The 144179-nt window shown below is 39.5% G+C and overlaps 2 protein-coding genes across 12 annotated transcripts in view; one reads left to right on the forward strand and one right to left on the reverse strand.

Annotated features, from left to right (window-relative positions):
* The first annotated feature begins 39478 nt into the window (after nt 1-39478).
* On the forward strand, nt 39479-104430 carry PRKCD (protein kinase C delta). 5 transcript variants are annotated; one of them, XM_054838871.1, is made up of 18 exons: nt 39666-39788; nt 75641-75775; nt 79400-79599; nt 81597-81657; nt 90401-90557; nt 91188-91219; nt 91891-91976; nt 92334-92463; nt 93079-93179; nt 94359-94452; nt 95899-96029; nt 96718-96891; nt 97409-97500; nt 98928-98990; nt 101141-101279; nt 102070-102258; nt 102489-102617; nt 103898-104430. In XM_054838871.1, the coding sequence occupies exons 2-18, from the start codon at nt 75661-75663 to the stop codon at nt 104054-104056; spliced, it is 2052 nt and encodes a 683-aa protein (XP_054694846.1). In that variant the 5' UTR covers nt 39666-39788; nt 75641-75660; the 3' UTR covers nt 104057-104430. The 5 variants fall into 5 exon arrangements, with proteins under 5 accessions (XP_054694844.1, XP_054694846.1, XP_054694842.1 ...); XM_054838869.1 differs by lacking the exon at nt 39666-39788 and adding an exon at nt 39479-39603 and having other exon boundaries at nt 102489-104430; XM_054838867.1 differs by having other exon boundaries at nt 102489-104430.
* A 2355-nt stretch (nt 104431-106785) lies between these two features.
* Nucleotides 106786-144179, reverse strand: part of LOC129211582 (6-phosphofructo-2-kinase/fructose-2,6-bisphosphatase 4) — a 52750-nt gene continuing 15356 nt past the window's right edge. The window contains exons 1-16 of one of the 7 annotated variants that reach the window (XM_054838874.1): nt 143334-143442; nt 136495-136528; nt 135535-135651; nt 131771-131867; nt 129466-129532; nt 128184-128258; nt 127238-127294; nt 126127-126248; nt 124298-124505; nt 123584-123730; nt 122945-123049; nt 121140-121269; nt 120696-120758; nt 117453-117517; nt 114169-114260; nt 109588-109727 (exon numbers count right to left, since the gene is read on the reverse strand). In XM_054838874.1, the coding sequence (XP_054694849.1) occupies nt 114201-114260; nt 117453-117517; nt 120696-120758; nt 121140-121269; nt 122945-123049; nt 123584-123730; nt 124298-124505; nt 126127-126248; nt 127238-127294; nt 128184-128258; nt 129466-129532; nt 131771-131867; nt 135535-135651; nt 136495-136501 (1320 nt within the window). In that variant the 5' untranslated portion in view covers nt 136502-136528; nt 143334-143442 and the 3' untranslated portion in view covers nt 109588-109727; nt 114169-114200. Of the gene's footprint in view, nt 109728-114168; nt 114261-117452; nt 117518-120695; nt 120759-121139; nt 121270-122944; nt 123050-123583; nt 123731-124297; nt 124506-126126; nt 126249-127237; nt 127295-128183; nt 128259-129465; nt 129533-131770; nt 131868-135534; nt 135652-135789; nt 136468-136494; nt 140490-143333; nt 143498-144179 lie in introns of those variants that run through there. The other 6 variants (XM_054838876.1, XM_054838873.1, XM_054838877.1 and 3 more) reach the window with 6 other exon arrangements.

The following is a 144179-nucleotide window of genomic DNA, read 5'->3' on the forward strand; positions in this document are numbered from 1 at the left end:
AGTCTCTGAGCTTAACATTAATCTTGCTTAGGAACAAACACCTACCATATATTTTCAGTCTTGACTGGCAGGCTATACACAGGCCACTGAACTAAAAGGCATAAGACTGCATCTGATCCACATGGATCTAAATGCTCAGCACAGGTGATTACATTACACTGTTCTAGAGTTACTCATCCTACCCAATAAAGCTTCTGCTTCCAGCTAAAAGCACATCTGTTATTAATTTTTCCAAGACAGCTCCTGGGACAAAACCACCCTTTCTTTCTGTTTAGATTTTTAAATAAAAACAACCAAGCAACAAAACCAAGACAGGAGATACACATTTGACCCTATTTAGATATAAATGAAATTTATGCTTTCTAATTCAGGGCAGGATATAAAAATCTCTTAAGTGCTATGAAACAGCTTGCCTGAGCACTCTGTATTTTTAAATGTCATTTTGACATCCCTTATTTGATGGCATCTCATCAAAAACAATGGTGCATTAAATTAGCATTTCAGAAACGAAAAGATGGTAAGAACTGTGGATTAGAATCTATTCTCAACAAAATTATCACAGTTTAGATATTCTGTGTCACTAGGATTAAAAACCATTTTATATATCCATAAACTATCATTAGTTTTGAAGGTAAGGAAAGAGTACACAGAACTACATCTCTGCTTGCCTGGCCCCAAGGATGCTGCTAGCATCTGGGTTTGACATGAGGTTTGACAACGAGAAATCCCTTCAGAATCTCATCAGTTTTCTCTTCAGCTCCTTTTGGAGTTGTTTTGGTATCCATGAAAATGTATTAAAATCTTACATTTACTGTTTAAACAAGTTCTTGAAGACCCTGAAAACAGCCTTCCCTTTCTCTCCCTCTTTACTGTTTGATAATTTGTACTGATATAGCCACACTGTAGATCTGGCAAAAAGTACTCTTTGAGGCTTAGCAGGCCTCACACCTGCATCACTACTTTGAGAAGCTGCTTAGAGTTCCACCTTGGCCTCACAGAAAATATTCCTTCCCCCCCTCCCTGTGTTATGGGGAGAATGTCAAAGGGTTTTGTGATAAATAACAAGTGTGGGTGGGAGCCTGGGGCTCTCCTCTTTGCTCCCAAGACACAGTCCAAGTATGTAGCCAGCTCCCATGCAAAATTAAAAACATATTATTAAAATATTTTGCAGGCTGCATCTGTTCTCAACACCCACAACCTTGCTCCTGCCTTGATACTACTGCCTACTGATGTGTTTCAGCTTTAGATAGAAATCATGTTAGGGAGGAGGGCCAGTAAGGTTAATGACAGCTAGCTTTTATTATTTTATTATTATTATTGAATATGGCCAAAGTTAAGGACCTCTCTCTGCATAATGGCAAGATCTCTTTGCACGTACACTCACATCCAGTTTTAATAACCAAACACGTGCAGCCTGTGGTAGTAGACAAGCTCATTACTCCAGAAGAGAACTGTCACGTGAGTTTTAGTGACTCCTCAAAGACCATGAAGCACCTTCAGCAAAAATTATTGGGTTTGCTGTTTCTTACTGATGCTGTTTGATTGAGCATGTCTTTGGGAGGGTTGGCCAGTTTATGTGCTAGGATAACTCTGACATTAAGCAGGTCTGAACTTTTAAATCTGTCTGTGATCCAACTTAAATTTTGAAATGACAAGTTTGTTTCTGTAGCTCTGCTTCTTAGACATATTCCACTGTTATTCTAAACATACCAAATTTTCCAGTTGCCCAAGCAGTTGTACAATTATTAGAAAGTTAATTCCAGAACCACTGTACTGAAATTATTTTTAAGAGCTATTAACCTATGTAACTGTACATTGTCAGCTTGAACTCCTAATGGTTGTTGATATGTAGTATGTATTTTCTAAACCACCTTTATTGAGTTGTTAAATGGAAAAATGCCAAGGGGTGTTGTTGAAGTGTACAGGACATCACAGTGTCATTTTTAAAGTTTTCTACAACTTCTGCTATTTATATAATTAAATTTGAACTTTCATTCTGGTACTTTTATTATTTACATAATTAAAATTGATGCTTTCTCAAACAAGTGTGCTGGTTTGAGGACATGGGAAACAAAATGTAAAAGTCTTCAGTCCAATAGTCCCTCTCTAACAGTTTCTGAAACTGCTGAAATGAAAAAGTTACAGCAATTTGGACAGTTGTAATTAAACATCATCTTTGATGTTCTTTGTCAGGAAAAGTAAGAGAGTTTGAATGTGAGATGAAATGCTACAGAGGGAAAACAGGGTAAAAGCTGATGTCATTGTTCTAAACAAAACATCCAAGTATATGTATGCTTTTCTCCCCCACAACTCAGGAATGGAAAAAGCAATGGATTTTTCCCCTGCATCCTAGATACTTGAGGTTGGACTTGACCTCTCTACCAACCTAATTATTTTGATTCTAATCCCCTTAGCAATGCACTTCAAAATGGCTCAAAACTGAGGAATAAGAAGGTATTCATATGACTAAAGTACCTTTCCTACAGTGAGAAGTTTATTTGCTTCACGACTCTACAATTTAATTCCATTTATTCACACTCAGATTCTGCTGTGGATAGAAGGGGGTGACAGCAGAAGCTACACTTATGCATTGTGGCATAGCAACTACAGTGGGCGGTCAACTGGGACCCTGCTTCAAGGGGTTGTTATAAAATTGGGAACATTAGCCTACAAACCAGTTACAAGCTGGAAGTACTTGCACCATGAGACAAACCACTGTTTAAAATCCTAGACAAAGCACCAGAATGAAGATACACTTGCTGAGCCTCCTCTGTTCAGGATCATGCTGTCAAAGAAAATGAATGCCAGAAAACAGTAAGCAAGTGCTTGTCAAAGATTAAGTGGATTTATCCATTTTGTTCATTAAGGACATTTTCCCACAATGTAGAAGAATCTTAGCCATGCCAGCTCCCTTTTCTAGAGTGTTTCCTTAAACTCTGAGGCGTTGGTATTCACAAGGAATACCAACACAAATTCAGAAGGCCAATTATAGTTAAAGATAGAGAAAAACCAGCAGGTAAGAGCAGTTTCACTGCTGCCTAGCTTAACAAAAGTCACCTGACAAATACATTTCTTATTTTTGTCCTCCTTGCAGCAAGATAAGAAAGAGTTCAGTTTATTCTATTACTCTGGATTTGCACAAGGGTAACTAACTCCACTAACATCAGTTGAGTTATTCTGGCATGAACCCAGTATAAACAAAAGCAAAATTTAGTCTCTTGTTTGTTCTTTATAAGGCTCCTGACCCTTAAAGCATCAGACTGTTTGGAAACAATCCCATAGCCTTCAAGTTAGGAAGGCAAAAAATCTGACTTACATAAAAAAATACAAGTATGCCAAGACTTAAAAAGATGCAGAAAACGTTTGCTTTAAAAGAAAGTTTATAAGGCCTAGCAAGAAAGCCCTCTTGGTGGGTGTATTCTACTACTCAATCTACTGCTTCCCTCCATTACTTTTGGGCAAACTGCCTTTTTTTTTTTTTTTTTTTTCTTAAATGGAAACCACAGTTCTTGCCTATTTCATGGAAGGATTAAGAGTTGTGATAGCTGTTATAAAGGGTTGAATTTTATGATAGATAAGAAAACATTTCTTTCTGAGGTTTCTTAAAGCATGGCTGTTACGAGAATAGCAATAAAAAGTCATCCTGTGTGTCATGGCAAGCTCAGCACAGGATACATTACATATTTTGCAGTCTAAAAGTAGCACAAAGCTTGTTAGCTTCAAAGTAAGGGCTCAGAGAGAGGGACAAGTGGAACTCCTTTTGTAAAGGTTTCCCCCATGCTGCCAATCGTTGCCTAAAATTCCTTTTCCAGCTTTATCTCTTGAACAGATGATGGATGGAGTATAAACGATCCACAATGCCTTCCTGTTTCTCTCCAGGGATTGAGCTGATTGACAAAGTTTGAATTTGCATTTACAGTCATATTCCTTCTGTGGGGCTTGAGAGCATCAGTCATGAAATGTAATATCATATTTTTTTCTTCTCTTTTCTTCTTTTCCCCCCAAAGGAAATGGGGCTAATTTGGTAACTATCATGGTTCTGATTGCAATCACTCATCTAACTGCTTATTTGAGACTATTTAGTCATTTGGACCTGAACTTCCCAAGTCTGACAACATACAGAAACTGTCTCTGGAATACAGACATCTTCTGAGATATGGATCCCCTGCCTTGCTGTCCCTGCTACAACAATGACCTCAACTAAAAGAACACTACCAGTTTCCTTCATCTTCTCAGCTGTTTTGTGCACTTCTTTGTAGAGATACATCTTATGGATATTTTGGCTAAAAAATATTTCCTACAGAAACAGTAGAAACCTACTATTAGCAAAATCTAGTCTTTACAAAAGAAAGAAAAACATGATCTTTCATAAAAGTATAGGAAATATTTAGATCAAGAAAAACAGCACACTTTAACATCCCAAAGACACTGGAGAAAACACAGTCTTCTAATTTCATTTAACTCACCACCAGAAAGTTCTCCCCTTCGAACAGATATTGACAAAGCATCCTGGCTATCTGCTACTCCACATTTCAGAGATAGGCAGAATAGTTCTGGTACAGCAGATGCTAGTTTCCACATACCCTGCAACATTTGATAATGTACCAACTTCAGGAATCAAACAGCATCAATAAACTTTTCCGCATACTGTGACAGGGATTTATCTCTCTTTGTAAACATAAAGGTAACAAGTCCTGAAAGAGCAGTAAACACCAATGCTACAATTAGTCTCTAGTAAATCAGGTTCTTGTTTTACCAAAGGGTTCTGAGCTACCAATTGAAAATACTGTCAAGCAAATGGCTTTAAGAGTGGCTCATTTACACTATTAAATTTCACTGTCTAAAAGTCTCCAGCGCTGTGTGACACACAATTGCTCTGCATTATGCATGGCAGCTACATTGGTTACCGGAACAAGGCTGTGGGAGACACTGAATGAGCTATTGTGCGCTGATAGTTCTGAGTATGTACTAAAACAGAATCCAGCAGAATCATGAAGTGCTGTGCTAATAGAGCTAGTCAAGAACTTGAACTGCAGAAAGAAACAGAGCAGTTGTTAAACGTTGCTCTGCAACTATGCAGTCATTTTAGTGATAATGACTTTTGTCGCCTGCTATAATTTAATCAGAAAATGCAAATGAAGTTAGAAGATAATGGTCCATATTAATAGCTCTTCAAGGTGTCTTGATTTAAACACTTGTCATTTTTTGAGAAGTTCATCAGCACTGCTAATGACTGTAGTTATTAGGACCTTCTTAGTTTTTCAGTCAGAAAGCAGTATCTTCTAATAGTCACTCACAAAAAGCTCACACAGTTGCTTGATAAGGACTGCAGCATTCTTCCCTTATCACATATCATCAATACTATTCAAGCCTCTGAGGCTATTGATACAGCAAGCTGCTATATATTAGCAATTTAACTTATGATGATAAATTGAAGGTAATGAAACCAATAAGTCATTGTGTTTCTTCCTTTACAGTTATTTATATGAAATACACGTAGACTCTTACAACAGTAAGCTATACACAAACATGTTTTTTTATTATTAAAATTAGGAATATTTTTTGAGAGAAAAGTCTTAATTAGCTTTGTTACATTTTTCTTTTCAAAATCTCAGCATATCACAAGAGAACCTCCTTCACATAGGCAAAATTAGAAGCAAACAGGTGAAACAACTGATATAAGATCATAACTGTATCAGAAGAGGAGCAGATACTTCACAAGATCAGCTGTTTCCCTCAGATTTTCACCTCTACATGATGCGGTTAAGGTCAGAGTGGACCACTTACAGTTCTGAAAAGTCGTAAAAGTGCTATTATGAAGGCACAGGCGGCCAACAGAAACACAACTAGGTATTAAAATCCTGCAATAGCTGTAAACATCCAAAGAACTTGGACAGAAGTGACCAAGCACAGGACACACCTCACCCAGATCAGCTTGGGCCAGCTCAACTCTCACACAGCAGCCAAATAGCTGATTTTAAGGAAAGATGTGCATATGCTCCTAAAAAAGCTAGTCTTGCCACAAATCTTCAGTTCTGAAAGAATAGAGAAGTTACTTAGAGTTTGAACTAGCATTTGTAGAGCCCCACAAAGATTTCTACAAAAACCAGTATCTGAGAATAGTTACAAGACTTAAAACCTGTGTTTTAAAGACAGATGATTGTTCTCAGAAATAACTCAGCTAAGAGCTAAATTAGACCATTTCCCATGGTAGTGATTGGTGAAATCCTGCTAAAGTGTTCTGCCCTTAGTCCACAACCAGAATGGACTAAGAGAACCGCAGACAATATACGCATTTATTTTACAGAGAAAATAGGGACTGAAAGGTCTAAGAGATAATGATGCTACAGTTAAGGCAATACATCTGATATTTTTAAAGACCATGCAGCCTCACATAATTTTGTTCTAGTAAGGCTATAAATCACTGCATCTCTCAACTTTCTCTCTCCGTGGCTACATTTCTGTAGGGAATTTTTGCTCCCTATCCCCCCAAATCAAACAAATGAAACATTTATTGTTGACTCATCAGAACTATAAATTAGTATCTTTGTGTAATTTCAAGAAACTGGAACACTCCCCAAGTATCACAGCAGAAACCATCTCAGAATTAGGTGCAACTGAAACCAAGTTGGAAGTTCAAAGTAGAACGCTGATCCACTGACAAGTTTGGAGAAACTGATGCTGGGTCCTTACAAAAAGGATAAATAAAATGAAGTTTTTAAACAAGTTGATACAAAAGCTTGAAAGAACAGCATAGAGCACATGAAAATTAAGTGTGCTTCTAAGCAACACCAACAACTTTCTCCACACATGCACACACCCCGCCAGAAGCTGTACATAAACAAAAGACAACATAAGCTTCAGGAAAGCTTCTGATCTAGATGATTATTGTATGCACAGCTTTAAAAGTTAATACGTCTATTTTTATACCTTTGAGATGACAACAGATGGAAGATTTAAACATTTTTGCAAAATGCTAGCAGTAAATGGCTTTCTTTTTCTCAATTTATAGCAAGAATGTTTAATTTAATGCTTAATTTAATGTTTAAATTATCTATCGTTTTTTCTCCCTCTCCAGTTCTTAGAGATTTTGAATATAGGATTGAGTTAGTAGCTTCTAACTGCAACTTCCAGTTAATGCCAATCCCTTTCTACCTTGTATGGATAATGTTTCATGCCTTGATACTTTACAGAATAAGAGCTGTGCTTTCAAACTTCCAACGCTTCAGTTTACATGAGTAATGGGGAAAATGCCATTGTTCTGTGTGTTCAAGTCCATTACAGTACAGAAGATCCGAATATGCAACTGAAAAGATAATGTACATCTCTAACACACAGCTAAATGAAACCAGAAGTAACCCCACACTCAATGCCCACTCCAAAACACAGCTATTTGCCTGTTCTTGAAATCAAAGTTTTATTCACAAACAGGAAGAGAGAATTTTTTTCTCCATAGAACTTAAACTCATGTAAGAAAGTTTTAATGCTTTAAACCTTTGTGCTGTATTATTTCTAAAAATAAACAGCACATATTGTAACAGCTTGCAGTCAGGAGATGGAACTCACCAGGAGATTCAAAGCCAAGTCATTTGAAATGCTTCTGGTTTGTTCCAAACCAACACTTTTTCTTCTCAAGTGACTGTTTGGGGTTGTGATGCTTCAGACTTCAAAATGAGCATCATCCTTGCCAGTGTCACAACACAGCATCTTTGAGTTGAACCATTCCACCATTCACAGGGGGATCGAACTGGTGCTAGTTATTCTATCTGACCTTCATGCACAAGCTTCTGATTTTCCCAAGGGCTTGAAGAAAAATCAGGCCTTCTGTTTTTACCTTGGGGCACAGAAAAGAACAGCTTCTCATTCCAACTAACCTTAGGGCAAGAGAGTGAAATTTGATTGTCCTATACAACATATGCTGTTAATAATTATATAGAGATGTGCAATCATTATTACACCAAATATCAGAAGACAATGACTACTAATACCATCTGAGAAAGCAGTTTCCTTGAAGATTGGTACTGGAGTCAGACTTTTTTTAACCTCCTACTCTTATCAAGCAAACATCACCACCTACATGAACTTTCACCCATGGATCTGCGATCCTCTCCTTCCCACCTCTGTAATAACTACTCAAAAACCTCAACATAAGTGCTACTACTGCATCTGCACTGGATCAGAAAGCAGAGACAAAGCTTTGTTGGCATTTTCTGGGAATGGATGATTTTTCTGAATAAATTTCACTTCCATTAATTACCTTCTGCTTCCCCATACTCATCTGCAGTTCAAATTGGAGAAGCAACTTTCTACTGTCTTAGAACTGCTGTACACCAATGCAATACCAACAGTTTATTCTCAGGTAGCTTATTTCACTGGTAACTTCAATAATACCTACTAAATGCACCTTACACCTACACAAAACCTCTTTGACACTTCAACATACCCTTTATAGAATCATAGAATTGGTTGGTTTTGGTTGGAAAAGACCTTTAGACCTTTAAGATCGTCAAGTCCCACCGTTAACCTAGCACTGCCAAGTCCACCGCTAAACCATGTCCCTAAGCACCATATCTACACGTGTTTTAAATACCTCCAGGGACGGTGACTCAACCACTTCCCTGGGCAGCCTGTTCCAGTGCTTGACAACCCATTCAGTGAAGAAAGTTTTCCTAATATCCAATCTAAACCTCCCCTGGCACAACTTGAGGCCATTTCCTCTTGTCCTAATGCCTTTTGTGAAGCAACTAGCAGAGTAAGGCTGACAAACAAGCACTTGCATTGAGACACCAGCAGACTGAGTTAGTCTGTAATTTGTATTCTTGCACTGTTACTCCAGGATGATTGCATAGCTATTTGCAATGCCATAAAAAGGTACAAGAGACCAAGCCCTGCCCTTCTTGGTCAGTCATGACCCTGTAATTTGTGGTAGAAACAATTCTAGTATAGTAGGAGGGGTGTGATGGCATCATGCTTAGGTGTTTCGTGTGTGCCAATAAAATGGAGCAAATGAAAACGTTAACCTACAGTGGGAATGAGAAGGATTGCTGGCAGAGCTCAGCTCCGGCAAATCTTCCAGCTCATTAATCACGTGCTCTCGATTCTGCAGTAAAGACATGTTTTCACCCCAGTTATCCTGCATTTAAATATGGCCTTGTCCATGTCCTGCTATGTAACACAGTACCTGGGACTATTCAATATGACAGAGGCTTAACTACTTTAAGGGAAGTGTAGTTCTGAGACATTTTATTCTGCAAAACCATTAGCACGATTGCTAGAAATACTTAGAGAGCTAAAAGCTAAATACAAAGACTTTTCTTAAAGAACAGGTTTCATAACTAATTCAAGATGCTTTTTAAAGTAATAGAAATAAGTAATGAAGTAAATAAGACAAGTGATGAAGCAATAGAAATAAGTAATGAAGAGCAATTTAAATGTACCTAGGGACAATTCCTGTTTCAAATAAATTAATGACCTTCCAATCATACATTCTTTTATTCATCCATAATTATAACTTTACATTTTCTTCTTTCTTTGCTATCATATTTCTTCAAACTTTGGAAAATCAGTTGAAGAAGTTGGCAGCTAAAAGTAAGTATAGATTGCATAAGAGATCCATACCAAGCCATCAAATATATAGGACAAATAAAGGTAAGTTAATGCAGTTAATCCAAAGCTAAAATCTGTCCAGAATGCTTCCATTTTTAATATTGTTCATCTTTCTCTATTGTGTGACTGCCCTAAACAAATAAAAATAGCATAGACAGGTGCATGACTCTACAAGGAAAATATAATAATGCTCACAAAATACATGGCTATCTTAATTGAGGAAATTAATCAGGCAGAAAGGCAATTTATGAAGGAAGTTAAAAGGTATAAAAAAGTCCGCTAGAACAAGTAGTTTGTAGAAGAAAGTTTCATAAATTTATTGATGTGTGTTTACAGAGATCATTAGACTTCAGTCAGAAAATTAAGTTACAAGTTTTGTCCCAGCTATCACTCTTATTAAAAAAACCCTAATACATGACCAAAAGCGTTCAAATCTGATGATAGTTAGCTTAGAGTATTTAGTTTCTAATAAAATCAGAGTCTCAGATCTGCTTCCTATCATAATAATCAAGATTACTGAACTACAAGACAGTCTTCCATCTAAAACATCTAAAAAAATTGTGATACATTAATGGTTTAGCAGTAATACCTTTTTTCTCCTCTAAGCATTTAATCAAAGCCTTGCAACAAGCACTCCTCAAGTATTGCCAAGAATCTTTTGTGACAATTATCATCATCTCTCAAAGGAAACTTCTTTTTTTAAGAAACAAATTAAGTATGAGTAGTAGAATTGTCAGCATTAACACAGGGCAGACTCCAGAAAACAGAACTGGATTTTCCATTCCCCTAACCTTCATGGAAAATGGCTGATAGTCTCACAGAGTCATAAGCCCAGGAATTTTTGCTACATTATTTCTTGTTATCATAATTAAGTATATAAAGCCTCTTAAGGAAACCCCCCCCACACACACACAGACAATTTCTTGTGGAAGTATGAGGATGTCAGTACCATAAAGTACATGCAAGCAATTTCTTTCAGGGCAGGGAGGGAAAGAGAGTGAATAAGAATGGTAAAGGTTATTCCAGGGAAAACGTAAACATACCATAAAATGAAGGACAGGTAATTCTGGTCAATCTAGCAGGGACCAGTGATCTTTTAAAAGGTTAGACTACAGTTTTTAAAGTACCAGTATCAATTTGCATATGTTTATGGCCTAAACCAGATGCTAAACACTACTAAAGTGGAAATCTAAGACAATACCCTAACAGTGTCTGATAACATTCTAAATTATTGAGAACAGTTCTTCTGCTAGGCAGATGTTCAGCCGTACTTGAAGTTTACTTATTTCTTCTTTTAAAAAAAAAAAAAAACCCAACAAAAACACAACAACAACAAACCCCAACACCTCCCCCCTAAACCCTCACTTTGAACACACCACTCACAATGTTCTCTCTTTGCTTCCTAACAAAGTAAACTTTGTTTCCCCAGGCAGTTGATCTATCAGGCTTTGTAGTTCTTAATTGCATTTTAAACAGATAGACACTCTGTGATGCACTCTGCGTGGTGAAACAGAATACACATCGTGAAATGTTCTCACTATATATAAAGAAATGCTGTGCTAATGTAACCCACTGATTAGTACCTCCGCAAACAGCAAGAAGCTGTTCTCTAATGCCAGGGAAAAGACAGGAAGGGAAGAACTACATGACTGTACAACAGAGAACAAGTAGAAAGCCATTAAGCCTCTTCGTAGTGCTCCTGAAATAGAAAACTCACTCGAAAAGAAGAGATGCCATGGCGTTTGGATACTCTGAAAACAAAAGCTATTTTGCTTGTGCACCTAGGGCTATTTTGTATTCTTACCTCCCTATCTTCTACTCAAGGAAGACTGCCTACACAAATGCTGAGATAACAACAATAGGATCATAGTGGAGATAAGAGCATTCATCATCCACGCTCAACAGGAAACCAAAGTATAATATCAAGCAGAAACTGCAGCCCAAGTTCTGCACTCAGTGTGTCTGGCTGAATGCTGCAACAGCTTCAGTCCATGCACTCCTAATTGGAAGAGTAAAACTTAAACCACATTTTCAAATTAGAGCTTCTCCTGCTAATACGACTCATGTTTTATGGATCTGCACTCTGTCAGGCCAGCAGGGAGAGATTACCTGGGAAGCACAGCAAGTAGAAAATATCTATGTATGAAAAACATCAGGGTGAAATAAATGGTAGCATACAAAATTTGAGTTAATCTGAAATCCCAGAACAACTTCCTTTCCTATAGGAGGATCTTAGCAGGATTAGTCTGTAGAGAATGAAGATTTAAGCCTTTGTTAGCATTTCCAAGGTGGCCTTCTAGGGGGTGCTTCAGAACAAGGGTTAATCTGGCCTCTGTCAATTTGCTCTCACTCTGCTATGATAAAACACCTTGCTATCCCCAACAGGAACTGTCCCTCCCTGATAATGTAACACAGCTGCAACTTATCGAATGATACAAGAAATGGAATTATATTCTCTACATACAGTTGAGCTCTTCCCAAAAGTCATTCTGATGGGTGACTTAATTCCCTTAAGTGTTTACCCAACATTTAAGGAGCAACAATTTGAAAACCAACAAAACCACCAAACACTCAAAGACTACTGTTTGGCATGAGCACACCTTGTACACTAATGTGTCATTTTAGCTAATACGTTGACCTCACTTATCATTGCAATATGATAAATGTTCATATATACGAATGTTTTCTGTAATGTCAGATTCCCAATAATCGGTTCTACTTCCTTCTTTATACCTTATCTAAGGTATCGCAAGTTTTCCTTCTAGCATGTTTTAATCTGTATTATTCTGACAGACACAATATCCCTCTTCAAACAGTAGAGCTCAAAGCTCTGCTTTCTAAATACAGAAAGGACTCTTCAAATTCAGCCCAGTACAGTAGGATGCTGTGATAGACACAATTACCATGATTTCCAGATGTTTTCCAGCAGCTCTGGAGATAGTTTTCCAGTGATTGAATGAAGACACAGTGAGAATCATCTGTGAAAAATGGAAACTGAAACAATACCATGGACCTCGGTAAAGGCCTCACACAGTTTCATGACACATTAGCAGCGAAGTCAGTTTAAGCAGCTGTTGTGCTGATGTGTGGCGATGGACAGAACTTATCACTTGTACCAGAACAACTATTCACAGAGCTGTGCTGTAATGGGGATCAGCGCAAGGATCAGAGTTTTAAAAAACCCCAAGAAACCACAAAGAAAACCACACACACACACACTTTACACACATACTTTTTGTGGTGGTTTCAACAGTCAGGTATAGAGCAACACTACACAAATAATCCCTGCAACACATGTGAACAGTCACTGAACCGAGGTGAGAATAACAGGTAACTGTTAGGGCAGGTCTGCCAGCCAAATCAGTAGCTCATGAAATTACCCATCTTAGGAAAAGTTGATATTATTATACCAAAGGCATAAACTAGCTAATATTACTGCCCTAAGTGATGGGTATTAAAAGCTGTCTCACTCTACAGATCCTCCACTGTAACAGGGAGCATAAGTCATTTATTTTAGTTCATAGAAAAGACGCTGGGAACTGGAATGGATTCTGGAGGTATGAGTCCTAGATCACACAAAAGAGAAAGTTTCCAACAGGCAGTTAAAAACTCTTTCCAACTGAGATCTTCCGATCTTAGCTGCACATGGTTTGCAATACTAAGTGGTGGAAGGGAGTAAAGAGCACAGGCACAGCACACATAGTACCTCATTTTATAACAAACCTGGTGATCTTTGCTGCATGAGTCCACAGCCTCACCTGATCAGAAACAGCTAAACCTGCTAGATCACGTTTGCTTTTGTGAAAGACAATATTCTCAGCAGAGAATGGGATAAAAACCACCAGCTTATCCCCACGTTCTGACTAGACCTCTGAAAATGACAGGCTCCATCTTACTCACTTACAAACCAGTCCCAGTGACTTCAGTTATTATGGAAAGTTACCAACACTCCAATCATTTCTTAATTCCTAGCTTTAAAATACCCCAAACTAACTATTTCAATAATTGTGTGGTCTGAGGGGCAAAAGGCATAATGCTTCCTTTTTATTTTGCTTTTACCTCTGTTGCTCCAGCTAATAATGTTGTTGAACGTGGTTAGTGACACTGGCACTTTACCTCAGAAAACTACAATTTAAAAATGTGCTTGTGTTTTTCATTTTCCCCCCTCATCTAGGAATGGATTCTGTGGAGAATAGAACTAAAAACTGCTTTTGTTTTGTTACTCAAAGGTTTAGGGCCAAAGTGACAAAAAGGAGAGCTTACAGCACTCAAGTAAAGTTATTCCTTTCTCTGAAAGTTTGGGTTTGGTCCTGTCCCCTCCTTGCCTCTTGAGGTAGCACTAATTTCTATCCCTTTTTTACTGTACATACCTGCTATAGTTCATATAGTTCATTTTGCTATCAAAATATGAACAGAGCAAGACTGAAAGTAGCTACATTATCACAAAAGGTATCACTACAAAAGGTATCACTACAAAGAGATACAAGGAAGAGAAGAGGGCACCATGAACCTTAAAGTTAATGATAGCACAGAAATAACTCTTGGAATCCTGAAGCCCAGGCCTTCAGCAGAGATGACAGGGAAAGTCTTTCTTTCACATATTAAGAATAAGAGTTTCAAATGTTTTGTTTCAGCTACTGCAGAACATGAGAAAGGGTGGGAGCCAGAAAGAAAAGTTCTCCCACCCAGACTTAAGCTGTCAGAATGGAAATGAAGAAAAGAAATCAAAGAAAAAATCTGTGATAACATAGTATGACTCACAAGCTTTAACAAACTGCCTTCAGAAATACTGTTGGGTAGGGTAAAGGCTCCCCGACTTTCTCTTTTCCATTTACGCATCCCAAGATTTGCTGCAAAAGGAAGCACCAATATTTTCCTCCAAATCTTTAGGGAGAAACAGCTTCATGTTTTTGCAGCTGCACTTGCCAGAACACTGTTCCCACCAGTCCCTTGGCTCTTTTCTCAAATGTCCCATAGTTCAGATTCCTTTAAGGATAACTGTCAAATCCTCATATCAGTCCCCAGAACACAGAGACATAACCCTTGTCTTAAAAGACTTCAAACGATTCTCCCATCTTGCAGTTAGTATAGTTCCTGCTATACAACACTGCCAAAAAGAACCTGACGCAGCGTAGTGACCAAGTCAAAAATATGAACTTTTTTCTGTTTCTTTTTCTATTTCAGAATCCAGAGGCTGTCAAAGGTATACACAATCTGTTCAAAGCAGCAGATAGGTACACATGCCTTGAATTTAGAAGTTGCTCACATAGACCAATGTTGGGGGCTTTTAGGAATTCCTTCACAAAGTTGAGAGCATCAGAGCAAGGCTTAACGCCTACAAAGAGAACATTTTCCTTTGTTCTCCTTGGCGACATTAAGCATGTTTAGCCTGTCAGAGCTCACAGAACAGCCTTGCAGTATTCACCTCATAATAAGATCATACCTCATTAAAGACAGCAGTCAGATAAAACAGCCCTGTAGGCCAGTTATCTCAACCTTGCCTTTTGCTTGACTCTGCCCGCAGAAGCAGTCAATCTAGTAAAACGTTAAGAATATGAATACAGATGGGCTAAATTTAAGGGGCAGGGAGGAAGTTAGGACTATTACAAGATGACAGTAAGAGACATGTCTACTTCAATGTTTTTCCCTTGTAGCTACTCCAACTGAATTTAAAAAAAAATTAAAGTATCATGAAAAAAATATGCACAAATACCTATGGAGTGCTACCCCTGCACATCAAGTTAACTAGGTTTACTCTGATCTATAATGCTTGCCTAACACCTTTACATCTGCAGGGACACTGCAACATCTAAAAAAAAGACTTGTTTACTGCACTGACCTACACTCTACAAGCTTGTAAAGAGTAATCTGTATTTTGCAGCAATTAAGACCATACACAATATACAGTGCAAAGAACAGTAATATTCTTCATTGCAGGTCTGTTCTGTTTGAAATAAAAGATGGTTGGAAGCACTCTGCCTCCAAATTGTGCTGAAGTCCTTTTGAAACTCTCTCTGCCTAACATTTGCCTTAGAAGTAACAATTTAAAAATCAAAATAGCCTTGTTTGCCTCTGCAGCATTGAACTGCACATAAATGTAGTTCAGTAGCATAGCGCACGTGACGTGTTGGCAACCTCAAAACAGGTGTCAGACAGGAATACCTCTCTTACTGGCAGAGAACTTCTCTCTCACTCTAAGATCCATTTCACAGGTACTGCAACCAAAATAGTGTGCTCTGTATTTATAGCCCCACAAAGCACTCCAAAAGGTTTAGTCATCAGTGTGTGACGATGGACACACCCCTCCATCAAGGGCTAAAAATAGGAGATTGTTAAGGACTCCTGAACCAGACTTGGTGAGTGATGTAGTACTACTCACCATCAGCAGAGACTTTTTATTAGTCCAAGGTTTCCCTGCGGTTATTTACCCAGTGATATCCGAGTCCTCCTTAACTACTTGCCTTGAGCATAGCTAATGATTACATGATTAATCTGTATAACCCTTGACTCTAAACAACTCTTGCCAACAAGAGTTGACAAAGGCAGTTGACAAAACTGCTTTCCTAGCCCCTCCAACACACAAGTCACACAAAACAAATAGTTAAAAGGCAGTATAAAGGTCATTTGAGCCCTTTGTATCAATGAATTCTAAGTATACATATTCAACCAGCCAGAACAGCGGAAAAAGTCTTTGCCTTCTTCAAAAAAAGTGAAATTTGATTCTTGCTCCAAATAAAGGGCAGCAAGTTACACACCTGGTAAAATGTTCCAAAATTAAACTTCAAATGGTAATGAATCCTGAGTTTTACATGGAATCATTTACCAAACCAGGTTTTAGCAGAATCAAAAGTGCTTAAAAAAAATAATCAAATCACCACAAATCAAAAAGCTTACCTGGTGAAACCTCTCAACCCTTGTTTTTAAGCTTTTTCATAAAACTCATGTGGAATTTCTCATCTTGTTGACAACACAGACTGCATTAATCTGGGCTTTCCACTGTTCTTTGAAAGGGTACACCAAGATGAGATTTCCAATAAATCACAGCTGGTGCATTTGCAAGTGAACAGCCAAAACACACATGAAGAGAATGATTCCATTTAATCCCCTGCATAATACCTATTTCCTTCTTTGTTAGTGGAAAACACAGAACAGAGATCTCAGCTTTTGTAAAAATTTATGCACCATGCCTAAAACTCCTGATGGTATCGGAAGTTCCACTGCTTAGCTGCAATTAACCGATTTCAACTGCCCAAAATCATCTTGAGAATAAGAGCTCTGCATCCTGTTATGATTGCCTATCCATCTTCTGTTTATGTGCTGATGGGTAAAGAGCATTCAAGAGCAGCATGGGGAGAAGCAAGAAAGAGAAACCCTAAACAAACTACAAAAAAGAAAACACAGAATCATCACCTATTTCCCTGGAATATTCACATTTTTCTTTTGCTTGTCATGCTCTAGAAAAATATGAAAGTAGAACTAAAGAAAGAAGCATGTAATTTGCAGCAGTAGCATTAGAGAAAAATTACTTATTTCCAAGCATCTCTATTTACCAAACCACTATTTCCACACAGTGGTATTGTAGAACAGTTTTAAACCAGGACAATGGAATGAAAAAGTAGATAATAAAAAGTAGATAATAAACTAAAGATTATCCCAAAGCATCTCAATTATTTTCCTAGGCACTGCTTTGTGTAAAGATTGTCTTTGCAGCAATCCCCAAGATAAAGAGGTCTGTGTTTAACTTCTGTTGTACAAGAAGAAAGTAGGATAGGGTGATAGAACACTAGAAAGGTAGATATTTAGTATCCTAAATAAATTTTCTGACAAGTCACCTCAAATGGAAAGAGAAACAAAATAAGAATATAAATGGGCAAAAACTCTTCCATTTTGGGGATTAGCTCTGATTTTATTTCTTAATGGTCAAATTGCTTAACTCTACTAATTTGTATTTTTACTGCTGACAGATGAAGTTGACATCACTTAAAAGGAAGGCTTGAGAATCCACTTTCAGGCACTTATTTTCATAAATGATCTAGCTGGAAGGTGGTTGCACCCTATTTGCAACTGTGCACAAAGGTCTAGACAATATCGATTTAATTTTGAATACTTTTCTAGCATACATGTCCCTAAATGCATTTTATAAAAAGTTATTTCATTTTTTAACCACGTCTTTCTGCTACTGCATTTTGATCTACACATTTGAATTTTAGATGCTGTCTGATAAAAAAAATAATTTTTATTCAGCAATGAACTCTCTCAGAAAGGTTTTCTGGACATTGCTCTGCTCCAAACAGTGTCAAAAGGGCACAGACTTAAAGAATCTTTTCCCACAAGGTGTGTCCCTTCCCGGGCTGTCATCTAACAGACACATGAGAAACACCCACAGACCACAGAAGAGAATAGCTTAAGGGACAAAGGTGACAGCTGTACAAACATATTTTCAATGCCAGGTTTATCCAGGACAGTGAAATGCTGGATTCTTAACCTTCTGAAGCCATTTATATATAAAGTCTCCTGCTCTGTTTCCAAGAAAAAAATCAAAGGCAGAGAGCTCCAACATCTCACTTCACAGAAAAGCCAAACGTCTTGTAAAATAACCAAGTCAGATTTTGCCTGTGGCAAATTCTACAAAACCTCTTGACACTGCTGAAAAGGCTGGTTTTGTTTTGTTTGCTGTGTTTCTACCTCTTGGCTCTTGCTTGCGAATACTTGGGCAGATCTCAGTTTTAGCATTCAAATTACAAAGTATCCATGGCGAGTTTGACACTGCTCCAGGACAGCAATGTCATGCAGGCTTCCCTGCGCTGCAGAATGGCACAGCCACCAGAATCTGCCAGGACACAGACGATGACTTCTCGCCAACAGTGATTCAGAGTAGAAAGAAAAGCGGAAAGATGTAACCTAGATGGGTGAAGCTTTGTCTCTGGTGAACAAGGGAAAATAAACTAACTCATTAAATAAATCAAACTAGATGGAATTAATTTAATGCAGAAATAGGGACTCCCTTTGGTGCCTGCCTCATCAATAATAAATAAATAGCTGATGAGTTAGAATCAAGTAAGGCCAAAAAGACCCTGACTTGCTTGGGTATTTATCAGTGATGTGTGTTAACATTTGGCCTACATCAAGCTTAATTTGGAAACCAATTGTTTAAAGGGATCTGCAAGTAATAAAAGATTTTTCAGCCATGTGAATACAAACCAACCTTGTCCTTCTTTATTTACCTTAAAGACCTTCAGATTGTCCATGAACTAGACTACAGAAATCAACAGAACTGGAGCAAAAAATTCTGATGCCTTCCACTAAAACAAGTCCAGGACAATTCATGAGTATGCAGTCAGCTTTACAAACTGAGGTTGATGGAAATGACAAGAACATACAGCACAGGAGTGTGACTTTATGGTTCTACTCCAGGCTTTTCCTGACATTTCCGTGCAATTTATTTCACATAAGACTGTAAGAAAACCAAGTAGATTTGAAGAGAAAATAAGGTACACGGCAGAGCTGGTCAGGAATTCCTTGATGAAATAGTAAGACTTCTACCTGATGCAGAAAAAACCTCTTCTGTCTGGATGACAGCACTGGTGGCACTTTGCTGGCCACTAGAGAGAGTCACTGCAGCACACCTTGAGGTGTCAACACCAGCTTCAATCTGCCAGCAGCAGTGACAGAAAAAGACACATTTTATTGTGTGGTGAAAGGGAAGAAGCACAGGCATAAAGGAGAAGTCTCACAGAGACCCAAGAAGTTTGGATCATAATGACATAGGGGCTCTAGCAACTTTTTTCAAGTCCAAAGACATGCCCTCAATCTCCATGGCTGGATCATTCTAGACAAAGCAAGCAGCTGAGCAGGCAGCAGGAAGAGAAATGCTGCAGGTATAAAACTGCTTTCAGGTGCAGCAGCAACTGCTGCCCAGACAGTGTGAGCACTAGCTTACACATTTTGTTCCTCAACCCAGATAAGGTCTCTGAATATTCCTCATTTAAGTACGTGCTCTGTTTAATTTAGAGTAACTGTTCCTCAGATGAGAGGAAGCTTTAGGACTTGCAAGGCTTAACATTTGGGATATCATCTGCATTTCTCAGCTGAGGGCATAAACAAAACATAAATACCAACTTACCTAATATTAACAGGTATTTTCCTGTAATTGTCGCATTGCTTGTGTTGTGCCTGAGTCACAGTATGGAAATCCCTTACCAGAAGAATCAGTCCGTTCACAGGAGTATCCACATGACATCAGGAACATTAAAAAAAAAAAAAGAAAACCAAGATTACACCTGAGTCAGCATGATCAACCAGACTGAATCACTGTCAGACAAACACGGAAGTTAGAAAACTCTGTATGACAGGTATTTTGATCAGGAACTTCCTCCTCCATGTAACTTGAGATATTTTAAATCAATTTTTGCTGCAGAAGTTTATTAAAGAAACACTGATGGAAAATTAAATATTCTTCAAAGTTAGGTATTATATTAATAGTAGTGTCAATGTCCTCTAAATCCAGTCTCTTGACTGGGGACATACATAGTGAGAGAAACTCTTTCATACTTGTTTATTTGATACATAACAATGCATTTATGAACACACATGGCTAGGACAGTTTGCCCAGTATGCATACATTATTTGCTTGTTCAGATTAAGCACTCTCAAGCTTTTGCAAAGCGAGAAAAACTTTCTTTCCTTGTAATGAAAAAACTTAAATGCAGGTAACATAAATTTAACTGCTCAAGGTATATTGACTTGCACCTTAAAAGGTGTCCAATGCATATGGAGCAAGATGTTGGTGCCTATTTCACCACTGGCGTGGAGGACAGCACGTGGCCTATTTAGCAGACAAAATTGCACAAGTACTGAACTGGAGACAGAATGATCCACCCTGTTGAAACCACAAGAAAGGAAAATCAGGATAGTAACACTGCAGTTAGCTGTGATATACTTTGGCCATATAACTCACATTACAGTTTATACTATTCTTTACTATGAAAGCATCAGAGGATTCTAATCCTAATTGACATAATTATGGCTGAATTTATCAGTCTTTGCTTTAGATGATCCTTACACTTATCCTTTACAGGTTAGACCAGCTAAAGCACATGCTAAACTCAGGGATTTTCTTCACTCTTTAGCTCAGCAGGTCATCTGCTTGGCTCAGCACTTGACTCCCCTATATCCATTGTGGTTTTTAAAGGAAGTTACTCTGCATCACCGAAATCAAAGGATGGAACTGTCACCAACAGCACTGCAACTCCCCTGGTGCCTTCAGCTCCTTGAATCTGCAGCTTGGTCTCTGGTAACCCACTGCACAGCATGGTACTGGGCTCTAGTTCTACACATAAGAAAACCTCCATTTAGTCATGACATTTTGCCACTAGGTTTTAATGGCAATAGTTAAAAGTAATTTTCAATGCTACTGAGTTAGTTTCATTAAAATTAAGTGTTTTTAATCAAATACATTAATCCCTTTTGAAAAAGTGCATCCATGCACAGGAACAGAAGACCATACAAAGCTTTCATGGCAATTTGGACAGACAGGATAAAGAACATATAGTCATTAATTTTAATCTGATTGAAGCTCATAAAGCTCTCCTTACCAAACCTAAACATTCAAGGGAAAGAATAACCAATTTCCCTACTGACTTCTGCTTCAGTAGGATATAGAAACCAGATGAAAACATTGTTGTCTATACTCACTGGCCTAATCAAACATTTCTGGCAGAATCTGTAGCAAATAAAGGACTACAAAAAAATATTTTAGTATTATTTGAAAAGTATATGAGCAAGAAGAAATGAGATTTTTAGTGACTTGCTCTAGATATTTGTGTAACATTAGATAAATTTTGTCTAGGCAATACTTACGAGAAAGAAAGCTTTTGTTATTCCAAACCTTCATCCTTTCAATGAAAGTATGAAAAATAAATATCATTCACATTCAATTTATTCTTGAAGAATCCTAGAGCTGACACTTTCAGCACTAAGGAGCCTATAGTAAGAAAATGGACAGATCACAGGTAACATAAACAAAAAAGGCAGTGCCTAGTTCCTTTTAAAAGCCTTTGCATGTAAAAGACCCAACAGTCTGTGTCAGTAGTGTCCAGGCCTGTGATGTTACTGCAAGATATTCTGGGGTTTATAATTTTTTCCCCTGAAAGAAACTACTTCTTTGCCTGGAGGAAAACATTTCCAATCTCCAGCCAGCAAAATCCATTAAAGAAGGGCCATAAAGACAGTCTCAGTTTGTTCTAGCTTCAGCTGGATTTTCTCTGCCCTAGTATGTAGATTTATCCCAAATCTCTCCCTACACCCATATCAAGATTTTGATATCAACTTTACTCCTCTCACTTGCCTCCCTCACCCACTATGATCACTCACCTGTTCCCTTACCAAAGGCCTTCCTTCCCTTTTTATTTATGTGAGCCTCTCCTAAATTAATTTACATCTCAAATTGAAGAGGCAACATTCTACTCTTTCCTCCTCCCTTTACAGCTGTCATGTCTTTTCAAATAATGAATTTTCTGAATTTGCAGAGGGTGGGGTGTAAAGGACTCCTTCAGGCACAACTACAGCGAACAACATGAAAAACTGAAGATTTTTCCTACTGAAAACTGAGGTGTCAAATTTAAATGATCACATGAGAATGTCAGTTGGCATTGAAAAGACATTTCTAGCTACTACAGCTGCAAGACAAAAGCATAAAACTGACCTAAACACACTCCAAAGGTTCAGAAAATAAAGAAATCCCTGCTTTTCCTATTTTTTAGATTTTCTTTTTAGTCTTGGTTTCTAATAATTTGAACAGTGAAATTATTAGCTGTGTCGTTGTGCCTGTTTCAAGCTAAAATTTCATAGTCATTTGGCAATAACTGTGATAGCAAATACCATAAGGAAGAATCATGTAATAAAAATGTGTTCGTCCACACATCCGTAAAGACTCACCAGGTTTGCATGTGACATCATGTAGCAACCTGATTTTTTTTCCTTTGCTGTTTCAAAGTTATTTCTTCTGCTTATAGTAAAGCACAAATAGAAACTAAAAGGGTCCACATGAGTGGTTAGGAAACCCAGTGTACTTTGCAAAAAACATAATAGGATTAGGAAAACAGTAGCATTTCTTGTTAAATAGTCACCTTGCTCCCTATTTATGAGCTTTAGGGTTTAGTGAACTACTCAGGAAAGCGTCTTATGGAACAGGAGCTGATCACAAGTGGAAGGTGTGGAACACAAGGACACGTAAAACATGCCCTAACCACAAGGAGGACCAATGAACTCCTTTCATCTCTTCTGTGCACTATTGAAAGAAAAGAGTAATGTTTAACCTATTATTGTGGGCTCACTAAAGGAAAATATTTCATCCAATTCTCCAAAACCTTATTCAACAACTAAGAAAAAAACCAGACAGAATCACAGAAAGCTTGGAAAGAACAGAGGACAAGGAAAGGAAGCACAATAATATGGATGCAAAAGAATTTTCACAATTTAAATGAGATTCAACCTCCTGATTCATCAAGATATCATAAGAACAACTTATCTCAAGATGTCTAATTACTTTGATGTCCCTTAAATGGGACATAAATACAATTCCTTCTGTTACGTTGCTGCCGTCAAAGACAAACTTTATTTTTTTTCCCCTGCAGCTACATTTGCAACAAATATATAAGAAAGCTTTACCTTCAGGGAAAATAACAGAATTGTAAGCCTAAGTCATTCTGAGACGAAGATAAGCAGCTTCTGCTTCATGATAGAAATCATTCTGATTTTGCAATTGATGATTTGTAAAGAGTTACAAGCTAAGTGATGAAACCTGACACCCTGAACAACCAGATATTGACAGACAAAAGCTTCAACAGCTATGGAAGTGCACTCCGCACTGTATTTCCATTTGACTTCAAACTTCCTTGTGGATAAAAGTACTAAATGCATTTTAATATGTGCCTGAGCACCATTGTCTTAGATAATTTTCTACAGAGCGCCTCATTTTAGATGTTTCATTTATAATGCAAATAAACAAGAAGAAAAGGTCACTAGCACATGACCTTTTGTCTAAAGATGTTGTTTGCCTTCACCAAGAACTGCATTCCTTCATATCCCCTGGGGACTACATACATGAATGATTTTGCATCTGATGTTCCTTACCTGTCCTTCACATATGTCTGAGCTAACAAATCACCATAGCTTAGTAAGTTACTCTAGATTTCAACACTTTGAAATGAAGTTTTCAGCAGAACTGGACATTGATACAGTTCACTGTTCTCCATTCTAATTGCTCTTTATCATGGTTTTCCTCAGCGAAGAATGTTTTTGTTCCTCACTGAGGAACAGCAACCCCAAAAGGTAAGCCTGATCACATACTTTAAGGGTTTCACTTGAGTGGTCCATAACGTTGTCCAAAACTGGACTTAGATACTGACATAACAGTAAGATCCCTTCCCTAAAGGTGTGCTTTTCAGACCCGGATTCAAAGCCTTCCTGGAAACCCTGGTATTTCAGGACCATACTTAACACTAGCTGAATTTCACCACAACTTGTTTTGGGACAGTAAGTGGTCCTGAACAGAGTTTGAAATTACCAAGGTTATAACTGACAGATCATATGCTAGTAATAAGCAGAAGAAAAAGCCACAAGAAAGTGCAGAGATCTGAGCACCCGCTTCATTCTTGCACTCTATACAACACTTAACAGATTTCACTAGTAAAACCAAATTATAATCCTTGTAGCTAGATATATATGATCCTTTTAATGAAAATTTAATTGCAAAATGTCAAATTACTTTATGCTATATATGCAAAGATCCTCCATCTGTAGTAAGCTATTCTGAAATGCAAGTTTATCAGCAACTAGACATACCGTGTTCAGAAGCACACGCTCTATGGATGAACACATCAGAACAGCAGCAGCTCAAAACTTAAGCAATTTCAGCCATTGCAGACCCAGGCATGGTTTCTTTATCTTTGCAGTTCATTCTACTTACCCTGCAGCTGAACTTACTCTATTAACATATAACAGTAAGGAAAATTTCCTCTAGAGACAGCAATGCACTTAAACCAATAGGTAACTGGTATTACTACTGGTATTATTTTCATCTTACAGAGAAAGCAAGCGATCACGTAACAGCTCTCCTGGTCTCCAGATACCTTATCCCCTAAAACACACTCCTTTTTATTGGGCTCGCAGAAGACAATTTCTCCCAAATCAGGCACAATATTGGTGCAACCAGCATTTCCTCATCTGCAGTGTTAAAACATGAATCAGAACCTCAAAGAACAGCATACTGCTTCTCTTAAATATGTTCTGACATACCAAGAATTTGTACAAAACAAGGTAGAAACATGATATGAAGACATAAGAAACCAGCACAAAAACACCAGTTAAACTGCTACTTTGGTCAAGTTAATTACCAGAGTCTTAATAATCCTAACAAAGTCAGTCTTTTCAACTTTTCTAGCCCTTCAAGCCAGAATGGTTAAAAACACACAAATCTAGATCTATTGGTCTTCGACTCAGGAGAAAATAGTCTGTTAAATAATCTGTTAAAAATATTCTTTATATGGAGGTTTGGAGCTTGATGTGGGTATATTAGTCGGCCACAACCAGTCTCAGGGGAAAACAGTACAAGATGTTCCTCTCAACGGTGTAGCTGTGCCATTAGTCTTACACTGACGTTACACTCTCCTATCAACTCTACAATCCCACCCCCCATTATATGTACGTACACTAATATACGCTTAGATAAAAACACCCACCACCTCCACCAAACTGAACCACTTATTCATTACTGTGGTAATAGCTTATTTTGCTGGAGAGTTAAGAAAAGATGAACCCAACCTTTTCAATCTATTCCACGTGACAACTAAGAAACTTCTTTCCACCAGTTTATGCTGGAAATATGGCAAGTTACCTACTACACCGCTACACATTAATCAGTATTGTAAAGCAAAACAAAGCAGTGCTCAATTCAGAACTGCACTGAACCTCAGGTAGGTATCTTATGTGCTTCTCTGTGCACATTCAAATGCACCTGGAAATAAGACAAATTTTCAATTGAAATCGTCGTAGTAAGATTGGGATGCCTCTGTGCTGTGGTATAAGAAGTTCTTAAAAATAACAATTTGAAGCCTCTCTATGAAGATTTATCAGTCTACATGAGGTTCTTTTCACAATAATACTATATTACACATGTCAATACAAATCTAATTAGCTGTATTAACATCTACATCACGTATTTCAGTATCGCTGATTTATCAAGCTTCTCAGAAAAATGTACCTGCTACTGAAATTTGAGCCAAGACTTGTAGCCCATGCAATATTCCCAGGATCTGAACAAACAGCTTTGTACTCACGTCAAAACAAGAAAAGCAAAATGATCTGAAATAAATTGTGCTGTGATTGACACAGAGTCAAGATGTAAAATTATAATTGCATGCTGTCAAGTGAAAAAAGTTTTAGCCAAGAGTTTCTTTAGGGGTTTTTGTTGTGGAGTTTTTTGTTTGTTTTTATGCTTTTATGTTCCTGCAATATCTTCAATAAAGTATTTTTGTAACTTTCTTTTAATGAAGCTGTAAAGAAGAAAGCAGAGTACATTTCCTGGCAACAAATCACCACCTGGCAGGACTCTCTTTACTGAGGTTTGTTTTTTTTTTTTTTTTTCAATTGCTGTAACTAAACGCACATGATTTATTTTGCCAAAACCTGAATGTTACCAGTATTAAAAAGGGGATTAAATTAAAATTATATTTTTTCCTAATGCTCAAAGAACTGTCCCTCAATCTGCAGAGACAGTTAATAGCCAAGACAGCAATCAGATTGTCCTGAATAGGACAACATTCCAGTCGATCTTCTCATAATCATTAGTAGTTCACTTTTTTCAAGAAAAAGAAATCAGAGTCAGATTTTACTAAAAATGCATTTCTGGGGCAGTTTTATGAACTCCCTTAGGAGTCCTTAAGCAAGTCTTGCATATAGACAAAATAAAGATTTGTCAAAAGAATTTAAGCTGTGAAAAAAGTTCTCTCTTTATCCACTAATTTAAACAATTTGCATTTTTTTAATATATAATGAAGTGAATTAGGTCATCCTGGCAGATACTTTTCCTTTCAATGTTGTTATTGCTCAGCATAACAAAACAAACAGAATCCTTCTTCTATGCCACTTTATGTTATTGCAGATAACGCATTACTACCTCTGTAAAAAGAAATCCTTTGTATATATTTCAGAAAGATGAATTTCAGAGCACATCAACTTATTTCTACTGACAAACTATGTGCTGAAATACTAAGCTTATTGCTAAGAACTTAGCAAATTAACAAATTGTGTCATGCTGACCAGAAAAATGCTATCATCTAAAACTATTTCACATAGATGTAATATCCGGAAGAGATAAGTAGCAAGTCCCTCAAAACCAACAGACATTATTGCTTTAGAAATTTGCGATCACATTTTACATGTTTTTTTCACTATGTAGTTTGCATCAGGTAAACACAGGTAAAAAGCGTACCAAATATTCTCTACAGTATGCACACTGAATACTGTACTAAAATTCCAGTAATAATAGGAAGGTTGTTCAAAGTGGCCCAAACCAACCATTACTCTCTCTCCTTGCCCTTCTCACATCCCAATCACTCGGAACATTTCCACAATTTCTGCCTATCCATAATTTTAAAATAGGGGGGAAAAAGAAAGTAATTTTGCAAATATCAAACATCATCACAGTTATCAGGTACAATAAATGTGACTTCATCTCAAGAAGGGTATGTAGCACTTCCTGTTATGTGCAGACCTCATGCTTTAATTTAAAATACACAGGCTTGGTATTCCGGACAAATAAAAAGATTTAAATGAACAGCTATTAAACAAGAGGTGAACCACAGAAGTTCAACATATATAGACCACAAAGTAACCAGAACTACCAAGAGCTAGTTACAGGCACTGGCTTAGTCATATACTTAGTCCCACGTTTTACAATAACCTGCCAATTTTTTTTTGTCTTGGCATTTGCTGCATACTGTTAATCTTTTGAATTACTATACATTCAAGTAGGTGGAATACATAATTGCAGGGGAATTCCATTGTAACTTATCATAAATGAATCTTACCACCTACTATACCATGAAGTTCCTGTTGCGCCTACAGATTAGTTCAAGTATTTAATTAATTTCTTACTAAAGTATTTGAACTCTGAAATTGTACATTTTCTAAAACTTGATAAGCACCTACAAGGAATTCACTTCAGAAGAATCAGTCATTCTTGCATTTTTAGTTCGTGATGACTGTACTCATGTGCTTCTATTTTTATTAAGATATTTCGTAAGTTACTAATTATTTGTATACCTTCCCTGATTAAATAAAGGATTAAGAATTAAAAATCACAACTTTATGAAAAATACTATAATTTAAGCATCTCAGTATTAAAACATTTGAAGAACAACTTGCATAAACAATATATTTACATTCCAATAACATGCCCCAGAGCACACACAATTTCTTCTCTGAGTATCTTGACATTTTATCTTCAGTTTTGGTATGGAGGCAAAAAAAGACGACCAGTGACAATTTGCATTTATTGAATAAAAATAAATTCACCCAGACCCTGCTAGAGAGCACTCAGGATGGATTCCTTCAACTAGTCCAAAACAACCCTCCTGTTTTGGCACAAGCACAGATCTTTACTAACTGTGGTTTACAGATTAACACAGCAATGAAGCCAATGTAAGATATTCTCACCAGATTTCATTCCTCCTGAAAGGTATCAGGTTAAGATTAAAGTAATACAATCTACAGAGGAGCCACACAAGCTCCCTGCCGCACCATTCTGGCAATATTCATCAGCTCTAGAGGCACTATGCCTAGCAGTAATTCAAGAGTTAAATATTTTGACTCTGACAGGAACATCTGTTTAAGCCTCTGCAAATTTCTGTCTTGCGACCATTTGTCCACCAGAAGCCGGACTAAAGCTAAAGAGATATTGTATATTAAGAAATACCTGTAAAAGAAGGAGCAAAGAGGAACAGAGTAAAAGGAAAAGACAAGGAAGAAAGGGTAGAGGAACACAGAAGCATACAAACAATACCAGTATGAGGAATATCCATCAGAAGGATATTCCCAAGAGGACAAAACCAGCAGGGAAAATCTCAGAGAAGAAAACAAGGTAAAGAATAGATGGATCCAAGCTGAAACATTTGGACACATGTGCAAACAAAGCTAGTTGAAAGCACACAGCTAAGTCTGGGAGCAGACCTCAGTGCTTGAGTCTACGTTAGATTATTATTGCCTGGAAACAAACCAGGTTTGAGTTCAGATTAGGATGACACTAAAGCTTTCTGCTATGTTATTATACTTCCATAATTCACTGCAATATCACGAGCCTATAAAACAAGTCCTCAGTTTCAAGAGGTGAATTCTTGGTACACCCGACAGATGAACTGGGATTCAATGAATGACATCTTTTCAATATGAGATACAAGGTGGCTGTGACCATCTTCAGGATTAGTATTTTTAAATTCAAGACTTAAATGTTTCTGAATGGAAACAGCACTCTGAAATCCTTTCTTCCTCCTACCCCCACATATCTGGAGTCAGAACTCAATTTATGAGAAAAGCAAGCTGGATCCTGAAAATATTTACTATTTAGAATAAGTTTGGTATTTACAGCTGAATCAATGAAATGCAGCAGTCAGCCCTCTGATCAGCTTGAAGATCCACAGTAGGGACACACAAATGCATTTAACTTCAAAGAAGCAATTGCAGTGTATGTGACTACGTGCATGGCTCTACTTCAGCAGACACTTACAGACATCATACTTAAAATTCACGTTTATTTGCACATGCCCAAAAAGACCTGAATCAAATGCAATTTAACCACTTGAACTCCACGTAGGATTGAAAGCTAATTCCATAAATTCAAAGGTTAGGCTCTTTGATACATGCTAGAATCACAACAGCTCCAGCAGACAAAAGGGAGAAATTTTGCTGCCTTCCTTCTATTGCGTTTTCCACTTACCCTACATCTCTCTCAAGCACAGAAACCCTTCATTGACCCTGTGTTATTCAATAAAGAGGCAGAAAATTGACCAGGTTTGTTTCAGGTTTTGGGTTTGGTTTTTTTTGCTGGGACAGTTTGCTGACATTTTAATGAGTTAAATCAAAACATGGAGTATTCCAGCAAGCATCAAAGCTGGCACAAGGTACTTAGAACAAGTAAGCAGGAAGACAGGAACAAGAAGATGAGGGATGATATGACTCCTCATTTCAGCAGCAGTGAGCTGTTAAGTCTGTTCACCCTGTGTTAAAAACTACAGAAAGCGGGCAGACATTTAGCAGGTTTGGGGTTTTTTTAACTTCACAGGAGCATCCAACCAGTTAAGTCACACTCAAGATACTTAAGTACCTACAACAGAAACCAGCACCTACACAAGAATCACCTCACCTTCACCTTTGTAAGTTCTGTGTACGAAGTACGTGTGTACACAGAAATAGGTCTGCTCAGACCTCCTGCCTATTCTCCAATAGGTTGAATGAAACTGATTTTACACATATTTGTTATCAAACAATTCAAGTCAATACTGTACTTCGAGAAAGTAGTAGAGATTTCTTTTTTCAGGGGAGACTTAAGGAGGCGTTCTGACCATTTGCTTTAAGCAACATACTCTCCTTCTAGTTAATGCAAAGAAACAGGGTCCTCCACAGGGCAACTCAGAACAGAAATCTGGGTCAGGTGCTCTCAATTGCTGGTAGAGGAACCTCACTTTCTGAAGAGGCCTAAGAAAGAACTATTTAAAAAAAAAAAAAAAAGAACTTGAAATTGAATATATCCCTACAACTTACTTTCCAACATGAAAGTCTAAGAATTCAGTCATTCCTATCCATTCCCAAAATGAAAAAATAGAATACTACGTATAATTATCTAAAAACACCACAAATCATTTTAATGATTTTTTTTTTCAGAACTCCTAGGGAATTCCAGTGCTGCTATCATCATAATTCCTCAGGGTGCTTAAAAATACATTAACAACTTTGTATTTCTTACAAGCATAAATGCAGTGCAGTCTAGGAATGCTATTATACCTCTAGTATAAAGCAATCACCTTTTAGCGGTGCACTTGCATGCTTTAAGTCTCACAAACAGATGAAGTTTTTTTAGTCATCATAAAACCATTCAAAAAGACAAGCATTTCTCTCCTGCTCTTCTAAAAAACAAAAACAAAGTCTATAATCTAGAACTAAAAAATGCAAGATAAATTTACATCACAAAAGAACACATTAAAAATATGTGCATGTTTGCCCTCCTACTTCCTAGATAACAGAAGAAATGAAACGTCATAAAGAGAATATAGATTTTATCCAGAAGAATTCAACTGTTACAGTTTAAAAAAAAAAAAATAATAAATTTCCTTTTCTTTCTGTTTACATTGAGTCTGTATTTTTCTTTTCTCAGGAAAAAGGCAAATGAAACAGTTATGAGGGCAGGTCAAGTTCAGGGAAGTACTCCTGAATGTCACATTTACCCAATTATCCTCAGAGGGCCAACTGAAATGGGAACCTCACCACAGCTACCTACAAGCAACTTTTTAGAACTTTTGCTTCTAGTCCTACTATAAACAAGCTATAACCTGGTGAGTGAACAAGACAAGTTTTTAAATAATTCTACTTTATAATCAACTTTAAAAAACCAAAATAAACTACACAATAAAATTATAGATTGACTATCCAATATCTGTATGTTTAAGAAGTGTGATCCCACAAAATCCAAAAAGGAAATCACTAAATTACATTATCTCTTTGAAATTCAGTGGGACTTTTTTCCCAGATATATATAGACTAAAACAGTATATCTTGATTTTCATCTGCACTTCCCTAAAGGACAGCTGTAAATACATGGATTTGACTCAGGCACACCACTAAATCTGTTCTTTTGCACAAATAGTGACACTTATTGCTTCTTCTGCAGAGTGCATTTATCTACATTTAAAAAAAGAATATAAATCCTTCAGTCAACCTGAATTCACCCTACTGCTTTAAAATATCCACCACTGAGAAGGAAGATATAAAATCATTAACAGAGAATAAACAATGGTTCTGAAATCCTTAAATTGCTCTAGAGTTGTTCTGAACCTATACTTTTTCCTAAAAGTGTGAGCAGGAAGAAAACATATTTAACTAAACCAGGAATGACTTCCTCTCTTCTACTCTGGGCCCACCTGAAAATGGAAAGTTTGGATAAATAAGGGAACTATCACCTCTCCTCTCACCTTTCTCCTCCAAATGATTTTATATCACTGGCATGCTCTGTAGAACCAGCTAATAAAAGCTTCCCTACCACTCTAAATCTGCATGTAGAATATATCCTATCCTACAGCCAAAAGTAAAGAAATGTTAAAAAAAAATTGCCTCCAAACACACTCTTGAAACTTTTGCAGAGTAAAAATAGTTGGAAATATGGGAAACCTATCCCTCTAAAAGTTCTGTTCTTGTCTTCAGTCAAATCAAAACCATTGGAGGAGTATGACCAATAAAGAAAAATAGCACCTATTTGTCCTTAGCAATAAAGTTTACTGTATTGACAGCGGGAGAAGGTGGCTAGTTAATATTTGAACATCTGAATCGTTCTTCCATTTACCTTTCTGTTATGAAAAAAACACAGGCACCTTTTTAATCATGAGAATGACACGTAGTGAATCATATTTAATATCAGACCAGAAAAAAAAGCATCTGTGGTGGTCTAAGACACCAAGCCTACTAAAATATCCTACATATTCAGGTGTGTGTGTAGATCATCCAGGCATGAATGATCATATATATTCGGGTATGCTGTAGAACATAAAATATATAAATAATAAAATATGTAATTATGCATAAAATAATTAGTTTACAAAAACAAAAGGGATCACAAACCTGTGAACGGGCTTAAATTACATACACTTAAAAATGTTTCCAAGTGGCATTACCTTCAAACACATACAGGGGCAGATCAACACTAACCAGAAATATGGGTGTGACCCCATAAACACTTTCTAAGTGTGGAAGAGCAAGGCCACACATTAGAATTCAGCAGACACAAGACAACATACTTGCATCAAAAAGCAGCAACTCCACAGCTTCTTTCAAATACAAGAATTGTAATGCCCCTCAAATTAATTTTTTTTTTTTTTTTTACAAGAAACATAACAGACTGCTGAGTTACACCAACGCCCAAGCTGCAGAGAGGTCAGATACGCAGCAGAATTTATTCAGGAAATATGTCTGCAATACTGGCTCTATTGCCTCTAACAACATGATCTATCTTCAGACACATTTGCTGCAGATGAGCTTTTCCTCTTCAATTCTGCTGCTAGCAGCCTCAATTTATTTTTATACAGTTAAGTCCTCAGGGAAAGAATCAATTTTTAGCCTATTACTAAAAACTAGAGTAAATATTCTCGGTGTCATTATTTTACCAGATTTTAAACAGCAACATCAAATCCTGCCACCAATAGCAGTAAACAAGCACTAGTACTAGGAGTTTGGTTCACTCATTATTTGGCAAGCTCAATGCAGAACTATTATTTCCACCAAACACTATCTCTCTAACCACCATGCAATGTGGGGAAGAGAGATGTGTTGACATCTCTCTCTGAAGTTGGGTGACTCAACATCTATGCCATGAACGCAGACATGAACCACACGGAGAATTTGGTGCAGTTAAAACTGTGACAGACCTAGGGCAAGTGACTTTAATCTTCCACCCTCCTCCTATGCAAACACACATAATCTATAGTTTCATTATTGATGTTTGTTTTCATTTTAAAGGTTTACTAGGGTTTATTTTGCATACTATCTTGTTTCACCGATACTACGCTTGGTCTTTGATAGCAGCATTTGCTGTACCAATAAAAATAAATCCTACTAAATGACTATCATAATACAATAACGTTCTAAATAGTATATGCCTGACTACAGGCAAATAGATCAAGGTGGACAGCCTGGAAGACATGAAAACAACATTATTAATCATAACTTTAACAAGGAAAAATACCCAAACCTACAGCCCAAGTAAAGAATTAATGTTTGAGAATTAAATGTTAGTTGGTAGCACTACCTGCCAAAAGTAAGCTGTTCATTTGCAGTGGTCAAACTATACTTTAAAATTACACAACTGACCAATGAAAGTAGGATTCAGGTAGTCCCATATCCTCACACCAAGTCACAATAGGACATATTTTTCTTTCTGCAAACAAAGCCTTGTTCCAGTCATGACACAGGACTGATCCATGTTATTGTTTGCACAGTCTGATAGTATAGCTAAAGCATTTTAAGTAGACAAAAAACCCCACATGCTAACGCCATTGTGGTTTGCATTTTTGGATAAGCACTTACACTGATAAAAATAAAAAACTTTAGTTAGTAACTTCTGACCATCTGACAGTAATCTGAAAAATAACACTAGCCCTTTGTCCCAGGGATGGGGTGGTCCAGGTACTACAGCTCTCATCACTGTGCCTTGCATGCCCTGCTCATTCACTGAAGAGAGAGCAGGCCAGAGCAGACCTTCCCCTCCCTGCTGCCCACTGCCAAGAGCGGGGGAGGTGGGGGTAGAGCAGGACAGGAGCAGAGAGCAGCCACACTCACATACACAGTTCCCCTAACAGCCATCCCTTGCTGCCATTGTGAGTGACAGACGAGCAGCCTGACCAGCAGGCCTTAACCTTCTGTTCTAATCCTTGAAGATTCACAATGAACACAGCACAACTGTAACCCCTGGAAATATCCATAAATGACAGAGGTTTTGTTTTGATTTTAACCCTATGTGCATTATCCTAATGTCTTACCATTTCATCAGATAATACCATTTGACAGAATGTCCTCAACATTGGTGCTCCCGATACCTGACACCCTTGAAACATCACCTTTAAAGAAAAAGCCATATTCAGCAGATTTATGTGCATCAGGTGATTGCATGGTAGTTGCTGAGACTCTTCATTCCTCTCAGGTGAGCAGCAACAGCATAAGGTACCACCAGCTGAAGTCACTAGGCCTAAATTCATTGACTTGAAGGTCTCCAGCTTATTCTTGTTGATTGATGAGACAGCTTCAGCTGCGAATCAAAAGGAATTTGGGAAAACAACCTAACCATTACTCCCCCTTGCCTAAGCCAGTGCACAGAAGTGAACTGTCTCTCTAGTCCCTCTGTTCTGTACACAAACAGGATCTTAATCTCCTGAAGCTTACATGAACACCAAAAAAATCAAATGGAATAGTTTCAAGAGAGCTTAAAAAACAAACCAAGAAATTTTTAAAAAAATGATGCTTCTGTTCTTTCACAGCACAATTCTTTCTTCAATAGTCACAGAAATGTAAAACTAACCATGAATAGGACTGTGGCAAGTGAGAAAATTGCATCAGTCCACACTTCCTTATTCTACCGTCATATTAACTTAGCAAAGCTATAAGGGGAAGTAGAACACTTAAATTGCTCAAAATCAGCATTGGCAGCTGGCATATAACTCATGTAAGGGTGTGTGTGTGCAGTAAATACCATCAAGTATTTTTTTTACTGAAAAACATAGATTAAGTCTACTACTACAGTCTCAAATGTTCAAAATGTGGGAATCAATCTCCTACCCTCAACAAAAAAAGGCAGCAGAGGAGTATTTGTAAGACCTTGACAGATTTTGGGGTGCCTTTTATATGTAGCCCAGAATTTCAATCTTTTAGGAACTCCTAGATGACATTTGCAAATAATCTATACAAACACATAAAACAGATTTTATTTAAGAGGCAAAAGTGTCCAAGATTTTAATGTAATTAATTTCTCAAGGGAGTAGAGCTTTAAAAACATCAGACATCACAAGAATTGGCAATGGTCTAGGCAGGAGTCTCAGCAAAATTGTCAGGAAACTATTTTCTTGCCTGGTTTACAAGTGAATCATATATAAACGTTCCTTCAAATGAGTAAAACTGCAGCGTGGTTGGGACATAAGACATTTCTCAGTTTTAATCTCAAATTCTTAAGACTCACATCTGATAATAAATGCACTCTGCAATAAGTTGCATATACAAATATGTAGAAATTCACATGCTTGCATCTGAATTCAGAATCTTCCCCAGAACTGTTGACTAACTTATACATCTCATCCTTCAGGAAAAACAAAAGAAATCCATCTTTTTTTTTAAACTCTACTAAGCACAGAAAATTATGCAACTGCAAGTTCTAAAAAATACATTTAAATAGAGAGATGATAGCTCCTCCTAGATGTCTAACCACAGTGTCTCACCTGCTGATAAGTCTTCCTGACCCAATTACAGCTCTACACAGGCACAGCAGCTTGCTCACATGCAACATGCACGGAAGGAAACCCTTAAAAAGCATGAAAGATCGACTCAGCTGCAAGTCACAATAAATGGCATGCTGACTAATACAAAGAAGAAACCCTTCCTTAGTTAATAGAAAAACTGCCAAGATAAGCAGTAGAAATCAATTTATATTATCATCAAAAGAATCTCTAAAGTTGCAAGACCTCAGGAAAGGAAGGGTAATTTCTATTTCACTTGGACTTCAGTCCAAGTATATGGCAGCCAGACATTCATATGACCAACTTTGGTATCTATGTCATTGCTAATCCATAAAGAGCTCATGTCCTTCATGAAAAAGATTTGAAAAACTGGAGGAAAAGCGTTATAGAGAACACAAGACATTGACCTCAACCTTAAGAACATAATGTTCAAAACACTTCAAAAAGTAAATCTACACAGTAAACCCATGTAGAAGGTAATGGGTGGAAACTCCCATCACCACCAGACTCTTCACACCCCCACTACTATCAGAAAAGAGGAAATGAGAGCAGGCATTTGGTGGTTAGGCTTGGGAAAGAGAGACCAATGAAGTCCTGTTACAAAGCAGGGCTGTGAAAAAGAACTTGGTAATAACTGCCATGATTGTTTTCTGTTCTGAAATGACAGTTCTGCATAAGTAATCATCTTTGCACAAATCAAGTATCTGCCATCAGAATTAAAATCAGGTTTGTTTGCTCAAGGCAACAGGTACTGTAGATACTGTGGTTCAGGTCACAAAATGTGATTACACACTTTTGCAAAATTGTTTTGTACCAGTCTAGCTCTGAAATCTTCAGGAAACAAATTCTTAACTTCCATTACAAATTTTTCACTTATATTTGCTGCAGAAAGTTCTCTCTTTCTTTTTTTTTAAATATATGCATGTGAAAGGGCTCGGAGTCACATCACCCCTTACTGTCATCTTGTCGTATGGCAAAAATTAAGTGGCCCCAGGCAAAGCAGGTTTTCTGGATGGGGAAAATTCAAAAGAAAAATCCAGCTGCAGGAGGTCCTGGTAGTTTATCTCCTCCCAAAAGTTTTCCTGTACCAAAGCAGTGCCTTACCATGGGTTTGGGAGGCATTGGGCTGTCTATCCAACTACCCAAGAGATGAAATATAACAAGAAAACAGTCTCAAGTTGGTTTAAAACAAAATATCTAAAGGCACTTTTCAGAAGAATGGACCACAGACAGTAATGTCCACATCCCTGTGCCCCTGTCCCTCTCCACATCCCTGGTTTTGTGATTGACCTGTTATTTTCCAGCAGTTACCCTGCAATCTCAATGAAATCCAGCCTGCCTTACCATTTATCTAGAAGCTGACACAGAGCACTGCTAAAGGCTGTTCATCAAGAACCGACTGTCATCCTCTTCTCAACTCCACTGCCTGTAAATGTGTTAGTAAAGCCTTCTGAGCTGCATTAGAATCTATTCTGATGAAAGACAATCTCCAACTGTAAGAGCATTACCATGCATTTTGCACTGCTGAGTTTTAAAAGCAAAATTACAGAAAATAATCAGTCAGCAAGAAAGTCTCAGTACCAGGAAACACCTCAAATTTCTAAAGCCACGTTTCTGTATTAGTTGAGAAGATCCTCCATTTTATTTCCGGTGGATCAAATTTTTACATTTTTACTCAGTCCTCAGGTTCAACTTGAGCCCATTGACTGACTGAACAAAGACACAAGCAGCAAATCTCTTTAGGTCTTGCAAAATTTTCACAACCCAAACGAGAAAAGAATATTTCTTTCAGAAAGACTTGGTCTAAAGTGATGCTCTAAATAATTGAAATGCAACAGTAGTTAACAAATGGCTTGCTGCAACATTATATGGTAAGTTGAAAAACCAAAATGGACTGTCTCTGACCACTTACACTCCATTAAATACCCAAAGAACATGAAATTAAATGAAATGCATTTTAAAGCACTTTGTTTTGCCAAACTTCACTGAAAGTATCAAAATCAGGAAAACTGCTTGGCCACAGCTAGCTTCTGCTTTTCCCCCTCATTCAAACTAGTTTTAGTTTTGCTTTTATAACACAACAGTCACAAATTGCTCATGCATATAAAGTTCCTCAGATTACAGCATAATAGCAATCTACATAATTTTAAATGAGGGCCCTCATGTGATTTACAGTTAATCAGATGATATTCTGTCCCAAAGCAGGAAAATATTGTTCGTATGGTCCAATTAAAAAAAAACCCCACACTTAAACATGCACAAGAACATGTATCTGTACAAAATGCTACATAGTTTAATTTGCAGCAGAAGTAAAAAAGAAATTACCCAAGACAACTCTGCTCCATTGCCTTCACCCAAACTGTGATTACCATTCTATCCACTAGAGCTCTCAGCTGATGGTCATTTTGTTTTAAAATAAGTCACTTCAAATTAAACTCTCCCTACATAACTAAACTATTGACAAGGCTGATTTATAAACACATTATAGCCTTTCAGATTTGATGTCAGAACAACTGAGGAACTTCCTCGTTACCTCATGAATATCAAGTGAAATGCTCTGGAAAGATGCTGGACACCAAACAGATGGAATTTGGCTTTTTAGAGATGACTCTGCAGCCATTTAACAGCTGGGTCACAGGCCCCAGCAATGCTCTGACACCCTCAGCTGCACACTGTGGCCTGGCACCTGCCTGGAGAAACACCCGCAGTTACCACAGTGTCACAGAGGCACGAAAACACACTGCGAGTTTCAGCACTGTTTTCAGCTAGGGCAGAATGAGATCATTTAAGATGAAAACATGACAGTAATTACACCTGACCTGCATGAGTTAAAAAAATATGACAAAGGTCTGCCTTGGAGTCCTACAGTAGGAGTACAGTGGTGTTTTCTCTGGTTCTTACACTTCACACATTCCTGTGCTGCAACCCATCCCTAAAACATCTCATTTTAACACTGACAATTGCAGCACCAAAGGTGTCAAGAAAAACCAAGCCTCATTGCTCCAAGCAGAATACAAACTCGGGGAAAGCCCTGACCCGGACCCTGAATGCCCTATAGATGCGTCTAGCTTCAGGCACATCGGCAGAGGCCACCTCTGCGGTAAAGTCGCTGAGGTGACAGCAGTGCTCACAAAGCTACAGCCCACCCAGCTTTAGCCCCGTCACTAAAACAACATTCACGGCTTTTAAGCCACCAAAGAACATTTTAAACAAAGGCCTAGAAGAGACAGCGCGGCACAGAGGTGAGGAAACCCAAGTGCTGCTCCCCGCCAGGCAGAGGAACACTCTGAGCGCTCACCAGCTGAGCTCCAGCTCCTCAAACCCAGATGCTCTTCGGTCTCAGCGACCACTGGACCAAAAAAAAAACCCCAACCAAAAAAACCCCCAAACCCTAAAAAATAATTTCCTCATCTGAAACGCGGCCCAGCGCCCGCAGGACCAACACTGCCCCGGCCACAGCCTTCCCACCTCGGCGCTGGCGCCCGGCCACCCCAGGGCTCCCGAGGCTGCCGCGGAGGCGAAGGCTGAGGCGTTTCCACACGCAGCAGCCGCTGACGGGAGAGGGGGGCGAAGAGAAGGGGGGGGAAGGGGAAAGGGAAGGGGCCGCGCCGGGGAGCTGCGGGACAGGGCGCCGCAACCACCACCTCTCCTCAAGGCGAGCGGGGCGGCGCTGCCAACCTCCCTCAGCACCTCCGGGGCGAGGCCCGCGCAGGGGCAGCTGCAGCGGAGGCTGCAGGTGAGCGCGCGGCCCGCAGCTGCACCCTGTGGGCGGAGCGTGGGGCGGGGAGTGCCGGGCTGGGCTGGGCTGGGCCGGGCCGTGGCGGGGTCCCACTCGCTCTCTCAGTCACTCGCTCGCTCTCTCTTGGGACGGCGACCGAAACTCGGCAGCGGCCGTGGCTCCCGAGGGTTCCCTGGAAGTGGGTGAGTGCCGGTACCTGCCCCCGGCGCGGGGGCTCCCTCCGCCCGGCAGTTCCTGCCCCGCCTGGCGTGGGGTGAATGAGGAAGCGACACGGGCTCCGGCTCCCTCTGGCTCGGCCGGCTTCCGTGGGGCTCCCGACGGGGAGAGGGGCGCTCGGCTTCGGCCGCCGCCGGGCTCAGCCCGCTGCTCCGGCGTGTGTCCCGGCGGGTCGGGCGTGAGGGGCGGGCGAGCCGGGCAGCGCCTCTCGGCGGGGCTGCGGGGCGAGAGTCGGCGGGGCTGCCTCCGGCACCGGCTGCTGCGGGGCTTCCTCCTCAGGCGCGCCTCCATGTTGGGCTCCGCGCCCCGGGGCGAGGGGCTGCGGCGGGAGCCCCGGGGGCCGGCTGAGCCCTGGGGCCGGCCCCGCCGCGGACTTTCTCCACAGAAGCCTCCCCGTCGCCGAGCTCGGTGATGCTCGGGATGGGGCCGGCCCGTTCGGTCCGCGGGGAAGCGCGACCTTGAGTGGGGAAAGTCTGTCAGCCTCTGGCCGGAGGGACGGGCAGCGTTGGCGGGAGGGAGAGGTTTGTGCCCCGTGTGAGGAGGAACGGGATCCCTCCGGTCCTTGACAGAAACATGGAGTTTCCTCATAGCAGAAATGCCAAGTTTGATAATACCAACTTTTTTTTTTCCCCACCCGGCCGCATTGATACTCTTTCTCTTTCCCGTATGACAGCGAGTTTGAAGCAGATAAAATGCATGGTCTTTTAAATGGTCAGGTTTCCAGCTGAATGGCGACAGACAATGAGAAATGAAGGAGCAGGAATGCCTGTTGCTTTTGTGTACATGCCAGGCGTGCATCTCTTGAAAAACAATTTTCAGTTCATCACTAGAGAATTCCCTGTTTGCATTAGGGTATGAAATATTAAAATAATTGAATTATGGCATTCCGTGGTTACATCTGACATCTGTTTACTTGTGGGCTCTGACTATTGCACCACTTCACTTCTAGACTATTCAAGTAGCGCGGAGCAGAGCGTTAATCTGGATCTAGGAGCTCTTGCAGGACATTTATGTGCAAGGATGATATTGCTGTGCATCCCGTCTCTTGACAGTTGGATGATTCCAAGGACAGAACTGAATCTGCAGAGAAGATAGGCGTGGGATAATCGGTTCTCATGCTAGATTTCTTTCTAGTTTTAGATACTCGTTTAAAGCCCAAACTACAACATTTAACTTCTCTACAAATAGTCTCTGTCAAAATCCGGGATGCACTTGTGTGTTTAGTTTCTTTTAAACCTTATTTGGGCCTTGGCCTCTTACAGTCATTAGTCCATTAACAATCTAATAAGCCAGCAAATAACTTCTTCAGCTTTCCATCTATCAAATAATGCCATGCAGCATTGTACTGCTCAAATAGACAGCTATAAACAAATATAAGCAATATAGTGTTCTGAACAAGAGACTATGAAGTGCTTCTTAAGTGGTTAAGCAATAATTCATAAACATCTTTTTAAAAAAAGCATCTATGCAGCATTTCATGTTTATTTTAGTTTTTGAAAATGGCTGTATTAAAAATTAGATATTTGTCTTTGGACTGATAGATTTAGGTCGCCCCAAGATACTACTATGGGAACTTGCAAATACTGAGGAAAAAGCAAACCTCAGGCTGCAAAACAGATTTGAGTGGGTTTTGGTTTTATTTTTTGGTTTTCTTTTTTCAAAACTTCTCTCCCTCACCTTGAGTTTCACAATAAAATGCAGGTCTGTCCTTTAGTTAAAGAAATTATTAAATGCTGGCATTTCCAATTTCCTTGATCCACATAGTTTTATTCGAAGTTATCTCTTTGTAAAATTGAATATAGCAAACTTCTAAGTACGATTATCGGAATAAAGTACATAACTTTTGAAGGTTTGACAGTTTAAAAATTGAAACACATAACAAGGTATTTCACTAGGCATTATTTTATGTATGTAACGCTAAACATAAAAAATAGAGGTAGCATGAAAGAATTAAGAGTTAGCAATACTTTGAAATTTTCATCCTACATCTCATAATTCAGATTTAGATATGAAGGAATTGCTGCCACTCAGTGGCTGATACCAAAGTATAGGTAACTATGCTCTGTTACGCAGCCATGATGTATGTGTGGTTAATGAGTATGTAAGGTAATTTGTTTGGTGAATGTGTGTGAGATCATTGATCAGGAAGATACTCATATTGTTCTGACCAGAGAAGAGCTCATTCTCAAACTTTTTTCCATTTTGTATTTCATTAATTATAACCCATCCTTTCATTAGGTGTAATTATACTGTAGGGTCATAATTTTCCTATTGAATGGAATAGTGAAGTAGTGTTATATAATAAATTTGGCTTTCTGACTGCACAGCATAGTTGAAAAGGTACTCTGTAAAGAAGGAATTATTTTTAAACTAGAAACTATTTCTAAACTAGAGAACTCCTGAAATATTCTTCTAACAGGTACTTCTGTTAAAGAGAAATCTTTAGAAGAATCTTTCAAAGAAAACTCGGCTATTTGATGCTATATAGATCAAGGAAATAACAATAAAGCCTGGAAAGAGGACATCTTTTATTAAAATAAGTGATTTCCTGGGAAAAGCATAGAAGCGTTCAGGCCTCTGAGTCTATTTTGATGTGGTCTAAAAGCCACAGTCATTACAATTAAAGTTCATGTCAAATTGAGTACTTCAGGGCCTAATAGTTTAAATTAGCCATCCATCCTTGTTTCCGTTTGAAGGACTTTGCTGTCACCCTGCCTCTGTGCAGAGGAGCAAATCCTCTGCCCTGTGGATGTGTTGCCCATCTGTAGCTGGAGCTCAGCTCTGGCTGCTGCTCCCAAAAAGAGGAGCCCCTTCACTACCTCTTGCTCTGCAGCTGCGCTGCAGCTGGGACTGTAGCGTGTGTGGATGTATCAAAGTTCACTTCAGTCAAAGTAATTACAGTGAAGCTGCAGTGGCACAAGCTCCAGTGTGGACTGTACGGTGTAAATACTTTACAGGTGTTGGCCAGCACTGAGGTGTGTGCCTGCATTGGGTTCATTGACACAGGTATTTAGGTTCTCTAAGCTAACTCAGGTGTGTCTCTTCATGCTGCGGTCCAAATGTGTTATGTGCCTGTAGTCCACCATCCCTTTCATTACATTTATGAAGTATATACTTAACCTACTGTAAAAATAATGGGGGAGGGGGGGGAAGGATTGGGCTAGGGATTGAAATGTTTCTTGCAGATGAGTCAGAGCTGAATGTGAAAGATGACAAGGAGGGATTTACCAGTGGAGTCTGGGGGCTGGCTGACTTAATTAGGAACCGAAATCCTGTTAATCATCCACTGCTGAGAAAGGTAATGTGATTTATATTTCTTTTACTCTAGAATTATCCTTGCATGAAATGCAGCTTCTCCATCCTGGTTTTCAGGTTCTGTCCAAAAGTCGCCTAAAAACCACCAAAACAGTTTGCGTTCTAGTAGGATTTTTAACTGTTTTCCTTGCTCTGTGACAAAACTTGTCATCTTTGTCTGAATCTTCCTTTACCTGCATAATCTGAGTGTAGAATTTGGTTCTGTAGAGCTCTATGTGGAGCCAAAGGACAATGAGCAGGAATAGGGAAAGGGGGAAAATTACCTGTCTCCAGAGCTATTTGGGTAGGATATTAAAAGTAATCTACATCTGCTTGACTGTGCTTTGCAAAGATGCAATTAACAGAGATGAGCCTGGGAGAGCTCTTTACAGCCTTGGTAAAATAATACTGAACTGGCTTGTGTTATGTTCTCATTTAAAAGGCAGTTATTTCTACCTGTAAGATTTTTTTCTTAAAGAGGCTACCCTGTTAGCTTTTTATGACATTTGAGTATTTTTGCAAAGGTCTGCTCTGTAGGAAGTGGCGTGCTGCCTCTAGCTTTATAGGGCCACCTAGATTATACATACTGCCTTTATGACTGTAAACTGCACCAGTGTGCTGCTCCTGTTACCAGAGACACCAGAAAAGGTAGAGAAAGAGATCTGGCACAGGAGTACCAGGAACATCACTAATCTGTCCTTGGCAGGAGTGGTGTGAGATTTATTTCTGGGCTGACCTAGACCAGACTCTGTTACTAGAAGTAACACTGATACAGAGAACGGAAATCTGATGTGTATATCTGTGTGTTTCAGATTATTTTTTTTTTAATGAAAATTTATGCAAGTGGAACATTGTGTCTACCTTTCAGTGACAGAAAGGTGCCCTGACATCCATGAAGTAAGCTGTGTCTTGAACCTATTAAATTAGCTGTTGCTGTTTTCTGATTGACAATAGATTTGACAGTTTCTGACTAAAATGTGGAAGTGATGTGGTACAGATGTATATCAATAGCTGCAGATCAAAGAGGGAGGCCATAAAATCAATTCTTTAAAAATATTTCTCAGGCTAAGAAAGTTCATAAAACTGCAGAATACTTTTTATGGTATCCTCTTACTGAAATTTATGTGTTTCCTAATAATTTATTTGCCATTGAGTACAATGCTCTATCTGGAAGTTTATTTAAGGATACTTAAGTATAGTTGGTACTGATATGATAATAATCATGATTCATGAAGTCTTGGAGTGAACATCTCAGATAGCTTCATGAAACTGATGCACACTAAGCTTTTAAACCTTGTATGATACTTGCTTGACAGCTAAGGGAGGAGGGTATGTACTTGCCATCTCCTCCCATTTGATCAGCCAACCATCAAATTTATCAAAAAAATAAAAAGCAGCACCTCTCTGTATGCCCCGTAACAGGAGTATTTGGAATTCCAAGGTCCTACCTGCTTTTGAGAACAAAACACATCTGCAACATATATTTATATCCTGCTATTCCCAATACTTTTCCTTAGAACTGTGAGCAAACTGTGGTCTTGTTTGGTTGAAGTGTAACCAAAGGGTTTCACTTTTTACCCATCCGTAGTGAAAGTGGAGTTGGGATAGCTCCTAGGAGACTGGTTAATAGGTCAAGGTATCATTGCGCTAGGCATTGTACGTGTCTGTAGCAAAGAGACCCTACTAAAACAAGCTTAGTAAGGGTGCCCCTCTTTTCTGAGGAGGTGCATGTGGGCTGAAGTCCTTTCTACCTCACTGGGCTCAGAGGAGTTGTCTGAATTAGCATCCTGTTTCTCGTCTCCTGGATGGCTGAAAGCCTCTAAAATGGGATGTATGTCTGTGCATAAGTGGTTTTGATTTGCATTATGTTTAGTCTTTTGCAGTTTCATAAATTATTTAAGTATGTATAGACTTAGTTTAATCCTGGCTACCTGCTATAAATACAGCGTATCTTGAAACATATGCAGTAAATCATGAGTCCCAGCTTTGTTCGCCATCCCATGAAGTCATTCATGCTACTGATTTGGAGCTGAAAGCCTAGACCTGTGTTGGTTTAGCCTAGTTGTTTGTTGTGGGACAAATTTGTGATGATGAGATGACAAAGAGAGAAAACTGCATGGTTTTTTAGCACTCAAGTGTCAAGTTACTTTTTGAGTGTTCAAATTTTTTTCTTCCCCATCAATGCCTATTTATTAGCAATCTCATAAAATCCTTGTTTATATATTTGATTCTTTATCATATTCTCTTGTTTCTTGAGTTTAAGCTTTGCCATGGTTTTTCTGCCTAAGGAACTCATGAAATCTGAGTGTTTAGTCAGTACTACTTTGTTCCTCATCATACCAATGATACCTAATTTACTTAAGTGCATCAAATCTATCAGTAGTCAATATGACAAACAGTAAAAGGGAACATGGATTTTTGGTAGCAATACCAGATTTGTCTTTCTGATAGTAAAACTTTTTTTTTTAAACTTATACCCTTTTTTTTTTTTTAGATGAACATGTAGATAGACACTTGAAAAGATGATCAAAAATGTCTAGCAGCCAAACTCAAGGTTAAGCTTGGCTTCTGTAGTCTGCCTTTTTCTGGGAAATTCCCCAGTGAGTACAAAGGCAGTGTAGCTAAGCTATTGCTAACACATTGTTCGATGGCTGAACTATGCTTTTCTAGGAGGAGAATGTATTTGATTCTTGTTTGAACAAAAGAGAAATCTCGTATTTCTTAAAAGAAACAGTCCCTCCTTTTTGAAAAGCCCTCTGCATGAGAATTTGGTAGGAAGATACAGTCCAGCCAGTAGCAAGTAGGGCCCATTATATGCTCTTAACTTGTATTTTCAAGGAAAATTAAGATGAATAGACATAGTGCAATAACTTTGAAAGACTGTCTTGTTTGAAATATGACACTGACTGCCTGTACATTTTATCTCAAGATTTTTATGATAAATTTTGTAGTGCCTCCAGGTGACTGCATTTTGCTGGCATGACTATGTAACCAAAATGAGTATTTTGTACCTTACTGATTTTGTTAGTGCCTGTTGAACTGGACAAAATACTTCACTTGCTAAAGAATACAATCGTGTGTCAGAATATTTTACTGGAAAACTCTTGTGAAAGTAAGATTTATTCTTGCTTATTTTAAAAAATGTATTTAATGTATATTCCTGTAAGAGAGAGCACAGATGGCTGACTTACATCAAGTAGGTGCTGCCAGAATCTTTCATTTTGATAACGAACTCTGTTCCTTTTATAGATTAAATAAAAAACTGGATCTGAAACCCTCAGTCATACAAGTATCTCTGCATGTGAAGGAGTAGATTTGATTATAGATGCTTTCAGTATTGATAGATCTCTGCTTCTGGGTTTTTTAAAGAAACTTATTTTTTTTAGTAGCCTGGTTCTTGCACTCACTGAGCGATGATGATTACATTTCTTCACGTCCAGTGTGCTGGTCTGTTAATGCTGCATTTGTGCTGAGCTGTGAATTGCTCAACAAGAGTTTAGCTGCTTCCTTATGTGTTTGTTGGCCAATGACCATGGCCTTCACTGAACTCAAATATTCTTACTAATGACTTGGGGATGCCGATTACCAAATATCCAGAGCAGATTTGTCTGTCAGGGAATCATGTGAGCTCTCTCATATTACATTTGCTTGTGTTCTTCGATAACTGACAGGAGCTGACATGATTTCTGTTTGACAAGTTCATCTAAGAAGCAGCATCCCAGGGGCAAGAGTTTATTAATATGGACCTAAACTCTTCCAGGTAACTTAAGAGCTAAAATGCATCCAGTTTTGCTTTGACCTGAATGCAGTGAGACATTGCACTTGAACATGTCTTCTCCTGTTGTCTCAGGTAAAAAGGAGACTCCAGCATCCCCAGTTACCTAGTTCCTTCAAACCTAGCGCAAGGGTTAGAGAAGGAGTGGTAAAACCAGGGGTCAGTAGACAGCACTTGTGTCCTGCCTAGAAAAAATCCTGTCGGGGAACTAGAGAGCAGGAAGATACAGCTCGAAGCAGTATTACAACTTTGGCAGGTATCTTGGCCCTGACTCTGCCCTGTGAAAGAAGCATCTCTTATTGTGCAAGTCCAGTGAAGTTGTTCTACTGTGGGACTGACGTGGTTTAGCCCCAGCCGGCAGCTGAGCACCACGCAGCCGCTCGCTCACCCCTCCCACGGCGGGACTGGGAGGAGAACGGAAAAACAAAGGCAAAGCCTCGTCTGTTGGGGTAAGGACAGTTTACTGTGATGGCAAGGGAGAGGGAAACAATCTACAACAGTACTGATAACAGATATTCACAATGGCTGATAACAGAAAGCAATTTACTGATCCCATGACAGCCTGTCCAGGAGCCACGCTGAACCCACCCCTGCCCGACTAGCCCCCTTTTATGGTGAGCATGATATGCAGTAGCCCCCTGGCCAGTCTGGCTCACCTGTCGTGGCTCCTTGTGAAAATTAACTCTATCCTAGCCAGAACCAGGACAGGGATTCCTCACCTTCACAACAGCAGAAGAGAAATTTCATGAGGGGATATTGCCAGATGTTTTTTCCTGGTAGATTTTTTTTCTACAGGCCTTTTTGAAGAAACGTGATTTGGACCAAAAGATTTATAGGGCTGTCTGTTAATCCCCAGCTTATTGTATTAGGCTTGTATTAGGTTCTTAGGCTTTTTTTTTCCTTTCCTCCAGTTTCCTTAGACCCTTACAGCGAGAGAATCTGCAATCAATTTATACCTCTCCGCTCATCCACAATTGCTGAGTAGCTATTCTGTTGGCAAAACTTGCTTCATCGCATATACACTTGAGAATATCTTTAATATGGAAGGTTCTCTGGAATCTAATTCACCCCATTTATTTGGTCTCATTTTTATAGAGGTTGGGGTTTTTTTCTCCAGGAAGTGAGGGCATGTCTGTATCATTCAGGTTTGCTTGCCCAAAGGTCTCAGCTGTGATTGCTGACTTCCCTGGCTGAGCCATCACAACCTCAGTGCAGGTTCACCAGAACTGTTAAGTCTCCAAGACAGTCTGTTCCAGTTAAGGGTGAGTTTTGTTTCATTTGTGCAACAGGCTGTTGTACTGCTGTCATTGCATCCAACATGCATGCTTTTGCATGCAAATACCTCGTATTGCTATCCTAGGTAAGCACTTTTGGTGTAAGTATATGTCTATTTTACCTAAAGTTCGAAAAAGTTTCATCTGAAGTGGATGATAATGCTCTGTTGCAGCCTATACTGTTTTTTCAACAAGGCTTTCCACGTTGCTCTATTACTTAAATTACTGGATCTGCACCACAGGCACCCGTGTGTCCATTGAAGGGAATACGGGGGTTGCCAATGAGGGATAGCTGGAATGCCAAAGCTGCAATTTAGGCACGGAAGTTGATGGATTACTATTGTAAGACGAGCAAGTGGGAGAGGGAGCAGCAATATGAGTATAGAGATAGACCTGGAGTGCAGCAGGAGCAGCACGGCACAGAGCAATAACTGTCAGGCTGTGCAATGCTGCTCATCCTTGTGCCACGTTTGTCAGAGGGGTGCTGCCAGCCCTGTTACTCTCACTTCATCCCCACAAACTCCAGCTCCTCTCCAAAACTTTTGCAATGCAATCCAAATGCCCACTGGCCAGGGCTGGGCCAGGGAAAGGAAGTGGAGCTCTGGTTTGTTGCTGAATTCTGTTTTCTGTTTCAATTTAATTTGCAAGCTTGCTTATTTCTAGCACTGCCACTAAGATTTTCAAGGCCATCCCAGAGTTTTAATATAATCTGTACTAGTATCTGTCAGATTGGTTTTCTGACCTATTTAGGGTATTGCAATTTGGAATTAATGTTGCTTTCCTTTTCCAGTGGGTGGCAGTTGAAGCAAAGATAAATGTTTACTTGCTTGGAAGTTTATATAGATATGTATTTAAGGAATGGGAAGAGAAGCCACAATAGGCCAGATCTTTATTGTCTCTCCTTACGTTGAGCTCTGTTCTTTTTTTATTGCGTCTCCTAGCTGGAAGAAAGGGCAAATCAAAGGACCTCTTGTGACCAAAAATCCGCTTATAGTTTCAATCTCCTCTACTTTTTGTGTGTTGTTCTGTTGCTTGTTTCCTTATTCTCTTACCAGTTAATAATGGTGAGCCCAATCTTTCCGTCACTAGAGCTTTGCATTGTGTAAGCCTAATTTCAAAACTCTGAAGCAGGGAGCTGCTAATTTATAGCAATGTGTTCAGCTTCAGATCTGTATTTTGATTTTCAATGTACCATGTAGGAGTATTCCTTTCTCCTTTTGAAAAGCAAATCTAGACAAGAAGTTTTCAATACTGATTCTTAGAAATTTAATATATATTATAACCCTAACATTATTTCCTTGAAGGGCCAAATTTTGACTGAAAAGTACTTTCATGCACATTTCTTGTGTGGAGTTAGTGTATGTCTTATTCACAGCTGAGTTTCAAGTATATATTATTAAAATATCATACTGGATTCCAATTACTGCTTGCCTAAAGTACACATTAGTGCATTTAGTGAATATATAAGTAAAAAATAAGTGAAGTATATATTTATGAGAATACAAATATATTTTTAATGTATAAATTACTGCATTTCTAAATGTAGTACAGATCAGGTTAAATCTATTTTTTAAAATTGTAAGAAGTATGTATATCAGTGCTGAAACCAGAAATTGAGTTGAGAATTGTTCTTGCATCATGGAGTGCAATTCGACGTACTTTAAGAAGAACTAAATTTCACTTTTTTTTCGCCCCTTTCTTTCCAAGCTGTTAAAACAATGATAGGGCTTTTCCAGCCCTTTCCAGTGCTTTACATTGTGGGTAAATACTTAATGCTGCATAAAAAGCTGAAGTCTTTTATTTTAATGATTTTTTCTTTTTCTAGGGATGAACTAGCAGTTCATCTTCTATAATATGTGATTATAGCTAACTCACCAATTAATCCCCATCTTCTCTCTGAAGAAGATGAGGTCTTAGGTATTTAATGTAGCTAGGGCAAAATATATTTTGTTAAATTGGATAACATTATTATAAATGTATTTCAGCAGCTTTGCTGTGTCCAAATTGAGTCAGCTTATCATAGCTAAGCCTTGTCTAAGCATATGTGGCGTTCCACTTTAAATCTGTTCTTATGTTGATGCAGTTAAATACAAAAGCTTATTCAAACGCAGTCATTCTGAACACTTATAAACTGGTTTGCCACTTGGTGTGGATACCGGTTCTGCTGCTGCTGTTAGAGCAAAGTTCAACTTGGTTGATAGATGAAACTTGTAAAATGATTTAGGACTCTAAATGGAAAAAAATCCAGGAAGAAACCTTTCTACCCCTTCCAGCCACATGAAATAGATGATGAGAAATTAATGACCAGAGCAGCAAGGAGATGAGCTTGGTCTGGTTGATAACAAAACCGATTTTACTTATCAGCAGTATTCTTTGGCTGTAATGACCAAAAATGGAAATCTTTTTTTAAGCTAAAATACTATGAAAGCAATGACATAGCACATAATCAGTTTTGTTGGAGACACAGTCAAACAGAAAATGACTTTTTTCTTTTTCCTTTTTGTTATAAGACTTTATAATAACATCTGTGATGACTGTAATGCTGTAATGTAAGTCAGTCAGTAGAAAAAAAAAATTTAATTTCAGTTCCTTTAATTTAATTGTCAGTTTAATTTAATTGTCAATTACTGGATTGTCATTTGCTGGAAAAATTGCTGTACACCTCTATAGATGGTGAGGAAAAGGCTCTGAGTTCTTTTAAAACATTTTGATACACACACAAGTAGTGATGGTATGCTTGAATTCTTGATTTTTTTTACTTTCTTGAAGACTTCATCCCATTGGCAAACAAATCTTATTGTGGGGGCTATGGAAAGATTTTTGCATTATTTCTAGTCTAGAGAAAAAAGTTATGGTTTTGGTCTTTTTTTTTTTTCTTTTCTTCCCCCACCCCCATAAATCTGGTTTTCTTACTACATCTACTTCATGCTGCTTTCCAGTGAGTAACCTGATCCTAATACTAAAAAAATTTTTGAGTGAGTCTCAACGGAGGGATGTTTTCTTTGTTTGCTTTAAACAAGCCATGAGAGTTCTACAGCTCTGTTTTGAATTAACAGCTCTCCAAGCCAGGCTGTACGCTTAACGCTTCTCAGGCACTGTGGCGAGGCACTAGTATGAGCATTCAAATACTTCAAAGGAAAGACAGCTATATCTAGAGGTTTTATCTTCTTAAAATGACAAAAAAAGATACCAGACTCATGTAATTGAAAACATTTGCTGTGGGCAAGGTGTCCCAGGCAGACCAAAATGGAGGAATATATTCTTGTTCTGCTGCACTTAGTTTTGCTTTAGTTACTAAGAGCACCCTGCTGCATAGTAAGTACGAGTTAAAGACAACTTAAAAATATGCCTGTTTGTGTCTTTGTGCTTTTGGTATTATTTTTGTGGTCCTTTAGCTCTTATTTGGAGTTCCAGTTGCAGTAAGTAAATGAAGAAGAGAGGACTTACGGTCTTCTGCTCAGGGTCTTACTTTCGAAAGTACGCTTAATACCCCTACTGAATTGCTTAACCATTAAATCTCACAAAGTAATTTATTAGGAAATTTGCAAAGCTTTGTAGTACATCAGTTTCTATACTTTGTAAGTCTTTTAAAGCCTGTGTATAAATACCATAGCATAGCTCTGTCTACCATCTGTGCTCAATGCATGAAGCAATGGAGTGAAGTGAGGGGGGAATGATTGGAGCTGGATGTGGGACTCTGAAGAGATATGACAGCAAGAGCACTTTTATACTAGATAGCAGAATTGATCTGCTTCTGCTTGTCCCCTAATGCATTGTGTAGTTTGCGTAAATTGCTTGCTTGTTGCTTGCCCAGAACAACATGGGTAATGCATCATGTTTTCTTCAGTTGTTTGCTTGTTTTTCCTATTGCAATTGTGGGTGCCTGGTTGGGGGACTCCCTGTAGGCTGTCATCTTACGTGCTTTGCTGCCATCCCCATCTCGTGCAGTGCAAATGCTGAGCCTTCTGGCAGGGTTACTTCCCTTAGATCTCATCCATCATTGTAAGGCCGACCACGCTGAGATCAGCTGTGTGTGCTGCAAAGCAACACTCGCTTCTAGCTTTGCACAGCCTGAGCCCTTCTTTGTCAGAAACTGGAGAAATTTCCATGTAATTGACAGTGTACAATATTGCATCAAGGCTGGAACAAAGGTGAGGTAAATGTTTCTGCCAACATCTTGGGGAAAAGCAAATAGTTGTGAGACTTTATGAGTTTTCTTATGCATTCTTTGGGACTTTATGATGTATTATAAAGTTTCTGAGAGATTTTTTTTTTCCCTTGGAAGTTGGATCTTACACGATTTTCACATCTCTTGTGCCCCTGCAGGTATGTTAATAAGATGGGGAGAAAATGAGTGAAGTAACCGAGAGAGGGTTTTGTGATCTTGGAAAAGAAGCTGGAAAAGCTTTTTTAGGTCATTTCATCTTTTCACAGACTCTAGTTAAACTCTTGCTCAGTATTGTTTGAAGCTGTGTTCTGATACTGACGGCTTCTCTCTGGAAGCAATTGCAGAAGACCAGAATAGCAACATCTTATCATCCTCATATTTACCTGAGATTATGGTTGACTGAGACTGCAAATCTTCACACTCAACTAAACAGCATTTCTCTTTTTGAATGTTCTGAATGCTTGCTCTGATAAACTGCAAGAAAGGCATCTTCTGGTTATCAGTGAGCAGAACCATTTCCCGTTGAAGATGGAACATATTAACAGGGAAGGTGGAAACTATAGGGAATCCCCGGATTGTGTTTGGTGCAGCTGCAAGTTGGAGTCACAAGTTGTAAATCAAAGATGGGAGATGTAAGCCTGTCCTCTCAGCCTCTGAGTCTTTATATGCAATGCAATGATTTCAGTTGATGCAGCATTTTTTCTTAGACTTTTCTCAATATTCCCATGCTATATAGAACTAGCACTCTTGTAATTTGTGTTCATCTTGAGTTGGGTAGCTGGAGGTGGAGGAGGTTGGCTGAAGAACCTTTGTACTATGTGTCCATTAGTTGCATCTCTCTACAAACTCAAACGGTACAATTGCTTTTTGTCTTTGCAAATGTATAGGACCATATGACATCACATGCATATGACATTCATAAATAACCTGTGGTGAAAATGTTCTTCCAGCTGAATGATAGTAACAGCTACAAGTAAGTAATAATGTCCCTAGCAAGCAACATATTAAAAGGGAGTCGGCTGGTTGCTTCTGTTCCTTTAATGTGGATCCTGGAATCCAGAGGCTGGTTGACTCTGACTATGCGCTTGATACACGTATTTCTAAGCTGGTTCCCACATCATTTTTGTGTTGTAGATGTCCAAGTTGTGCATTGGCCTTTTGGAGCACAGTGCTAGTGCTCTGGGCATGCTCTGAGTTTTCAGGTGCTGCTAAATACTAAAAAAAACCAAAAAAATAAAAATGTAAGCTTTAACTTTGAAACAGTTTTTAAAGCTGTTTGGTTGTGTGTTCCAACTGTGCAAATCAAAACACTGCATTCTTTATAGGTCAGTAGAAAGGGCTGAACCGGTAGCAGTGATGTGACCGGCATGTTACTTAAGGGATCTCGCAGCAGCATAAAGGGGTTTGCAGCTGCACCGATGAGAGATGTTGAGGGGCCCGAGAGGGGATCGCAAATGAACTTTATCCTGTGAGCTACATCCAGTGCTGACAGTGCTAGAAGTAACCCAGCAGGGAAAGCAAAATGCTGTTTTACTTCATTGCACAACCAAGAGCCAGAAACCTCTGCCCTTCACTCTGCCCAGAGCCTTTTCCTATTTCAAAGGCAACAAGGTTTATCAGTTGCTGTTAGACTTTGGTTTGCCTATACATACTCAAATACTGTCCAGCCCATCATATCAGGAAGGAATGAGATAGTGACTTGCATTACTTGGGCTCACCAGACTTTGAACGATATTTGAGTACAAACAGATTGAAAGCATTTAATCCATTTTTTTCTGTTGCTGTAGATGCGCTCACAAAGATCTCAATATAGTCATAGTTTAGCTGGCATAGTAGCACCATCATTGACATAGAAATAAGTAAACTCTCACATTAATACTTCATTCTGCAAGCTTATGTTTCAAGAATGAATTTTCCCTTACTTTAGCCAGGCAGCCTATTTGATTTAAATGTTATTGACGGCAATATTTTTTCCTTCTTCTACAATTGTTTTAACCAGTACCATTGCACCTGTTAAGGGATGTGTGTCCCTGCCCTCTTCCTTCACCTCCACTCCCCCCCCCGCCCCGAAATAAAAGCCTTTGTTGTTAAAGTCTGAAAATAGCAAAACAAAATTTTGATATTGCTTTAAGCAAGATAAATTAATTTGACACTTCAGATTCTGTACTTTAAAGCACATTTTCACATGACATTATTAAGAGAGCATATTTCACAGAATTGTTTTAAACTCATCTTTTACTTTTATACTATGTATTCCTATGCTCCACTTCCTTATCCTATGCCTTTTATTTCTGTGCTTTGCTGAAAAGCCAACTGCAGTTTGATACTTCTGTCTTTAAAAGACTTTTTTTTTTACAAAGAAGGTCTGCGGTGAAACCTTTTAAATCACAAAACTCTGAAAAGCTTTGTTTTTCTGTTGTCTAGCTCACTTTCTTCCTTGACCTTTGGTTTCTGTGATACATAGGATATATCAGTAGCAAACAGTCAAAAACTGATATTAAGAAACTTCACTGGTTTACTTTGATTCTCTCTCTTATTTTATTCCTTCCAGAGACTGATGGCAATTTGCTTGTGCTCCTAGGAAACTTAACATTTCCACAGGGTCCAGTGTTAAAACAAATAACCAATTCCAACGGTAATACTAGCAGGAAGCAGTATACTGCAACTTAATGAATTTCTGAGTCATCTTTCCTTAATTTGTTACATGGAAGCTGCTGGTTTTACAGGTGTCCCAATTTTGGAGAAAAATTGACGGTCTCTGATAATGTGTACAACTTTAGTATCTAGTTTAGAAATGAATGGTAAACCTCCAGAGGAAAAAATGTGATGTGGTAAAATGCATTTTGTCCAAAATTAAGTCTCTCAGCCATCCTAAAAGAATGGGAGTGTTTGGGTTTTTTCCCACTTTTTTTTCCTTCTGAACAAAATCCATTGTGCTGTTGTCAAGTCCTCTGCAGTTTGCAATCAGATGTTTCCAGGATCTGTCACAATAATTAGTTTGCTTGTCTGAGTCTCTTCAAAGGAGCAACTTAAAAGATTTTTCTTTTAATTGCTGAAGTTTTGCATTAACCTTCCCAATGGATGTTTGTTCATTAGCTAGCAATATAAGAGGTAGCAGACATTCGGAAGTTGCTTATAGCTAAAGGTTTTTCCCTTTCAAAATGCTTTGTAAAGTCAACGGAGCTCTGGGTACTCAGTGTAAAATTCAGAGCGACTGTACTGTGATCAAACAGTTCTGTAAGTGTGTACAGTTCTTTGAGTCTGTCACAGTTTACTCTTATTTAGTGAAATACTTTAAAAGAAGTGACATGACATTAGTGTCAATTGTAAAGGTATACAAATAAAGTCATGTATTCCCATAAAACCCCACCTTTGGAAACGCATTAGGGTATAGAAGTTTTGGTTCTTTCACAGTAGCTATTTTGTCCTCCTTAGTTAGATTTTTCCCATGTTTGAAAGGGTCTTTGTTACACTCTTTGGCTCTTCTTGCCATTGATATACAGGGCTGATGCTTTCCTGTTTAGGGAAAAATTGGCTAGACTCACTGTGCTTTTTCTAATAAAGCTCACAGAGCAGAATGTCGTCTTGGAAAATGTAGCAGCTTGAGTTTTATTCAGCTGGTATATTTTGGACCTTTACCATGTTCTCATTTATCTCTCACTCACAGAAACCACTCTAAAATGGCAACCATTTAATCTTTTTTAGATTATAAAGCCTTTGTTATGGCTCCGGAGCTTGATGGCTGAAACTTTACTATATACTTTGATCTACATTTTTTTGTGTTTTGTTTTAGTTTTTTTTTCCCCAGTGCCTGTGGAAACATACAAAGCCCTGATTATTCTCAGGGGCTGATATAACTTTTTATGGAATCAAATTGAAAAAGGTCTCTGTTAGATTAGTGCAAGCATACACATGCTTTACTTCATTTTGCAGTTGTATTTATTGCAAAATCCTAACTCTTCTCTACGAAGGTACAGCTTTAATAATTTTGCTTTCTGTCTCTGAGCGGGCCCTTTTTCTGTGAACAAGGAAAAGATTCCTGGTGGTGCTTGTATGAAATAGAAGGGTTCCTCTCATCTGCCTTCCAACTTGTTTTCTGTCATTCACATTCTAGGTATTGTCCAAGTTCAGGATATTTAAGCGCAATAAAGTTATAGGAGTTGGAAGAAGCTTGCGCCTCCTTGTCAAGAGCTACATGTACTATTTCAAATAATTGTTCTTGACTTCAGTGTGAGCGTTCGAGAGAATGGGGATCATGCAGTTCAGTTTGATTGATGCTCAATTTACAGTGTGGAAAGCTTGTCTCCTGCGGCTCTGCCCAGTTTATCTGGAAAAGCAGGAAAGGTTTTCAAGCTACAAGGCTGATTTGGATGGATTCTTCTCAATTTTGCTCAGTTGTCGGCTGTTATTTCCTGGCAGGTGCAAGTGCTGTGTCTGCTCCCTGAAGAACTCAGTCGCTGTGACTTAGATTTGCCACAGCCTTGGTCTTAAAAGTTGTAGGCTATCTAAAAGAAAACTCATATATCTGGGAAGATACTACCAAAGAAAAATCAGAAAGAGGTAAACAGTCAGTCTGCAAAATATTTCTTTTGTTCTTTATTATTTGAGTTAAACAGAGTTAATAGAGTTTACCTCAATAGAGTTAAATTTTTGTGGGTAGGCTGTACTAGAAACAGGTAGGAAATTTAGATTGTTGCACTGGGCTTCCTGAGAAAGACAAACCTGGTGAGTTGTTGGGTTAGCACATTACTCATCTATACCTTGTGTATTCAAGGAAAAATCCCAGATACTCTTCTGATGATGTGACTGTTTCTGTATTGCCTAAGCGTAGTTAGATGTGGACCATATCCAAGAGTTTTTGAAGACAGAATAAAATCGTAGCCAACTATGAAAGACAGGTATGACAGGTGAGTACTCTTGGCAGACAATTCAATTTATTATGCAGCTATTTGAAGCGGCAAGCTTCCAGCTTTCCACTTATAAAGGAAGATAATTGCCTAACAAGGTCACTGGGAACAAGGAATACAGGGGGATAGAAATTATGTCCTTCTCTGTTCTTTAGTAGAACAGGTCTTTTTATTTCACGGACATGCTGGAAAGACCCACTGGGCCAAAACCACGCCAGTTCCAGACACTATGTATATCATGTCTCCTACTGCTTGCTGGAAAAATGAGTTTAGGAAATGTTAAAAATGCCCAAATGAAGATAAATATGCAAACTACAACTGGGCCAGTCTGTAGTTGTGGTAGCTTCCTTAAATGTATGAAGGCTGGAGGAAGGTGGGGGTTTTTTGTTGTTCTTTAGTCCTGTGGGAATTATATCTTATTTTTGATTTTCAGTTTGCTTAAACTGCTCTGAAGATAATGTCAGTAATTTTCTTGTCCTTTGTGTTGTGTTTGTGATTAGAGTAACTCAAGCTTTTTCAGAGAGTCCACAGTGTCATTGAGAGATGGGATTATCCTCGTATTAAAGGAGGGAGATTGTTACAGGAAAAGCAGAAGATTCTCAGCTATTTAAGACGCTAATCTCATATTTTGTTTTTTAACTACATACACCTATGTCTCCAGAGTACATTCCAAGTGATTTCTAGCCATGTCCTAATAAAGAGGTGAAATACTTTGTATGAAACTTTGAGAACTCCTCTGTCCCTTTGAGGCAGAAAACCTGCCAGGTCTGTGGAACTTCAATGTGGCAATTAAAATTAGACATAGTTGTAAGTAACTGAAAACACATCTACTAATCAGAGATATTAAGCAACTTCAATGGAGTTTGCTAGCAGTCATGCCTGTAATGCATGTCAGAGGCTATTACTGCTATTTTGAATGAATCATTTGGGTAACAGAGGTCATAACTTAATTTGTAATTGTATACGTAAGTACACAGAACACAGGAGCTACCTATTAACTACTTCTGCATTATAATATCTTTTCACTGTCTCATCATTCAAAAATGTATTTTCAAAGGAAGAGGAGCAATCGAAAGAAGTATGTGCTTATATAGGTTCTTGATCTTTTTGATGCCACACGGAAATATTTATATGGTATTCAAATAACGCATGTGGAATAAACACACAAGTGTCAGTCAGCTTCCAGAAAAGTTGCTCAGTGTTTTCTCAAAAGGCACCATCCTTCAGCTTCTCGGCAAAAAAGGACCTACTGCTTGGAAATGAGCCAATTATCCATCTAATGAAATTCCATAGCTCAAATAATGATCAGCACCCAGTAGAAGATTAAAAAAATATTTTAAATATCTGGTTTGCCACTTTTAATTTTTTGTTTCTTCTGAAACAAAAAGCCTCTGGCTGCCCTCACAAAAAGATGAAGGGGGGGGGGAAATGAAAAGAATAAGAAAAGAAAAAAAAGGCCTTGACTAATGGCCTTTCTCTCCCTTCTGTTGCTCCCCGCCCCCCCCCCCCCCGCTAGATACAGTTGTCATGCAGTTCTCTAAACTGTCTTACCACTTTTGGCTTTCGAACATGTTTGAGTCATATGTTACATATCTACATCTCTCCTCTTTGCTCTGTGGGTTGGCTGTTACTAACTTCTCTCTGTCTACTGCATGGTCCAGAACATTTATTTCACCTACTGGATACCAATGAGGAAACAATCTCGAGTTCTTAAGGAGCTCTGGTTACCTCTGCTGGGTGATCTTAAGTTATATTTTGCATTGTATATACTGTTGGCCCTCAGTGTAATGTTTGAGCATCTCTTTCCTGTTACGTACTTAAACATTATTTATGGAGTGTTTGTAAACTTACAGGCAGAATGTCTGGGAATGTTTGGTGCGTTCCCATAGAGCTGAACTGTATTTTGACAGCTGGTTAGTGCCACAAAGCCTCCAGTGGCTACTGCTCTCTAGCTACGATTCCTCCACCAGTTAAATGACTTGTGATAGTTGTTCTGCAGACATGGCTGTGATTGACAATCTGGATTGTCAAATTGTGACTTTTGTTTGTGAGATTGGTTCAGCCCAGGTAATTTTGCTTTCATCTCTAAATACGATCCATAAATTCAGCTCTTTGTTCCAAGTTGAGCTGAGCGTTGCTGTTAACAAATTCTATTTTTAATATTACACTTTGTTGCCAGTTTTCATGATTAAAGCACTTTGGCAAGTATATAGATCTTGTTTTATTTGAGCAAACTAAGGAACAAAGACGTTAAAGGGTTTCTCAAGGTCAAACTCAAAGGAAAACAGTACAGTTCAACTTAGGACCTTATCTACGTTTATGGACACTAACCCCCCTCCCTGTAGTAGCAGAAGTCACTGATTGCTGCTATGTAATCTAATCTCTCCTTGTTCTTGTTTATTTTCGGATGTGAAAATGAGGTTTCAGTCGTCGTTTGTAGTGAGTCCAACGAATGTTGAAACTTGAAAGAATGCTACTCTTATTTGTTTCCTATTTGAGAGATGCCTGCTGAAACTAAGGTGAGCTAGGCATTTGTACCAGGACGAAAAAAGGAGGACCTTAGCTGTAGTGATCCTCAAAGTAAAGGATTTGGATGAAGTGTTGTGAAACTTCTATCAAAATAATTCCTCTCTTGTGTGTAAGGAAATGGATAAAAGGAAGAGCGTATTTTAAGCTGAGTCTTGCCATTTGTCTGTTCTGAATTACGACTGTCTTCGTAATCTTTCTAGCCAGGTAGTTGAGTAGTTAACATAAGAAACTCTTGCTAAAATGTAGTTTGCTAATGCTGGTTAATACACTAGGAAGGGAGTATCAGAAAATAAATTTAATCTTGAAGGTTCTCTTTTTCTACTTCCCTGGGTATTTCCATCCTCTGTCATTCCTTGTATTTAGCTGGTTTTACTTAGCATTATTTATTGTGAAGATACTGGTAGGGGAAGCTTGGGGTTTTGCAAGGTAGTAGTTTTGTAGGATAAATAGGTTCTACTTAACATTGTGCAAGATATAAACTGAGAACTTGTCAATTAAGGTGCTATCAATATCTACATCAAGCCTGGCCGATAGTCTTTGCATCCAAAACTAACATGCAGTTACGTTCATCTGCCCTTCAGCTCTTCAACAGATTGTTCTTTTGGTTGGTCCAAACATCCAGCCACCCACCAAGACCATGTCCAGTTCCTTACCATTGCTCTAGGCTTCAGAGGACATTGTTCACGATCTTAGGAGACATTTGGAGCCGCAGTAGTTCCCAACAACATTATCACAAAGTGCTTTTCATGGATGTGCATTTAAAATCTGTGAAATAAATTGAAATGGACCTAGTATGTGCATTTGGTATGACACCATAGTAAAAATAATGTTACAGTAATTTGTGCTATATTTTGCTTACTGCTATAGTGTTCTAAATAATCCTTACAGTATGGGACATACTGAGCTCTAAATAGCTCTTGACTTGGTATGAAGATTTTTTTACTTTTGCCATAATCATAAAATTACTTTTGTTTTTCAGGCCATTTGGAATGAACTTGTTGCAGGGCCCTTGAATAGCTTTTGGAAAAAAAAAAAGTCTATTATTCTTGTTTATAATTTTATAAATTACTGTCTCAAAGGTGAGTAGACAGTCTACAAACTCTTGAGATGCCCTTTGGAAATTGTTTGCTGATTTTGTTTCAGAGCTGAAAAAGGGCTTTGAAAGAGGACTTTGGAACTTTTAATAAGTATATGTAATGGCAGATTACCTGTCCCTGCAATTCTGAGCTATATACTTACTCAGCACTCTTGGTCCTTGGTTTATGAGTAAGCAAGGAAGTTGGGAGTTTCCACAAGAGTGACTCATATCAAGGAGGAATCTTAATACTCTTCTCCCCGTCTGACCATGGGAGCAAATTAATTAACCTGCGTGTGTAATGCATCTTCCCAAAATTACAGAAAGACTATTGATTCCACTTCCTGTAGGAGACAGGATGAAAAATTCTGAATATAAGTTCAGTAGCGCATTGCCTCAAAAGCGGGTAGAATTGCTGTTAGGAACCTGTAACTGGCCATCCTGACACCTTGCTTAGAGTATAATATTGACTCTTCCTGTTTGTTTTTGAAAGAAATAGCAAAATTCTGACTTTTAAGACTTTAGAGTATAATCCTTAGATACGATGACATCTTGCTACTACTAGACGAGCCTTTCTCTATCCATTTGGTCAGCTTCCTTTTCTAGTAGTTAGACGGTGAATGGTGAGCAGGAATGGAGATCAGAAGTAAATGGATCACAAGCCTAAACCTTGTTCTTTTGACTCTCTCATGCCAAGATTGTAAATGTAATACTGTGTTCCACTGAGCTCTGAGTCTGCACAAGTATCTGGAATAACCATTTCTTTGTGCAGCTGTCGTAATTTCACTAGATGATGCTAGAAGAATTTTAACTGTATCTTTTAAACTTGCTACTGCAAATTGCTTAGAGAAGCCCACCATTTTCTCTTTGGAGAGCAGAAATTAATGTTTCCATTGTATAGCATACTGAAAGTTTATTTTGAATTAAGCAAGAGCCAAAAAATATTTACTGACAAGAAAAAACAAACTGAACAGTGTTTTCTCTTCTGTAGGCAGAGTTTATTGTACTTGCTTGTCCTAAATTTCAACATGGTGTTGGAAGTTATAAACAGTGTCTGTGGAAACAACTCTACCCCAGTACCAGTTGAGGCTCCTAAACTGCTTTTGTATCCTGCAACAGTACAGATTAATGCTTAAAATGCTTCTACGTTCATTTTTTGTTCAAAGACTCAAAGTAAAACTCTAGAACTGCTCAGATTTACTTTCAAACTGGGTGAAGAATCTATTTCTTGGGCAGAACCTACACTACGCATCGTTGCTCTGTAACAGTACTAAATACTTGGGGTATTTGTTACTTGTAGTATCTGTCTCTTTCAGAGGTAACAGCCTTGGGGAATTTTAACAAAGTCTGGAATAACTGGGGATTTAAACTCTTGTAACTCCTAAGAATATGATTAGCACTGTTGGTGTTTGTTTTTTTTAAATTAACTATTTTCCATTTCTCTTAATTTGCTTACGCTAGTTGACTGTCTTGTATCTGTCTTCTGTTGTAAATGAATGCTATTGCTAGAAAAAATGTGTTAAGATTATTTGCAATGATAGGAAAGAATCTATAGTCACCATTTTTTCCTGTTTCTTCCTTGAGAAGCGCTTGTTTTATTTTCTAACTATCTTTTTGTCCTATAAAGAATGGTAGGGCAGATGCAGGCTTTGTTGTTCTAGAGGTTTCTGCATAGTTTTTGTGGATGATGTCTGAAGGGTTTATTCTCCATTTTCCTTTTTTCACTGTTCCTCTGGAAAAGGGAATGAAACAGCTTGACTGGTCTGTATCATTTGCTTGAGATGTATAAATTGTTATTACGTGTAATTTTTTCATACATGACTATAATCCATAATCCAAAGAAAATAAGGGAAATATTTCTGTAAAACCACTGAGCAAATACTGCATGATATACAGTATTTCCATCAGTAATACTGGAAACATTTTTCTCAGTTTCACTTATACAAGTAGACATGAACGTTTGATTTTGCCTTTTGTCCAGGGAGCTGTTATCCATATTTGTATATGTTTGGCAGTCAGGATTATATCAAATTTTTGATGTAGTCGATATATGTTTAATATCATGATTGCTTTATGCTAATATATTTATAATAACTTTTAAACTGGAAAAAGCCCTAGACCTTCAGTGGAACAAAATGTTAGTGTGGGGAGATAATTATGAAAATGATTTTTCTTTCTCAGGATATCTGGTCTTTATGCGTATGATATACATTTGCATATCTTACCAATAACCAGTATTTCTCAGTACACATCTTAGATGAGCAGAGGGCACTGACAATCATGTGAGGTTCTTTTCTCCCTTCACATTTCCTCAGATGAATTTTAAGTGATGTTTTTTATAATTCTGACACTTTCTGTCAGAAATAGGTTTCATAGCTTTATTCTTAGAGATGGATTTAGTTTTAGAACAGTTAAGAAAACCCTAATGCTGTAATTGGAAAACCATATCTTGGACAAGGAGATACATTACAGGAGCATAAAAATTATATTTACAAAACTACTTTTTATTTAAAGCTTTTCACATTACAAGCAAATACTTTTTTCAATATAGCTGTGTTTCAGGTCTGAGTAAATTTATTTTTTTTAATAGTTGTCTGTTAAAGGCTGGAAATGTAGCTGTCTGCAGCTTATTTCCCACAGAGCTGAAATCCATTGGGCCCAAGTTGATTTAACTTTTGTTTGCTCAGTACAAGGGACTCTCAAATTATCTGTGATGGGGACTAACTTTTTGTAAGAAGTGGGTTACGGGCATCTACTTACCTCTTTTTAGTTGTATGAATTGCCTCTCAGTCCTGGTCACATAACATGTCTGTGGGTTCGGCAGTAATTGCTAACACGGAAAAAGCAGTATTAGGTCAGGATTTATGTACTTAAAGTGCTGTAGTGGAAGCAAATATCCAGACCTGTGGGGAAAAGCCAGCATCCTGTGGCCTGCGGAGTCCTGAGTGCTGTAAACCCTAAGGCAGAAAGGAGTCTTTTGGACTAACTTGTGCTGGGGATGTGGCTTGTTGTAAATAACAGGAGAGCTGCTTGCCAGCACCCACTGCTTGCTCATTTGATATGTGAGACACAGGATATGGCCACTGCTGCATGGAAGTGAAAGCTATTTCAGATATACCAAATGCTAGGGTAATTAAGTAAGCTGTGATTAAGCAAGCTGCATAATAAACAGTATGAAAGAGCTGCTTGGCATTCAAGGAGGGAAAGAATCGAGGCAGTGTGGACAGCTAATGCACAGAGGAAAGATTTGGAGGCAGGACTGGGCAGACCATTAAGGCTAGATCTACTCAAACAAATTACACTATGAGGAAAGAGAATTTCCCACTCGGCTGCCTGGGGACATGCAGTCTTTCCATGCTGATAGTTAAGAAAGGGATCTTCTCTAATTGCAAGTTGGAATATTTGCATTTGGAACTACTAGGAGCATTTTGGTTCCTGTGTGCTTCACTCCATTACTGTCTGTTACCTGCCTGTCCCTTTTTAAAAGTACGGTTGCCCTGTGAAGATTGGGAAGAGCATTGTACACACTGTGTATGCTATTGCCTTAGGAGCATTGTGGTTTATAGCTGTTTGGTTTTCCTCATGCGTTCTTCCATGCCAGGAGCAGCCATACACCATCCTTTTTAACTTAATGATCTAACAGAAATGACATGTCCTAATGGCATGCTTCCCAACCATGACATGGTACAGGAGGTACTATTTAGTGATAGCAGTTTCAGATTTTTCTGTCAAAAGATTGCTATAAAAATTATCATAAAGAAGCACTTTTATGGTAACAGAACATGTACAGCAAAAAGTCAGAAATAATTGGAAGGTGCAGGGAAAGTAACCAAGACTTTAACTCATTTATCCATTTAGTGATGGAGGAAATGATAGGCCATAATGAGCCAGGAAAGCTTGTCTTAGGAAAATCATTCAATACTCTGTTGCTTCCGTGAGCTAACTGGGACATGAGAGCACAACTGTAATGAAAAAGTTTGTGTTCAGTTATTTTCTGGGGTAATCTATGGGTACCCTTGCAAGTCATAGAATCAGTCACGTATGTCTCTTCTTCCTGAAGGTATTTTTTTAGACAAGTAATGAAGTTTGTGTATTCTTTATCATTATGTTCATTAGTGCAATGACCCAATAAAGTAACAAAACAGATGCTGACTTGCAGTGTTGTTAACTGAAGTTCTTGGGTATATGTTTTATATTTCTCTCTGTGTCTAGTATTTTGCATATGCAAACCAAACGTCTCATTTTTAAATGACTCCCCATTTCTTAGTAGGATGAGCACTGGAGCGGAAGCTGGAAAAAGCCATGACAGAAAATACACATCTAATAATTTGATCTGCACTCATCCTTCAGAAATTTGGGTCTTTCAAGTAGTAGGAATAGCATTTCTGGAAGGTGGCCAGAGGGTGTTCCTGACAATGCCCAGTCCACAGGACTTCTTACTCTCTCAAAACTCAAAATAGTTGAGCATGTCCTGCCATGGTTATCTCTACAAACAAGATTCTGGCTCATCTAAAGCTCCAGGGATTTTTGTTTAGCTTTTTCTTTCTTGTTTACTGTGTTGTGTCCCAGACATGTCAATGCTTAAAGGTTGGTTGTTTTTTTTTCCCCCCAATAAGGGTACTACAATGATATGGTTTTATTCATTTAGTGGAAAATCACTTAATATGACTACTAGCAGACACACATCGTAGTGTTTAGATAAAGACAACATCCATGTCATTACAGAGTGTGGAGTTTATATGTTTAAACCACAAAATTCAGGAAAAGGTAAAAAAATAAAGGTTTATGATTAACTTAGCTGGAGGATTAAAGAGGAAGGAATTGAAAATGGTATTAAATAGCACATCTCACCCTAATTTTACATTACAACTTGTACTGTAAACTCTGTGCTACCTTTAAATAACCCAAATCTCTCTTAAGATCCCTTTATGGTTTAATTCAACGCGTTGCTAGTGAGCTGTGTGTGTTTCTTCTGTATTTTTGGGAATGCCAGGTCTACTGTAGAGCTTTAAATGTTCATTTCCTCTAGAAAGTGATTCAGAGGGGAGGGGACGGTTAAAAATCACTTGTGGTTCCTTTTTCTTATCTGTTTTTGGAAATTTAAGCCTGAACTTTGAAATTACATCAGAAAGAAATGCTTTTAATTAAAAATAAATTTTGGTTACATTTGCTTCTAATTTCTCCTTTTTGATCCCTGTGGCCATTCATTATTTAGCATCATCCTGTACCTCCCTCAGCATCACTCGATTGTGCTTATTTCATCTCTTCGTTGCAAAAGTGAGAGGCTCTTTCACAGGTAGCAATGCATGTATCCACGTATGGCTTCACTGTTTATTTTCAGTTATTAAACCATAGAAAAAAGTCTTGATTGAGTTGACTTTTTTTGGTTATTTATATTTCTTTTGTGGTTTTTTGCCTTCACATTCTAGGTAATTAAAAAACAAAAACAAAACACACAGGATAAAAGGATGATTCCTACCTACAGACCCTGAGCAGCCTTTATGTACCAGGAAATAGGGAGGAGGAGGAGCATTGTGCTCAGCAAGGCAGATTTGGCCCATCTGGCTGTCTAATGTCTGACTGAAGTAACTATATGTTTGTGACCCTTGGTGAAAGAATGGCTTCTCAAAAAACCGAAACAAAACAACCCCAGTAATGCCAGATGCAATCAGGAGGGAGGACTGGATCTATTCCTACAACTCAGTACATGGTTAATGAGCAAAATTTTGGTTCACAAATTTTGTCCCCTCTTTCTTTAAAAGCCTTGATCAAAATCATGCATCCATGAATTGAATTGTATTTCCTCTAACGAGGATAACTGAGCAGCAGATTTCCAGCACGTATGAATGATGATACAGTTCTCTCGGCTAATGAATATTCTAGCTTTCCAGATACTTGGAGGATTAGGTCATAGTGCTGGTGGTAGTATAAATTCCTGGCTTGGTGGCTTGCTCTCTGTGAGAGGCTCTTAGACTGCATAATCTGATCATGTTTTCAGAAGTGCAAAGTAAAGTTGTTCTCTAATTGGAATGCTTTAGAAGGCATTTTTTGTATTTCTGTTGAATGCCCAGTTTATTTCCAATTTTTGCTTCTTCATTGTTCATATAGAGACATTAACCCATTACATTTGAAATAAGACAAATTTCCAATTTTTTTTTAAACTGTAATTGACTTACTGTCTTTACAGTACTTGGCTGTTTCAGTGTTGAGGGGAAAGAGCTTTTCCTCTTCAGTGGAAAGTAAAAAACCAAAACAACCCACAAACAAACCAAAACCAAAAAACTTCCAGTGTTTTGGAGATAAAGGCAATTTATAATGGGTTGTAAAAGTTTAGCTGAAGTGTTGTCATGTTGGGTGGTTTGTTTTTTTTTTGTTTGAAAATATGTTTTTTAGTTTTATTCTCCCTGGAAAATATATCTCAACTTCCAGGAAACTTAAAACTGTGCAGAAAATAAAAAGCGTTGTGTGTGTAATTATACATCAGAAAGAAAATCTCGAATGATATACTGAATCCTAGAACAAAGTACTCAGCAAGAGTGAGAGGATGGCACTGAAGATTGGCTTGGTGTGCAACTCCTCTGTTAAAGGATGCTAATGGAGTATGCCTGAAAGTGGATCCCTGCCAGTTTGATTATGGTGATACCTAAGGAGATACTGTACAAAATACTGGATTTCCTTTGGCTATTTTCCTTTGGTTTGGTACTTCTGAAAGCTGTATGAGTAGCTTGGCTTTCCCAGTGTGCTGGTTGTTACAAAAATGTCTATGAACCCTCTTGCAGAGTGGCATGCTTCCTTTGGAGAACTCATATTCACATGATAAGCTTGATGTACAGTTTTGCAATTTAGTCGTGCTGACTAAATACTGGCAAATTCCTTGAACGTTGTTGAGGAAGTGGGAGCTGAGAGCTAGTCAGGGGCTCGGACTCGCTTGAAGGCATCCAGGGCTCTGTATAGTGACATACAGCCAGAACTGGTGTGTAGCTTGGCTCTGGGGTGTATTATTGTAGGGAGGAAGATGTGTAGCTTCATCCCTTTCACCCAATAGGTTTTTTCCTCTCACACGGAGGGGATTGTGTTATTTAATTACAGGAAAAAAAACCCTCTACTTACTCCTCATGTTTAAAAAAAAAAAAGTTTCCTAACTACTCTTGAATCCTGCATGCATACAGAAAAAAACATGATTTGTCTCCTATCTAATATTATGGACATGCTCCCATTTTGTAATGTGATTTGATATTAATGAATTGTTCACTCACTTAGAGCTTCACCTAGCCAGCCTCTTTGTGTTAATGGTTCCATGTTGTTCCACTTGCTACCTATCAAATAATACCAGCTTGTGCTATCAGAAATAATGAACAAAGTCTTTGGGCTTCAGGCAGTGTTTCTCCTCTTGCATGTGTTTAATGCCTGACATTTGGGTTTGAAGTTAATGAAGAGGATTCATTTGCACTTTTGTTTCAGACTTGATTTTGATAATGGTGAAAACCAGCATGCCTACAGAGCTTTCATCTACTGTTTAGTCCTGTGTGTTCAAAAAGGAAGGAGAACTTGGAGTTTAAAAAAAAAAAAAAAAAAAAGAGTATTTAAATAGCTATTTCTTATGCACTTCTAAAGAAAAAGCAGCTGACAGTACTTCCCTCCCCCTGCCCCAAGTAGTAGTTGTGGAATATCAAAAAAGCCAGCTCTGCTGTTCCAAATGTTGTTTTTCCCTTTCCAAAAAAGGACATTCAGTGTAAAATGCTTTTTTCATCTTACAGCATATGCTGCATAACAGCCTGTCCTGCTGTCTATTTCAGAGTCCAAAATTTCCTCAACTTACTAATCTTTTAGTGCAAAACCCAGATTTGTCTTCCTCAACGCACTTGAGACCACTTTAAGAACAGTCAACTGTTGTTACTGAGTAATCATATGTTATCATATGCTCAAATAAATTGAGCTGTATGTCTTGCAAAAACCCCATAAAATCAAGTCTGCTTTAGCTCTTGCCTGCCTGCTATCCGCATTCTCAAACTTCTCTGGAGTTTGCACTGCCAAGATTGAAAGAGTTGGCCTGTTCAGGAAAAGGTTTCTGATGCTCGTATTTTGAAAAGTTTCTCATCATAATGATAGGGAAAGCATCAGTAATTTTTTTTGGCCTTGAGAGTGTTGGGGAAATATCAACAATTTATCCAGCAGCCATAAATTCAGGCATTTGGGGACTGCTGAGCGTGCAAAAAAGGTGTGGAAACTTGGAATTATCTGTGCTTCTGGCCAAGTGGAATGAAACCCAGGAACATCTCTTGCTACATGGCTTATCTGGATGGATTTTCTCCAGACTATTGCAACACAAACAGTGACAGATTTTATTATGTCATTGTTTCTGTTTCTAGCCTTGACCTAACCCAACAAAAGCAGAAGTATCTGAAAGAAAATACTGGGGAGGAAAGAAGAAAATGGTAACAACGTTTTTTCCAAGCTAGGTTTGTAGGACTCTGTGAACTATTCTACATGTACTATTTAAAAAAAGACAAACCCCAAAACTTACATCATTTATACTAGAATTTAAATTTAACAGCAAGTAAATTCAATTGTGGTGTTAAATTTCTTGTCATCTTTTCTCACTTTTCATAGTCCTGTTGTATAATTATTTAAAAACATTTTATGAAGATACACTGTTTTAGAAATACTACTGCCCACGTTGTAGGTGATTTGGCTGAAGGGCTGTTTAAAAGATGCTCTTTTCACACTCGACTTCCTGAAGATAACTGCATTTTGTTAAATATTACCTAATGGATATATTTTGCTTTCGTAAGTGTATAGTCCGGCAGTTCTAATTTTAAGGTTTCTTTTAATTTTGTTTGTAAAATATTCTCCATAAGATAGTTTATCAAAATAGTTGCTGAGAAGCCTCATGTTTCTAATTACTGTTCTGGGATTTCATTCTTGGAAGAATCAAATTATAACTGGAGTAAATTAAGCCATTCATAGGAGATAGGAGGCGGCTAAACCTAAATGACAAATGGCTACGCCTAAATAACAGCAAGAATGATGCTGATGCAGGGCCTGTACTTTTGGAGAATTGTCCTTTTCCTGCAGGGGCCTACATGCAATGTATGAGTTTAGCCATGTTTTTTGGAGAACAATTTTCAAATCTTCTGGGGATTTTAAGCTTTCAAAGCAGCACCTGCAGATAATGTTTTTTACCATCTCTGGCAGCTTTGAGTATTCAGCATCATGATATATAGTGATTTTGTGTTGGTTGTGTTTTTCAGGCTTTAGTTTAGTAGCAGTAGTACAATAGTCGGTAGTGCCTAGGGAAGTCCAGCTGATAAAGAATGCTGCACTCTATCTTCTTGACAAGGTTGATAAGAACAATTATAATACGCCTCTCTTAAACAGACTTCGTTTTTAGACTGACTTCTTCCCACAGAACATCAAATAAAGGCCAGGGTTTACAGTGAAACCTGCCAAAATTCTCTATAGACGAACTGTAGGTGTGCAATGTAGTGGTTAGCATCATTGTTGCTTTGGTTCAGTGAAATGTCCTACAGCACAGGTACTGTTTCTTCTCTCTTGCAGATGGGATTATTTTGATCATCAGCTGAAAGAATACCTGTGAAGGGAGTTATTTAAGAACCATAACCAACCTGTCTGCTTCATGTGAGGTTTTTCTGTAATGTGAGCATAAAGCAGCATACACGGGAACAATAAAAACACAGTGTGCACATTAACGGTGTGCACAGGTGAAGGATGCTAATCACACTACCAGCACCTCTACTTGCAGGCTTTCTTGTGTTATCACCATGAAAGTAGCATAATCACCTTTGTGGGCTGTACACAAAGAGGAAGGAGGTCCTTGTTCATGTTCTTGAAAGTGCTGTGGGGGCAACAAGTTGGGCAATAGCTTGTTGCTATCTTTCTCTTGAATGCCTTGTCCATTGCCAGAATGGAGGACAGGAATCCCTTGTATAAGAAAAAGATACCTGTAAGTTGGAAATAATCTATATCTTTGCATCTTAAAGCAGAAAAAAGTTATTGCTGCATCATTTCAGGGAGGAACACCAACTGGTCAGCTACGTGTGGTGCTGGCTACCAGTTGGTATTTCCCAAAGCATTTGTGTGGCCTTGGAAGCAGCCTCAGCAAGAAGCTAAGCAGAAAGCAGTCATTTCATGCCATCCAGCACATTTCTGTGAGACGGCATGGAAAAGCCATGACATGTGCGTGCAGCTTTACGTCCGTTTGCAAAATGTTTTACAGACTACTACAAGGAAATCAGAGGCTCAAATCAGCAGGGGAGTTTTTTCTCATTTGTATTTATCTTGGATGTATAGTCCCCTATCAGTGACAGAACAGTCTGTGCTCTGTTTGGGCCCATTAGTTTTTTAGACTCTTCAGTGCTCTGTTGTTGGCCAATGTCAGCGTTTCCTCCAGATGATGTACTGCTTTGATGTTACTTCCCGCTTTCTGTAAAAGTCACGACTGTGTCTTTGTTTCTGGATTGTGTTAGAGGTGGCTTGCCCTCACTGTTTATAACAAGGCAGAATTACAGCAACAAAGGAACCCTGACAAGTAACTGCTGTGCGCTGTTGGAAGGGGAGAAACTACAGAATTTATCCTCTATCCCTTGTGTCTGTGTGCAGAAGATTTTTAATCTAACGTGAATTTTGTGCTAGCAAATCTTGCGAAAATTCTGCTTGGAATATTTGAGATTTTAATTTATTTTGAAGATGTCTTTAAAACTGTGTGTTACAAACACATCCATGTGAAAACGGAGTATTTGTTCATCCAGCAGATGTTGACATTGATGCGAAGATGTTTTAATTTCCCCCCCTTGTGTCATGCATATTATAGTTGATAGTAACATAGTTGATTTTCTTTCCATATTAAATAGTCAAATGCTCTCAATTTTAAAGCTTCATGGAAATTACTGTGGATTTTGCAGAATCTATCCCAGATCGTGTGGAATGTGGTTTTAACTTGCAACAGGGCAGATGAATGTTGTGCTGGACAGCATCTGGTGGTGTACTCTGAATCAGTGTGGCCATCACCATGTACTTCATATAGAACTATGTTACTAGAAGATATTTTTTCCCCTAGCTTTTTTTCAGGTTGCGTATGTCTTTGAAACTGTTCGAGATATCAAACCTGTGATTTAGACTTGCAATATTTTTGGAGTTCGCATCTCATTTTTCCCACCAGTTGGTTTGGATAAAATCACACCCTTTAGGGAAAACACTTTGGCTTTAATACTTCATAGCAGCAATGCAGATTGTATGAGTAGATTGTAAAATCTCCCTCAAACATAGCTGGTGTTTTATTGCAATTTCAGTTCTTGACAGATACAGCTCCTAAAACTAGAGTGAACGCTTTTTCTGTCACTTCTGAAATAGTCACAGAGACTAGAGAGGGACTCTTGTCTAAAATGCAACAAGTGAAACATATGTATTGCTCTTAATGTTTTTGCTTTTCAAATGTGACAAAACTTTGGATGAGTGTATTCAGGAGGGATTTTGAGAAACTTTGTTGTATTAAAATGAATCTCTCTCACTGAGTTTTGCTGCCAAAAACAGTTTTAGAGGGATATGTTTTTGTTTACAGCAGTACAGCTGATACTTGTCAACTATCTCACTGCAATATCTTAGCATAGAGAAGGATTGGAAAATGTACGTGAGGAGCAAATCCAAACCCTCCTTTCTCACTTAACCTCCCTGCCTCACAGTATAGTCTATCACATATAGTGAGATTTTGCATGAAGTCACTTCAAAACCTCTACTTTTGTGGAAAAAGCATAATGTATAAGGATACAGAAGCTTGGCAGGAGCAGGCAGTTTGTTGTGTGAAAATAAGCTGTTGAGATATTTTGGATTTTTTAAGTTGTTGTTAAATGGAAAAGCAAAAAGGTATCTTATAGTTTCACAGTGACCTTGGACCAAGTGCATCTGAACATCATCGGAAATTTTGGTATATTGGTATTTTCTCCTAACTGCTGAATCTCTTCTGTGTAGTATTTCTGAGTGAGCATTTGAGATTGCACTGTGAAGCCAAGTACAATGAAACTAAAACAACCAACCATATTCAAAACCAAGCAGCAGAGCTGAAAGTACGGCTTTCAAATGATTTGGCTATCAGAATTGAGGAAGACTGTGGGATTATTTGAAATGCATATGCATTGTACCTGTTTCTATTATATTTGTTAATTTGGAGTTAAAGAAGTAAATGTTAAAGCCTTGTATTCTGTTTCAGGACTAACATTGGCTTGAGTCAGATGGTCTGAATGAAATCATGCAATTGTTAGTTTAGCTCTGTCAGTGCTTTCCAATTTTTTGTTAGTGTAGTCCCAGACTCACTGGAAATTGTGACTTCTTGCTGGGCTGTCCCTTCCAGCCAGAATTACCCTGCAATCCTATGATTCTGTCAAATAAACTTTCCAGTGGGAGCTACACACTGACCTACTCAGCTTGTTTCTACCTGTGGCCTAATTGAGTCTTAAACTGGTTTCCCTAGAGGCGAATGATGATGAAATCTGGTTTCTTTTACATCCGTATTGAGTAGTAACTACATGTGATCCGGTGTTGGCAAGTCATGTAGTCACTTGAGGGTAGTTCCGAACACAGTGAGCACAAGGTCTCTTGAGCAGCTAAAATGTGTTCCTCATTAAAACTCTTGATGAGCATTGTGTTTACATTGCATTTGTGAAAGTGAGGTATCAGGTGGTATTTGTTAATTTTTACAAAAGCTGTCTATTTTTCTTTCTTTGTGAGGTTATCTCAATCCCCAGTCTCATCAAATGATGCCCCAAGCTGCAATAACCAGTGGATTAGTGGGGAAGGTTTGTTATTTTATTGTGAGTCTGGATGACAGTCTGCGTGAATGTGAATTATAGTGGTGGCTTTCAGTTCTTCAGCGAGACAATGGTGCCAAGTAATCCTAAACCTGTGTTCTAACTTTGTGTTAATCTATAGAAAAGGAAGTAGGGAAACAGTTAATAAAAACTAACTTGATAAATGTTAGAAAGTCATAAAATTTTTCCATTTATTGAGAATAGTCTCTGCATAGGGAGATTGCGTGATGTGCAAATAATGGTGTCAGGAGCTGTACTCTGTCTTTCTGCAAAGGCTCTGATTTCACAGTCTTTTATCTAAATGACTGTTCTGGGCCTTAAAAGATATGAGAGGAATGTTAATTGCTTCTCAGGTTGATATCTTTACATTAAAAAAATGCAAGCACATGCAGGATTGCTTGAAATGTTCTTCCTAGTGCTGCTTGACTGAGCTGGTTAACAATCTACAGTCAAAAGGCCACCTCAGCCCAGTTTCAGTTCTTTTATTTTATTTTTTTTCATGATCTCTTCCTGTTACCTTGTTAACTCTTTTCTCCCAGTTCCTCCTTCTCTGCATCCCTCATTCTTTGATCACACTAGCATTCCCTTGCTATTAAATGACTTTTGTTCTCTTACCCTTTAAATGAGTAATTTTTGCTTAACAAAACAATACCGACATACAAGCTACAGGGCTAACTCATTGCTGAAGGTGCTGTGAATTGTAAACTGAAATCTGCTCTAAGTTCCGGAGCCCTTAAGAATGAGGGAAGACTGTCGTGAAACACCGGTTTGCCAAATTAGAAATTACCGGTGTTTTTTTGCAATTCCTGACAGTTTAAACCAGGTGATGCAATAGTGCTGGAGGTTCTTCTACCTCTTCCTCTTCCCTTTGCCTGGTATGTGCAGGTATGGAGGCTCAGAGTTTGAATCACTAGCTCTGTGACATTTCCTAGGGTTCGTACAGTACCATGTTAAATGCAATGTTGAATAGAAGTCATGTGATGTTATACTTGCTTCAGTTTGGTGGTATTTGGAATGTACATTTTTTTCATATTAAGTATGAAAAATCAAATGTGCACGTACCCAGTGGAACAGCTAGGTTTCAGAAATTTCTGCAACTGCATTTATCTAAGTGAGAAAGTAAGTGTGAACTCGTGTACGGACCAGTTAGGTTGTTAATATTGATCAAGTGCTCATGTGCAGTGCAATTACTTGATCGTGCTTAAGGATGTGTTACCCTTACTGTACATCTGGTAGTGGTTTTTGCTGCAGTGTCCAGAAATTGTATGTAGGTTCAGTAGTTTCTCAGATAATCTTTAAAAATAAAATTAACCAAAGGCATTCCTTTTATCATTTGATTGCCTATGAGTGCCTAGAATTCTATCTGGGAATTTTTGAGGCTGTGTATCAATTACAAAAGAAAATAATGTGTACCTAAAGAGCAACAAAATAATGTGAGCATTAGATGACTAATTTTGCTTCTAGTTCTCCCTCCTTGCTTCATGAGAGATACTGGGAAAGGAAAGTGTGGAACAGACAAAACTCTTCTTCCTCCCTTTTTTCCCCCAACCCACCCTTCATTCCAGGTGTGAGGAAAATAAATGTTTAAGAAAAAAAACAAAACAATCTGTCTATTAGTTTGTGAACTGCCTATCTGATAAAAATGTTTATATACTTGTGTGTTAATGAATAGGGTCTCTGTGTTTAAAAACTGAGCCAGGTCCAAGTCAAAGTCATAACTGCTACTTACTTATAACAGGATATTGTTAAAGGGGTATCTTAAATTCAGTCTTTATTTGTACATGTTACCTTTTTTGTTTCAATACGTCCCAGTTGTATTTCAGGCTCATGATCTCAAAGCCCCATTCAGGACTTGCAAACTTTAGAGGATAGGTTCTATCAGCTATGAAGGCTGCTGGGAAATGTGTATTGTTTTCTTACAAGTCTCAGACCAAGTCTTTTATTCTATGATTTTTATTTCCTTCTTTCCACTTAGGTTGTGTATCATTGTGAGCAATGGCCCCCTTCTTACGGATATCTTTCAACTCATTTGAGCTGGGACCTGTACAGAATCAAGGGGAACAACTACAACCTTTCTGTGCTATCAAGATGAAGGAAGCATTGACTACAGGTGAGGTTACAAATGGTGATGCTTTTCTGAATATAAATAAGGTTTTGAGAAATACTGCAATCCCTCTTAGTCTGTGAATGGTAATGAGTCCTGCTGTTCCTGTCACACTAAGCACTTCAACATGAGCTTTTCTTTCAGAATGGGAGCAATAACAATGACTTTTGTCTTTATCCCCACCTTAAAACAAGACTTCTTTATCAGCACTTTCTTGTACTGCAACCAGAGTTTTCAGCACTTGGTAGGTGAAGTCTAAGATCTCTAATTTGTTACTTCACCACCAACACACAACTATTCACAAAAGATGTGGTGAAGCCACTGAAATGTCACTAGTGCAGGGGTTAAGGTGAGTCATTAATTTTGCATGACAGAGGTTTGCAAATGTTAAATCAAACATTGTTCTCTCCAGTTCCGCAAGTGACAGACTGCACTTGCAGCAGCTCTGCAGGGGAGAGAGTGGTGTAGTGGAGTGCCATGAGGAGGGATCTGAACTGCAGCAGGTTCGAGAACACCATCCTCAAGCATAGTATAGTAAATGATCTTTATAGGCTTGGAGGATAGGTATTAATGAGAAGTGTAGTTTGTTGTTGCTGTGGAAACCGAGGCATTTTGGCGTAATTATTTCCTTAGAGTGACTTGCACCCAAGGTCTTGTTTGCACCTCCCTGTTCAGCAGGCCCTCAGCCTTCAAAGACCGCTTCTTTACAGAAACTGGACTGAAAGTTTTTAATATTTTGTGGCATTTAGCTAGAATACATCACTGTAGCCAAACAGGATGAGAGGGAATTGCTGTATGGGGTTAGACTGCAGCTGTGCAATCCTGCGCTGTGGTTCTAGGACTTCACAAAACATCAAAGAATGCAGGAAGCTCTAAAGAAGCAGTTTCCTAGGCTGTTGGGATAACCTCTGAAGAAAGGGTGTTGAAAGTGTTGCAGCTGCCAAAATATGTGGAGAGGTGGAAGTAGTCTAAATAAATCCACTTTTTTTTTTTCGCCAGCTGTCTCCTTTTGAAAAGTAGAATTGTCCCAATGTTTCTCCTCTTTGCTTGCGCGTGTCTTTGAAGGACTGAAAAATGTGAGAGGAGAGTGCAGTGAACCTTGGAGCAGTCACTGATTGGGGTAATCAGGAAAAGAAACTGATGCTCCCATTATCAGTTTGACAAGATCTGGAATAACTTTTGTTGGATTCGCATGCTGAAACATGATCAAGGAAAACCTTCTTGTATAGGAGGAAGAAAATAATTTGCCTAATGGTTAGGCATTAAGCCAATTTACAAACATGTAAAATGTTTTGAAGCCATTAGAGTTAGCAGAGAAACAAAGGAGGCCTGAATACAGGAGGGGTAAGAACAGTGGTGTGTTAAATGCTGATCTTTGCTGGCACTAAAGTGTTCATTTGCAGGGAGACACTGTGATCCATGACAAATCTTGATTAGTATGAATTTAATTACAAAAGCAGCATGGCCAGGGTGGAAGTTGTTGTCAGTAATTCAGATTACTTCTTTCAGTTTTACATAGGGTAAAAATGTATATAGTAACTGATCAAAGCAGATATTAATTGGGACATGGGAATAGGGACAGTCCTGTCAATGGACTGAAATAGTTCTCCTCTAAGAATCCTACAAAGAGCATTACCAACTCTTCTGTAAACTGCTGCTGCTTCTGCAAACCCTGAATTATTGTCAAAGGTTCTGCAAGTAGGTGCAATTTCTCATATTCCCAGGATGCCTCCTGAGCTGTGCCTTTTTGATGAAGGGGTCCAGCTTTAGCAATCCAAAAAATAGCCAAGTGTAAAAGCCTTGCTGTGGAGACAGCCTGCTTTGAATTCCCCCGTGCCTTTATTGTCCATCCTAATAATCTCTAAATTATGTTTTGTTTCAGCTTTCCCTATATATTTTCACCATAATATTTCCAAATTCTTCCATAGTTAGGAATACCAAGTACAGGGCTCTGGAAGTAGGTTTGCACTGCTAAGAATTTGAGTTTTTCTTTCTGCAGGGTTCCCCAAGTTCAGGATAAAAGCTTTTGACTGAGTAGAATTGAGGAATGCTCAAGTTTGTGTTGAAATGGAGGAGGTCCTCAGGTGGCTGTTCCTGAACATTTCAGAATGCCCTTTGGCAAGCAGGCTTGAGTCTGCGTGTCAAAGTTGTAATTTGTAATGCTGTTGTTGGCAAGCATTCCCTAATAAAGAAGTACAAGGACGGTATTTACTACTCTTGTTTGGATAGCTCAGCACAATTGAGTGCAGTGCATCGAGCAAGTTATTAATGAATGAACACAAACTTTGCCTTGAGTTTCCAGGAAGATTTTTAAATAATAAGTATCTAATTCTTCTTTCATCCAAGCGAATGTAAATTCTATTGCTAATTTTAAGAGACAAACCACACTGCAGCTTCTTGGAGAAGGGTCCAACTATTTAATCTCCTTTGCCTACTGCCTTGATATCATAAGAACAGATTACATAAGGGAAAAATGGATCATTCAGAGCTGGAGAGGCACTTAGAAAGCACTTTTATTGCAGCAAACGATCTTGATAAGTAGCAGAAATTGTGCAGAATGTACAAAATTTATATTCAGTTACCTGAGCACAAGTGGGGAATAATTGGATTGGCAGCAATCACAGAGGAAAAACTGGGAAGGTGGCATCGTGTGCCAGAGTCACAGTGAAGAGCTGGATGTGGTTGCTTAGGAGGCAGTATCGTTTTGGATGTGTTGATGGGACTACTAAGAGACCCAGATCTAGAAATATGCTAAAGCTTGTTATAGATGGTGCAGCCACCAGCTGTTTTCTGTGCGTGAGGTAAGGACAGGAGGAAATTAGCTTAATTGTTAGCAAGAGACACTGAAACTGTATTAGGAAAAAATCCTTCTAATAAGAATAGCGAAGCACTGTAAAACTGCTAAGGAAGGAGTCTGCAGAGATGCTCTTATGGAAGGCTGAGTAAATGTTACCAAAAAATTAAGATGTTTATGGAGGCCCTTTCAACCTTTTTCTTATTATTTAACTACCCCAGGTCTGCACGTGCTAGAGAGGACACATAAGGCCTTGTAATATCCTTTAAAAAGTAGCAATCATAGCAGAGAAGAGAGTACAATGCCAAGCAAAGAATGACTTATGAAAAGAAGTGAAATGTTGGGATAACTTGGAAGTAGATTAATGAAATGTGGAGCTTTTCATCTCTTCAGCCACTGGTTTCAATTTAAACTAGGTCAGTGTAAGACGTATCTTAATTTATCATATAGCAGCAGTTTTTCGCTGTGATCAGACGACATGTCATGGAGATTGATACCAGAAAGCAGCCATGCAAATATTCCCTGTCAAGTTGTGACTGACTAAACCAGCTTCTGAATTCCAGAATGGGATTTGTCCCTCCTGGTTTCTCTGGCTGCATGTTAACACCTTCACTGCCTTTGCATGCCCTGTTTGTCAGGGTGAGCTTCGCCTTCCAAGTCATGAGTGTTAGAACTGAATATTTAAATTTTGTCTTAACCACAGTACAAGTAGTAGTAAGTCTGGTTTTGTTTTCAGTACAAGGATTCTCTCGTTTTATTTTGTTGAGTTTAAGTACTAGTTCTATATTACTTGATTTTACAGTTTCTGCTCTTTTTTTTTTTTTTGTGGCTTTCAGAGAGAGGAAAAACTCTAGTTCAGAAGAAACCTACCATGTATCCAGAATGGAAATCAACTTTTGACGCCCACATTTACGAAGGACGGGTGATTCAGATTGTTCTCATGAAAGCAGCAGAAGAGCCATTATCTGAAGTGACTGTAGGCGTGTCGCTCCTGGCGGAGCGGTGCAAGAAAGGCAATGGCAAAGCAGAATTCTGGGTAAGGAAGAAGATTAATTCCTTAAACTTGCTGACCTGGTTATGTTTCTTTCAAGCTGAACAGATGCCTTATGCCTTTTAAGCTATGAGTATTCGATCCCTTTTGCATGTGTGACAGGGCTTGTAAGACAATTATTTTAGTAGCATTTTTGAAACAGATAATGTATAATCAAAGTTCAAGAAATTGACAATAGAATCCATGGCATTAGTGCTTTAAATAATGGCATATATCACATTGAATGCCTATTTTATAAAGCGTAGCAGTTTTTGTAGCAAATAGCAGATGTTTAAATTGTATCTGATCATTGCAATTCATCCAGAGAAAAAGAAAGGTGAAGCTTATTCCAAGGTATTTCCAGTTAGAATTTCTAATTGTATTTATTTATTTTTACAATAAATTTTAGTTGGCTTGATGCTGTTATAATGGTGATCCTTTAATTCCCATTTTTGTTATCCTGGTATCTTTTCTTGCCTCTGTCCCCCGAACAATTGTTTGTATGTGAAGGCAAAGGGTATGGCATCTTGTACTGAGTGTCATTTGCTTCTGCATCATACTGAGTACAATTCTAAGTATCAATCTCAGAAATGTAACGGGGGAGGTACAGTTAGGGTTTAATGTATTTTTAAACTTAGAAATATACATTTAGTCTAAATGCCAGTAGTTATTATTAGTTGTCAAACTACATAAACCCAAATGACAACATTTAAAAATTGTATGTGAATTAATTTCAATTAGTACTGTAAACCTCAAATAAACAGAAAGTTAAAAATACAAAATATGTTTTATTTTGTATGTCTAGAGAGAGGGGAAAGTGACAGAGACAGGGAGGATCAAAACCATGAGCCCAGTTTTCTGAAATGCCAAATATGTTTCATTCATTTAATTGGTGTGTTGCAAAGAATTTTTAATGTGTTAAGGGTTTAATGATGTCATAAAATGCTATCAGTTTTAGTGATCAGTTTTAGCCGATTCAATGGTCTGAAATCCTCTGCTTATTATCCATAGAGCAGGTACCACATAGACGTCATCTAAACTTCCTCTCTGTGACCTCAGTCATGACTTGGACAGACCATCATGCCCAGCAAAGAGACGTTAGTTCACTTACCATGGCCTGTGAGGTTATTTTTGTGTATGGAGAGACAGCCTGTCAGTAGTCGCCATAACTGACATCTTTGCCTTCTGCAAGCTTTGTTGGGCGAATGTTTTGAGTGTCAGACATTGCCTTAAAGACGAAAACTTAGTCATTACCCTACTGGGATAATAGGATTTGTGGGGATATGTTCATGGGTGTATCTAATGTAATTGGATTTTTTTCCTTCTTCCCCCCGCCCCCCAGGTGTATTTACCATTAACTCAGGGATACTTTGCTCTGTGCTGAAGTGAAGACTGAATCAGATTCTTTCATGCTTAATAGCTTCTTAGGTTTTATGAAGGCAGCAGTTTAAGAATTAGCAGCTACTTTCCGAGTGCAGGAACTGACCTCAGCTATTGGATTAAAAGGCATTTGTTTTTGCTTGTCTGTAGAATGTGCCACAGAAACCATGTGTAATGGCTTGAGGGGAAAATAAAATAAATTTTGATGATACCACTATTTTTCTGATTACGGGCAACAGTATTTGATATCTCTATGGTTTGTACTCTGAATAAACATATACTGGATCGTGCAGACTTTTAAAACTGGGTTCCTGTGCAAATGAGTTTAATAATAGTAAAACCAGAAGCCAGCAAACCTCTTTGCAGAAACGGGAAAGGGACGTGTAAAAACTCTGTGAACTTTGACTGCACTGAACTTTTGGGTAGACATCAAAGCCATGCAGCATGCTAGTAAAAGCAATAGAATAAAAGCTCCTGGTTCAGCTGCAGCAGTGAGATATGGAAGAGGGTTGTAATCCAATAGGTATTGAATGATATACTTTGATTCCCTAGAAAGAGCTGGTTAAATTCCTGAGAGTTTCAACCAGCCACATACTTCACTGTTGTTATCTTTCTTTCCATAGCTTGACCTACAACCTCAGGGGAAGGTGCTGATGGCTGTGCAGTATTTTTTGGAAGATGCAGGTAATGACAACTCTTTATTTTCAGTCAGTTATGTAAAAATAAAACTTTTTTTCACATTCTTTTTGTGGAACACAGGATGTAGGTCACAAAAATAAATCACCTGAGGTACTGAGTAGAATTTTGTGATTTTTATTAATTTGTTTTGTAGGGGGGTTTTGTTGTGTGGAGTCATGGCTGCATTTGTTAATTTCTAAATGCCTTTATGCCCTGTATTGCTGTTGCATTTAGCCACTTTTGGCTCTTTACTGTGTCTGTCCTCATGTTTTGATGTGATAGAAAAGATGCTATCAGCTCCTTTTTAGGTACAAAGAAGTTAAATCTCTTGTTCTAGCTTATGCAGGAAGCTGTTTTTTATGGATTGGGGAACTGGGTCTGAGTTTCCTGGGATTCAGATTTCACATTCGCTAATCACGGAAACTGATTGTAGCAACGAGTGCATGGTTAAGTGTTAAAATGCAAATCTAGTCAATGTGCTGCCATAGCAGTTTAAAAAGTGAACAATCTCTGTATGTCAGAAATATACACACACTTCTTGGAGAAGAAACTAGGAGGTAAGAAAAGACAGTTAATTACGAGAGGGGAAGCTTTAAGTACAGTAATAAAAACAAATATTTTGGCAGGGATTTGTGTATCTGTGGAATTCTTTGCTAAAGGAAATGAGGTAAACCTCACAACTTGCTTAGCTAGTGGTTAAAACTTTCCCATACTAGAAGTCACGAAACTATAATTTCTTGGCAATTGAACTAGTCTGCCATATTAGCTTATCGATCTTATATGGTTTAATACTATGTGTTTGTAAATAATAAGTGGAAAGAGTAAGCAGTAAATTTTAAAGCATGGGTGGAGTTTTTTCCCCCATCTGTACACAGGGAACATGGTTCTGCTCTCATAGAACAAGTTAATTGTGAAGGTACCATACATTTTTATACCATATGTGCAATCTGTGTAGCAGTTACTAGAAAAAAATACTAAAGTTAGAATGTGATATGCAGTATGTGACATTTCAGAGTTGACATTTTATCTTTGCAATGGCAAAACCCCCAGCCTTATATGCTCATTATTTTGGTCTCCTTTATGAAAAGTTAACTCTTTAAAGCAAAATTTCAAAAAATTGTGTGACTCTAAAGAGCCTGTAAGTGAAAGCATTTCTCTGAAGATCAGAAAGCTCTCTGTTTATGCACCAGTAATATTCTGATCTGCATTCAAACTGTTGTGAGCCATTATATTAGAAAACCTTATTTCCTCCTCTCCACACAGACATGAGGAACAGTAAAGATGGTATAAGTGAAAACCTTCCATAATTTGCTATTAGCTCTTAATAGGAAGGTAATATACTTGTGTGTGCTAAGTACTAAAATAATTGTACTTAGTTATGGATCAGAATAATTCTAAAATAGATACAATGTTCTTGCAATTCTTTTTATTGCCTTTATTAGGGATTGCAGATGGTAGTGGATGAAGTCTAAATACCAAACAGATCATTAAGTCATGCAATGATACTTTAATTGGCAAGTTAAGATTCGTGTGTTAATATTCTTGTTAGACCTTCTACTTTGCAACAACTTCCTATTTACCTTCTGCTTTATAGAAAATTACTCAACGATACCTTTTTGGTAACCAAACCTCAGAGGTAGTGGAAACTCCCTTTTGAGGACATTTCACATATACATTTTGAGAAGTATCAATCTGATACTTGTGGTGTTTGCATCAAACATCAATACATTTTAAAATACTAATCCTCCTCAAAATTACAGAGGCTCCCTACGTCACCCTCTGAATATCGCTAAATAGGCAAACATTGAATGTTTTTTTGGCTCCTCATTGCACTGCTGTAAATGTTTCCTCTAGTTAAATTAGCAGTTACCAGTGTTAGAGCAGAGAAGTTTGTTAGTGCATTACAAGGATGTTTGTATTAACTTCCATTCTTCACATTGCTAAAACCCTTAGTTAATAGTTGAAAGCTCAGAGACAGTTCACATTCCTTCCTGCGCACATACCATTTTGCTTTCTCTCTGGCACGCCTTTCCATACAGAACTGCATGGTAGCTGTGTTTCTAAAATACTAAAAAAGGCTTGTTCTGAAACTGGTATTTCAGTTGTTCCCTAATTTATTTGAAGGTATTGCTACCATTAGCATCTTTGAGTTATAGGTGCTACCTTTTGTTTGAAAATCTACAAGCACTTTGCAAAAGTGACTAATTCTTTCTGTGGCTTGTTTTGCAAACTAAAGCTGTTGGTTTTCAACCCTTCCTTCTAAGTAGCAAACATTCTGCCATCTTTAGAGAGAACTGCTTTTGTCTGCTTCAATGGTAGGCAGCAGTATTGAGAAGTAAGCGTGTTTATTGCTCCATTATCAGATTTATTATCAGAGAAAAATTTTCATAGAATTAACTAGTATTAAAATTTGTTCCATGGTAGGCTACCCTGAGATGTTTCACTTGTATATTCTTTTTGCAGATTGGGGCCTGGGCAGCTGATTTACGGCTACGTATGAAAAGTTTTCCCAGTCTTACAGGGTGGTTTTTTTCTTTCTAGACCCTGTAAAATGGGGATTGCAGAGCCTTGATTTAGAGCTGTTGGAGAACTTTTTTTGTCGTCTGTCCTGTGATTTGATAATAAGTTTATGCTGGAAATTAGAAGTTTTTTCTTCTGGTGTGTGAAACATGAGAAGAGGGTGTTGACCCCCATTTCCATTTCAGAATATTGTTTTCTTTCTGCCTCTCCTTCTCTTGTTGTAGTATTGAAACTAGGTTATAATTCTGTAAAGCAGCTTTAGTTTTAATAGGTTGGAGTTGCAATATGTTTAATGCTTTGCTTGATCTTTGTTTATTCAAATGTAGTTAATGACCTTATCGAGTAAGAAAACCCCGGATCACAGAGGTGGCTTGCTGTACTGCTGAGTGTCTTGCATAGTGGTAGCAGCTTTGGAGATATGTTTGTGTCTTGTTTTTGAATTCGGAATTGCTGTTTTGCTGGCTTCAGCTTCCTGGAGAAAGGGTTAGTGAATTCTTTCCTTAAAATGCTATTAGATGTATCAGAAGGTGAGTAATTCACATGTGAATTTTTGATATGTCAAGTATCTGAATTCTGAGAGAGGAACATGAACTAGAGCGCTGCATGTATTTTGAGTATGTTTTTTCTTTGTATGTGTTGAAGCACGTATGTTGGGGAAGCATGAGATTTCGGAATTTTTCCGCGGTACCCATGGAAAATAATACGGTAAATAACAGATTTGCTGTCACAGTCTGCATGTTGTATGGGTCTAAATTAAGATTTGAAGCAAGTTTCTCTGTGGGTGAGGTGTGTTGGGGAAGGATTGTCACGTTATTAGTAAATAAAAATGGTGAGGCTGAAAAGCCAGATCTGGGCCTTGTAATTGTAAATGTGGAAGCCAGTATTATTTAATCATTTAGCTGAGAAAATAGTATTTCTAGAAATTTGGCAGATGTAGTAGTTATTCAGTGGCACCTATCATCTGCTTTAATCTGCAACTAGAAGTATGATTGCATAAATTTAATAAAAACATTTTCCGGCTTAATTTTCTTTAAGAAAATCAAACATTTGCAGATGATGTCATTTCGTAAACGCAAAGTTGGTAGTGTGTTTGGTTGGTAAGGTAGCTAACATGTGTAGAGCAGAGAAAATTTTATATAGTTTACATATTCACAAGAAATTTGACTTAACATTGTATTTTTAAAGGTGGTTTTACTGTGCCTTTGTAATTTATAAAAGAAAAGAGAAAACCCATATTCCAGTTTATTCCCTGTTTTACCGCAATGAATAAGACATTGGGTATCTGTGCAGAAGTGTTAACCAAAACATTGAGTGAAATTTTTTTAAAAAGTACTGTGTACAGCTGAGCACAGACTGTGTTAGCACAGAAGCTCTGCAGATGGTGCGAGCCGCTACAAAGACTGTAGTGTGGACGTGGGATTTTTTTTTTTCTCCTGGACTGAAAGGTAGGGCTTGTTAAAACTCTGATGTTTTGTTTTAACACTTTTCTAAAAGACCATTGACTTCATTAATGCCTATGAAAGACTAGTTCAGTAGAAACATGCTAAAAGTAGCTGCGGAGCAGTCCACCTCGGTGCTCTGCCAAGTGTCATTCAGAACAGCAGTAGGTGCTGGCTTGGTGGCCGAGGCAGGACTTCATTCATTTATTTAGAGGAGCAGGAAAGAAATCCGTGTCCTGTGGGTGTCCCAGTCTCTGTGCAGAACAGAGCATAACATACTTGTCATTTTTCTTACAGTAGAAATGCATGCACTATTACATGCAGTATACGTAACTTCTTATAGAGGTGCTACTAAGAGTTTGTAACGCTGGTTTTGACCATTCATGCTAGAGGTTGTAGTATAACTGCTTGGGGCTGAGATAGGTGATTTGAGATTATGTGCCAGGTTTGAGAGGAAATAGGATTGGCTTGTACAATAGGAAGTTATTGGTATTGCTACTTCAGTGTCAGCAGTGTAAAATCCACAAGTACTGGGAATGGAGGAGATAGTTTAAAAAAAAAAGAAAAAGAAATACATGACAATATTAATACTAGAAATACATGACAATATTAATACTCTCCCTGTAAATGAAACATCGTGATGATCAAAAAAGCCAAAATGATTTAACATGGCAAGTTCATGTCACAGAAATGTAGACTTTTGGGAAATGTATTTCTGTAAATGGTTTGGTTTTTTTATACAGATGATCTGTAAAGCAATCCTCTCCAGGACCAGGTTAAAGAGCAGTTTTCCTCTGAGACAGTTCATGCCAGGGAAGTCTCCTTCGTGGGGAATAAGCTTTCCTTTTTAATGATTGCTGTGTGAGATTAATATTTTTCTTGACCTGAAGGCACACTTAACTTTCAAACAAAGCCAAGTGCAAGGCAGGAGAACAGCAGAAGGGACACTGAACAGAAATGTGAGTGGGTTTTGTAATTTATTATAAAGTTTTGTGCAAATCTGAGCTTGAGCAGCCAGTTAGCTGAGAAAATGTTTTGCCTGTCCCTGTTTGAAGTGAATTCCTGGTTCTCAGTTTCTGACAGTTGCACTGTTGTCTTTCCTCTGTTTACAAAAAGAACAGAGAAATGGGCAAGTTAAAATAAAAAACGGACTCTGAAGATGGTAACTATTTTTTTCTAGTCTTTCTTTTAAAAAATCTAGTAGGGTTATTCTGGACGTTGTTTTCTTTTGTCCTTGAACTTTTGAGGTTCAATTGAGACAATTTGACGTCTCACCTTGAGGTGCGTCACAGTTCAGCAGAGTCCTAGCAATAGTGTTCTAGCAAATGTTGTCTAGGCTAAGGGCTGTGTGTTACGTTAGTGGTTGTAAGGACTCTGCAATATTCAGAAGGGCTGGCACTGCAATTAAATAGGGTATACAATGGTATGTCTTCAGCACTTGTGGAGAACTGCACTGTCGATTCACAGGCGTGCTTAATGGTTTCTTAATGAGTGTATGGCACATAGGAGTTCTGGGTGCTTTTGTCAGGTCAGCTGCAAGTTTTAAGAAGGGACCTTGAAATACATGAACAGTGTGTCAGTGACAAATATTAACCACAGTTCTCAATAGAGGAAATAGATTATGTTTAATGGTGTGTGCTGGGTCCAAAATGATTAATTTCAGGTCCAGGCCGCAGAGGTCACTTGGTTTCTAGTTGCTGATTCAGCTGGTTTGTACATGACTCTTTCTGACCATGTGCTGCCCCAGGACAAGTGTTTAAGCTGTGGAAATCCTGGCTGGCTTGGAGGTGGAAGCAAAGGCTTTCCCTTTGTGTTTCTTCCTCCCCTCCATCTCCACCCTGCATCCACATAGTTGTTGGGAAATTACTGCCTTGCAAATGTTAATTCTCTCTGCATCTTTGAACTAAAGCCTCTATTCCCCAGTTAAGCCCATGTTTGGCTGAACTTCTTAAAACTTTTCTGGAGCAATACACATTAAAGATATTTTACAGATTAAAGATAACTTGTTAAACATGCTAATATTTCAGAGCCATCTCAGCTTCAGGTGCAGTTGACTTACAGTCGCTGTCCAAACTTCTCAGTTTGGTCTGAAGCATACAAAAATGTTTTCAGCTATGCTTTGATATATTGGTTGGTTTTGGCAAAAGTATTAAATAAGGCAGCTAGTTGTGAAGGCTGTGTGTTCTCACATGCAGATTTTGAAGTTTTGCTGTCTCAAGGATTCTTCACAGTTAAAGTATGTTTAAGGAAAGTGGGGGGGGGGTTGGTTTTTTCGTTCTTTGTACAAACTGAGTAGTTTATTAATTACTCTCTCAAAAAATAGATGCTAGTCTCACATATTTCTATTAAGTTTGAGATCAGTATTCCAGACAGGGAGGAAACACCACAGTTTCCCATATCCTGATCAAGTTTTGCCAGAGACTTTTGCATGTAGTGTCAGCAATACTAAATTGCTACAAGTATTTCAGCATGAGGAGAAGCCATGTCCTGTTCACCTGGTGAATCCTAAACACTTGGTTTGCTTGTGTTACACACTTCAGAGGATTTTGTCCCTTAATCTGCTCCTTCACAGGTTATCTCCTCAGAATACATGCTATAAAACAACACGCCTTTCTCTGTTTTGTTGCTGTGACTGATTAAATCACCCTTATGAAGACATCCTTTCCATGCAGCAAACAATATGAAGTGCGTTCCTTGCACGCACGTTTCAGCATGTGGTTTCCCTGAAGCATTTGAGGAACAGTGGGTGAGGTCTGTATATTTGCTCAGCAGGATTAAACAAAGAGATAGTACTGTTTGCAGACTTGGACAAGCTGAAGTGCAGCAGCTGATGGGAGTTTTTGTTGAGTGAACTTAATAGCCTGTTTGAACAGCAGAAATGAATCCTGTTCCTGGAGGGGAAGAGGTAACTCAGTGGCATATGTAATGTCAAGGTGTCATAGTGTGTGTTGTGAGCTCTTCTCAGGGGATGCAGGATGGGTTTTTCTCTGAACCAGATGGCCAGTTTCTCAGAAAAGTGCATTAATACCTAGTGGCAAAATCCAGGGACCTTTTTTGATCTTTCTTTTCACTAATATGCTTAATCTTTCCTTAATCTCTGAGCTGACGTCCTTTCTTTTCTAAGACAGTACATGCTGCTGCAGTTGGCTGCTGTTGGCTGTGACTGATAAATTAGTTCAGGACTCTCAAAATGGTATCGAATGGTAGATTGTATTCCAGGTTCAGTGGTCTGTTGGAATAGCAGTGGTGGCAGCCAGCTAATAAAATGACAAAAACCAAGCACAGCTGGCAACAAGAAAAACAGGGCTCCTGGGTAACTTTGCAGTAAGCTCAGACATTGCAGTTAGCGTGACTTGCCAAAGGAAACAAATCTGTTCCTATCAGTTTGAAAAGCAAAGCTCCTGCTGATGTTGATAAAAGGCAGCTCCATTTTTGCAATGGAGCAAATAAAAAATGAAGTCTTGACAATGGGAAAAATGCTTTTCTGGCTTTTTCCTTACTCCATTGTTGTGGAAACTCCCACCCTGCAAATGGCAATTTTCTGTTACCCTAAACTTCGCAGCACTTTCAATGGGAACCATGTCCACATTTCTTCCAGATTGGGACCCACAAGCTGCTGGCCAGAGCTGATGCGGTTAGCAGTTGATCAGCTCCTTGTTGCCATTTCAAGCCTTTATCTTTTCCTGCTGGATGGGATTGTCCCTCAACAGCTCCTCTCTATTGACAAGAAGTGTGTCCTAGGGTTAAATTAGCCAATCTCTATTGATACACCTTCATGGGGCTACTTCTGTTACACACTCCGCCTATTATTTTCAAAATGTGTAAGTAAGACTATATAGTCTGAGTTGTGGCTGAAAGATTGAGACACAAATTACTCATTTTTGTAAGAGAAATTCAGAAGCTTCCTTGGGAAAGAGTGGAAATAACTATAACCTGTAATGAAGGACCTGTATGAGCCAGTTGGACTCAGAGCCTGAGAATGTTTGTTTTTTTTTTTTTTTGTGTTGTTGTTTTATGTCTTGGCTAATACTATATGTAATTACTATGTGTATAGTATGAGATGCAACAACATATACTATAGTATGTACTGTTATTGCTATAGTATTATATAGTACTATATACTGTAACCCTATGGGGACTAGGAGGGGAGAGGAATGAGGCTGGCACATGATGACAGACATAAAATCAAAGTTTTTATGAGATAGCGTAATGGAAATGTCAATTGAAAATGTCATTTGTCCTTGCTGCTTAATGATCCTGGAGGCTGGAAGAAACCCATTTTACAGCAGTATGGCCCTGTAGGGCTTCACGTGCATTTCTGCTTAGTCCTGGGTCAAGAGGGCATGTGGAGCAGCAGCATGAAATGGCTTCTGCTGAAGGAATATGGAAGCAGGAACCCTCCTGCTTCCAATAAAATATTTATTTCTCTTGCACATAAATCACGTAATGTATAGGAACTTATATTTTTTTCAAGAAACAACTGTGGTTGTCATTTCTCTAGCAAGACTGTACTCCATTCCTGCTTCTTCCTCTTAGCTCGTTTGCTGAAGTCTCCTGAATGAGCAGGAGAGGGAAGTGCTTGCAAACAAGGACATGGAGGGACACCTTAGGAAGCAGTGCGTGTGTGTATTCCACCCTTGTTGGTCTGAAAATCCACAGAATGCAGGTGTAAAATAAAATAGAAACACAAATGTGAAGCAGAAAAACAAACTGAAGTTTTTGGAGAACCAAATATTAACTTTTGTAATACCCTAAAGTATTAAAAGTATGTCTTCTTGTCTCCCCCTTAGATTGCAAACAATCAATGAGGGAGGAAGAGGGGACAGTAACTATGAACAGGAGAGGAGCTATCAAGCAAGCTAAAATCCACTACATCAAAAATCATGAATTTATTGCTACCTTCTTTGGACAACCTACGTTTTGCTCTGTCTGCAAAGACTTTGTATGGTAAGAAGGAAATGCGAAGCTTGCCCCACCCCAAAAGGCTAAATAATTGCAAAATTCACTTTGGGTATATTGAGACACAAAATGACATGTAAACTCATGTGTTGGGAAATGGAAATAATATATTTACTAAGACTATTGTTATATCTAAGTACTATAGTTGTCTCTTTCACATTAAAAAGTAGAACTTGAACATTTTTGCCACTGAAATAATTGGCAAAAATTCCATCAGCATCAAAAGTGAGATCTAGCCTGTAATCAACAGCACTCTTTCACAAGAGAGTGAGATGAGTGGGTCTGAGAAAATAATGCTCAGACTTTGAGATGTGAAGTGGCTAAAGCAGAGTAAAGACCCATCAAGAGCAAGAAGGAGGATTTCCTGTACAACTGAAACCTAGTCTTTTCTGGGTTTCCCTCCTAATTTGCTGGTCTATCAAAACACACTACCTTATCTTCTAAACCTTGCCTTTCTAAGAGAAGATTATGAATAGCAGAATTTAGACCAATGTGTTAATTGGAGTAAATATTCCCATAGGAAAAAGATCGGTTAACATGGTAAAAATAAAAACCCCCACCGTTTATTCCAGCAAGCATCTGCTTGTATGATTTCCTTCTTTATCATTTGTTTTTCAGGGGACTCAACAAGCAGGGATACAAATGTAGGCGTAAGTTGATTTTACTTTTTTCTTCTGCTATTTTCCACATTAACCTGTAGATCAAATAGTTACTGTTGAAAAAATCTTCTGTAAATATGCACGGCACCATGCAGCGTTACCATAGGTAGTAAGTAGATGTTGAACATCAGTTTTGCACGATAACCTAAGGCTGTCTAATTATGATGCCTACCTAAGTTTTTAGTATCAAGATTTAGACTTGGCTATTCTTCTCATAAGTGTGTAATGCAATTGAAAAGTTGCACTTATTTATCAGAGCAGTTTTAAACTTTTTCTAAAATGAATTTCAATTATTGATGGGTTTTACAGCTGAAATGAAAAGCACTTTTGACTGAGCATAGATCTCTCTGCATTCCTCCAAGCAATAGGAGAGATATCAAAGGGTAAAACTCAAAAGCAAAATATTGTCCTTCTGTTATCAAATGCTGGTGGCGTTTCCCAATGGAGGCAGATTTAGTTTAGAAATAGAGGTTATATAAAAAGAAAATGGGGGGGAAGCTGCTTTAAAAAGATTGTCATCTTCATAGAAAAGAAAGGGGTTGGTGTATATAGTATGATGGAAAGGAGTGTGTTTTTTCACATTGTGCTATGAAATGTGAACGCCTCATCCCATGTATTTATTATCTGAAGGAATCCTTTTTTTTCTTGCACATGTCTTGAAGAATGCAATGCTGCTATTCATAAGAAATGTATTGATAAAATCATTGGGAGGTGTACTGGTACAGCAGCCAACAGCAGGGACACAATGGTAAGAGCCAGAACAATACCTTTAGAGTGTAGTTACATAATTAAACCCTCCTGAACTAACAAAACCTCATATAGAAATGGGCAGGTCTGTTTGGGAGCTGCTTGGCTGTACAACCAAGTTACTGTCTTCCCTTGAAGATTGTACATAACATGTAGTGGATGAAACTTTCAAGCAAGAAAAGTAGTTAAAAGGGGGTGGGTGGTATTTGGTGGGCAGATTCTTTCCTTGCTAGGTGAGGGCTGTTAAGACTGGGGTACTCAAGATAAAATTGTCGTAGCTTTGTAATATCCAAGCCGTTTTCTGTAAGAAGCAGGTCCTGTTTTGGGTAAAGTGCCTCACCCCTCTCCCTGTCCTCAGTTTCAAAAGGAACGTTTCAACATTGACATGCCTCATCGCTTCAAAGTTTACAACTACATGAGCCCTACCTTCTGCGACCACTGCGGCAGCCTGCTCTGGGGGCTGGTCAAACAGGGACTCAAATGTGAAGGTATGGAGGATGAGGGAGGGCAGCTGGGACCTCTCCATGCTCTTCCAGTGCAGTCTCCCCCCTGCTAGAGATTAGCTATTGCTACGCACTGTGCATTTTTATATGTGTGTTATATAGAACAGGATTCATCTCACCCGTGTGCAGTTGAAAAGTTTTGTACTAGAGAGAGACAAATAGATGCTTGGTTCATGTGACAGCTCAGCCACGGTGAGCTTCTAACGCAGTCAGAAAGCGTGCTGCGGAGGTGTGATCTTGGGGGTAATCAAAATTACTGCTTTGGGAATCGCTGAAATGTGGTAGCGCCTAAAAGTGCCTTAAAAGTGTTTGCTGTAAATACCACTTTTATAATTCTCCCACAAAAAGGCAAGATAATCTCTATTGTAGCAGATTTTGAGACTAAAGTAATGATGATTAGAGGTTTTTTCCTTTTGAACAATTTTTGTAGCCTTCATTGAGTTAAAGATTAAAACTGCAGTTTTATTAACAATGATAGATCCGTGCCCACTCTGGTCTTATAACAAGGTTTCTGAACTTCACAGAGAAACAATCCTTTTTATTTTAATGTCAGATAGTATTTTCCTGACGTTTGTATAAACATCCTTATGTGTCTTTCAGAATGTGGGATGAATGTGCACCATAAATGCCAGAAGAAGGTGGCAAACTTATGTGGGATAAACCAGAAGCTGCTAGCTGAAGCTTTAAATCAAGTTAGCCAGGTATGCTTTATTGCCATTTGTCAGATAATTAGCTGTTTTCAGAGCATTTGGGGGTTTTTACTTCTTTTCATATAATTTTTATGGGGAACCAAGTTTGGAACCAGAGGAAATGCAAATGGCTTTCTCTTTGTTAATCTCTTTATGGTTCAAATTATAAAAGTGTCAGTAGCCCAGAGTTGAAACTGGGGGGGCCGAGGGGGAATCCCACCTAGCAAAGAATTTTTAAAAAGGCACGTGGTTTCCTGAGATCCAGTTTTGTTCTTCTGTGGTGCCAAGCTTATTCTCTCCCTTTCTATTTAATTGTTTAAACAGTGGTATCATAACGCTGAAGTCTGTTTTTTCCATGCTTCAAGTTTAGAATTCCACTTGCATGCTAAAATTAAATCAATAAGGAGAAATATACCAGATATTCTCAACTTCTATTAATCTGATATATACACACAGAAAACTCCCCTGGCATTAACACTGGCCCTGTAGTTTACATTGTTCATCTCCCGCTGCAGCATGGCTGTCTCTTGTGGTCGACTTCTGACTTGCAAATACAGATTCGACACAAGCTCTGAAATAAAGCAGGAAAATACATCACACAACCCAACAGTATTTCCTCTGAGCTGAGTGTTCCTAAGCTTTCACAGGATATTTACTCTGAAAACAGTGAGAGCTGTTGCGCCAGCTCTTTCACGACACAGAAAAGCTCGATCTTTTCATTACGAAAATTTGATCTTGGGGATCTATCTTCCGTGCGTACAATTTGTTCTCATGTGCTAAAGCTGGATGTCACACACTGATATGACTTCAGCATGTCCAGTATGACAGTGATTCCCATCTCCTCTTTCAAATGAACATATGTCCAAGGGGACATTTTCACACAGTTTAAATTCTTCCCACTGGGTTCAAATCATTAAACCTTTGATAATCTTGCAATGAACAACACAACATAGACAATTCAAGAATTTCAATGATTTTCTTGCAGTGAAAGAAGTAGAGCAACTGGCTGATCTGAAGCTGTAAAGAATGTGGCTAAATAGTCTATGAACCAGACTTATTGAGAAAAGACTAGGAGTTAATAATTAAAAAGAAAAGTTTATACTGCCATCATGTTACATTTAACAGCTATTGTTATAAGTGTTTCTAAAGTAATACTGCAAATATAATTTCAAGTGTTCCCCTCCTCCTCAGAAATCTACACGAAGGTCCGATTCTGGATCTGTAGAAAGCGTTGGTATTTATCAAGATTTTGATAAGAAACCTAGAGCTCCAGGAGACACAACAGGTGAGAAAAGCTACAATGTTTTGATTTAGCCATTTACCTACCAGACTACACAAACTAACAATTTAAGTAGTTATTCATTCTTGCCTTAGAATTAGTTAGGCAATTTTTTTTAATAAGCACTGCAAAAAAAAAAGCGCATATTTCTTTTTACCTTCTCCTGGCCACACAAAATACTTAGGTAACTTTTGACAAATATCTGTAGGTTTTAGTCCCCGTACGCACCTTCCTGCGTAATGCTTGCTGTACTCACTGCAGCGCAGTTCCCAGCGCAGAACTGGAGGATGCCTCGCTAACCAGACACGCACGTACAACACCTTTCCCTCCCTCCTGCAACTGAAGTGTCATGTGCTTTGTTAATTATCTCGATTTGTTCACAAGGCATTAGAAACTAATGACAAGTGCTATCTATTTTAGGATGTAAGTAGCGAAAACACTACTTGAGATTGAATGGCTGAAATAGTTTAAGTAGTACCTGGAGTCCTATGTACAGGTTCAGAGTAAGGTTTTGTATTTTTTTTTTTTACTATTGCTAAAGAGTTCTAGCATTGTATAAGCCTTTTTTTTTTTTTTTAAATGCTAACTTATGATAATTTGTGCAAAATAAATGTAACAGTCAAAGTAACTTTTTACCAGATGGAAATCACCAGGCTTGGTAAGAGATAATGGGTGGGTTTGGAGTGGTACAGGAGTTGATATATTCATCCATACATTGAACTCATTCTGTTGAAATGCCGAGTAAGAAAATTACTTTGTTATTACTTATCATACTTGTTCTGGTTTGCCAGAACAGAGAAAGAAAAAAACAGCCTCTTGCAGAGGTGGTTTCGTTTAATACGAAATGAGGGTGTAGCCACTGTGATTCCTCCCTGGGCTATCGCAGCTTAGGGGGCATACACGGTGTCATGTCATGGTTATCAGCTGTGTCTTGTTAGTGACCCAGCAGATCTATGGAGTGGAGGTCAAAAAAAAAAAGTGCAGTTATTAATTTTAGGAGATAATTAGTATTAACCTGTACAATGAGGCTTCTTAGCCAGCATCAGGCATAAATCAGTTCTTTTTATTGCCTCTCTGCTTAGGCCGAGGGCCTAGCCTGTTCACAGAAGAAAATTTGTTTACAAGCAGTCTTTGTAAAGTATCTTTTTCTCCAAATTATGCTCTGTATCTTAGCCACAGGGGAAAGTTAGGGCCTTTGATTTTTATAATGCCTAAGTATTGCTTAAACCCAGCTTCAGAAACAATCAGCTTTCAATTCAAATCCAACACTATCAAGTATGCTCGCATAATTTAAACTTTGTTATATACCACCGAAGCTGACCCTTATGTTTAGATTTGCCAATATTCCAGCAGCAGATGCATTGAAGTAGCATGTCAGTGCTTAATTTTTAGCAGGGCATCAGAGTCACGCAGTATTTCTGCATATATTGAACTCCCTGTTTCAATTACCAGATAGCGGCGAGTACGATAAACTCTGGGAGGGAAGCACAGCCAAAACAGCGTCACGAATTGCAAGCAGGAGAAAATTCAACATAGACAGCTTTGTCTTCCATAAAGTACTAGGGAAAGGAAGTTTTGGAAAGGTACGTAACAAACTTATGGAACTTAAGGTGATTGCTTTGCTTGATCTCTGCAACGTGATGGGCTGTTGTCGTTAACCAGCAAGGTCTTTCTGTTAGAGCCGCTTGGGTGGATAATCTTGTAACAGAATTAATATAGCTGTCTTTGTCAAAGAGACTAGAAATTCATCGCCTGAATCTTTTCTAAACTCAAAAGTGATTCATAATGCACAACAGTTTTTTCAGTTATTTAGTATCAAGGCAGAGGAATTGCCCTTTACGCACCACAGTGCAAAAGGGTTATTTCATGTTTGTACACTCTGTACAGAAACAGCCTCATCATGCTCCAGTGCAGTGACAGGGAGATGCGGGAGAGCAGCATGACCTCCACAGATTCTGTCCGCTGTCGTCTGTGACGCTACAGCTCTAATGAAGGAACAGGCTTTATGCGTCTTCTCTTTATATACTCACAAGACATTGGCAGAAAAATTGCTCCGGAAGCTGCTGTGCCTGTGTCATGTGGGCCTTGAGCCCTGTCTCCTCATCTCTATGCCCAGCAACTTCACCTTCCCAAATCTCGCTCATCTTTCCCATTTAGATGCTTTTTAATTGTCATTGCACTTGCTATAAACACCTTCGACTTACCCTTACCAATACCATCGGCAACAGTCTTTCCTACATGTGCTGTAATCTCATCTTTCATTTTTTGTAGGTTCTGCTTGCTGAGCTGAAAGGGAAGAATGAATTCTTTGCTATCAAAGCTCTGAAAAAAGATGTGGTGCTAATTGATGATGATGTGGAATGTACCATGGTGGAAAAGCGGGTCCTCGCACTTGCATGGGAAAATCCGTTTCTCACACATCTTTACTGCACTTTTCAGACAAAGGTAAGAAAAAGCCCAACAGCAACAGCAGCGCAACAGATTTACCTTTTTAATAGATGCTGTTACTAGCAGTCAAGTGAAAGTAACTTAGCGATACAAGAATTAAATGACCCCGCATACGTTGATGAGAACAGAATGAGATCAGAGTAACATCTGTGCCATCTAGAATGAGAGGCAGTTTAATTTAAATCCTTGATCTTAGCTTTACCCTCAGTGAGGGGAAAAGAGATGACTGTCACAGATAGAAGTCTGTAAGTCTGTTTAAATGTATATTTTTATTATGTCTAGAAACAGATAGAACACAAGATCAGCTGTTTAGCTTTGCAATACAAGACCAGGCTACTCAAATCTGTAGGAGCCTCGTACACTCTTAGGAGTTATATTCAGGAGAAGAGGAACGTGGCTGCTTGGTCCCCAGCAGACACACCGCTACTTCATGTGTGCTTGCAATAGCATTAGTAATTTAAGTAATATAATAAAAATTAATAAAAATAATCATTCTCTGGTTACTTACAAACAGGATCACCTGTTCTTTGTTATGGAGTTCCTGAATGGGGGAGACCTGATGTTCCACATACAGGACAAGGGGCGGTTTGATCTCTACAGAGCAACGTAAGTCCACAACCCATCAGTCCCCATCTCCATGAATGATTTTAGTCTCTGGTTTTACTGCTTCTAGTTCTGCACCACTGACCCACACTCAAGTTTTCAGTGGCTGATGATTGAAAAGGTATTTCTAGGCACTGGTTTAACACAGTGAAGAAGCTCACTTAATGATGTGTGGAGTTAGGTTTTCTTAATTTACATAGCAGTGTGATGTTTTACTTTATGGGATGCTTGTACCTAGAGATGCTACATAAACTGCACCATAAGCCAGCAATGAAAAGCAAAAGGTATGGCTTCGGTGTCCCTTAGGACAGTATTTGGATGGGAAAAAACTGGAAAACAGCATGAGAAATAAACCCCAGTACTTACATTACTTACTAGTATTGCTAAGTTGACATGAATAGTACAGAAAGATAACCTGCACGTTCCACAAGATACTGATAAAATGGGTAAGCGCTTTGTTTAGCAAGTGCAATTGCATCAGTTACACATGGCTTAAAGGTCACTGGTGCTGAAGACTTAAAAGATGCAAAAATAATTGTATTATTGTTACTCTACCTATCATAATTTTTTAGTTTGAGGTCAGTTTCTACCTCTCACCCAAAAGCAGGAGAGTTTTAATTGTATCACTGAATGGGTGCATGCAAGTCATTAAAAGCAACAGTGCAGGGTAGTGGATCTATGTGTAAGTACCAGCGCTATTGCATAACCAGACCGGAGAGCTGTGTGTGTTACCGTGTGCTGTACTAAGGAACAGGGACTGGATGGGATCACATCAAGGGCTCTGGCATAAGTAGCAGTTGGCAGCAGCCAGCTTTACAGGCCAGGGCAAGCTCCCTTCCTACTCTCCCCAGCAAAAATCTGGACAAAGCCCTCCCAGCTTACCTGCGTTCCAGCAAACATCTGTGCATCTGGCAGCCTCTCCTGGCATCCTCTGTACCTATTTCTGACGTTTTGGGTCACAGTTCATTCTGCTATACACAAATGGAAATGTTTTGTATTTGTTCAGCTAAAAAAAAAAAGCTTTTAATACATGTTGAGAGTAGGGGCAAGCTTTCTTTTAGCGTTTTCCTTCATATCCTCTGTACTGAGCTCCCAGTAGCTGGCCTTCAAAAGGCATGCGCGTACCACTAAATCCATACAAAAAGCAGAAGAGGGTCAGTGTTCCCTAACAGCAGTGGAATGAAGCATTAAAAGCAAGTTGCTGTCATGTCCCCTCTGCTGTTTGGCATTAGATACCACAGCTGTGTGGTGAAGGGATTAACTTGCAGGTTACAGCATCCACCTATACAAAGACAGGCATATTGGTATGTAAAGAAGCGTACGGTACTTCTCGCTCCATGAAGAAATGCTTACGGCAGCCCTTTGGGCTGGCTGCGTTGACTGTGTGTTAACTAAGCAAGACAGATTAAGAGATGTTTTGGTCTTTTCAGGTTTTATGGAGCTGAAATTTTATGTGGGCTACAGTTTCTTCACAGCAAAGGCATTATTTATAGGTAAGTACCAGTGTGGGACCTCTGAGTTGTCTTAGCGCTTCATGCATCTTTGAATTACTGATTGATGTAACAAGTAAAAGCTGTCTGTCAGAGATCTGATGTTATTCCAAAGGCATTAACATGCCTGAGATGAATCTGTATCTCTGTGTCTCTGCCTTGGCAACCAGAATGATGGAATGTTATTTATGTTACACAAAAGCAGTTTTGTTTCAGTTATTTTTAAGCACTGCCTTCAAATCTTGAGTCTATTTGGTTTGGAGGGAAGGGAGAGGGTCCTTGGGGCTATCAGTTCCTACCAGCCTTGTGAAAGTTGTCTGCTTTTGCCTTCCATATCAAACCACGATGCTTCTGCCTCACCAGGGGCCAGATCCTGATCAGCTGCTGCTTACTGTAAATACCCATGCTACAAGAGATCAGAAGTTTGGGGGTTTTTAAATGTAGTTTTTCTCTCAGTTTCCTTTCTCCAGCCTTTTCACCCCACCCCCGGCTCTAAAGCACTGTTTGGTAACTACTTGCTCAGGTAGCTCTTACCTCTGGAACAACAGGCACGAACGGTAGGGGCTGCATGCTTAAGAGCGAGTTACACAAGGTAATTTAGGTAAACATGCCCCAAAACATCTGGTATTGTCCATCCCCCTTTATAGAAACAGGAAATGGAGGATCCATCCTTTAAATTAAGCAATTTTCTGAAGTTAGAGACTAGTATTTCACAAAACGTGTTTGTAAAGAGGACGAACATTACAGGAATCCTCCTTGGTGAAGGAGGACGATGCTTAAAGGCCGCCTGGTCTCAGAGAAGACAGCCGTAATGCAGGAAGGTACCTAATGTACCCAACTGTATTCCCACGGCCTCCTGCAGCCTTTTATACAGGAAAGGATCAAACTCCACGATACGTTGTCATCAGCACAAAATCCTTCCTTCCCAGAGTTTCTAGAGCATTTTTAGGCTTGCTGTTAAACTTCCCTATAGTAAGTTAGAATGTTCCTGGAGGGAGATTTCAGAGTATGAAGTATTCTCAGAGGAACAGTACCATTTTCCAACAAGACACCAGCAAAACCAAAGGTACTTCCCCCCCTTCCTCCCCCCCATCTTACACAGGATATTTACCAGTATAATCACAGAACCTGACTGGACCAGTTTAGGTAGGCGTTGCATGTGAGCGCACATCCATGTAAAAGATTTTAGAACTTCTTGTAGCTAGGTAAGTGCAGTGCCCTAAGTTACCATGAGTTTTCCCCATCTCAAATATATTCAATTTACTGAGGTGAACAGCAGCTGATGTCCAAACATGGAAGGATTTATGGTGCATTGCGTTAGATCAGGGACTCTTGGTTCGAGCTGCAGCTCAGTGTGAGCAGTGTCAGTAGCTGATACTGGGAACTTAAGTTACCGATGGGAAAAGACTGCCCTGTTCTCATGTCAAATTATCTGCTGTAGTCAAGTCTTTCTCGGTAAGCAGCAGGGCTGCTCAGTTTCTCTTCAGCCTGCCCTCCTTGGTATGTGCTTTTGCAGCCAGATGGACAAAAACCACATTATAGTCAAAGGGAGGGAACGTAGCTTTTGGAAACTGCTGTTAAAAAGCTCTTATTTGATTGAATAGTGTTATTCTGAAAAAAAGACAGGAAAAGGACACTTTCCAGGCTGCACCCACAACACACAAACGCTCTTGTGCTGTAACCAGGACCAAGTCACAGGTAGCACTAAAGGTTGGGCAGGCTTCCCACAGTCACGCTCCTGCCAAAGGCTCTGAGAATCCAACAATCCTCCTTTTGAGCTATGAAGCTGGTGCAGCGCTGTGCTGGCTGGCGGGGCATGAACTTGCCCAGAAGCAACAGGAGCACGAAGTGTTTCAGCATAAAGCTGAAAGCGAGTGTTGAGGATTATAAGGTCACACACACACTATATATATATATACACACACACCCCTCAGCCTCTTACTTTGACAAGAGAGAATTCTTCCCTTCTCCCCACCACCTTCAAAGTACAAAAGTACTATTTTGTATGTATTGTGTTGATGGATGATTATTTTCTTGAAAAGCCTCTTTGTACGGTACAGGGTAGGTGTTTATCAGTGAAGAAATTGCATGCATCTGAATACAAAAATGACTCACCCTTAAAACATAACTTTTTTTTTAAATACTTTTTGCAGGGACCTAAAACTGGACAATGTAATGCTTGATAAAGAAGGCCACATCAAAATAGCTGATTTTGGAATGTGCAAAGAAAATGTTGTTGGCGAGAACAAGGCAAGCACTTTCTGCGGGACCCCAGACTACATTGCTCCTGAGGTCAGTATGGCACTGCCACATACACTGGTGTTACAACGGCTGTTGTGATTAATCATCCCTTTGCAGACTAATAGTTCAGAAATGTAAGAGTCTAATTAGCACAGGAGAAAAAAACATTAAATCTGAGTTCTCTGTAGAAGGTACTTGAGACTTGTAAATATCTGTAGCTGCAAGTTTAAAAAAACCCCATGTTTTTGAAACGTTAAGATGTTCAGGTCTTGAACAACTAGTTTTTCCCTTCTGCCCTTACAGCTAGCATACACACGGGGCTCCTGCAACTGAATGTTTGTGCACTGCAGATTGTGAACAGACTTGTGCCCATGCAAATGGCCACAATTCAATGCAAAAGCAGCTTCCCCGGGGAATCTAAGTTAAATTCCCTGGGTTATAGCTGGGTTTTTATCTGATTTGCAAAGTAGTCCAATTAAGGTAGTTAGCTTTTAAAGCTATACATGATGTCAAAGTCTGTCTGGTAGTAATCTACTTTTCATTGCTACTTGCTTCTCCCTTCATCTTGTGAAGAAACTAAAGAGCATGTTTTCCAAGTATGGTGTTATTTAACATTAATGGAGAAAATTTCTGAATGAGAGCAAAGACACCGAGTTCTCCCCATTTCTGCAAACGGTAGCCAAGCATAAAACTATAAATGTGTGTCTGTGTCAACAATTTTTCAGATAACTAGGATATTTAGGGGGCAAAAAAATCCAGTTATTAAAGATTCTCTCTTAAAAATTGTATGTTGCTGCCTTTTACTAATTGTACTTCTTCCTCTGCACTTCTGTGGAACAAGATCCTGCAAGGTTTGCGGTACACATTCTCTGTGGACTGGTGGTCATTTGGGGTCCTGCTGTACGAGATGCTTATTGGACAATCCCCTTTCCATGGGGACGATGAAGATGAGCTGTTTGAGTCGATCCGAGTGGACATCCCTCACTACCCACGCTGGATTACCAAGGAATCAAAAGACATATTAGAAAAGGTAGGACCGATGATCAATGAGTGGGTCACAGTACTGTATTTGTCCAGGGAGGGACTTGTTTATCAGCAAGCAAATTACTTTTACAAATGGAAAGCCAGGCCAGCTTAATTACTAATGGTCTGTTTGCTGTTAGCAACTCTTGTTCTCTTAGCAGGATACTCGTTATTCTTCCAGTGCCACCTACCTGTTGAGCAGAGTAAGGCTTTACCGGGTTTTGCCGTCTTTTGCAGCTATTTGAAAGGGATCCAACACGACGACTTGGGGTGACTGGGAATATCAGAGACCATCCTTTCTTCAAAACCATCAACTGGACGGCGCTGGAGAAGAGGGAGGTGGATCCTCCTTTCAGGCCCAAAGTGGTATGTGGGTTATTCTGTGTTCTGGAGCAGCACAGCAAGTGCTGGCCGAGGGGTGATTTCTCTAAGTTTGGACGATCCTACTGCAAGTTTATAAAGGAGATTGTTACGTATCTCAAACATACAGATGGTTCAGTTACAAAGAGGTGCACTATATTCCTCGGACTGCCCTGAAATCTTTCCTATCAAGACTGCCTTCCCATGCTCTCTCAGGGAGCTTCTTTACTAATAGACTCTTCAGGAAATCAATTAATAGCTCCGCTACTTATTCTTAAATCTTCAGATCATTAGAAAAATACAATGTTTTATGTGCCTCGACCTTAGAAATGCTGATAGTTCCTTGCGTTTTTCTTTTCTGTAATGCCACATGGCAGAAGGACCAATAACTTGGGGCTACTCACTTGGTAACTGCCTGCAGGCATTCAGTACAAGCATTAAGTATGCACTGTTCCAAACTCAATTGACAGTCTCCAAGTGAGCAAAAAGATACATGCTCTCTACTACTGAACTTAGAACTATGTGTAATGTACATGTCTAATGTTACCTGAAAAAAGACCTGAAGAACAGCCTGGCTGTTACTCACAGTCGTTATCACTGTGGGCTGCTGCTGCATCATCTCACCTGGTTAGAAACTCAAACCAGTTTTCCTCCAGCCTGTTACGGGTAAAACGACTTGGAGGTAATGCAGGCTCTTTAAAATGTACTTACCTACTCGATGGAGGAGAACTGTCCTGTTCAACAACAGGCAGCTTCGTGTTCCCAGAGGAAAGGGGACTCTGGCAACGTAAGGATCCTACAAACAGTAACCCTCAGAGGTGCAGAGTGTAAAACGTGGTCTTTAGTAACGTGAACTCTTACGAAACATACACAAATATTTTATCCAGACAGAAAGCAGTGCTTTTTTTTCTCTGAACAAGTACAGACTGTAAAATGCTTTCAGGAATTTAAAAGTTTTGGTTAACAGCAAGAAATGTTGGGCTTAAATGTAAATGCTGCATTGCTTTTGTCAGTGGAGAGTCTTTGGGTAATTGTATGAAACATATCACCAGTCCATGTGGTTCTTCTCCAAAGCAACCTGGTGCTATTTGTTGTCAACTAACAAGCAATTGCCCAGTTATAACCTTACAGTGTTGCTGAAATAGGCAAAAAGGAGATTTTTCTCTAAATCAGAGGGAAGAGGGAGGGATGGAGCTCAAGGACTCCTAACCTTTTGTATTTAAGTAATCTGTTCTGGAAGAAATGACAGTTTGTCTCAAACTATCTTCCCTCTCCATTTAACACAGAAGTCAGCAAGTGACTACAACAACTTCGACAGAGAATTTCTGAGTGAGAAGCCAAAATTGTCCTACAGTGACAAAAACCTGATTGAGTCCATGGATCAGTCTGCATTTGATGGATTTTCTTTTATTAACCCTAAATTTGAACAGATCTTGGACAAGTAAGTCTCCGAACAGAGTCGGACTTTAAAGCAGGGTTAAACATCATAAACCGAAAAGGCCCAAGTGTTTTGCATTCCAACGATGTCGTGGATACTTCAGAATAATACACAGTCATGTGATTAATTATGTCCAACTGCTGAGTTATTGGCAGTGTTCTTTTATGCATGGTTGGGTTTAAGGTATGTGAATCGTGTATTATTTTCTCTATTTGGGAAAATGTAAATTGTTTGGTACTTGAATGTAGTTATATATATGTATGTGCTGTATATTTTGCTCGAGAGAAGACATTGGGAATAGTAGATGTCTTTTTAAAAAGTGTTTGAGCCCTTGGTTCTTTTACTTGTCCTCAATTAAAAGAAAGTTACATTAAACTTTCATTCACGGCTTTAGGATTTTTTTTCTAGAAATATGCAATTAAACTCATGTTGTCTTTAAACTACAGTAAAAAAACAATAATTTTTAAGCTCTGATCACTTACAAAAACAACACAAATATTTTAGGAGAATTGACCAAACTGAAGACTTAGACAAAAGCAGATATTCAGTCTAACACCAGCTGCTGTGGGAAGGGCTCGGTGCCAAGCAAGTGTCCGGCTTCAGCGACTGCGCTACATGTTTATTCTGGGGCAAGTACCCGGCCGCAGCCAGTGACGCTGCCTGGGAAGAGGAGTCCCTGCCATTCAGCGCCGCTTCCCATGAACAGAAACACACCGTACGATCGCAGCAGCGCGTTAGTACCACTGGCCTGAGCTGGCAGAGAGGAAGCAGTTTGCTTAACTGCCAAGCACAAAATCCTTCTTCTAGCAGCTGTGGCTGCTCCCACTTGCTGTAAAAAGGGCACAAAACTAGAGCCTGCTTTGTTGCAATACCTACATCTGAATTTTGATTTTTAACCATTAACAAGAAAGAAAAACTAATATAATTGCTGCAAAGCTCTTTCCAAAACTCTTCTCCTTGCAGTCAGCTTGTAAAATACAGAATGAACCAAGGTCCCTCAGACTTCTCAAAAGCTTTCTGTAGCTTGTCACACTATTGCAAATTATTTTAATTTTCTCAACCATTGAGCAGGCCAAAAAAAAAAAACCTCAACATACTGGTGTCAGTTTGTCCAACACAGTTACAGGACAGTGCCGTGCTCTTAGTGCACCCTGGAGTTTCTGGGCAGTTTCAGACTGTTAATCCTGCTGGAAGAGCAGGAGAAAGCCATTGCCTGCCCCCTCAGTAAGACCTCCTATAGCCAAAAAACACAGTGCAGCCTTTGTTTTCCTGCTGAAGCGCACTATCACCAGTAAGACCTGGCTGTCAGCTAAGCATGCAGTAGATGCAGGGTGGAATAGTCCGAACACAGCCGGTGTTTCCCAACAGCCTGGCTTTGCCTTGGTGCCACCACAGGAGCTTACACAACCCTGTCAGAGGGAACAAACACACTGCATTGCTGCCAGGGAGAGCAGCAAACTTGTGGTTTTCCCCTTCAAGTAACCTGCCAAGTCATTTCTGGTTTGCCTTTTTCCCTACAATGTTATTTCTGCTTTCGAAGGCTGGATCCTCCTACCCAAGCAGAAACACTTTTTATGTAAGAAGATACAAATGTAGCTGCCAGCAGCATGGAGTATTTGCTGTCTAAGAAGCTGTAATGAACTACAAGAAGTAGCAATTGTTGCTTGTAGGAACATTTGCCTACTATGCTTACCTGCTTCACTCTGGAGTAGCGGGTGCCAGACCTACTCAGGAGGGACCTTGCTGCTCTTCTGGTATTTGACCAACTTACCTGAAGCATCCTGTCACAAGCCTGACCACACGCCCAACACCTGGGCAGAGACACCTTTCCTCCGCCAAGCAGTTACTATACCCCTCTGCATTGTGGAGCGTTAACTGCGCCACCTGAACGGAAGCTGCCCTGCTCAAGTTACAGAACCCACCGTGAAAGCTCCGCAGGTCATACAGCTCTCCAGGACCACCTCCGCCAAACTGCAGTGCCTGAGGGACGCCCAGCAGACAAATGGCTGGGTTTCCTCAACCATCACGGTCTGGGCCAGCCTCATGCTACTGGAAGACAGAGGTATTGAAGGGAAGCAGCCTAAAAGCTTTAGAAGAAAAAAAAAAAAACCAACAAAAAAATTACCTCCCACGCAGACATAAATACACAGTAGAGTTAAAAATGAAGAAAACGTTCCTTCTTCCTAGCAGAGAAGATACAAGAGGTTACCACCCAAGAGTACAAGACAGGCAAATTTGAGTACATAATTCTAAACCACAAAGTAGTAATTAATTTTGTCCTTATCCTTCAGAATGACAAGTACCTCTGCAAATGTAATGCCATCTACCTAACCTCTATATGTAAGTTTGTACTAGAAAGCAGCATTTTGCTGGTGGTTTTCAGCTTTCTCAAAAATGCAGCAGCATTGGGAAGACAATGTAAGAACAGTGTAGCTGTCAGAGCGTGCATCAATTCTTAAACTACCAATGATGATGTAAAATTAATAAAGTCTTACCTTTCTCCTCCATTGCATGCAAATCTTGACTTATATTTAATCAAGTCTTCCAACATCTTCCTCAGTTACTTTGTTACTTAAATTATAATTATTTATCAAAGTAAAGCAAACAATTAACTTCTTAATTCTTCCACCTATGTATAAACTCTCTCAACCAAGCTATGCTTCCAAAAGCTGTGGAACACTCACCTGGCACTTCAGCTGCCAAAAACAGGCACAGAAAGAAACACACATTGGCACATGCTGTGGCATTTGATCTTTATTACTTGGACCAACAGTCAAATGATTACATTTGTCTGAAAGGTTACGATGAAGGCCAACAATGTAAGAAAAGACAGTTTAATCCCATTTGAGAGACTGCATCTGAGCTAGCAAGTGCCTTAACAGTCAGAAGGCAGAAAAATAAACATGGGTACAAATATACAAGGTCAGGACAAGGGTTTCCACCTCTCCTGTCAGTGACGGTTCCGTCAGGAGGGAGGGGATGAACACAGCTTTTAGATGGTGACAATAATCTGCAATTCCTGACAGTGCCTTTCCAGAAAGGTGGTTATGCCCCGGGGAGAACCGATCACTCCAAATCTACAGTCGTCTACACTTGCTCTCGCCAGCTAGAAAGGGCCGGATGCAGTCAGTGATTTAGTACCTTCCTAAAGTACAGACACAACTTTTTTTTTTTTCTCCTCTTCAAGTATCAGCATAACAGTTTATTTACACTTGTATACAATTCTTTTTACTGAACACCCACTTAGGTATAACACTCATCACAGTATATTCAAAAGCAGGCTATAAAAATACCTACCATACATAAAACATTTAGCCTCAAGGAATTTTACAGCACCTCTGAAAGTTGAGAGGGGTAAAACAGAAAGGGAGAGAGGGGAGACACCCGGAGCCGTGCCGGCCAGTGAAGAGAAGCAGCCCTTGGGCTCAGCTCTCACCTTTCCTTCCACCACATCTCTTTAACCAGGTCCGAGCTCAAGGAGTACCACAGTCTGCCAGTAAAACCCCACTTTTCTAATAGAGTCTCCTGGGATTTGCCCTAACTACAGGTAAACTCTGACTTTCTTCATTTAAAAGCTGTTTAACAACTCCCGGTCACGGCTGGACGGCGGACGTCTGGAGGAGCAAGGGCTGCCTGGAGCACAGCCCGGCTTTCCCACATCGAGCACGTATCAAATCAGGAGGGGAAATTACTTCTACATTTTTGCCACCAAGGTGGCCTTGTTAACTACACACCAATAAATTAACTTCTCCGAGCAGCGCTGCGTGGTCTCTCTCCTCACACAATTAACTACTTAATAAAGATCTGAAATGGGCGTTAGCGAACGCGTGGATTGCACACACAAAGCTTTAGACAGCAGCGCTCAAAGCAAGTGTTTCTGGTCGTCCCGTACCCTATGCATTCCTCTTCTGAAATGGAACCTAGCGATACGGTATGGCTTACTTCCAGAGCTGAATATATTGCTGAAATTAGCTTATTGAAACAAATCACAACAGCAGCATGTTATTTTATAAACCCTGCACAAAAGACAATTTAGCCCTTGCCTGCAAAAACTACATTATGAGGGCCCAGTATTTCACACAGGAGTTAAGGAAAAAAAACCCACACAAAACAAACAACAAAACAAAACCCCAATGACATACATGGTAAAAGCTCAACAAACCGAAGAGAAATCCTTAGAAAAAAAACACAGCCCAACTACCAAAGAACAGTTCTCAGTTCAAGAACTAAGAGCCAGCAGCAGCGCTGGCAGCTCGCTTCAGTTGTCTGGTAACACACACAGAACACACGTTGATTCAGTACAGTTAAAAGGTCGTGGCCTCAGACATAGAAAATTACATTTTTAGCACTGGAGTTTCACAAGGTATAAAAATGCAGCAAAGAATTGGGATGGTGGAAGGTGCTTAAAAACAACACGAAAACCCCAAGGCAGGTGTGCCGTGTTAAAAATAATTTCAGGATTTACCTGGTGTTTTTCTTGCAAGAGCTGTTAGAAGGGTTAAACTCCACCTAACCTTTCTGTACTGTTTCCTGATGTACGTATTAAAGTGGCTATAAGACAGAAACATACACTCTTATGTTGAAATTCATTCCAAAAAGTGCCTAAAAATAAAAAAATCACAGCACTAAAGACAAGCAGCGTCTCCAGCCCCTGGCGGTCCAAATCCCTTTCCCCTCCCCTTCCAGTCTGAGAGGAGCTGCTCATCCCTCCTGTAACCGCAGCAGAAAGGACATGGCTCTCCAGATTCAGGACCCAGACTGCTAGCTATACTCACACTCATGTCCCTCACTTAATATCAGGTCCTCCAGGACCCTCCAAAGTACAGACAGCCCCTGGAAAATGTTAAAATCTTGCTAAAACAGAAAAATTTTTCAGGTAGCAAATCTAGCTTTAATGCTTTTATTTTCCAAGGAGAAAGTCATAGGATCACAGAACGGTTTGGGTTGGAAGGGACCTTCCAGATCATCTAGTTCCAACCCCCCTGCCGTGGGCAGGGACACAAAGTCTCCCCATTTCAGAAAAAACGTTAAGTTGCGGTTGGCAAACCAAAGCACAATTTAAAACACAGAAAAGCTATCAGAGCTGATAGGCTTTCCCATTTAAAGTCATTTTGCAACATGAAGCCTCCAGTGCTGAAAATGCAGAATTTCACCTGTGTTAAATACGCCATCAAAAAAAATCTCCATGTAATTCTAATGCAATCATTCACAGTAAAAATAAGAGGAACTCTTAGAAAAAACACTTAAAAAAAGAAAGTAAAATCTAGTTAAAATCTGACAGTAAAATTGACATGGGCAATTAACCATCCTGCAGTATCCACAGATGAACAATAAAAAACCACTGAAACTGCACAAATTTACATACGAAAAATCTAAAACCAACTCTATTCTGCTTCCCGTAAATCTTGTTACCGATACCTCTCAGCACTGGGAGTTATCCAGAACTACAGGTTTTCTCCAGAGAAGCTGAATCACATTCGAAATGTCTTAAAGTGAAGGGGAGGCGCGTTCGTTCCAACTCGCTCGGCGCTCAGCGAGGCCTTCTCCATTCTCCTGGACCTGAGCTGCTACTTAATGCTCTTGCGCTGGAGGAAGGGCTGCCGCCCCGGGAACTGGAGCTATAGGTGGTTAGGTACTGTCCTCAACGCTTCTTCTCTTGACCGATCCACACCTACATTCTGCAAATTGAAAGAAAAAAAAAAAAAAAAGATTTTAAAGCAAGGGACTCAACGGTCAGACGTAGTTTTGCTTAACACATGGCTATTGTGCAAGGCAAAAAATGAGCAAGTTTTAATGCGTATTTCCTCAAAGTGTTTTGCAAAACACAAGGTCCCAGCCGTGAGCAGAAGTCAGAAGCCAGGCTTAGACCTCGTCCCAGACGCTGTGTGCTCTGCAGAGCCCAACTCCCTCAGCTACCCAAACGCAGGCGGTCTGCTGCCAGGGAAAAAGCATCTAAGACTTGTATTACACCAGCTCTGGTAGGACAACCAGTCTCTGTACACCATATGCAGGTCACAATGTTATGGGTTTTTAAGACTTTTTTTCCTTTAATCACTGTTTTTAGCCACCTTTTTCTAATCCACTCTCTCTCCTAGTCTTTCTGCTTATAGTATAAGAAAAAACAAAACCATGCAGCAGAGGTCATAAACCACACAAGGACTCATCAAATCTGGAGGGAGGGAAGCCCATCTATCCTTGTTTCAAGCACGCTCCAGGAAATGACTCCTTAACACCAACAGCTATAAAACTAATCCTGATCCTGTCTGTGAGCAGCTAAGTCACTGGAAGGACTCTGAGTAACTCCCTGAAGAGCTGTAACAAAGTTTTCCCTAAAGAGCTGGTAACATAAAGATTAAATGCACTTCAGGATACACAGGCATGTGACAGATGTCACACTGACATCAGATAATGTTTCAGTGGGTTTATAACCACATTTATTAGAGTTTACTTTCAAAACAAGTCTCTCCAGTCCAACTCAAGGAAAAGGAGAGCTCCACTAGCACATCGCGAGGGGGACCCTCAGCACACGCTCTCCAAACAGCATTCACACAAGTCCACCAGTCAAAATGCATCGACTTAAAAAGCAAGTCATTCCCCTCCCCAATCCCAGTTTCTAGGATTTTCAGCCATTTCTTATGAAAACAGGAGATAAACAAGCAGCACCAGATTTGATTTGGGGGTTGAAGTGTGCTGACATCACTCCTACCCTTACCAATTCTCTCTTCTCATCAGCCTTCAAGCCCGTGGGCAAATCACCCCGTTTTCCACCATGACCACACCACACAAGGTTTCCGAGAACACGCACACGAATGGACAGTCGTCCGAGTCCTGGAAATCTCTGCATCCATGAGCACACTGCCCAACCTGCTCTCTGACTTCTCTCTTTGAAGGAAAGAAAAGCAACAACCGTGTTTCAGGAAGAAGTTCCTACAGGTAGCATCTCTCCTGCAGCAAAGGACACACTAAGACACTGACGGACATCACATCTGCCCAAGAACATGAGAAGCCGGCGAAACATGTCACATTCTGCATGACTACAAGGAAAAAACCAAACCAAACCAAAATATGATGGCATTTGTTGCATTTCTTTGTATTTTTCTTAGCAACCGATGCAACATACCCAGAAATTCCTTGGGACTGCGGAGATGCCTCCACAGGCACTCCAGGAATATTGGCTGAAATCTTTTAAGCTGAACATCTGATATTGATTCAAAGACAATTAAATGGAGCATGAAGTGGAGCATCAATATGCAGGAATCCAGAGGTACTGGAAATTACTCCATGAGCAGCAAGAACTAGACAGCTATAACATGAAACTAAAAGGAAACAAGGTGGTCAAGACAAGGCAGAAGACACAGCTTATTCAAGCCAATGAGAGGTATCAGGTGAAAGCAGCATCTTAGCTACTGAGACAGACCCAAGTAGGAATACCGACAGGCAGTCAAGAAAGTTGAAAGCAAAAAGTGCTTCATTTTGAGTAAATGTGCAGGAGAACAGGCTATAGAAGCAAAGCACCCTGAAGAAAGAAAACTCTGTCTGGGGTAAACCCTCATCAACACATCCTAGGGCTTATTAGACAAACAGAATACCTAACTGCAAGACCAGATGAACCAAGGCTTAGAGAGGGACTAATATCCTCATTAATGGTAAATGGATTCCTACTCGTAGGAATGACATTAGATTAGATGATGGCACCTGGGATTGTACCTGCTTCCCAGAAACAAAGTGCTATAGGTTTCCGAACAGGACAGAACTGCCTTTTCAGTTTTATTTTGATTAGCCACACACCATCTTCACAGCAAACCAGGAAGGTTTTGCAGGAAGGCTCTTCCAGGGAAAAGGAGTAGCTTCAAGGACAAAGAACCAGCACAGGCATACACAGAGAAACAAACAGCACGATATAAATAACCCAGTACTCTATCAGCCAGCTTTCCCTCTGCGAGCTGTGCCACAAACTGTCACTGCCGCTTCCCGCCCAGCATTGGGCCTTTCTTTTACTAAGAAAGTAAGCCAGAGAGGGCTATTAAGCAATCCTGCTGTAATAGGAGACACCTTCGAGTGCAAAATTGCTTTTAAATATCCACTTCAGTCCATTGCACACATCAGCACAATGAGCATTATGCTCAGCAAAGAGAACAGCACGCAGCCTCAGCCCCAGGAAATGGGCTAGCGGCAGCCAGCAGGGATGGAGGGGCCTGGGAGCTTCTGCCGCTTCCCCTCCCTCCGCAACCTCCAGCTCGGCAGCAGAGCATGCAAGCCCAGCTTTCCTCCCCGGCCAAGTTCCTGCCCCTTCCATCTTCCCTCTCCGTTTCCCTCGACGGCCCAAGCCATTCTTTTTCAAGCAGCAAAACTCAGTTTTTCCACAGCAGATGCCTGCGCAGATTTTGGCTCCATTAAAAATGTAATGCATTTAGTTTAAATTGGCACAGTATTTCCTCAGTCATGGCCCACGGAGGTGACAGCACTCTGAGCCGTCTCGGTGCTGTTTCTCAGTACCCGACTATGGCCAGCGTCCCCGCGACCTCTCGGGGACATCACCTCAACCGTCAGGTAAAAGCAACCCGACTCACTAATTAACGTGTGCAAGTGGGTACGGCAGGCTCAGATCTCCTCCTCTGTGGCATGTTTCATGGCAAAGCACTTGCTAAGGGACAATTAAACACAGAAAATTGACAAAACACTCCCACGTCACGTTCACAACAGAGAGAGGAAAATAATCCAGGTTCCCCCCAGTCGCAGCCCATCCTGGGACACTGGTTTAACTAAATACCAAGCAGCAGTACAGTAGGAGGCTCTCTCGCCAGGACTTACTTGGTTCTATCAGACATTCCCAATTGCTATAAACCTCTGAAAACTTCAGTGTAATTTTAGAAGTGCACATATGTAACCCTTTCTTTCCCAAAATCCCGGATTTGAAAAAATGTACCACCTGAGAAACCTAGCAGATAAAGCTTTCCACCACACGCCGCTCCTGCTTACTGTCAATACTATAAGACCCCCTCAGAAAACAGTCCCAGGACTCAACGATTTTTCTGCCTTTCCCATACTCAATGCTACCTAACCCAAGCTGCTTTGATGGCACAGACGCTTCCTGCTGCCTGGTTCTGCCCACCGTAACAGTGGGGAGAAGGGAGCCAAGGCATGGCACCACGTCTCAAACAAGCCACAGCCTCCTCCAGCCTGTGAAAGGTTTTGCTGTAGTTCAGTTTAGGATGCATTCCCTGCTGGTTTGAGATCCCGCGCCTAGTGGCGGGAGGAAAACCCTCCTGTTTCCATCCCCTACAAGGCAAGTCACGACCCACCTACAGAATCATCAGGCCAACTCTGCTTCCACATTCTGAAACGGTCAACGCTGCTTTTTGTAGCCTAGATAAAATCTGGGTACAAAACATACAGAGCAGAGCTGTAAAAGCTCGTCAATCACCCACGTCCGTACGAGAAGCAGGAAAAGAGGAAATCTAAAATCACTTCTGCTGGCAGGCAGAAGCCTAGTTAATGCAGAACAGCTGTTAAAAAAAGTCATATATTAAAAACATTTATACACATTCCTGTACCTTGAATAATTGCTCTGGAACTAAGTGAAAACTTGCTATCCTTTTCAAAGAGCACATCATTAATTAGCACATCTAAAGCACTAGTGCTATGGATCAGCGGGATTAAGATTTTACAGTAACTATGGATTGTTATTTTATACTACATAGCAGTCCAATCACTCCCAAGGGCACTGAAATAGATAATACTGGTGCCTAGAAAACAAACTTCAACTTGTTCTCATCGCACACAGGATGTTGTGTTTCATGACTTTTATAAACACACTGCAACTAACATTAAATGATTGCTGGCTGTTACAATAACACTTAATGCTGCAGGATCTTTAAATCATCAAAATTTACAAAAACAGCATTCCAGTGACAGCCGATCAATGTTTCATCCACAATAAATTAACCAGTGCAATACAGTTTTATTGTGATTTAATAATATTTTTTTTCAAGTCATGCGCTGTACAAACATTTGGTTTGGGTTTTGAGTTGTTGGGTTTGGGTGGGGCTTTTTTATTTCAAAGTGATTGGAATGATTAGTTTTTCAATTTATTTTGAAGTAGTAGGATGAAAACAGCACCCCAAGTTCGATAGTTGATCAGCACACAGGATTCACTGATGAGCAGGGACTGTTACAAGAGCGTCCTCGGGAGGTCGGGAAATGTCTACATTCTGTATAATAATAAAAATACAGAGGAGAATATTTATCATGCAGCAGTAAGAGCAACAAAAATACCAATCAGATTCCTTCACAAGTACACAGCTGCATTTATTTAAAAGCAGAGATTTTTTTTACCCCCCCCACAGCCCAGGAATGCAGCAGACTGACAGCTGGTTGGTGTCCCAGAAGTAGACAGCTGGAAAACATATTTACAGTAATCACAGACACCATGCTGATAACATTACCAAAAGCTCAAGTCACTCACGTTTAGGAGGACGTCTTTTACAGGCCTAAGCAGGAACACACTTAAACACACGCTTCTACATATACATATCCATTATGCAACTTCCAGTCTTTGCTGAACGATGCCATATACTTCCTTCCCAAGGGAAGACTTTAACAGTTGTTTGTGTTATAGGTGATGTACTACACCTGACAGAACAGAAAAATCTCCTACCAGACACCTGAACCATTCAAGACTGCTCACACCAACTAGATCTCACCTCATTTTGCAGAGGCTGTAGAAAAAAAAGTACATTTAATGCAGCGAATCATCCAAAACCAAACCACCAGCGCAGCCAAACCCTTGCGCTAGGAAGCACAGCTTTGAGTGCTGCTCTGTGGAACCAGAATCAGGAATCACGCCGGCCGCAGTACCATGTCATGCAAGTCCCAAAGACTCTGCAACTCGCATTCTCCCTTCTACCAAGAAAGGAGACTGATAAACTGTTCTGCTGAAGTTCCTTCTAAGATCTTGATCTAAGGTTTGGCCTGTTTTAGGCCAAATCATTGCCAATTCTTCAAACTTTGTGCTGATGGGCTTCGTAAGTATTACTTGTGTTACACTGTGGTAAGCAAACTCAGCTTTTGGTAACATCTCTCTCTCCCTTTCCTCCCCACAAAATCAAAAAGGAGATCTGGGTTTCTTGCTACGAGCACCCTTCCTATCTGTCATTCACTAAGACAGAGGTGCAAAATAGACATTTTACCTTGGTGCTTGCTTTCTGGCCCAAAGAGGGGGCCCAAGCAACAGCTGAAGTAATCCTCTGAATGATTTTGAGTAAAAAGACTATAGAGTCCTTCATTTGAGAAGGTCAGGAACTTAAGCCACTACAATGCTGACAAACACAAGACTCCACTTGAGACAAATCATCATCATACACTGAGGTTTACACATACTATAAACAAATACTCCAGTGCTTTCCCTGCATTTCTGCAATGTGAAAACAGATGCTTTCAGCTGAAGCCAAAAAGGACTGCACTGTTCTGAAACACGGTCTACAAATTACTTGTGGGGGCACAGAACAGCACACTAGGCAATCCTCAATCAAATAGTTTCATTGTTTAACAATGTTGTTATCTGCGATGCTGTATTTAATTAAATGCTTTGACTTCAATAGACTATTCAAAAATTTAATTTTACAGAAGTAATTAACATTTTTTTGTAGGTGACGCAAATGAAATCTTTTGAAATTTTCATAGTCCTCTGAGCAGCATTTAAATGCAGACAGGATCAACTTAGTCCTTCATTCAGCCCTACTAAATGGACAGCATATCATCACCCATACCTCACTGGTCTGGGTTTCTTTGGGGGGCAGAGGGAGAAGAGTGTTCGGGGTTTTTTAATAAAAATGCCTCTGCTCCTTTTTTTTTCTTTTTTAAAATTCATTAACTCAATTTATTTCTGGTCTAAACAAACAGCTTTGTGTGTGTGTGTGTCCACTGTAATGCAACTATCTGCACGATCCTCTACATGCACCTGAAATGCAACCACCCAACACCAACGTCAGTATGGACACATCACTTGTGAGACATGGTGTCACTTGGTGATTCAGGAAGAGCTTTTCCCCCTCGAAATAAACATCTTTGGTTAGAGAAGCAGTATTTCCAACAGCAATTCCCAAGACACTTTAGCAAGCTGTAAATTCAGCAAACAGCCAAACTAAAGATGTTCAGCCGATCTACATCATTTAACACAGATTACCTGACACCTGCTCTAAGACACCCTCGTCTATTTTCCCCGTGCTTCTCCAACACCTTTGAGGCACTGTGAAAACAGAATGGATTTCCTGAACCTAACAAACCAAACGAAGATACAAAAGTGGTAAAGCAGAACAACAAAGGAGAAAGAGGAAGAGAGAGGAAATACGCAATACGACTATCTAATAAAAAATGTCTTGGCTACAAGAGCAAAAGTCAGTATTTTCAGAACTCTGAATACTCAAGTCATTAAAACCAAGCTTATCTGCAGACCCCTCCAGCATGAATCCTGCACAACTGCAACAAAAGCGTACCCTCATGTAAGGCATTTCGTGTCATATACCCTATTGAATACATACAGAAAAACACGTTTATCACTCTATTCCTTTTCACCTAAACCATTGCTCTGAAAACCACCACGAAGTGCCTTTTTTTCTCACATTACCAAACTGACTTAATTCACCAGTGGGCGCGGCTCATAACCTCAGCAAGGCATGAGTGCCATACCTCATAGCGTTAGTGTGAGGCTCCGCAAGGGAACCAGAAATTTTTACTCGTGACACATTTTACATAACTTTCAAGATGCAGCAAAGGAAGAGCTTTGCGCGAGCAGCAGAATCAACCTAACCTCACGTCAACACTTAGGAGCGCACAGAACCGCATGCCTGACACAGGCAGAGTACGAAGCTGCCATGGTTTGACATCTTATCTCTGTTTACGTTTTACAAATACACTCAATTTCCTTTTCCCCAGTTGTTCCGCTGTATCCCAAGATCTAGTCTTCCTCCCCAGCTTTGGCTTAAAACACAGATGGCATCATCAATTCCTCTTTTTTATACAGCAATGATCACCGTGATGAAAAAGCTGATAACTCCATTATTTACTCTCTCCAAAATAAGCGTTCATATCAGAGTACTTTTTGACTACACACTACTTCTGATGAATGACAAAGCTTAGAAGAACTTTATACAGTTTTTAGATAGATACTGTATCTTCAACTTCTCGTTTTTTGAAGATAAACTACTCCAGCTAGAGCTCATATGCAAGATAAATTTGCTCAATAAAAAGGATTTCCCCCCCCCCCAACAGCAAACCAGTAGTGAAGCTTGATATGTAAAATTAAATACGCTCAGCTGAGTTATCAAATCATTTCTAACCACAAGGACAATGGAAATCAGCTCAGTACATTACGTCAAGTTCTCCAATTTGAAAAATATTCTTACCTCGGGTTTATCTCTGTGTGTGTTTACAGCTTCAACATTCAGGAATATAGATTCTACTTTACATCCTGTTGATAGAAAACACATTTTTAGAATTGGTCTGCTTTAAAAATAAAGTTATAGTAAAGATGCAATCTAATTTTGAGTTGGCAAAGGTTAATCACTTTCTCCCTATGATTTATACTAAAATTTCCCAAATTCCGAATAGCTAAAGCTATTGAAATCAACCTGTTCCACCAGGATGAATGTTATTAATCTGATAATCCATCTCCTATTCTCACCTTAGCTTTATCATTATTTTCTTTGAAACAAATTCTCATTTTTAAACATACATGAACAACACTCAGTCAGAAAGTTATTTAACTTTTCTGGTTTTTAAATATCCTTGACTTCTAAGAATTACATTGTAATACAGAAGATAAATGCTGCTCTCATTTTTTAAAACATGAAAATGATTATGAGAAGGTACACTGTGTGTTTTCAGCAACCATCATTCCTCTCCACATGCAAAACAGAGTTTATCCCCCAGCTCAATGGAACTTTAAAGTTGACTTCTGAAAAGGAACTTCTTTTCACCCAAAAATGGAAAACTCCAGAGAAGCAATAAATAATTAAACAGTCAGGAGAGACAACTATTATTCAGGTAGTATAACTGTCTAAGTGGGTCAGTTTATAATTACTCAATACACCTTGGTCACACCTTTTTAAGCAACATCAGATTGGCAAACACTGTCTTATCTCACACGAACATGACTTTTATAAGCTACCACTACCGTGCACGACATTCATTAATAGTCAAATTCCTCTGACATACTGGAGAGTCCATCTTCTATCACAAAAAGGTTTTCAGATTTTTCTGTTCACTTATTTCCTAAAGTCATAACACACTCCATAGAATTACTCTATGACAGAAAAAGGTGATTTTCACCTTTTCTTAGAAAGTCACTGCACTTTAAAAAACCCAGAAAAACCAACCAATATAAATTAGTAAGGCAAATATTTGCCTTCCCTTAGGGCAGCCTATTCTGAGAAACCCCATTTGCCATGAGCACTGAACAAACACTGCAGGAGGGCCAGCACTCAGAGAAATAGTCAACAAGAAAACAGATTTTAAGGGGGAAAAGTGCACATCTCCCGCTGGAAGAGTACTCTAGCCATCCTTCTCTTCACAGATCCTTCATGATCCCTGAGATCAAGCCAAAGCAAGCCCTGATCCCTCACGCTGGCTATTACTGAGGACTGGTTACACAGCAGACACTTCCACAGAGAGCTCCCAGTTCTCACCGCTAGCTGAGTTTAAGACCTGAAAAAAGTATCGTATGGAAAGCTTTAAATACAAACTAAAGAGATATGAGTTACTCCACAGTAATTACAATGTGCATGTTCCCAGCTCATTTTTAATCACTGATGTGCAAGTCCATACCTACAGCAAGATGCAGTTTCTCTTTCCTGTGTGCTCCCACACAGACCACCGCTACACTGGATTGTCGGGTCAAAGTCTAATTTACCCAAATCCAACTGTCAGTCTGTAACAGATGTTCCCCTACTAAAGATCAGACGCGTAGAGTGGGAACGATGCTAGATGCTAGCTTCAAACACCAGGAAGAGCAAACCCCTAAGGGAGGTGTTACCCCAGAACAGGATTAGCTGGAAGGTATTAAACACACTACGTTTGATCCCGCATCCTGCCTCACTGGAGCCAAGTGACACATCAGCTTGAAATAATGCTATAGATCATTACTGTATAAATAGCTTACACAGCCCTTGTTTTTTCAGATGGTCAAATTCCAAAAAGTAGGTCGACTGAAATGTGCTAATCAGCCATACATATCGAACACTTTAAAAAAAAAACAAACCACACAATAGCATTTCTTTCACTGAAGTCAAAAGGACAAGGACAGTATTTCATACCGCTTCTTTTCTCTCCTCATTTCGTGGGTGAGTAAACACTGCAAACATTCAGGCCCTCTTAAAATTTATGAACAGTCACTTAGCTTCCCACTTAAAAAAAAAAAAAAAAAAACAAAAAACCACCACCCAAAAACCCCTGAAACAAAAGCCTCTCTGTGGAAACAGGCTGAGAGTAGCAAGTCAAGAGAATCCAGTTTCCAAAAACTGACCTTTTAAAAAACAAAACCAAAAAAGTTTTAGCTGTTCTACATGCCTCTTTTCAAAACTCTAGCTTGTCATGCAAAGCTAGGAACACCAGATGTCACCAAAGCATAGACAGTTAGTACTTACTGTAGGACATCACTGCAATTAAAGGACAAAAATCTCTTCAGATGGATTTCGCAGTCTAACAGCTATTTACTTTTGTCTCAACTTTATTTGAAACTTAATAAAAAGCCAAGTACTGGTCTAGACTGCTATTTTTCAAAGCTGATAATCAAAAACAGCTTTGCATGTGCAATTAATGACTAGTATTTTTTGGCAATCCATTTCCTGGTAAGCTGTGCAGATAGCTCTCTTTGTCTATAAGCAATCTTCTGAAGCGTGACTAGGTATCAGAAGATATAATTAAGTCATCACTTAAAGAAAATTAATAGCGGGCACGTGTTAAGCTGAGGTTGAAACACACACAAAACCTTATCAGCAATCAGCCTAAACCCCAAGTAGTACATGTTACGACCCATACCCACTCTACAAGTTAGTGGCAAATCTCAGTTAAAGCCCCTGAGCTAAGCACTGGTAATAGCTGCTGACAAACAAAAGCCAACAACAAACAAGGTGAGTTATGTGGTAGTGCGAGGGTCCGTGAAAAAATACTTCAGGAAAAGAGAACAAAATTATTTAAGGGTAAGGGGAACACCCTTTGTAAGATGATAAACCTACATAAATGTAATTTTTCCTGTCTTCTAAAAAGCAATACCCTCAAACACATAATAAAAACTGAGATCTTACTGTACCAGCCATGTGTAAATGGCACGGGTTTGCCAGAAGAATTTGTGAAATAGCATACACACTACGTACAAAAGAAAATTGTCCACTGGCAGTTAGAGCCACCGGTAGTTTCAGGCCTTCATTAACACATACATATCTTCTGGCATAAGGCAAAGCAAATGTAAACAAAAGAATCATTGATTCTAACAAAATTGTACAGGCAATACATGCAAGGTCAAACCTAATTGTTCAATTCTATTTTAAAGCAAAATAAATTTAAAATGTGTTTTAATTTAAATGCATCACAAACTTTACTGATGACACAGACAGTAGACTTATATATTATATATACCTAATACTACTTACCATAAGCCACGGGGGTTAGCTTTAAGACAGTATGCAGTGGGCACTTCAGGTAAGGCAGTTGTTCTGAGAAATCAAACAACAAATTACATATGAAATACACATTACAATAACACTAACTTTTCTATTATGTTACAGGTCAACCACTTAAATGCCTTTTTATCTGACAGTGTATCTATTTTCTTCCCTCGCATGCAACAGAGATGCTATTCAAACAGAGCAAAAAACAAACATTACACTATTTCAGGTGAAGAGCAGCTCAATCAAAATCAACTACCAGGTAACACATGTGGGTCAAATAAAAAAAAAAAAAAATCACACTTGCATACTTGCCTAGCACAACCACTCTCTGATGATAAAGGAAATCGTTAGAATTTACTGTTTGGAACCTTAATCAGTAATTTTTCAAAAAACCACACCATTTGTAATGTATCAAGGAAGACTTACCTGCAGGCTTGTCAAGAAAATATGCAAGCAAACAGCGCATGACAGCTTGGTGACATATGACAAGCACATTTTCCTGCCTTTCAAGTTCCATAATTACCGGCTCCAGTCTCTGAACAAGATCTTCATAGGACTGGGCGGGGAGGAGAAATACACAGCACATTAAAAAGGGAAAACTCTTTCAACAGTGTATGTATATACAGCGGATCCTACTTTCATATTAGTCATGTTCTAAATGTTATATTAGTGCAGCGACAAATATGTACTAATAATTTTCCTTAAATTAAGAGCACAGTCCAGGTCTTCCAGACTATCAAAGAGCATACATATAACAAAATAAATCTCTCTCATGGAAAAACTTTATTGAATTAGTTACTATGATCAAGAATTTCCACAAAATCCCTAGAATTTAATTCACAGGATCTGCAAATGTACAGGTTAAGTCTTGCCCATTATTTTCCATAACTCATCTTCAAAAGCATCTCTCTCCCAAGCAAAAATCCAGGAGGCCCAGCCTCCAGTCAGCATACAAACAGTTCACAAAGCCTGACTTGTTCAGGCTGCCCTTTGAAATCAAACCATGGGCTTGATGAACCGGCCTGGTGATGGCAGCCACCGTCCCATCAAAAATCACAAAGCAAGGCGGCCAGATTTCTCTTGCGACCTGTGGGATTTCCGCATATGCGTACTTAATTTTCACATGAACAGTAAAGACCATACTTCAAAAAATGTGTCATGCATTGCACACGCAGAGACCACAGCACATCGCCCAGCTGGGTAGGGAATGACCGGAGCAGAAAGCCTTCATCCTGGTCCCAAGGCAGGCATGGGGGCTTGGAAAGCCGCATTGCTGGTTCAGACCTTGGCAAGAGAAACCCAGAGGTCTCCAGCCAGGCTGTGCAAAACCCTGCGACCGTCACCAGCCACAGAGAAACTGCCTTCGACAAGGGACTGAGGTCAACTAATCACCCCAAGGCGATGAGATAAGGCAGTTTGAAATGTTTGTCACCAACCTAGAGGATGGCATCAATTTGAAAAACAAACACTCCTTGTTCAAAAAGATTAGGAGAACTTTGCATCTTAATGACCACCTCATTAGCGAGACAGGGGTGACACCCGCAAGAACACTGCTCTTATCACAAGCTGCTCTTAGCAGAGTGATTACTCTTGACTGCTGAGGAAAGACGACCTCAGAGCTCCGTTTCCTCTGACACAAACAGTGGAGCAGCTGGTCCAATTACTCCTCTGCCCTGCTGCCCCGAGTCCTAAGCCCTCAGCACCCACAGACCGGCCGTGTGACCATCTGGTAATTGCTGCGCTGTAATGGCTTTGCTTTAGAAAAGCTGTCAGCAAGTTATTTTCCCAGAGGCAAGGAGTTTATTAAAGTGAAAGACCAATGTGGCTACGGATTTCCCTAACGTTTCTGCCAGGACTGCATGCAAAACAGCCGTTCTCTACAGCAAGGATGAATAGGAAAAGGCGATCTTGGCAGTATGTTTGCATATGCAATAGTTTGAAGCCTTGTAATCGTTCTTCCTGCTTTATCACTACAGGACCAGCATAGAAACGATGCCCGCAAGATCAAAGCTCTCTATTTTTTTTTTCCTAAATCTATTGTTTTATTTTTCAAGCCCTGAATCAAATTAAATGGTCTGGACTCAATCCCTGCTAGCTCCTATGTGCTTTCCCCTGGAGAGAGGGACAACCTTTTTATTAATTTTAATTTTTTTTTTCCTTCTTAAAGCCAGCATGCATGTATTCAAGAAGACAAGGAAGCCCTTCACCTTAAGAGAGAAAAAATAGCATACCTCTCCTTTAGGGTATCTGTATCTGTATTTGTCTTGGTCTCTCAGTGCAAATTCAAGCGGATAATTTTCCTGTATTTCTTCATACGTCATTTCTTCACACACTCCCTATAGGTAATAAAAATAATTTAAAAGCATGTATTTCCAGCAGTGCAAAAAACAGGTATCACTCTTAAATAAAAACATATAAAAATAACCTTTAACATTTGTATTTTGTTACTCTGACACTTAAAGACAAAATTGTCGCACGGGATGAACAGGGCACTCAGCTGGACTCAGATGTGCTGAAAAGGGATCATTAAATTCCTATATAAGTGAAATACATATATGGGCAAGCAAGGTCACATTTTCTCTATTGCACCTGCTTATATTATCTTACAGGTGCAACTGGAATTTCACAGCATCATGGCTTCTACAGGGGAATATTTTACTAGGAAAGACAAGCCAAGACTAAATTAATTATGACAAATTTTAATAAAACATTTAGCTTTGTTCACAGGAATTAATGACATTTTTCCAGCCTGTAGAACCAGCTTAAATGACTTTCTATCCCATAAAAGGCACATGCTTACAAAATTAAGTTCTTCCTTTATCCCTAGCAAACAAAGCAACTTATTAGACATTTAGAAAATAAAAACTTACTGCATCTATCTCATTCAAAACCTTCCACTGCTCGTAAGGCACTCCCAAGGCTTCAGCAGTCTGAATTGTCCTTTTCATCTGGCTGGTCCAAACTTTCAGATCTTTGATATTTTGCTCATTAATAAATTGTGCCAAGCTTTTGGCAAACTGAAAGAAAAACCATGAGATGCTAGATGAGAGCTCAGAGCCAACACACTGTGTGCAGTTCAGAACACGCAGGCTCCAGCCTCTGTAAACTCATTGTAACTTTTCAAAAGGCTCTGACAAAAGTTTTTGCTAAGAAATACAACACGTTCCGTTACGCCAAGAGGGACAGGGGAGGGAAGGAAAGGAGTACAAGGAAGATGCAAGTTTTCTGCAGTTCCCATCTCTACCTCCAGGAATTTTCCTTTCAGCTTTAACTTGTTAACCATCCTAATTACCCAACAAGTCAGGATTTTACAAAAATACAGTTAAAAAATAAAGCTGTCCTGACCACTGCTTTGTGCTGTAGGATAAAAAGGAATTTTAACCCACAGAATGACAGACAGATGAAAACCAAATCATGACACACAAAGCATGTCCATCCAGTTTCCACTACCCACACACAACTAAAAAAATCCTTCTTAAACATGCTAAGAAGAAAAGGGTGTAGAGGAAGAAAGCTGTAATTACACAGCACAAACTGCACGAATATACACAAAACCCAGTCACACTTGTTCAGGAGGTACATACTTCTTTCCCCCTGACAGACAGTCCAGGATCTCCTCCTATTCTCCCTTTCAGATTGAGTTCACTTTCTCCATGTCGACAGAGGTAGATTGACCGGGGAGTCACATGGATATTCATGAGGTAGTAGACAATCCGGCTCTGGATGTGATCCATGACTCTGTTCACAAGGTAACTCCTTCCGACATCCATAATTTTAATATAAGAAAGATCCCTTTCATGAGCAAACAAACAAACAAAAAAGCAAGATTCCACATAGTTTCTATTAGCATGTAGCACAATCTTCCCACTCTCTCTCTCATTATAAAACAAAGGGGGAACAAGCCAAAGCAATAAACAAACCCTTAATTACCCATGGACCATGCATTAGTCCTAAGAAACAATGCAATACTCCAAAGCTACAGGATGGACGCTATTCCTTTCACACATAAGCTGCTCTCATCATTTTCTTTTCTGTTCCCTTTACTTGCACTTCGTCTCACAAATCTAGAGCCTACTCTTGGAAAAACACATTCCTCACACCAAAAGGAAGATTCAGTGGAGTCATTCAACCGTGGTAGCTTCAATAAGGTATCCCGATATTTTACAATACTAGGTATTTTTCTCCAGGTTACAAACACTTCTCCCACAGCAAGTATTTGTCTGACTGCACCCTGGGGCCAAACATCGAGGTCACTATTTACCCATCTCAGTTAACCCTTCCAGAAAAACTACAGCATCAGAGGGAGCAGGGACTAGCCTGAAGCAAGACATTTTCTCAATCGCTCTTATCAACAACTATTAACAAACAGTACTGTAATTTACCCCACCACTACCTTCTCTCAGCATCAGACAGGTTATAATTTCAATTTTCACCACTTATCCTTTCTCATCTGAGCTATAATTTCAGAGTAGCATCTAGTTTAAAGGAGGAAAAAAGTCTCATAAGCTGAAAATAACCACTATAGGTTTCTAGAGATGCATTGGAGACACCAGACCACCATAAAACAAGAAAACTTATAATAAAACCAAATGGAGGTGATGAGAAGCAAGCATCAGCACCTCATCCCTGATAGTGTTCTTTGGAGTTAATCATTACTATTTCACCCACTATTTCACCCAGGCACAACTGTTAGGTCCATCACAAAAGTTACACGCATGAATTGACCCGACTGAACCAGCACCACCCTGCTTACACTCAATTACATTAAAATGCAGCTCAGCCTTCTCGATAGCACTGGTCCTGAAAGAAACCAGGAGCACCTGGTACGAGCACAGCTCAAAATCCCACACTGAAATCCTGGACTACAGCAAGAGAAACAGGGCTCCTCCTCACATGGTTCATCCCTACCTTACTTTCAAGTGTTGAAAGTGAATGAAAAACAGGTGAATGCTTTAGCATGAGAGCAAATAATCTAGCTATGAAAGTTTCTCAGAGCCCTGCAACTCAAGGATAATTTGCGAGCACAAATAAATAAATGAACTTAAGCTTACAAATCATTCAGCTCTCCTCTACATACTAAAAAAACCCGAATAACAACCAACCACTACAGCAAGTCTGTATTTCTGTTTCTAAAACAGAAATTGCTGGTTTGATTCCAGAAGAATCATACCATTCTCCAAGTGGGAAAATAAAAGAGAATATTGTCCCAGAGTAGGCTCATTAGCCAATTTTCCTCAAGCAAGCAATTTTCCACCCCCAGAGTCAACTCCCCCTAATTTGCCAAAGGAAAGAGAGCTCAAGCCATTAAAAATCATGATGAAAAAGCCCTAATCCCAGATATGGGATGCTCCACCCCCTAAGGAAACATCTTAAAATAACTCAGTTGTGATCACAGTATTATGTTATCACTTACTTGTCAAGAGTTTCATCTAACGTCTCATACGAGTTCTTGTAGCACTCTATTCTTTTCATGAAATCTTCTGTTGCTTCATCGTTACTACAATCAACATAGTCAGGACTACCCAGTTTCACTTGCTGTTTAAAATAAAAACAGGAGAGTAGTACCTAAGTTTCTTTCCCTTTTTAACAAAGTTTAAAGAAATAGGAAGGGGAAGAACACAACACAAACTTAGTTTCTGCAAGTTCATTAAAATGCATGTAAAGCAAAAAAGAGCTGTTCTTCATAGAATTAAACTTCTGAGTTAGTACGCACATGGACGAGTGTTGTTCTTCAGGGGTCAGCACTGGGACCGGGACTGTTTAACATCTTTGTCAGTGACAAGGACAGTGGGATCGAGTGCACCCTCAGCAAGTTTGCTGACAACACCAAGCTGTGTGGTCGACACGCTGGAGGGAAGGGATGCCATCCAGAGGGACCTTGACAGGCTGGAGAGGTGGGCCTGTGCGAACCTCATGAAGTTCAACAAGGCCAAGTGCAAGGTCCTGCACATGGGTCAGGACAATCCCAAGCACAAACACAGGCTGGGCAGAGAATGCATTGGGAGCAGCCCTGAGGAGGACGACTCGGGGGTGTTGGTGGATGAGAAGCTCAACATGAGCCGGCAGTGTGCGCCTGCAGCCAAGAAAGTCAACCGTGTCCTGGGCTGCATCAAAACCAGCGTGACCAGCAGGTCGAGGGAGGTGATTCTGCCCCTCTATTCTGCTCTGATGAGACCCCACCTGGAGTACTGCGTCCAGCTCTGGGGGCCCCAGTACAAGACAGACGTGGATGCCCCATCCCTGGCAGTGTTCAAGGCCAGGTTGGGTGGGGCTTTGGGCAACCTGGGCTAGTGGAGGGTGTCCCTGCCCATGGCAGGGGGGTGGAACTAGACGATCTTTGAGGTCCCTTCCAACCTAAGCCGTTCTATGATTCTATGAACAGGAAAATAAATGAAAAGCGTTCCATTAATGGAAACTAATGGCTTTTTTTGTTATTGGAAGTTTTTACAATGTACTTCTAAAAATACTGAGCTACTTTAAACCTCTTGACTTAAAGCAGTTAAAGCAAACTTTCCTGTACTCACCACAATGTTTGCAGCGATAACCTCTGGATCAACGCATACTGACTCAACGAAAAAAGTCTTCAGTCCAAACAGAAGTCACGCATACAGAAGGAAGGAAGAAAGAAGATGCATTATAACGCCTCCGGAGACTAACACACACGAACAGCATGTTGCTTGCTTCCCTGCTAACCCCTTTTTAACAGAATCATGCCTTAAACTTTCCTCCATGTAATCAGAAGGTTCTCCAAACCCTCTCATCAGAAATTGCTGGCTTACCATTCCCTGAAGCATCATGCTCTTTACTACTTTCCCCACCAATGCTTTTAAGTAGAATAATTTTGCAGTGAGAAAAATTTAGGATGGAAGAAATAAATGAGGAGGACGCAAGGTCAGCCATGCAAACAGTAACTAATGCTTCTGAAATAATAATTTAGAAGCCTTTCAACTAACACAGAGGCTTCACTTAAAAAGAGGTTTGTGTTTTGCTGTCTTAAAGGCTTCTGGAGATGCAAGTTTAGAGGAAATGGAAGCTTACTGGAGAATAGCTAAATGCAAAACAATCCTGGACAGAAGGCAGAAAGCCACGGAAAGTTTTTGGTTTGTACAGAACTAACACAGAATTCACTATATGTTTCTGCAGCAAAAATCTGAACTGCACTGAGAACAATATTTTAAGTAGTTCTTGCTGACAGTACACTCAGAACTACAAGTCCAGGATGACAGAATTGAAGCCATGGCATAAAAGAGATTAGCTCTGAACAGTACAAACATTAAAAAGGAGAAAAATGAGGGTGGGGTGACTTTTAATCACAAACAATGCTTGAGAACACAAAATGCTCCACTGACTAATCATTTAGGAAGGATGTATGTGGCTTATCCTGGTGCACTTGGAGTACAGATCAGGGCAAAACTATCACTGCCCTACTTGTTCAGGCATTAGCTCAGAACTCCTCTGCTTCTGACTCACCTTATATCCATTTTCTTCACCAAATTTATAAATAGTTTCTCTACGTTCTCGAGTTGTGTTTGTAGCATCAAAGACCTAGGAATAATTACGAAGAAAGAGAGAGAGGAATTAAAAAAGCATCATAGCCTGTGAAAAAGCACTGTGTTAGTAACAACAAAAGTACAGGTTCAAAGTCCCTCAATGTAAAGGAAAGCAATGAAAACAATTCCCCTTCCCTCTACCCCACTACCTCAACATGCTCAAAGGAAAAACAAAAGACATTCCTACTTTACACACATTATTTTCTAAATAATAATAAAGAGCGATATTTTGAAAGCACTACTAGCAGAACACCGTATTTCGAAGAAGCAACCAGAGTTTAAGCCTAACACATACAGGACAGAATCTTCCTCCTGGCCCATATCAGCATTAAATACTAACGTATAGTTTTTTAGTGAACTTATACAACACAAAAAAAGATGCTGCAATCAATATGCTATTCAAAATGCAAGTGTAAAACTTTTAAAGGGCAGAAGATCTGCAAGACTTGTAAATCCTGCCCATGTATGATACATTTTTCTAAGGATTTACATTTAGCTCTGAACACACCGGTGTTTTACCAGAGTATGAAGTTTGGCAAAGTATAAAGTTTACCTCATGTCGCCAGCAGAATTTGTAATTATAGTTAATGGCTTTCCCTGATAGTTAATGAAAACACCACCAAGTTGTGTCAGTAGTCTTAAGAAAAACAACATTATGCACAAAATATTATTAAGGTGAATATGCAATGTCAATAATTGAACAGCTGATGTTTTGCATCCCATTATTAAATACTCCGATATGCAGCAATTTACTTCGAGTTTCTCCTGCTCTCTTCAGAGATTTCTCACGTCAGTAACACAACTGCCAAGCAACACCCAGGATGCTTTTTGATCAGTAAATCTTTACCTTTCACTTGAAACACTAGACTATCAAATAGAAACACAAGTTCAACCAAAACAACAGATGTGTTTAACAGTACATTATATAATGTGGAGAGAAGGGGAACATTTTTCTTAGTGTTACCCTCTCCTCAGTTAACCCCTCAAATAGCAAAAGTGGGTGCTCAATATAGCATCATCACCCTGAACGTAGGTGCTTCTTTCACTGCAGCAACAAGGCAGATCTAAAATACAACTCCAAAATAAAAAAAATCTGATATACTGAAGAGACATTAGGATGGCTCAGGCTGTATATTATCCAGTAGACACAGGCTGTTTTGCAGGGAAACATCTCAAGAATGTGTCTTCAACAAGAAACTTACAGCCACATGCCCATTTTCTTCACTGAGGTACTGTCGGACGTCATTCAGCGCTGCTAAGGCACACTGTCTTAAAAATGAAAGAGAGTATAACTCAAATGCTAGTTAAGGTCATTTTATTAATGCACTTATGCCTTGTGATCAAAGTGCCCTGCAAATGTGAGATAATCTCTCTCAAAAACATATATTTTTAATCACCACGTCCCAAAAACATGGGAAAAACCAACAGAGGTCAAGCAAGCTATACTATGGAAACGTGGTCATGGCTATTTGCCTGAAAAAAGACCAGTCTAGTGCTCCTCTGTGCAACTGATACAACTACACATCACCACAGAATACCCATCAGCTTTGCTGACCAGGATAAACTTTCACTGATCTAAAGTTACATCAGTGAATCATCCCTGCAACTGTATTCTTTTCCCAATTACCTATTCATAGATATTTGCTTCTTAATTTGATTTTCAAAGAGAGAAAAAAAAAAAAATCAACTTAAGGCTTTTATCTTGTGACCCTAAGTTAAAGTGGACAGACCACTATTTTTCAGTAATCTACTACTTCTCTTTTGAACTATTCTGTAAAAATTGCTTAGGTCAAAAAAATCTCTTAAAATAGAGAGGAAAACAAAGTTAGCGCCAAGTATTAGAGACAGAGGTGAAAATAATATCCCACTGTAGTCACCAACCCAATGTAATTAGTACTGGAGACCGCTGAGGACACAAACACCAAAAAAACCCACCCCTAAATACTTTACGCTTGTGTTAAATCTGGACAAGAATAAATTCATTTGCAACCTTCCTGTGTCCCCAGCATTAGTATTATCTTCAAAGTCCATTATGTTTTCTAAGACATTAATAATAGTGGAGGGCAACATTAACATTATACAAGATTTACTCATTAGTAGAGCAAAGCCTCATTTATTTCCAATAAGTACAGTCTTTTTGCAGTACCAACATAAAAACCTGTCCATTTCAACAGCCTTTCTATGCATTACTATTCTATTTTGACTTCCAGAGTGAAACGCATAACTCTTCTCTTACATTTACCATATTCTGCATGCACAGCTTTAGCTTAAGAGAAAAATGAAGGCTTTTCAATCCTGACAGTATTTCCACATTAGCATGGTTAACAGATGTCAGGAACTGAGATTCATCAGTCAGGTCTTCACTAAATAAATATAAACCCTCTTTACTCATTGCTAACTAGGCAGATTAGCTCACACAGCCCATTTCATGTTATATTGCCCACCACTTTTTTTTTTGTCTAATAGGTGACACAGAGGCACGTTAAAAGGTTTGGCTCTACCTCTAAGCAAAAAGTAGAGCTCCATTAGCCTTGCAAGCCACAAGTCTACTCTTTGGTCCCAAAGGATTAGGAGGCTCTCAGGCAAGTTGTTGTTCTTTCACACTAACAATACTCAGCTGCTGCTGAAGGGGACAAAAGAAAGTCCAGACATTTTTTATTCTTGAGTTGAAGCAATTAAGAACAAAATACTCTGTATTTTAAGTAGCCTAAACAAATCGCATTTCCATTCCTCTAAAATTTGTTCCTTATGATTTCATTACTGCATCCTCTTCAACATTTTCCTGAACATACAAAAAAAAGACAATGAAGGGTCAAGAAAAATCAAAAGACCTTCCTATTTGATCTTCTGTAAAAGAGGCAGCTCCCTCTTGCTCTGACCTTCTCTTTCTTCTGAAGGTCTTTCCTCTACATTACAGACTCTTTCCAGGCAAGAGTCTCTTCTCAAAGTGCTTCATCTGGGCACAGATGTTCACACTGATGCTCACCTGCTTTGCACAGCATTAGCAAAATACAGCAATTTTTGAGGCAGTGCACTGACTGACTGCACGAAGCATCTGTGTGGTGGCCAAAAAAACAATTTCAGTGAGAGAATAGTAGTGTTTCATTCCCGCTCATTTGAACAGATGATGACAAATACGTTCAAAACACTCCAGGCGAAAAATTCCAGTGTACAAACAAAAAGAAATTCAGTTATGTGGGGTTTTTTTCTTCTTCGTGATCCTTTCCTACTGAAAAGTGAAAAGGAATCAAGTATTTATCTTGTCTGCATTTTTCATGCTTGACATGAAGCAATTAAGAAAAAAAATACCCCAAATTTTAAGCAGCCTAAACAAATCACTTTTCCACCTCCACTAGAATTTCTTTTCCCTGTCATTTCATACTGCAGTCTCTTAAGGGTCTTCCTGAGCATACAAAAATGCAACTTAAAGCAGTCTCTAAGAGCGAATTACACTGGGTAGATTTTAATACTATTAGCATTGTGTAGCCAAACACCTTCAAAACTTACTTCCTGATTTTCAAGCCTTCTTCATTGTCAGGCAGGAAGAATTCAAAAGATTTATACTTTTTCACCAAATCTCGACGATACTGACCAACGTTAAATTCTGCCAAGAAGAAACCAGTATTAGTGGGAACTAACAGTATTGACACAAAAAGGACAAATGTAATGACAGCTTTGAAACCAAACTACCTGCAAGGATAAAATAATTTAGCATGCACGAAGTCAACATATCATACTACTTTCTTGTGTTTGGGGTGGGGGTGGTGTGTGTTTGTTTTTAAGTACAAAGACAAAAATAAATCATGGAAATGACAAAAGAACATTTGGGCTGTAGGTAGCTTCAATGGAGTCACTTGACTGTATTGCTGTGCCTCTGCCAGTTTGCCTGCGCAACAAACAGAAACTCTTTTCCTCCTTTGCAGGTATGGTTGGACATCTATTTCAGTAGTCTACAAAGGACTACCTATAGTCTAGCTTTTTCTTCTGTGTATATGTGCAGTATAACAATATTCTGATAGCACCTCCCAAAACTTTCAGCTCTTAATTAAGCAAGGAAGAGTTCTAAATAGAACTAACCAATCTTGCTTTTGATAAATGAAACTTTAAAATTCAAGTTGTGGAAACAGTTTTTCAGAACCCTGCTCAAATATTTCTATTCCTTAAGGATTAGTACATACTATTTCACCACCTCTGCTCCATTTATTTTAAAATATGCTTAAGCTGGAAAAAAAAAAATCAGCATAAGTACTGAACATAATCTTACTGTGACCTTTTAACAGTGGTCAAGGAAAACTACTCCTCATGTCTGCACAGGTCTATGGTCATATATGTGTCATAATATCAAGTATGGGATCAGGGGAAGGCAGTTCTGTTTTGCCACACAGCAGGCAATGACATTGTACCCTAATTAACTTCATTCGACAGCTCTGAAAGTAGGTCTCTGAAGTGCAATTAATGTTTAACTTGTTTCTGACCTATAGGATTTTCTCTGCATAACTGCAAAGCTTTTTTTTTTTTAACATTAGATCAAACTGAAGTATTCTATTTGAGAAGCTGCCATGGTATAACTACTTGCCAGACTTAATTTCTGGAAATAGGAAATGAAGTAATATACACAATTGCCGAGTTGTATTTAAGAAAAAAAAAAGACATAGGAGGAAAGAGCTCAACCATCAGTTGCTGTATATAGATTGTTGTTGGGATTGGGGGCAGAGGATAAAGAAATCAATATTGTTTATCCCCTCAAAAGTCAAGGTTTTATTCAACAATGTTGATGTAATTTTTTTGTATGACTATATGACACGGATTACAGTACAATCCAGGTTATTCTGTGACAGGTTTAATGAGCACGGGTCATACTGGGTACATGAAAAGGTGGTTCCTTTTAAAAAAACCAGAAGATGCAAGAAGTTCAGATGGCCAGCGTTGTCAGGCAACAGCCCTTTAAAAATAAAAAAAATCATTAATTTCATAAGAAAGAATAATTACTGCAAGAGGGTCATGCACAGCAAAGGAAAAAGTGCTATTTAGTGGGACGATCTTTAGCCCTTATTATTAGCATCCACCCCTGTGGAAAAGTTTCACAAAGATAACTGGTATCGTAATTACCACACAGGCAGAACTATTCAAAAAAGCTTCCAAAGTTTAGTATCTAAAAACCACATTGCAACACAATTCTATTCAGGCATCTAATTGACCTCATTTCCTTCAAAAAGCCCAGACAAAAGTCCTTTGTATTTTTAGTCATCTCACATTCTAGATGACAGAAGATTTTGGAAGGAGTAAAACAAAACACATAACTGATGGCTGAAATGATTCAACTAACATCAACCTTGGGCTATTTACCTCCACCTTCTGTTCTTGAACTTTCCTGCTTGCTTAATGTATGTGACAGGAAAAGATGGCATTTACCTTTTCTGTGGTTTACATAACCTCATCATTGCAACCATCTGTCTCAGAGAATAAGAACACTTAATATATTAAGCACACACTAATTTTAAGACAGAAAGAGCCAAAGGGTAACAGATGTTAGGGCTACTCAATACTTGGCATGTATTGATTCAGTCCCAATCAAGTGGAAGCATTAGGCAACATGTCATCTATTCTCTTAGTCAGTGAGGTATTTTAAATTGATTTCAGTTTCAGTAAAATAGCATCACTGACACAAACAATAGGAAAAGTCTGTGGTTTTCCAGGAAAATCCCAAGTCACCCTTTCTAACAAAGGCAAACCATAACCAGCAACCTAGGATCAAAGCTCATATGGTAACTTTATGTTGTATATTTTTGTAAAATTAGGCAGCAATGCTCAAACTAGTTTTTATTAACCACAAGTGCGTATCTTTTCTGACGTGCTGCTCACAGGAGCCCATGGAACTTTTCCTGTAACTGAAGCAGATCACCCCTACCTATTTTACTGTATTTGGGATATATTCAAGCAAGCATGAGCCAGATGTGGACAATATCTTGTCTGTTGTCCAATACCAGATTTCTGCCTTTCAAAGTTCACATAGTAAAATGCTCACCACAATGGCATATATACACATCTACAGTGTATGTTAGACGTGTATCTAACATAGAAGCATAGTTATATCACACATTTTATCAGCTTGGCTATAGGCTAACCTATTTAGATTGTTACTCTGTTTCAGCCTTATAGATAAAAGTGAAGACTCTAAATATCTCATACTGCTCATCAAAAGGGCAATCCTGTGTGAAAACAGTCAAAATTCAAGTGATAATTTAAATCCTTTAAACTCTCATACTCAAACAATATAATGTATCCCCCATAATGTCTCATCTCAATAAAGAATATTAGACAAGTTTAAGACCTTAAGAAAACACCAGCTCAAAAAGCTATACCCTGGAATTGAAAGGCAGTTAAAATATAGGCCAGAAGTCTTCGTCTTAACTTCTTAGAGCTACTAGGAAATACATCTCTGAATATCCGGCCAAAAGTCTACACTTCAGCATGATCTAATATGTTTCATGTTATTTAAATGATTAACTACTCATAACTATAAAGCTACTATCACTGCACCAGACACAGAACCACAGAACACTAAAACTACTTTTTTCTTCTACAGAGATAGAGGAGAAGGCAGGGAGATGGCTGCTCAGAACCTCAAATGGACTTAGGTCTCATTTACTTGTTGGTCTGGGCCCACAAGATACCACAGGGGCTCGGGAATGAGGCAGGACAGCCAGCTCCCCAGCATAACCTATCTGAGCCATCGTTTCCCACTCAAAACACACATATAAAGTTCTTAAGAGAGTGATAACAAGTTTGCTTGAGCTCCTTGGGCTCTAAATATTCAAAGAGCTGTGACTCATTCCACAAATGTATTTAAACAAAGAGTTACATCGTTGCACAAAGTTCAAAGAGAAAAGAAGATTGAGAAGCCAGAACTTTAACCCAGAAGTGCTGACTGCTCGTCTGCTTGTAAACAAGATTCCCTTTCACCCACATAAAGAAAGGGGAAGGAAAAAAGAAAAAAACTGACAGCTGAAGAACCAAAGTGTTAAGGCACAAGGGCAAAAAGTTGATTGAGGCATCTGGCAGAATAAGGAGGTAAATGAAGTCACCAGAATTTGATTTATTAGCATCTAAATGGAACAGAGAGCCTGTGTATGCCATTGCTTAAAAATAAGTTAACAAAGCAGAAGGAGTTTAAGTAGTCAAACTGGGCAACAAAATTACTGGGAATTAAATTTATAAAACACCTAACATCAGCCCTGTCCTTCTGACGTAAACAAAAGTAAATCCATCACCTTTTGTAGGCACTCCAATCCAATTTAAATAGCGTGTCAGCTTCTTCGAGATGTAGGTTTTTCCTCTTGCTGGGAGACCCACCATGACAATCAGAGTAGGGCAATTGGTCATACATACTGGAACAGAAAAACAGAAAACTAGGATTTACCATTAATGTTCGCACAAAGCAAAGGGATTATATTGTGGTGGAAAATCACAACCTGTGTGCTCTCTGAGGAAGTGACCATTCAAGCAGCTCATGCACTGTGTCTCACCATTTCAGGGGGCTTCTTCAGGAGTATGGTGGAGCTAAGCAGGTTTCTTATGCAGTGTTGAATTTTGGAAGGGCGAGTCAGTGGCAGTGCAACACTGGACACGTGAGTTGCATACAGGCAGAAGACAAGTAACCCATGTATTTGCAGACATGTTTTAAGACACACAAAAACAGTACCCAAAAAAGGACACTGACATCTTACACCCCTATGGACCTCAGTTCAGTGCTTGCATTGAAAGGAAACAGCAAGGTGCACACAATTTGTAGATATTTTTTCAATCTTTAAGACCTCAACACTGCTCAACCTTTTCTTGGTTTTGAGCGAAACAAGCATGACAGATGCAGCTTAATACATTATAGTATGACATGGTACTCATTAATTATTGTTTCTCCTTTAACACAAAACACATTTTCCCATTATTTCTCCATTAACACAAAAATCTCTCTTGAAACAAAGCTCATTTTGACAGTTCTTCAATGGTTACTAGGAATAAAGAATAAGTATGCTATGCAATCAAGTACAATAATCTGATATACAGATGTACATACAGAAATACTCTTAATCAAAGACAGAGCGTTTAATTAAAAAAAAAAACCAACACTGTAGGAAGTTAAAGGAGTTATATGTATAAACTGAAAACCTTGAGGGCATTTCCTTTCAAGTGACAAGTTTTCAAACATTTTAATGGCATGAAGCTATGGATACCTTGCATGAATCTATCACAGCTACAAGGAACTGCCTAAAAAGAAAGAAGATATTAAAGTGCCGCAGAGGTACCACCGGCTCCCTCCATCCTCTTATTTCAAAGGGAATTAATTTGTATACAATCCACATATGCATCAATTTCCTTAGTGTCTTGATAGAGGAGGAGTCAATTTGCTCCAAAAAACTAAAGCTTAGTGTTACACCGTAAGGCATAACTAAGCTGTTGTACAAAGCACTATGATTGCCCGAGATTCCCAAATCTTGGATTAACAAAGTCCCATCCCACAAAGTCACTTGCACGAATCTGGCACAGCTACTCCGCATAGTAAACCCATCAAAAGAGAACAAACAAATTAGCAAAGACAGATAGACTTTCTTAAAACACACATTGAAATGAAAAAACCAACACCCAAATCCATTAAAAATACACCACTTTTCATGAGAGAGGAGGCAAACCCACACCTAACCTCAAATCCATGAAACAGTCTACCACTCCATGTAATGGAAGTTACAGGGAACTGAATGCGAACCAAACAGATCCATCCAAACATGTCCGTGTCTCCAGAAGGACACTGATAAACACCCTCAGAGTAAGCTCCTCTGTGCAGAAGCCTCTAAACAAGTTTTCTTGTCCCTCTTCCTCTTTGTCGGAATTTCAGGCCTGCAAACCCCCTCTTCAAGAGGAGGAAGGTAGGCTCTGGGGAAACAAAGTTTACGAAGTGCAAAGAGTACAGTGCTTACTAAGCTTAACAGCTTTGCTTCTAGTTTTAAGGACAGTAAAATATTGAGATGAGAGAAATCCCTTAGCCCCTAGAAATATTAAACTGGCTTTGAAGAACAATGTCTTCTCTTAAAAGGTTCTTCACCTGAAATACCTAGCTCAAGTTTTAAACAATTTTGCAGTATAAGCAGTGAAATAAGAGTTGTAAAAGACAAACCAAGATATGCACGGAAAGGCTCTATACACAGCCTCAGATCCACCTGTTCTGCAAGGAACTATGCCAACTGAAACAGGCTCTTCCACCCATTCTGGGCAGAATTTACCAACTAACATTATACCTAGATCACCTTTTTTTTTTCCTCCTTCTTCTTCTGGGATGAGTCATACAAATTTAGCCTTCTCACAGACCATTTGTCTTTTGGTAATGCAATGATAAACCTACACTGGAGCAAAACTCCATTCTGTAAAACTCAGGGCTAGGAAGCTACCGTGAAGAAACGTGCAACCTGCTTAAGTGGTTGCTTCACAAATTACACCGACAACTGCTCTCAAAGCTCAGTCCTACTGCCAATGTCAGTTTGCAATCTTCTGACTGAACAGCAAACCAGAGGTACACAACTACAACAACATGCAAGAGGGACCTTTCTCCCCATTGCCAAGCAGTCAGTGTGCAAGTCCAGCATCACTTGCATTTTCACACAAATTTCCTCAAAGCACAAAAACTAGCAGAATTGCCTTTATTAGTCCTATGCGTACAGTTTAACATGCACACCTAATCTGTTATTCTGATCATTCTGTGCACCGCTATTTAGTGTGTGACCATAGAGCAGGAACCAAGGGAATTATCTACTGATCCCAATCAAACAAATTGCAATCCTGTTCTGATTAGGTGCAAGGCTGAGCAAGAGTGCTTTTCCTCTTTGAAGGCAGATACCAGTAAGACAGGTGTCCTGCACACCACAAGGTGGAATACCACCAACTCCAATGATCTCACACTGCACAGTGGATCAAACACCACTGCACAGTACATGGTGCTACGGTGTATACCACCCATTAGCACTGAGCTGGTCTGAAAGCACTTCTGTCTTCAACAAGAGGATGCCAGTTCACAATCCAAAATTCGGGGCACTAAAAAATGTTTGGTGTTTTGGTTTAGATGGTTTACAGTGGTTGCAGTCCAATACCACTCATACAGGTGGCACTTTGCGACAAGCGCACCTATGCATTTGGAGGCAGAAGTCAAAGGCACGTTTGCTGGCCAAAACAGTAGATGTTAACAACTAAAAGAGAGGACTGAAAATAAAAGCACGCAAAGTTAACTATTTGATTTCTTATGTACTTCAGTGTAGTGTTCTCAACAACACACATAAGACTCAGCACAGCAAAGGTTTTTGTTTTCTTCCTTATGATCTTCTGTCATTAACAAGGCTTAACTTTGCTCCTTAGCTCAGTAAAAAAGTCGAGACTAGAAGTTCTGAGGACATATCAAATACTCAAGTTAAAAATAATTTAATTTTCTCTCACTTTATCTGAACCACAAATTTCTCAACAAAATGTCGCCAACACTCACTACAAGTGGGGAGGAACATTCATTCCAATGACAGTATTTAAAATATGTCTCAAGACTTACACCTTCCTTGGAAGAAACATAAGCAATTTTGACACGAGGATGTGAACTGACAAAAAACCCAAACAAACCACCAGTTACACATATCTAACTCCTGGAATAAAAAAAAAAGCCTCTTCAGTTAACTATTTTCCCAACGGCACAACGCTCAATTCCCTTTTCACAGCACCTCACCATCAGTCAGTTGATATGAAAAACAATTTGCAGCACAAAACTAGCTACACAGGTGCAAGTTGCAGAGCCACAGCAGACTCCTAAGCACAGCTTTCTCTCAACTCCTTATGGCTGGATTGTCTGGTTTACCTCCAGAAATCTCTCTACACAATCTAGTCTCAAGAAAACAAACTCATTTTTTAATACTGCTTCACATATGTAACCCCTAAGAGTATCCAACAGTCTCAACATGTGGATGTGCTATCAACACTAATTTTGCTAGAAGAACGTACACATTCAGAACAGCAAAACAAAACACATAGGGTTGTATGTCATCATTTGTTAAAGATGCTCTATGACTTTACTCAGAGTTTTTCTTTAAAATACATGTTTATAATATATGCATGTAATTGCATGTTTATAAACAGCAGCATCAAAAAGAAATGTATGTTGTATCCCCTCACTTAGAGGGAACACATTAAAAACATGCACGAAATACCAGTCAGTGAAGGTAAATGGCCAAGTGATGAAGCGCATTAAAATCAAATACTGTAATTTAAGCAAAGTCATTATCCCAGTTACAATTTTTTTATATACTACTGAACAACACAGCAAGTTGCACCTCAGAATAAAATTATGACTGCCTACCCTTCTAAAGTTTAAGACTTAACAGTCAAGGAAAGAAGAAACTACATGCTCGTTTCTTGCCACTTAGACTCTATTGTGAAATAGTGCAAGATAGAGAAGTTTTGAAACCAAACTGGGACACTGAACAACCTCGATCAGCTGTGCAACATTTCATCAGCCCTCAAAATTCACATGATCTTGTGAAATCAGAGACAGAGTTGGTATTTTTCAAGTTTACCTACATAATTAACATATTATCAACTGTCCCTTCGTTTCACCCAAAATGAGATTTCGGTTCTTCCTTATTTGCATTAAATTTTTAAGTCAACTTTTAAGGTCAGGTGGTTTTTGTATCAAGCTGCTACAGTAAGCCATCTGAAGTTTACAGAAAGATTCTTGCTGTCTGCTCAAGGCCTACTCTCTGAAATCACTGTACTATTTAGAGGCTCATACGCAAATATCTTTAAGTCAACACAACCATTCTTCCAAGTAAGGTTAGCCCTACACGTTTTCCCCTATTACTTATCCAATGTAACTTGCTAATCCATTTTTTCCCCGTCGACCGATGATAACAATCAGTCACTCTTCTTCGCATCCCACAGGGATTTGTCTCTCTTCTTTTTGTCCAGACCACCAGTTTCTAACATCACCTTGGCACAAGGGATGCAGAATCCATCTGTCCGCTAGCCAGGCTCGTGCCACCGCCTGCTCCTAGCAGCTCTGCCCTCCGCTTGCTCGGGGTTATCATTTGCTTCCCATAGCTCTGATAGCCACAGCGACAGTCCCATCATACACATCTCGATTCTCAGGCTACAGCTGGGTGTTGTCGTTACCCGTTACCTCATTCGCTTTCTCCACGTTCAGTTCCTAGGGTTGGGAGTACAAATACACATAAGCAGCATGAGCTCAAAGGGTATAGTTCTTTAGAGCAAAGATAATCTTCATTTGCTTTTTTTTTTGACCAGACGTATATTCACACTGCTGTACTAACAGCAAATAAAAATCATCTGAATGACCAAATTCAAGTAGCTTTAGGAAAACAAAGCCGTTAACGGTATTGGGGGAAATATAATGTTTAACCACAGGAAGTTCACTATTTATCTCTCACTCTATAAACATCCTCTGCTAGGCTCTCAAAACAACTTTCACTATAGCCCACTTTTTATTTATTTTTTTATGTCCATGTTTGTAACCCATTGCTTGATTCATAGAGCTTGAAGCAATGTGACATCCAATGCCAAAATTAGTTTTACTGCAACCTGTCCATAGAACAAAACCTTTCACAGAAGGCCAACAAAATGTAAATGGCAGTTATTAATAAAAACGTGCATTTCTACTGCCTTCAAGTCTTACTTTGGAAGGTCATTCAGAACAGTTACCTTCATTTTACTGGTCTCACCAGCTGTAAAAGCTCAGTCTGCTCAGCAGGCCGCACACAGCCACAACTCCTCCTTAAAGACCTTGCAATGCAGAGACTAGAAGAACTAGCTCTTCAAAGCCCCGTGACAGCTAAACCCTGCCACAGCTAACCAGACTTTTTCTTCCCCAGCTAATTACAGTTGCTACAACTTTTAGAAAATCACACTAAAAACAGGTAACACAGGTAAGTCCCTTTGAAGATGGATCTGCCAAGTCCTCAACTGGAAGTGCACGTGATTCTGCTCACCCACCTTCTAGAAAAATAAAGTAAGACTAAAAAGTAGTGCAGATAAAGGTCATCAGCATGAATGAGGAAATAAAAAAACGAACCAAAAAAGACTGAGAGTGTTCATCTCGCTTAGCCTAGAAATTCAGAAGACAGAACAACTAGCTTCACTGCTTCCACTGGAAAGCTGCTCTCGAGGACAAGAAATCCACTTCCAACTTGAGCGTGTATTTTTTGACAGTAACATTTAACAGAGTTAAACCTGTAGCAGCAGAGAACTGGAACTAGTCAACCCAGTACTGCCCCAAATGACCCAGCCTGGGCAGTCCATCCTGTAGCTACACAGCCCGCAGATCACACTGGGGGATGATGCATGATACAGGGAAATCTGAGGATAAAGGACTCTGCAGCCCCCTTGCACGGGAAAAATTACAAAGCGTTCTCAGCTTGCTGAAACAAGATAGACGTTTTTATCATGGAAGAGTAAGTCCTGCTCCTCTCTACGCTGTTTGTAACTCTTATGTATCACAAATGACTGTAGACATATTATGGGTATATTGCAAGAGCAAATGCATGCAAAAGGATTAAAAAAATATTTCCAAATCTGGTTTTCTAGCAAAAAGGATCAACTATAAGGGGTCTTGGGCACCAAAAATTATAGAATTCTACAAAAAAAAAAAAAAGTGATTTTTTTTTTTTACATTACAGATGAGAGAAGCTAAATAATTCTGCCAAGACTCCCTATGTTCACCAGATTACATGGGACCAACGTGCAATTTTGTTCTTGTGGTTGTTTTGTAAAACAGCATCTGTGTCAAAGCTATAACGAATGTTACTTTGTTTGGAAAGAAGATGCCACATTAAGGCCAAAATGAAGCATTCTCTTTAGCGTGTTTACAAAAGCAATTATACACACTTTCTGACCCTCTTCTACTTCAGCATTCTCCTCCTCTTAACACTTACTATTTTTCAGATGTTGGAGTAATTCATTTCCCATAGAAACACGCGTCTGCTTGCCTAGCAGAAATCAAGAAAGTTTGGGCTTATTTTTCAGCAAGGGCTGGACCAAAGCAAGACCAGAGCCGAGGCAGCAGCCCATGGACGCCTGCCATCCCAGCAGAGCCCGCAGCTCATTCTGTCAGCGCAGCCTCTTTGCATGACAAATAAAAACAATTCCACACGACAAAGCCCCTTTTGTCTGCAAAACTGCCATGTACTGAACCTCAGATATTTAAGTAAGGGAAAAGAAAAAGAAAAAAAGAAAAAGAAAAAACTCTGCGAGGCAAAGTTTGTTAATAAACTATGGTTTACAAACGCCACAGCTAAAGTCTTTAGAGGCTGATGACTTGGTTGGCTGCACCTCAAAATAAGGAAAGCCATTAACTCATACAACAGATGGCCCGATACAGCACTGGCCTTAAAAGAAAAAAAATACAAAAGAATACAGTGACATTTTTAGGCCTCTCTTCAAGAATATACTGGATATAAACGCTCCTTGGAACCAGAGCGTTTAAAAAAAAAAAAAAAAACAAAAACCCCAAAACACAAAAAAAATCCCAACCAAACAACAACAAAAGCAACTAGAAAAGATACTCTTCCCAGCCCAGCTTTGCTGCCTTCCGTTGGGCTCAGATCCAGCAGCTTCGGGGTTTTCTGCCTTCCCCGGCGTTTCAGGCGATCCTCCACGGAGGACCGCGGCCGCCTCACCCAGCGGACCCATCACCCCCGGGCCGGGTGAACCATTAAACCAGCCTTTCGCACCAGAGGCGAGGCAAGAGGTACGTTAAAGCCCAGGCAAAGAGCTTGGCGCTCAGGGGGGACAGTAGGGGCGGCGGGGCCCTCCCAGCTCCGGCCCCTCACGCCGCTTTCCTCGCACCTCGACCCCGGAGAGGACGAATCGCCCGCCTGGAGGGGCTCCGCAGAGCCCGGCTCACCCGCTGCGGCCCAACCTACGAGGAGAAGGAGCAGCCGCCCGGGGGTCCCGCTGACAGCTGCTGCCGCCATCCGGGGCTCCGACAGCGCGGCCCGGGCAGACCCTCCCTCCCTCCCGCCGCCACCCCGCTCACCGCCGCGCTGGGCGCTGTGCCCCGCCGGCAGCCCGTTGTCGTAGGGCTCCCACGTCTTCTGCAGCGGGTTCTGCGTGAGCTCCCGCGCCGGCGACGCCGCCGCCATCCTCGCCCGCCTCCCGGATCCCACTGCAGTGGCGGCGGGCGGGGCGGCACCGCCTCTCAGCGCGGCGGAGGCGAGGCCGCGCCGCCCCCTGAGGCGAGGCCGGGCGCGGGAAGCAGCAGCAGCAGCCTCGCGGCCGCCCTGAGGGAAACGGCGGCCCCACACCGCCCGCAGGACCGCGCTGCGGTGGCTGCCCCGGCCCCATCGAAGCCCTCAGGCCGGAGCTGCCCTTCACGGGGCTCCCCTGCCGCAGCGGGAGGACCGAGGCCCGGGGTGGTGCCCCTGCTTCCTCACGGAAGAGGCTTCGCGCAGCCCCCCTAGTCCCCAAGCCCTGAGGGCAGCGGCCGGGCAGGCTGAGGCCGTGTCGCGCAGTTCGTTTTTGACATCGGGTCTTCGCACCGACCCGAGCAGGGCAGGCACCGGGAGGACAAGACCGGAGTAGGGAAGCAGGGCCGTTCTGCAGGCAATAAGAACGAGAGGTGAGGTGCAGCCGGTGGTGTGCACTGACGAGCAGATGATCTCATTTTCTGCAGCTGCAGAGAACGCTGCACACTGCCTCAGAAGGGCCTTTTTTTAAAGCCCTAAAAATAGCATGTCCAGGGAGCATGCAGTGTGTAAAAAGAAGTCATGCACTGAATGATATCTTTTTCCAATTAAACTCTACATTGACCTGAAGGCTAAATGAGTATCGATGCAGAGAACCATAAATAAACAATATTAGCTACCAAAAAAAACCCCACCTA

The sequence above is a fragment of the Grus americana genome, chromosome 11 (genome assembly GCF_028858705.1).
Source record: "Grus americana isolate bGruAme1 chromosome 11, bGruAme1.mat, whole genome shotgun sequence".
Taxonomy (NCBI): Eukaryota; Metazoa; Chordata; class Aves; order Gruiformes; family Gruidae; genus Grus; species Grus americana.

Bases quoted from the DNA above. Each gene is read 5' to 3' on its own strand.
- PRKCD (XM_054838869.1), top strand. From the start codon at position 75,661: ATGGCCCCCTTCTTACGGATATCTTTCAACTCATTTGAGCTGGGACCT. The intron at 79,600-81,596 runs GTAAGGAAGAAG...TTCTTTCCATAG, and splicing joins ATGGCAAAGCAGAATTCTGG to CTTGACCTACAACCTCAGGG. The intron at 90,558-91,187 runs GTAAGAAGGAAA...TTTGTTTTTCAG, and splicing joins GTCTGCAAAGACTTTGTATG to GGGACTCAACAAGCAGGGAT.